Here is a 144,179-nt window from a genome sequence, read left to right on the forward strand (position 1 = left end):
AAGCACCTAACCAATAAAGAAACTTTATAAAAAATGTATGAGTACTTTGGAATATATATATATATATATATATATATATATATATATATATATATATATATATATATATATATATATATATATATATAAACCAAAAAGTTTTTATTGATTGTGGTTAAAAGTTATTTATGGATGTTTATATGTATATTATATCTATCATATGATATAAGGAAAGGATTCTATAATTTATTATTAACAAATTATTTATTTACATAATATATAACTTGTCGTAATATTTATATAATTCAATTCTACAACATGATAATTTGTACGTCAGTAAATTATTACTCCGCATATTTGAGTTGGACGTGTAAACATTAACAGTTCAAATCAAGAACTAAACATTAACGGTTCAATTCAAAGAACTAAGCATTATATTTAATTTAACTATATTTATTTCAAACATCCTCTTATCAATATTTTATGATATACCTACTTAAGCACTAAGCACAAGTTGAACACAACGATGATATGTTTTCATATTTAAAAATATAAACACACTCGCTTTTAATTATTAGAATATTAAATTTAATAAATAATACTACGTAATACGTAGTATATAATTTATATTTATATATAAATTATTACAAAGATATTAATGGAGAGAAATAAAAAAATTGTATTCGCTAAGTTCAAGGTTGGAGAAGTCGGATCTCGGAGAGATCTCGTTTGGACTATTTTAGGGAGATCTCGACATCTCGGAATAATCTCGGGGAGAACTCGGACGATGACTTACGTTGACTTTATAGTTTTTTTAATAAAATTATACATAAAAACATATATATATGTATATTTATATACGTTTTTACGAGATTTTACAAAAATATCCGAGAAATGAGTGAGAAAATCTTAGAAATTACGAATTTTACAAGAAAATCTTACAAATTAGCAATATAATCCGAGAAATCTTGGCTTTAACTAAGTTTGACCCCGTTGACCGAGGAATCTCGGGAGATGAACATCTCGTCTCGGTTTTCTTCTAAAAACGAGATCTCGGGGGAGATATCGGGGAGATCTCTGGAGATTTACAACATTGGCTAAGTTACTAACACCACTCAATACCACTTTTAAAATTTGTCAACACCACAGACTCTTAAACTCAAAAGAACTTTTAAAATTCGTCAACACCACAGGCTCTTAAACTCAAAATAAATTTTGAATATTTGTCAACGCCACGGACTCTTAAACTCAAAAGAATTTTTAAAATTTATCAACACCACGGCTCTTAAATAATTTGTATCTTTTCCTATTTTTTAGTACCGATATTTACATACCAATATGAACTGCAAATTACAATTTTTGCATGGTTTTTTAGTATCTTTTCTTATTTTTACTATTTATCATTCCATATCATTAACTATTTGATTAATTTAAATAAAATCAAATACATACAAAAAGATTAACTTCATGGGACGAATTTCATATTCACATATTAGGACTACAACTTATTTTTTTTTTTTTTTCAAATACACGTATTTGTTTCTATGAACATATTTTATTTTTCATGAAAAAGTGTAGACGTTAAGTTACTAATATCAATTTTAAAATTTGTCAACACCACATACTCTTGAACTCAAAAGAATATATTTAAGAATTTTTCAACACCACAGGCTCTTAAATAATTCTTATACTTTTTCAATTTTTAAGTATCGTTATTTACATACCAATATGAAATGCGTCAACACCACGGGCTCTTAAACTCAAACGAATTTTTTAAATTTGTCAGGCTCTTAAATAATTCTTATACTTTTTATATTTTGTAGTATAGCTATTTACATACCAATATAAACTGTAAATTACATTTTTCTGCACGATTTTTTATACATCCGTGCAACGCACGGGCTCAAAAACCTAGTATATATATAAATCAAAAAGTTTTTTTTGATTGTGGTTGAAAGTTATTTAAGGATGTTTATATGTATATATTGTATCTATCATATAATATAAGGAAAGAGTTTTTTAATTTATTATTAACAAATTATTTTTATATATATATATATATATATATATATATATATATATATATATATATATATATATATATATATATATATATATATATATATATATATTATCTATAAAGAAAGAGTAATTCTTATTTACACGAAAAACTCATTTATATATTAAAGAAAAACTCATTTAATTTATATATCAAATTCAAGTTAATAACGCATGACAGGTGACAACCTTCATTCGATTATAGATTGATTAGGTATTATTAACTTATTATTAAAATTAAATAGTTGATATAATAATATAACATTATTCTTTATTTAATTGTTAATAAAAGTTTTACCTTTCAAAAATAATAATAATTAAGTAGTCCGTAATAATATATAAATTTTGAATTTTGAATGGTGATAAAAGGGTGCTACTAACATACAATTTATTTAAGTTTGTAACTAAAAATTCAAATAATTCGTAGTTTATATATTCAATTTATTGGTTTCATTCCCCGAACAAAAAAATTAAACTCGTGAGTTACACTTTTATTCACAAAATAAAAATAATTATATATAATAATTCTAAAATTAATATGGAGTATAACTTATACTTTACTAACGTTACGTTCCATGACATATTTTAAATGTACTCTAAATGTTACGTTCCATGACAAAAATATATTATTGGTGAGAATTTTAAAATTTATCAACACCACGGACTCTTAAACTCAAAAGAACTTTTAAAATTCGTCAACACCACAGACTCTTAAACTCAAAAAGAATTTTTAAAATTTGTCAACACCATGGGCTCTTAAACTCAAAAGAATTTTTAAAATTTGTCAACACCACGAGCTCTTCTATTTTTTAGTATCCCTATTTACATATCAATATAAACTGTAAATTACATTTTTTGCACGATTTCTTACACATCCGTGCAACGCACGGACTCAAAAACCTAGTATATTGAAATTGAATATTTGTTTCTTTCGTATCTTGTAACATATATGCTACATGAATGATGTTTTTGCATCCTTCTGTCTTTCATCTGCATTCGCTTGGTGTACGTTCAACCCCCTTGTAACTGGCAACGTGCGGCCCTTACCTTTGAGGCATATTTCATTGTTGCAAACTGAAATTTTAAGGAGAATTAATGGTGAAATCTGATGTGATCACGAGGAAACCGATCAGCATGCACAAGTATTGGCTTAAACATTGAGGTAGTAAAGTTATTTGCGGGAACTTGTGCTTATAAAGCCATTGTAATTCTTTTTTTGCTAGCGGTTCTTAATAAATTTCCGTTAAAAAAAGCATGCACAAGTTTTGTTGTACCCTTAATTTCTAGCAGTACGTTATCTCCTACGTTCAACTGCAAACTTCTTTTGCAATTCTTTCGGTCTACATAGTATTTCTTGGAATGTTGGTCGCGATTGTGGCGCGCTGATAATATAAAAGAATGATGTCAATCATTTGAACATCATGGAGGGTATTTTAGACATTTTAGTAATAGTCATCAAATTGACTAACAAACCTGCACCAACAGCTTTCGATAAGAGAATCCCACCGTGGATCCACATCTTTTGGAATCTCTAGTTTTTTATTCGAAGATCCTACGACTCTGATAACCTGCATGTATCATTTCTTCTGTTTAAACCCATAATCCATCCATAACTAAACCTCATAAGAAACATATAATCTTGAATTGAATTTTGGAAATTGTATTGATCCTTACAAGATTACATATGAACAGATCAACGACTTTTAAGATCAAGAGTCAGAGCGAAGGAGCAATGACTTTTAAGGTCAAACAAACAGCATTTAACATGATATTAGAATTTTCTTAAGACAACACATTCAATGTTTTAGGTTATTGGATTACTTAGTTGAGAGTGGAAGTGATTGCTTGATACTCTACACGAATTCGGAAAGTGTGGAGTACACATTCGTAAAGAGTAAAACCAATCACTTAGTATATAGTTGAGCTTGGATGAAGTAGTGCTTGAAAATGGTTGATTCACAAAAACCAGATTTAAGCCGCGCCGCAGGTTTCCAAGCCGCGTCGCGGATCCTAGTGTAATTTGGGGTCAGACATTTTGATTATTTCAGAATTTTGGAACGAAGCACTAAGCCGCACCGCGGCCATATGAGGCGCGACTCGGCCACAAGGGTAAATTGGTTACAGGAAAATTAGCAAACTTTGGACGTCAGGTATAGTGTTAGGTCGCGGCACGGCTTATAACGTGAAATCTGAACTGGTGCCTTTTTGACCCAAAATGCATGTTGGACCATCACGTTGCTCGGCATTTCGTGAAGGTTTTAAACATTAAATACACATGTTTAGACACCAAATAAGTGGTGTTGGTTCCCAAGAGATGTACCATATTATTATGGTAACATATGAAAGGTTGTGACTCTTCATTCATACCTTTTGGTCAACTATAAATAAAATGCTCATTCATTTGAGAAAAGGTTCCAGATTTTTTCCTTCTCTTACACTCTCAACATACTAACAAACATTCTCTGCATTATATTTTTGCAAGAACAACTTTCCTTGGTCTAGAAAAGATTGTTGAACTAGACTTATCCCAATACTGATTCATGCAACCCAAGACCAATAGGGGCGAAATAATTTATTGAGAAAGTGTTTCACGATTCTAGTTTCAATCCGGTGACATTATCCTATTGAGCAATCCATATTTCCTAACAAATCAAATGTCCGGAGAAACGGTGAAAGAGATGACTTCAAGGTTTGATAATTGGAGAAGTTTGAAGGGGCAGATTTTAGGAGATGGCAAAAGAAGATGCAATTTCTTTTGACTACATTGAAATTGGTGTATGTGTTATCAACTCCAAGGCCCGCTGAATCGGATGATGAGACAATGGAACCCGGTTAGGGAGCAAATGGGATAACGATGACTTGATGTGTCGTGGCCACATTCTAAACGGTATGTCCGATGTTTTATTTGATGTTTACAATTCGGTTGAATCGACAAAAGAACTTTTGGATAAATTGGAGCCCAAATATATGGCCGAAGATGCATCAAGCAAGAAATTTCTTGTTAGCAACTTTAACAATTACAAGATTGTTGATACTAGGCCCATCATGGAATAATTCCATGAGATCCTTAGGATCTTGGGGCAATTTACCCAACATAACATAAGTATGGATGAAACTTTCTCGATTTCATCCATCATTGATAAATTGCCATCTTCATGGCAAGATTTTAAACAAACACTCAAACACAAGAAAAAATATATGAATTTGAATGAGTTGGGTAGTCACTTGAGAATTCAGGAATCAATTCGGGCACAAGATAGTGGCAAGGGGAAGGGTAAGAAGTGAGACCTTATTCAATTAACATGATTGAAGATGGGTCCCATGGGAACAAATTCAACAAGAAATGAAAGTTTGATGGCAACAAGAATGCGTCCAATATGAAGGACAAGAAGTCTTGTTGGAGATGTGGCAAACTCGATCACTTTAAGCGGGATTGTAAAGTCAAGATAGTAGAAGGAGGAAACACATCGTGTGCGGGCTAAGGATCAAAGGATCTTACTCTGAATCAAGGTCAAATTTCTGACTTTGTGACTATTCCAATTAAGAACTATGTTTCACATATTTCTGATGCACTCTATGTACAGGATGATATAATTGGATGGTGGGTAGATTCGAGTGCAACTTGCCATGCATGCAAGGATCGTGAATGGTTCAAGACTTTTGTATCAGAAAAGAATTTCTTGCACATGGGCAACGAATCTATTGCTAATGTTGTTGGTTATGGAAATGTTGTATTGGAGTTTAGCTCCGAAAAAACAATTACTCTTTATCACGTATTTTATGTACCTAACTTGTGTAAAAATCTTATATCTAGTCCCATTTTGAATAAATGTGAGTATAAACAAGTGTTTGAAAGTGAAAAGTATATATTGTCTAAAGGTGGTGTGTTTATTGATTTTGGATATTATAATAATTGTATGTTTATGCTTAATCTCAAGAAAGTTCCCAATGCCATGAATTCTACTTGCATGATTAGTTCTACTTCTAATGATTCCGGTTTATGGCATGCACGTCTAGGATATGTTCATTACAAGAGAATGAATGATATGTTTAGAGATGAGTTAATTTCAAGTTTTGATCCAAATTTTGAACAATGTAAAACTTGCATGTTAACTAAGATAACTAGACAACCTTTTTGTTAATTAATAAGCTGCGAAAATAATCACAAGCACACACAATAGCCGAAAACACATAAAAATAAAGAGCGATGACACGAGAATTATAGTGGTTCGGTTTCTAGGTGAAACCTACATCCACTTTGGAACTAGAGAGTATATTATTAATTTGGAGGGTGTTATAATACATGTACAATGAGAGACTATATATAGACTAGGACCACCAAATAAAAAATGGCCCAACCAATTAGGGTTGGCCAAACCCTGACTTGGTCACCAAGAAAACTCTGGCCGGTTTTATTGGGCTTACTACCGAAGCCTACACCTCAACAATCTCCCACTTGGAGGCTTCGAATGACATCAATCTGCACTCTTGTACTTCTGCTTTGCAAGACTCAGCTCATCTCTTCTCTCTCTCTAGTTCGTTCCTTCTCTTCAATGTTCCTGAAGGCCAATTGAAGCTATGCACAGCTTCAACTTATCCAGCGTTACTGGTTTGGTAAACATATCTGCTGGATTCTTCGAACCTGGAATGCTCTCCAGATTAAATGTTCCATTGCTTATCCGTTCTCTGATAAAGTGATACTTCATGCCAATGTATTTCGTTTTAGCATGATAGACTGGATTCTTTGCTAACTTGATTGCGCTCTCATTATCACAATATAAGACAAATTCTGTCTGTTTGCTGCCCAGTTCTTTCATGAATGTCTTCAACCATACTAGTTCTTTACTGGCTTCAGTCAAAGCCATGTATTCTGCTTCAGTAGTAGATAGAGCCACACTCTTTTAAAGCCTAGACATCCAACTCACTGCTGTTCCTCCTATAGTGAATACATACCCGGTGGTGCTCTTGAAGGTATTATTGCATCTACCCAGATCTGCATCAGAATAACCCCTGAGAGTAGTATCCTTGCCCTTGAAACATAACCCAACTTTGGGAGTACCCTTTAAATACCGCAGTATCCACTTCACTGCTTCCCAATGTTCTTTCCCCGGAGCTGACATAAAGCGACTAACCATCTCAACTGCATGTGCTATATCAGGTCTTGTACACACCATAGCGTACATTAGACTACCCACTGCGAATGCATAAGGAACCTTAGCCATTTCTGCTTTTTCTACTTCAGTTTTAGGAGACTGATGTTTAGAAAGCTTTAGATGACTTCCCAACGGTGTGTTTCTTGGCTTTGTAGACTCACCATTCATTCTGAACTTTTCAAGAACCTTGCGAATATACTTTTCATGAGATAAAGAAACTGACCCATCTTTATTCCTGCATATACTCATACCGAGAATCTGCTTAGCTGGCCCGAGATCCTTCATTTCAAATTCTATAGATAATTGCTTCTTCAAATTGCATATTTCAACCATATCAGAACCTGCAATTAACATATCATCGACATAAAGAAGCAATATAATATAGGAGCTCTTTAACTTCTTCAAATAACAGCAATGATCTGTAGAACTTCTCACGAATCCTGTCTTCTCCATGAAATTATCAAATTTCAAGTACCACTGTCTGGGAGCTTGTTTCAAACCATACAAGCTTCTCTTTAGATTACACACAAGATTCTCCTTTCCTTTGACACAAAACCCCTCTGGTTGAGACATGTAAATGTCTTCTTCAATGTCGCCATGCAGAAAGGCTGTTTTAACATCTAACTGTTCTAAGTGTAACTTTTCGGTTGCCACCATACTTAGAACTACTCTGATAGTCATCTTCACTACTGGAGAAAAGATTTCAGCATAGTCGACTCCTTTTTTTTGTTGAAATCCTTTGACAACTAATCTTGCTTTGTATCGTTTAGAACCATCTGCTTCATCTTTTGACTCTGAAAACCCATTTATTCTGTAAGACCCTTTTTCCTGGTGGTAACTTGGTCAACTTCCAACTTTGATTTTTCAATAAATATTGCATCTCGCTTTTCGCTTTTCATAGTCTGCTCCCACTGGAACGAATCTTTCACCTTCATTGCCTCAGAATAACTTTCTAGTTCCCCATTTTCTGTCAAAAGAAGATAGTTAACTGTTGGACTAAACCTATCTGGCTGTCTTGTGACTCGTGTAGATCTCCTGACCCAATTGGACTGGTCAGGTTGTGGTGGGGGCTGTGGGGGCTGCTCATCATCAGAATCGGAGCTCCGACTATCAGAGAAAACTGCTCGTGACCAGAATCCGAGCTTTCACTGTTAGGAACTCCCACTGGAACTTCAGTTTCATACTCTGGGGTTTCCCTTTCATCCTCTCTTGTTGTCTCTGTGTCAACCTCAAATTCAACTGATTCTTTTTCTTTTGGTGTTGAGTTGAAATCCTTGTACAATTCTGCTTCATTGAAGGTGGCATGTTTACTTCTGATAACATGTTTTCCCTTGTTATCCCATAACCTGTAACCCATGTCATTTCCCCCATAACCAATGAACACGTACTTCTTTGCTTTGGCATCGAGTTTGTCACCATCTTTATTAATATCATATGCACTGCACTCAAAGATTTTTAGATGATCATAACTGACTGCTTTACCTCTCCATTCTTCTTCGGGTATATTGAAATCAAGTGGAGCTGATGGAGAACGGTTGATCAAATAAGCGGCAGTGCTTACTGCATCAGCCCATAGAATCTTTAGTAGCCCACAATTAAGTCTTATGCTACGTGCTCTCTCATTTAAAGTACGATTCATTCTTTCTGCAACTCTGTTTTGTTGTGGAGTACCTGGAACCGTCTTGATCATCCGAATGCCATGATCAGCACAATAGTTAACGAATTCGGTGCTGATGTATTCTCCTCCATTATCTGACTTTAAGCATTTTACCTTCAAATCAGAAGATAATTCAACAGCAGATTTCCATTTCTTAAAAGCTTCAAATACATCAGATTTATTATTAAGAAAGTAAACTCATACCTTGCGTGTTGAATCATCGATGAAAGTAACATAATAGCGTGCTCCTCCCAATGAAGAAACAGGAGTAGGCCCGAACACATCCGTGTGTACTAGCTCCAACTTCTGAGCCTTTAATGTTCTGCCTGCTTTTGCAAAGGTGACCTTCTTCTTCTTTCCTAGAACACATGACTCGCAAAAGTCCGATTCAACTCTCTTTAGACCAGGAATTTTACCATTAGACACTAGCATTTTCATTCCTTTGTCACTCATGTGACCTAAATGTTGGTGCCACTAACTGGTTAAGCTTCGATCATTGGAAACTGGATTTACTTCATTAGCTGGAACTTCTACCATATAAAGAGTGTCTCTCTTCTTACCCTTGTCTATTACTAAGTTCCCCTTTATTACTTTCCACTGACCTTCACCAAATAGCACACTGTATCCTTGATCATCAAGTTGTCCAACAGAGATTAGTTTCTTCTTTAAGCCAGGAATAACTCGGACATTTTTCAAGGTCCAATTAGTGCCCAAAGAGGTCTTCAGCTCTAAATCTCCAATCCCCGTAATATCAAGACAATGATCATTAGCCAAACGAACTTTACCAAGATTACCTGTTCGTAGATTCTTCATCAAATGTGGACTTGGGGTAGCATGAAACGATGCTCCTGAATCCATAACCCAAGCATCAATTGTATTCTCAATGCAGCAAACAAGGACGTTATCATAATCATCTGTTGCAGCTGCAACATTAACTTCCTTTGGCTTTGATGATGTTACTGGCTTAGTGCACTGGTTTCGGAAATGCCCGGTCTCCTGACAATTCCAACATTTAATATCATTCCTAGTTCTCGACACACTCCTCCTTCTTGACTTTGACCTGCCCCTGGTGGTGTTACTTCTGCCTTTTCTCCTACCCCTCTCTTCTGTGCTCAGCAAGTTTCCTGATGGTTCTCCTGAGCTCTTTCTTCTTATATCTTCTCCAAGAATAAAATCACGAATGCCCTCAAACTTGAGCTTTGAGGACTCTGTGGATCCACTGATAGCTGTGACTGAACCTGACCAGCTTTCAAGTAATGAAGATAATAATAGAAGAGCTTTAACTTCGTCATCGAACTTGATATCAACTGACAGTAACCGAGAGATAATATTGTTGAAGTTATTAACATGGTTTGTGTCACGACCCGAAAAATTTAGACTAATTTTAAATCAAACTCTCGATACGATTTAATATTTTTGACGCGATAAGAAAAGTCTGTAATGTTGAGTCTCAAAATTTTTGAACTGTTTTCATGAATTCATTTAACCTTCGACTAGTTCCGACGATTCACGAACAACCACTTGTAAATAGATACGTATACGTATACGTATACGTATACGTATACGTATACGTATACGTATACGTATACGTATACGTATATATATATATATATATATATAAAATTTGAAATATAAAATTGAAATATTATATGATGTAATTGTTAGAATTAATATTGTAAAATAAAATAATATATAATAATTATTATCATATATATATATATATATATATATATATATATATATATATATATATATATATATATATATATATATATATATATATATATATATATATATATATATATATAGTTTCAAATTTATTTAGAAAACGATAGTAACACTCAATTGTCATTCGATCGATATTAAGCAAGTTAAATTCGAACTTATATGATTTTAAAATAAACGATAATCCGAAATTGAGTTCTATAAATTATAGACTTATTAAAAATGTATTTAGGAGCTATTTGTTAAATTTTAGAACTTTTTATATTTTTACCCAGGATCGAGCGCGGACAGTTGAGTTAATTTTTAATTGATAATTTTAAACAGTTAATTATACATTAATGACTTAAATAAATAAAGGAACTTAATATAAAAATTTGGGATTTTTCTGTGAACTTTTATCCGCCACTGAGTAACAACGGAGTACGAAATAATAGTCCGTAAAAACTGTCGGTAGAATGAAACAAAATGAAGGCTGCTCTCCAATTTCAATTCTTTCCCACGTTTTTATCTTTGTTGATTGTTTTATATTAAAGTTGATTGATGATTGATTTCTATTGATTTTCTTATTCTTATTAATATACATATGCAGTTATAGACACTAACACAAACCCACATCATTGCTCTTCTTCTCTCTTCTTTCTTTCTTTTTGCAAGAGAACACCCACAATTTGCTTCTTTTTCATCTACAATTAAACACCACCGTCACCCACCTCAACCATCTTTCTTTATATACATATACATACCCGTTTACATAAAACTACTATCATCATCACTTAAATACTATGGAACCAATGAGCACCACCTTTTAAACCACCACCAAGACAATCACTACCTTGATCATTGTTTCTTCAAACATTAACCAACAAGACGACATCACCACCTTTAATCCTTAAACCCACCAAACGCCACTCTACACCACCTTCTACACCCTATAATCACCATCCTTGTTTTAGTTCGGTTGTTTCTTCAAACCCACGACCACCATCTTCAACGGATCATCACCACCAAGAACCATCACTCGAGCTCTTCCATTCCTGCCTTATTTGTATTTGCTGCATCTGTTTACTGTTCGGTTGAATCCCACAAACCCACGATCAAAACCATCAACCACCCAAACAAATGTATATTATATAAGTTTGATGATACTATGTAGATTGCATCGTCATTCAGCCGGTTTACAACTTCAGTCTAGTACTCTAGTAAAACTATCTATCTATCGGTTTATTTCTCGCATTATGATCCGGTCCCAAACCCGTCACAACCACCTCTTTAAACATTCCTTTAATCACCATCGACTACCACCACTGCACTCTTGCTCATGTCTTTTTTCTGTTATGATTGACAACCACGATCAAGACTCAAAATACCAACTTAAACCCATCGTGAAACCCAAAACAACCCTGCAACTCTTTTCCTTGCTACTGCCATACCCATTTTCTGTTTCAAGCTATTGTTTTCGATCAAAACCAAACCCACTTGGGTTTTCTACCGATTGTTTTCTAGAAAACGACCCAAAACAAGCACCCTATTACGGCTACTGCTATGCTTACTTTTCTGTTGCAACCGAATCCACAACCACCCAAGAACACCACCGTACAGGCTACTGTAACTATTGCCATTCGATTGTTGTTGCTGCTACACCATAAAATACTGTTGCGGGCTGTTTCAAACAAACCAAAACAAAACTAACAAAACCCACACGAAGATTGATGATAAAGATTAAAGATGGCTGTTAATTTTATTATGATTTCCGGATCAAACTGAATCCACATACCTATGATTGTTCGCTACTACGCTATACCTTTTTCCTTCTTCTGTTTCTTTTCGAACAATCAACCATTGCTGCTATCGTGTGTTTATTTTAACCTTCATCATAGCTGGATACTGTTGCGTTAGGTTTCTGTAAACAAAATAACCGTGACCTTTATTCCCTTGGTGGCCGACATATACCATTAACCCCACTTGATTATTAATTTGAAGGGAACTCGAGCTGTACAAAATATTTCTAGGGCCACCATGTTTCTCTTTAAAGTTGTGATATTTTTTTTAAGTGGGTAGAAATTGATTACTTGTTGGGCTGCCAAATTTTTTTTTTTTTGGCCGAGTTCCCTTTTCTTTTGGGCCGTATTCATGTTTTCTTTTCGGGTCGTTTACATCTTTGTATTGTTGGGCTAAAGTGAGGACGAGAGAAAATGGAAACCGGTGGATATAATTATGACGAGGATGTAGAACTAGGAAGATGATGGTCGTATGGTGTCGCGATGTCATGTTATGATTATGTTTATGATAATGATAACACGATAATGTGGTGATGCGGATAATAACGATTTAATGATGATGATTCTATGTTAATAACGATTTGATGATGATGATTATGTATGAGGAATGACACAGATAATATGAGATAATGATGATGTAGTTGGGTTTTAAGGCAGTCGCATATATAGATTAAAAGAATTTAAGTTCCTTATTAAAACAGAAGTAACATGGCAGCTCAATGGTTAGGGGTGTTTGGGTTGAGCGAGAGGTCGCGGGTTCGAGCCCGGGCAGTGGCGTTTTATTTTAGAGATTCTTTCTTCAAAGGTTGTACTCTTTTACTATTACTTTTATTAATATGATTATTATTATTATTATTATTATATTATTATTGATATTATTAGAGTTATTATTATTATTATTATATTATTATTATATTATTATTATTATTATATTATTATTATTATTATTAAGATAAGTATTATTATTACCATTAACATTATTATCATTATGAATATAAGTATTACAATTATCATGACTATTAAAATTATCATCTTTAAAACTATCATTTGTATTATTATTAGAATTATCAGTATTTTTATTATCTTTATTATTGTTTTTATTAATATTATTACTATTAATTTTATGAATATTATAATTATTATTATTATCATTATTATTTTAACATTAAAATTATTATTTTTAATATTATTATTATTACTATCATTATTTGTATTACTAATATTACTACTAGCATTATTATTATCATTACAACAAATATTAGTTATATAAAATATATTTAATACATACATATACTAATAATACATACTTCTATATTTTAATCAAAATGTTACTTTTATATAATAAAATCAAATAATACACAAAATATAAAATATTATACATTACAGAATATTCTAAACATTAATTGTAATAATTATAATAAATAATATATGAATTATTAATATAACATGTATATTAATACTAATACCTAAACTTGTTTAATATTATTATATGTGTTAATATATATAATTGATATAGGTTCGTGAATTCGAGGCCAACCTGCATTGTTCAGTTCCGTCGTATGCATATTTTTTACTACAAAATATCGTATCGTGAGTTTCATTTGCTCCCTTTTTAAATGCTTTTGCAATATATATTTTTGAGACTGAGAATACATGCGCTTTTATAAATATTTGACAAAATAGACACAAGTACTTGAACTACATTCTATGATTGATTTATTATACCGCGTATCCCTTTTTGTTTAGCTTGGTAACCTAAGAATTAGTGAACCAGTCCACTAATTGACGCGAATCCTAAAGATAGATCTATGGGCTTTGACAAGCCCCAGTCAGAGAATTTGAGCTGCTTTAGTACTTCGAGGTTTATATGTTTGTGGATATGCTAGATGCATTTTTGTTAATGTCGGTTACCAGGTGATCATCATATGAATGGATTTTACAGCAGTGAGCAGACCTGCACTTTATTATGAATAATGAAATCTTGTGGTCTATTAAAATTATGAAAATGATTGATTACGATAAACTAATGAACTCACCAACCTTTTGGTTGACACTTTTAAGCATGTTTATTCTCAGGTATGAAAGAAATTTTCCGCTGTGCATTTGCTCATTTTAAAGATATTACATGGAGTCGTTCATGGCATATTTAGGACAATACCTCGCAATGGGACCAAATGTTGATGTGTTCGTCTAGGTGGATTAGGACGGGCCTCTACAAGTGGTAACTGAAGCACCTTCTTTCAACCTGGTGTTCACCAACTGTCTGATCAAAAACCCCTTGTTAGAAGCAGACGGCTTCTAACACATATTTGCTAAGGTCTTCATCAAACCATGTGTCGTGGTTTCGTTCACAATGTTAAAGGCAACACTTTTTGTCAGTGTGAGCCTGACAACAGCTAGGGCTTTCCTGTCAAGCGTCTTCCATTCGTCGTCTATCAATTTTTCTGGTTTATTCTCACTCAAAGCATCTATCAGATCCTTCTGACATAGCAAATCTTCAACCTGCATCTTCCACCACCCAAAGTATTGTCCATCAAACTTATCAATTTTAATCTTTCCTTCTTCTGCCATTGCTCTGGCTTAGATCTGAGGAATTGCAGAAGTTGTGATGATCTGCAGAGGTGACGGCAGCAGCTGTAATCAGCAAAAAAAAAATGTATCTGCACCTGATCTGATCAATATGATCGGCTAGGGTTGCTGTAACAGTAGCAACTGTTGAATACGGCTAGGGTTTAGAAGTTGTGATGATCTGATCGGCTAAGGTTTGACCTGGATCAGCTGTTCTGGAACTGATCTGTAACCCCAAAAAAAAATAGCAGCAGCAGCAGATGGTCTGATGCAATCGGCTAGTTGTTGAAACCTTGGCTCTGATACCAGTTGTTAATTAATAAGTTGCGAAAATAATCACAAGCACACACAATAGCCGAAAACACAGAAAAATAAAGAGCGATGACACGAGAATTATAGTGGTCTGGTTTCTAGGTGAAACCTACATTCACTTTGGAACTAGAGAGTATATTATTAATTTAGAGGGTGTTACAATACATGTACAATGAGAGACTATATATAGACTAGGACCACCAAATAAAAAACGGCCCAACCAATTAGGGTTGGCCAAACCCTGACTTGGTCACCAAGAAAACTCTGGCCGGTTTTATTGGGCTTACTACCGAAGCCTACACCTCAACACTTTTAAGGATGTAAACCGGGTATCTAAGAACTTAGAACTTACTCATAGTGATCTATGTGACTTTCATGCTACTCCTTCGTTGGGTAACAAGAAGTACATGATCACGTTTATAGATGATGCGTCTAGATATTGCTACATTTACCTTTTGCATGCAAAGGATGAAGCATTATACAAATTCAAAATCTATAAAACCGAAGTAGCATTGCAACTAAATGGATCAATTAAAACTTTGCTTCTTCAAATTGCGTATCTCAACCATATCAGAACTTGCAATTAACATGTCATCGACATAAAGAAGCAATATAATATAGGAGTTCTTGAACTTCTTCAAATAACAACAATGATCTGTAGAACTTCTCACAAATCCAGTCTTCTCCATGAAATTATCAAATTTCAAGTACCACTGTCTGGGAGCTTGTTTTAAACCATACAAGCTTCTCTTTAGTTAACATACAAGACTCACCTTTCCTTTGACACAAAACCTTCTAGTTGAGACATATAGATGTCTTTTTCATTGTCGCCATGCAGAAAGGTTGTTTTAACATTCAACCGTTCTAAGTGTAACTTCTCATTTGCCACCATACTTAAAACCAATCTGATAGTCGTCACCTTCACCACTGGAGAGAAGATTTCAACATAATCGACTCCTTTCTTTTGTTGAAATCCCTTGACAACTAATCTCGTTTTGTATCGTTTAGAACCATCCACTTCATCTTTTACTCTAAAAACCCATTTATTCTGCAGGGCCCTTTTTCCTGGTGGTAACTTGGTCAGCTCCCAAGTTTGATTCTTTAATAAAGATTCCATCTCGCTTTTCATAGTCTGCTCCCACGGAACGCATCTTTCACCTTCATTGCCTCAGAATAATAATCCGGTTCTCCATTTTCTGTCAAAAGAAGATAGTTAACTGTCGGACTATACTTATCTGGTTTTCTTGTTACTCGAGTAGATCGCCTGACCCAATTGGACTGGTTAGGCTGTTGTGTGGGCTGTGGGGGCTGCTCATCATCAAAATCTGAGCTCCCACTATTAGAAGTGTACTCGTTATCAGAATCCGAGCTTTCACTGTTAGGTACTCCCACTGGAACTTCAGTTTCATTCTCTGGAGTTTCACTTTCATCTTCTCTAGTTGTTTCTGTGTAACGACCCGACTTTTTCGACTTATATTTATACTTTATACTTTCACGAATCTGCGTATATGTGCGTACTGAGCTAGATAATATTCTGGAGTCATTATCCATGCTAATTACTCTTGTTAATACCTTACATCGTGTTATTAAGTGCTTAATTACTTAACTTGATCCCCGAATGCATTTACGGCCGTTAGAGTCACTAGTCGTTTAGAACGAGATATGTACTTGGTACACGTTAAACTTTGGTCATAATTGGAGTATTATGACTACTTAATCCTAATTGTTATTTCTTAATGACAATTACTTAGTTTGTCGGTTGCTTAATTACGTTTGGTGACTTATTAATGTGCTTAGTTAATTACATGGACTTATCATCTTAATGGACTAAGATCACCAAGGCCCACCCTACTCTAGCTAATGGACTAGTAAGTAAGCCCATCTTAATGGGCTTATGAACCCATTTAGATATAAGACAAATCCATTAAGATTTAAGACAAAATACTTGCATGCTCATGTACCATTCCTTATAAGTTTTGACACCATGCTGCATGCTTCTCAACATGCATACATCACCTTTGTACCACCACACCATGTCAAGCCAAGTTGGTCCCCTCCCACCCCCTTGAACCGTCGGCTTTATCCCTCCTCACCACCATCCTTATTTTCCAAACTTCATTCTCATTTTCAAACCATAATTCACACAATTCTCTATAGTTTCTCACTCTAAAAACTTAAGAAAACTTGTAAGTTTTCTTGAAATTCTTTCTTCTTTTTTCCTTTCCTTATGCGTAAATCATCATCATCATATTACAAGATTTAAGTTTTGTAGCTTGAATCTTCATACATCTTGTAACTTCAAGCCTTGGTTTGAAGACCATGCAAAAAACAAGGAATCCAAGCTTTGTAGCTGGAGGTTTCTACAAAAAGTTTGTTAAAAGATCAAGTTTATTAACTTATGATCTTCTTTAAGTTGTTTTACTTCAATTTTGTAACTTGAGTTTTCATTAAACAAGGATACACGCTTTCTAGCTTGAAGTCTCATAAGTATTGTTAAGAGATCCAAGCTTTCTAGCTTAGAGTTTCATCATTTTGTTTAGATCTAAGCTTTTAGCTTATGGTCTCATTAATCTTGTAAAAATCCAAGCTTTCTAGCTTAGGGTTTCATAATACTTGAGATCTAGGTTCTTGTTTGTAGATCTCACTTACTTGTGACCTTTTTTATGATTTTTATGGTGATAAAAATCAAGTCTTTATCATCTACATATTATAAAGGCACATAAACTTGTACAAAAACAAAAAGGAACAATGCTTAATGCTAATGATGTAGCTTTGGTTCATCATGATGCATGAAACTCTTAAAGAGTTGATTTCCTTTTTCATTTTATGTTGTGTGTTGATTGTTAAAACTTGGTCAAAATGATTCTAAAACATCAAGGGTTGTACACTTGAGGCTTATACGCATCAAGGACGAGAACCGTGATAAGCATCGAACACCAAGAAACCCACCGGAGCACTAGAATCTGTTTTTCCGGGTCTGATCTGACTCCTGGAGCTTCTGGAAAGTTGATTTCCAGAAAGTTTGGGATGTGTAGATGAATTTTCGTTTAAGACTCGCCTGAATCCGATATACGGTTTAGGATTTATAGTCTTTCGAAGTTCACTACGACTTCGTAACGACGTGCTGAATTTTCTAACCTACTCGCGCTTTGACCGTCGCCACGGTCAAACGACATCGAGTTAGGATCTGAGCTTCGGACAGCGGTAAGAGGACTCACAAACGGAGCCTTGGCCACTGGTCCCACGTCGTTTCAGTTTGTGTAGAGGTCGTAGCGGATGTTCGAATTCAGCCCTTCGTTTCGACCTCTATTCTTGTTGAAAACTTACTCTATCTTTTACATATGATGATAATGATGATACTTAAGACTTAACTTACTTTAAACTTTTTGGGACAACTTACTGACTTAGCAACCATTGACTTAGGTTGCGGACCTTTTGGATCGACCAACTTACTTGTTTGGACCGACTTACTACTTGCTTACATTTTCGTATCGACTTTACCGTGCATCCACTGTGAGTTATAGCTCCCTTTTACTCTAAACTTTTTGGGACTGAGAATACATGCATGTTTTATGTTTTACATACTAGACACGAGTACTTCAACTATATTATATGTGTGGGTTAGATAACGGCACAAAGATTCCCCTTAGCTCGGTAACGTTTAGTCATTGGTTTATGAACCGGTGAACGCGAATCCTAGATATGGATCCATAGGGTTTGACATCCCCACTCGGGCTAGTCGCGCTAGCATTCAACGGGTGTTTAATACTTCGTCTATTTTAACGCACTCGCCAAGTGTACTTTTAAGGGGTGATATATATATTACTTTGTTAAGTTAGTTACCGAGTGCTCACGGTTAAGCATATACTTTTCATACTATTTTGAATACAAAAATCTCGTGTCTACATTATTTTATTGTTTACAATAAAACTATAGCTCACCAACATTCGTGTTGACCTTTTTAGCATGTTTTATTCTCAGGTAACTAAGACGATTATGCATCCGTTGTACTCTGCATTGTTAGAGATGTCTCCAAATCATGGACTTTTTATTTTGCATTCACTACTTATGTTGAATTCGAACCATGGTTTTGTGATGACCTAAGTGTCACGTACTATTGTTAATGCTTTCTATCCGTAGAAGCACGTTACTTTTGTAAAACATTTGTCGTTGGAAAAACATTATCTTTTATGAATGCAAAACCTTGTTTTAAAATAGCATATAGTGTTATACCGTGCAATGGACCCGTTGTTGATGATCCGTACCATAGAGGTTTTGGATGGGGCATCACAACATTGACTGGTTACTCTTTGATCGTTGAAAACTGCATTTACTTCATTAAATGGAACTTCTACTATGTAAAGAGTGCCTCTCTTCTTTCCCTTCCCTTGGCTATTACTAAGTTTCCTTTTATGGCTTTTCATTGACCTTCACCGAATAGCACACCATATCCTTGATCGTCAAGTTGTCCTACAGAGATTAGTTTCTTCTTTGGGCCAGGAATGACTTGGACATTTTCCAAGGTCCAATCAGTGCGCAAAGAAGTCTTCAGCACTAAGTCTCCAATCCCAGTGATGTCAAGACAATGATCATTAGCCAAACGAACTTTACCAAGATTACTTATTCGCAAATTCTTCATCAATTGTGATCTTGGAGTACCACGAAACGGTGCTCCTGAGTCCATAACCCAAGTATCAATCGTATTCTCAATGCAATAATCAAGGACATTACCATGGTCATACATTAACTTCTCTTACCTTTGATGATGTTGCTGGCTTAGTGCACTGGTTTCGGAAATGCCCAGTCTCCTGACAATTCTAACATTTAAGTCATTCCTTGTTCTCGACACACTCCTTCTTCTTGACTTTGACCTGCCCCTGGTGTTACTTCTACCTTTCCTCCTACCCCTCTCTGCTGTGTTAAGCAAGTTTCCTGATGGTTCTCCTGAGCTCTTTCTCCTTATGTCCTCACCAAGAATAAAATCATGAATGCCCTCAAACTTGAGCTTTAAGGACTCTATGGATCCACTGATAGATGTGACTGATCGTGACCAGCTTTCAGGTAACGAGGATGATAATAAAAGAGCTTTAATTTCGTCATCGAACTTGATATCAACATATAATAACCGAGAGATAATATTATTGAAGTTATTGACATGGTTTGTTACTGAAGCACCTTTTTTCAACCTGGTGTTTACCAACTGTCTGATCAAGAACACCTTGTTAGAAGCAGACGGCTTCTCATACATATTTGATAAGGTCTTCATCAAACCATGTGTCGTGGTTTCCTTCACAATGTTAAAAGTAACACTTTTTGTCAACGTAAGTCTGACAACAACTAGGACTTTCCTGTCAAGTGTTTTCCACTCGTCTTTCATTCCTTCTGGTTTTTTTCTCATTTAAGGCATCGATCAAAAGGACGTAGCAAATCTTCAACCTCCATCTTCCACCACCTAAAATCTTGCCCATCAAACTTGTCAATTTTAATCCTCCCTTCTTCAGCCATTGAAAAAGGTTATATCATATCTGGAACAGCAGCAACACACACCCGTGATTGGGCTGTAAGTGACGGCAGCAGAGGTTACTATTAGTGGCGGTAGCAACTGTGATTAACAGCAGCAGCTGTGATGATCAGAAAAAAAGACGGGTGCACCATAATTGTAACAACAGCAGGTCTGCAATCAGCTGCAGAGGCTGCTGTGATTGACGGCTAGGGTTAGAACCTGTGATATCTAGATACCAATTGTTGAGTCCCTGATAAGTTTAGCACAAACACAGCCGAAATATAAACACAAGAATAAAAATGACACAAGAAATTATAGTGGTTCAATCATTGAAGGATTTTCGAATGCAAGTTGGATTACCAACATCGAAAGATCATTCATCGATGACTGGTGGGATATTCCTACTTAGAGGAGGTGCGATGTTATGGGCTTCAAAGAAGCAAAAGTGTATTACAAATTCGATGGAGTCTGAAATTGTTTGGCTGCAGCAAGAAAGGTGAATGGTTGAAGACTATGTTTATGAAAATTCCTTTGTGGCCAAAGCCGATATCTCCTATATCCATCCATTGTAGCAGTTCTAATTTGGCTAAAGCATATAGCCAAATGTATAATGAAAAGTCTAGGCACTTAGGTGTTAGACATAGTATGGTTCGTGAATTGATCATGAATGGAGTGATATCCGTAAATTTTGTTAGATGACAACAAAATTTAGTGGACCATTTGACGAAAGAATTAGCCCGAGACTCAGTGCACAAGTCGCGACTATTGGAGTAGGATTGAAGTCCACATAGGTCTTCCAAAGTAATATACCAAATTCACTTCCAATACAACGTTAGAAGCTGAATTCAATGTGAAAACTGACTTTTTGAAGATTGAAACACATCTATTTTATGATCCCGAGGTATCCGTCTAGATCTCCGAATTGAAGTTACGATGAAATTTAACTTCATAATAGTTCTTTTAAAAAATTACATATGTAGGTGCAAGATGGAAAAGAACTACCTATATTAGCACGAAGTTTCGCCGCTTCAATGAAGCTTTGGACTTAGCTCCTTATATGTTCACCGAAGGATTGGGATAAGTGGCGTATTAAGTTACAACCAATTTTAATACATGTTAACGAAAAGGTGCATCTTTTCGTTGAAAGGCTGCATTTTTTGTTGAAAAGTTGTGTCCTTCCATCGCAACATTTCGCTTCCTCTATATATTGTGACTTTGGTTTCATTAGGATTTATGAAAAATATACAAATTCTTTAATATTTTAGATTTGTATTTGTATTCTTCTTACCTGAAAGCAAATCATTGTTTTGTCTTATCCCAATTGAGATTTCGTGAACCCGAGGCAAGTAGGGTCGAAATACTTAATTGAGAAAGTGTTTCACGATTCAAAAAACAATCAAGAATTATCAAAATACAACCCTGTTTTCTAACATTTAAGCACATGTAATTAAATATTTTAACAACATACCTCTTTTGGTCAGACGTTAGTAGAAATGGTCTTCCCTATATCGTGCTGCAACTGACAATGGTAGAAAATTCAAGTCACTATTCAACCTTCGAATCCACCATGAAGATAATGATGCAAGTATACTCTAACTTGAGTGAGTTTAAAAGGTTCAAGATGAGACTGGAAATAAAGAAATATGACACTAAAATCAAACAGTTCTGTATTCTAAGCAAATATAATCACCAGTACCAACTTACAAAAGACATTAATAGAAAATACAAAAATTATCAAGTAACAATATTAGATCAAATGAAACAATCACCTGAGAGATCCAAATAGTAGCTCAAATAGAAGGGTTAGGTAAATGAGTAAGAAGTTGCAGTAGGTAACTGCATCAACAATATTTGAGTAAGAAGTTCTGATAAAAAAACAATAATATTTCTAACAAAATCTCAGGTTCTTTGAAATGGTTTTTCACTTTCAGAAAACAAATCCATACAACCCTCTGTCATTATGCAACTTTCAAATTATTTTTAATTAACAAAAGAGTCAGGTCACATGCCATTTAAAAAGGGTACTTTTGTTAAACCTGACAAATAAGTTTAAGCATACATAACAATGCCCATAACTCTCACAAGAATTAGCTAATTATCAGATATACTTGATCTTAATTAGGTAGACAGGAATTACCTAATGATAAACTTAGGGTACTAATTCCATTACCTTGATCTTAATTAGGTAGACAGGAATTACCTAACAATATTTGATTTTATTTTATTTTAATCATCACCAATTCACAACTAAAAATCAATTCTTATTCGAGCGTAAATCATTTAGCGAGAAATTTATAATTCAAAAGCAACATATTCTCAAAAGTCACATTAATAATTGACAAAAAAAAGGCAACCCGGTAATGCAGTATCAAAGAAAAACTCTACTAAAAAAGTCAACCCAGAAACACATTATCAAAAACACCAACTAAAATATCAATTACTTCAGTTTCAAAAGGTCATTAACATCCAAAACTGGGGAAAATAAATATAGGAGATATCGATTCTGTCATAGTGCATACATAGGGTGTTGCATAAGTTGAAAGCAAAATTGGAACTACACATGATTAGAGTTTACTTCTAATCATATGAAAGTAAGCATAAAAATAATAGAACTACACATGGTTGGAGTTACAGTTTGTAGTTACCCACTTACCACCAGTGGGAATTTTGACCCGTTTAATTATAAACGGGTCAAATTGAGTTGTGTCTTATCTCAAACGAGTAAAACCGGCCAAATGGATCAAGTCAAAAGTGTTAGAAGGGGAAATGGGTCATGTGGGTTGAAAATCACCCATAGCCAATTTTTAAGCATTTTAGTCCTATTTCATGTTATCTAAAGAATAAAGAATAACAATACTCTTTTAAAAAATCCTTATTGTAACTGAAAAATAAATTATACACACAAAAAATGGACTAAAGTATTAGCAGGTCAACCCACAACACCAACCTGTATTAAAAATGACCCGTTTCGACCGTTTACCCAATCTGTTTATCTTTCAAAATCTAGTGGTTAAAAAGAGTGTACCTTCTCTAAGCACGGTCGAGCATTCTTGAAATCAAGAACCACAGTAATAACATAAACTCCAATTTTCCACATTACTATTTTCTATTTAGCAGATTTTTCATCAATATCTTCCAAACCCAAATCAAAATGTCCATTCACGAAACCGTTAGTTGATAAAACGCCTCGAAACAACCTTTTCATCCTTCTTCTGCAATGACTTTTCGTCTGTAATAGGAGATATTGATTATGTCATAGGTCATTTAGTTAACATCCATCCGCTTTTTAGACGTACGAAATATTGATCACACTTTCGGTGGCTAACACTTCACTTTTCAAGTGAAAACAACTCATTAATTATAAGATAAACCAACATCAAAACACAAAACGGTGTTTCTAACAAACAATGGGATAAAGCCGATATCCAAGCTGTCATTTTTTTAAACATATTTTGGCAACCAACATCGAAGCCCACAAAGGACGTTTTTACAAGCTACAACATGAAGTCGTATCGAAACATTCTCATTTCAACATATTGTAGCGAGAAACATTGAACCGCCAAGGGACATTTTTTAGAAGCCGCGAAACACAGCCATATCAAAATCGTCAATTTTATAAAGATAACGGCATCGAACATTCAAATTGATAAAGAATGTTTTTTACCAGCCACTAAACAAAGCCATGTCAAAGTCAAAATTTACACGGATAGTGGCAACGTACCTCGAAACTGACAAGGGATGTCTTTTACAAGCCATAACATAAAGTCGTATCAAAATCATCAATCTTAAACAGACTTTGACAATCATCATTGAAAATTTGAAATCATCAAGTGACATTTTTTCTAAGCCATGACACAGATTTTGGTAACCAACAAGGGACATTTTTTACAAGTCATGGCATATAGGCATATTCTTTAACTAGATTTTGCAAACCCATATCGAAACCGTTAATTATAAACATAATTACCGAGATATAAACCAGCAAGTGGGACGTTTTTACAAGCCATGACACAAATCGAAGCCAGCAATTTTATCAACGGATTCTGTAAAAAAGCCTTATCCATACATGCAATTTTAAAGAGATTTTAACAACAACTAAGACAAGGGGCATTTTTTTACAATCCATGACACAAAGTCATGTGCAAACTATTAAACGCAACAAGAAAATTTTGGCAACCAACATTAAACCAACATTGTAGCAAGTCTTTTACAAACCAAGATACAAACTAGAATCAAAAAGTTTCGTATATAACACGGGCAAAGAAAAAACAAAAGGAGAACATAAACAATCTCAACCAAATGCAAATTTGTCATGCATCATAGATTATAGTGTGCACCCAGTTTTTCAACAGGGTAGACACATGTTGTAAAGTCACATGGGAGCAGTCGAGCAGATTATGAGTTTAATGCACGCACCACTACACATTAAAATTTACTTCCAAACTCTTTCTTCTCGTTGCCACTATTGGCTACTAACATAAAAACCAACAAGGCTACTTTTTTTTATAAGCTATAGCACGAAGCTATATATCGAAACCGTCAATGACAGTTTCTGGTGACCAACATCTAAAGCGACAAGGGACATTATACACAAGCCATGGCACAAAGCCATATCGAACTATAAGTTTTAAGCAGATTTTGACTACTAAAATCTAAATACATTTTCACAAGCCATAGCACAAAGCTATATATCGAATCCAGCAATTACAGAAATTTTGGTGACCAACATCTAATCCCACAAGGGGAGTTTTCTACAAGCAAGCCGTATTGAACCATCAAATTTAAACAGAGTTTGGCTACTAACATTAAAAACTACAATGAACATTATATAATAGCCACGACACAAAGCCATATATTGAAACCATCACAAGCAACAAGGGATTTTTTTAAAAATTATGGCACAAAGTCATATCGAACCATCAATTTTTAAAAAATTTGGCTACCAACATCAAAATTGGAGTAGATTTTGGTGACCAACGTCTAAACCGACAAGGGAAGTTTATTTACAATCAATGGCATAAAGCAATAATTTACCATCAGGTTTAAACAGATTTTGGCAACTAACATCAAAACCGTCAATTACACACATTTTGGTTACCAACATGTAAACTGGCAAGGGACGCATTTTACAAGCCATGGCACAAAGCGAAATTGAACCATCAACATTAAACAAACTTAGGCTTATAACATTAAAATTGACAAGGGAAATTATATACAAGCCATGGCAAAAAGCATATGTCAAAACCAACAAGAAACATTTTTACAAGTCATAGCACAAAGCCATATCAAACCATCGATTTTAGTCAAGTTTGGATAGTAATATCAAAATCGACATGGGACTAAGCTATATATCGAAACTGTTAATATGGTTAACAACATCTAAACTGATAAGGGACATTTTATACAAGACATGGCACAAAGACATATTGAGCCATCAATATTAAACTGAAGCAATGGCACAAGCCATAATATCAAACCATTAATATAAGGAGAGCTTGGCTACAAACATAAAAACCGGTAAGGGACATTATGTACCAGCCATGGCACAAACCAAAGCATCAAAACCAACAAGCGACTTATTTATAAGTTATGGCACAACAACATATATCGAACCATCGAAACCAACAAGTGACTAACATCAAAACTGACAAAGGACATTATATATAAGCCATGGCAGCCGTATATCAAAACCAACAAGCAGCATTTTAAGAAGCCATGGCACAAAGCCATATATTTATACGATAGAAACCGACAAGCGATTTATTTATAAATCATCGTACAAAGCCATACCGAACCATCAATTTAAACGGATTTTGGCTACTAACATCAAAACCGACAAGGGACATCATATACAAGCCACGACACAAAGCCATGTATCAAAACTATCGAAATCAACAATTGAGCTTTTTAGAAGCCATGACACAAACCCATAACAAACCATTAATATAAGAAAAGTTTGGCAACTAACATCAAAACCGACAAGGGACATTTATACAAGACATGGCACTAAGTCATATATTGAAACCATGGAAACCAACTAATGACTTATTTACAAACAATGGCACAAAGCCATATATCGAAACCATTAAAACCAATAACCAACTTATCTACAAGGCATGGCACAGAGCATATCAAAACCATCAAAACCAACAAACGACTTGTTTACAAGCCACGACATAAAGCCATACATCAAAACCATTGAAACCATCAAAACCATCGTAAGCAACAAGCGACTTATTTAAAAACCATGACACAAAGCCATATATCGAAACCAACGAAACCAAAAAGCAACATATTTACAAGCCATGGCACAAAGCCAAATATGGAAAACTTGAAACCAACTAGCGTCTTATTTATAAGCAATGGCACGAAGTCATATAGAATGATCAATTTAAGCAGATTTTGGCTACTAACATGAAAACCGACAAGGAACATTATATAAAATCCATCTCACAAAGCCATATATCGGAATCATCGAAACTAGCAAGCAATTTTTTTACAAGCCATAGTACAAAGCCGTTTTGAACCGAAAGCTATATATCAAAATCAACAAGTGACTTAATTACAAGCCATGGCAAAAGCATACTAAAAAATCGAAACCAATAAGCTATTTATTTACAATCCATGGCACAAAGCCAATATCAAACCATTTAGTAAAACATGAAACATCAAAACCAACAACAGACATTATATACATTCCATGGCACATAACCATAAATCGAAACCATTAACCTTTTAGAGCCATGGCACAAACCATATATCGAAACCATCAAACCACCAAGTGAACTTTTTAGAAGCGATGGCACAAAGTCATATTGAAACATCAATTTAAGAATACTTTGGCTACAAAAATCAAAACCGACAACGTACATCATATACAAATCATTGCAACATGCCGTGTATCGCAATCATCGAAACCGATAAGTGGTTTATTTACAATCCATAATACAAAGCCATACATCGAAACCAACAAGCTACTTATTTACAAACCATGGCACAAAGCCACATCAAACCATTAATTAAAGGGGACTTGGCTGCTAACGTCAAAACCAACAAGCTTTAGAAGCCATGGCACAAAACCATACCGAACAATCAATTTAAGAAGAGTTTGGCTACTAACATCAAAACCGACAAAGGAAATTATATACAAGCCATGACACAAATCCATATATAATAACCAAGGAAATCGACAAGCGACTTATTTACATACCATGGCACAAAGCCATATATCAAAACTATTGAAACAAACAAGCGATTTATTTACAAGTCGTGGCACAAAGCTATATATCGAAACTCTCGAAATCAAGAAGCGACTTAATTACAAACCATGGCACAAAGCCAAGTATTGAAACTCTCGAAATCAACAAGCGACTTAATTATAAGCCATGGCACAAAGCCATATATAGAAACCGGCAAGCCACTAATTTAGAACCCAATGCACAAAGCCATATATCAAATCCATCGAAACCGACAAGCGACTTATTTACAAGCCATGGCAAAAAGTCATATATCAAAACCGACATGAATTATTTAAAATCCATGGCACAAAACCAAATATAGAAACCAGAAAGCGATTAATTTACAAGCCATGGCACAAAGCCACATATTAAAACCATTGAAACCAACAAGCGACCTATATACAAGCCATGACACAAATCCATATGTCGAAAGCGACAAGCGACATATATACACTCTATGGCACAAAGCCATATATCGAAACCGACAAGCAACTTATTTACAATCCATAGCACAAAGCCATATATCGAAACCAGCAAACGACTAATTTAGAAGCCATGGCACAAAGCCACAAAGCCATATATCGAGCACGAACGACTAATTTACAAGCCATGGCACAAAGCCATATATCGAGAGCGACAAGTGACTTATTTACAATCCATGGCACAAAGCCATAAATTGAAACCGACAAGCGACTTATTTACAATCTGTGACACAAAGCCATACATCGAAACCGACTAGCGACTAATTTACAAGTCATGGCACAAAGCCACATATCAAAACCATCGAAACCGACACGCGACTTATTTACAAGTCGTGGCACAAAGCCATATATCGAAACCAACAAGCGACTTATTTACAATCCATGGCAGAAAATCATATATCGAAACATTAGAGCGACTTATTTACAAGCCATGGCACAAAGCCATATAACGAAACCGACAAGCGACTTATTAACAACCCATGGCATAAAGACATATATCGAAACCGACAAACGACTTATTTACAATCCATGGCAGAAAGCCATATATCAAAACATGCAAGCGACTTATTTACTAGCCATGGCAGAAAGCCAGATATCGAAACCGACAAGCGACTTATTTACAATCCATGGCATAAAGCCATATATCGAAACCGACAAGCGACTTATTTACAATCCATGGAAGAAAGCCATATATCGAAACATGCAAGCGACTTATTTACAAGCCATGGCACAACGCCATATATCAAAACCGACAAGCGACTTATTTACAAGAAATGGCACAAAGCCATATATCAAAACCCACAAGCGACTAATTTAATGACGTGGCACAAAGCCATATATCAAAACCATTAAATCGAAACGATACCTATATACAATACATGGCAGAAATCCATATATCCAAACATGCTAGCGTCTTATTTACAATCCATTTCACAAAGTCATATATAGAAACCGACAAGCAACTTATTTACAATCCATGGCACAGAGCCATATATAGAACCAGCCATATATAGAAACCACTATATAGAAACCAGCAAGCGACTAATTTACAAGCCATGGCACAAAGCCATATATCGAAACCGACAAGTGACGTATTTACAATCCACGGCACAAATCCATATATCGAAACCGACAAGCGATTTATTTACAATCCATGGCACAAAGCCATATATCAAAACCGGCAAGCGACTAATTTACAAGTCATGACACAAAGCCATATATCGAAACCAAAAAGCGACTTATTTACAAGCCATGGCACAAAGCCATATATCGAAACCGATAAGCGACTTATTTACAAACCATGGCACAATGCCATATATCGGAACCGACAAGCGACCTATTTACAATCCATGGCAGAAAGCCATATAAGGAAACATACAAGCGACTTATTTACAAGCCATGGCACAAAGCCTCGAAAGCGACAAGCGATTTATTTACAATCCATAGCACAAAGCCATATATCGAAACCGACAAGCAAATTATTTACAATCCATGGCACAAAGCCATATATCGAAACCGACAAGCGACTAATTTACAACCATGGCACAAAGATATATATTGAAACCTACAAGCGAATTATTTACAATCCATGTCACCAAACCATATATCCAAACCGACAAGCAATTTATTTACAATCCATGGCACAATCCCAAATATCGAAACCGACACGCGACTAATTTACAAGTCATGGCAGAAAACGACATATCAAAACCATCGAAACCGACAGGCGCCTTATTTACTAGCCATGGCACAAAGAAATATATCGAAACCGACACGCGACTTATTTACAAGCCATGACACAAAGCCATATATCGAAAGTGACAAGCGACTTATTTCCAATCCATGGCACAAAACCATATATCGAAACCGACAAGCGACGTATTTACAATCTATGGAAAAAAGCCATATATCGAAACCGGCAAGAGACTAATTTACAAGTCATGGCACAAAGACGTATATCGAAACCGATAAGCGACTTATTGACAATCTATGACATAAAGCCATATATCCAAACATGCAAGCGACTTATTTACAACCCATGACACAAAGCCATTTATCGAAACCGACAAGCGACTTATTTACAACCCATGACACAAAGCCATTTATCGAAACCGACAAGCGACTTATTTAAAAGACATGGCACAAAGCCACGTATCAAAACCGTTGAAACCGAAAAGCGACTTATTTACAATCCATGGCACAAAGCCATATATCGAAATCGACAAGCAACTTATTTACAATCCATGGCACAAAGCCATATATCGAAACCAGCAAGCGATTAATTTACAAGCAATGACGCACAGCCATATATCGAAACCGCCAAGCAACTTATTTACAATCCATAGCACAAAGACATATATCGAAACCAGCAAAAACTAATTTACAAGCCATGGCACATAGCCATATATCGAACGTGACAAGCGACTTATTTACAATCCATAGCACAAAGCCATATATCGAAACCTTAAAGCGGCTTATTTACAATCCGTGACACATAAAGCCATATTTCGAAGCCGACAAGCGACTAATATACAAGTCAAGGCACAAATCCACATATCAAAACCATCGAAACCAACAAGCGACTTATTTACAAGCCGTGGCAAAAAAGCCATATATTGAAACCGACAAGCAACTTATTTACAATCCATGGCAGAAAGCCATATATCGAAACATGCAAGAGACTTATTTACAAGCCATGACACAAAGCCATATATCGAAAGCGACAAGTGACTTATTTACAATCCATGGCTGAAAGCCATATATCAAAACCGACAAACGACTTATTTACAATCCATGGCTCAATGCCATATATCGAAACCGGGAGGCGACTAACTTACAAGTCAAGGCACAAAGCCCCATATAAAAACCATTGAAACCGAGAAAAGACTTATTTAAAATCCATGGCACAAAGCCATATATCGAAAGTGACAAGCGACTTATTTACAATCCATGGCAGAAAGCCATATATCGAAACATGCAAGCGAGTTATTTACAAGCCAAGGCACAAAGCCATATATCGAAACCAACCACCTACTTATTTACAATTTATGGCATAAAGTCATATATCGAAACCGAAAAGCGACTTATATACAATCCATGGCAGAAAGCCATATATCGAAACATGCGAGCGACTTATTATGGCACAAAGCCGTATATCGAAAGTGACAAGCGACTTATTTACAATCCATGGCACAATGCCATATATTGAAACCGACAAACAGCTTATTAACAATCCATGGCAGAAAGCCATATATCGAAACATGCAAGCGACTTATTTACGAGCCATGGCACAAAGCCATATATCGAAACCGGCTGGCGACTAATTTACAAGTCATGGCAGAAAGTCACATATCAAAAAACCATCGAAACCGACAAACGACTTATTTAAAAGCCATGGCACAAAGCCATATATCAAAATCGACAAGCGACTTATTTACAATCCATGATAGAAACCCATATATCGAAACATGCAAGCGACTTATTTACAAGCCATGACACGAAGCCATATATCGAAACCGACAAGCAACTTATTTACAAACTATTGCACAAAGTCATTTATAGAACCGACAAGCGACTTATTTACAATCCAATGAAGAAAGCCATATATCGAAACATGGAAGCGACTTATATACGAGTCATGGCACAAAGCCATATATCGAAAACGGCAAGCGAGTTATTTACGAGTCATGGCACAAAGCCATATATCGAAACCGACAAGCGACTTATTTATAAGTCATGGCACAAAGTCATATATAGAAACCGACAAGCGACTTATTTACAATCCATTAAAGAAAGCCGTATATCGAAACATGCAAACGACTTATTTACGAGTCATGGCACAAAGCCATATATCGAAACCGACAAGCGACTTATTTACAATCCATGGCACAAAGCCATATATCGAAACATGCAAGTGACTTATTTATAAGCCATGGCACAAAGCCATATATCAAAACCGACAAGCGACTTATTTACAAGACATGGCACAAAGACCCATATCAAAACCGACAAGCGACTAATTTACAAGACATGGCACAAAGCCGCATATCAAAACCATTGAAACCGGCAAGTGACTTATTTACAATCCATGGCACAAAGAAAAATATATTGAAACCGTCAAGCAACTTATTTACAATCCATTGCACAAAGCCATATATCGAAACCAACAAGCAACTAATTTACAAGCCATGGCACAATGCCATATATCGAAACCGACAAGCGACTTAAATACAATCCATGGCACAAAGCCATATATCAAAACCGACAAGCGACTTATCACAAAGCCATATATCGAAATCGGCAAGCGGCTAATTTACAAGTCATGACACAAGTCCGCATATCAAAACCATCGAAACAAACAAGCGACTATTTACAAGCCATGGCACAAAGCCATATATCGAAATCGTCAAGCGACTTATTTACAATTCATGGTAGAAAGCCAGACATCGAAACATGCAAGCGACTTATTGACAAGCCATGACACAAAGCAATATATTAACACCGACAAGCTACTTATTTACAATCGATGGCATAAAGCCATATATCGAAATCGAAAAGCGACTTATTTACAATCCATTTGCAGAAAGCCATATATCGAAACATGCAAGCGACTTATTTACAAGCCATGGCACAAAGCCATATATCTAAACATAAGCGACTTATTTACAATCCATGGCATAAAGCCATATCTCGAAACCGGTGAGCTAATTATTTACAATCCATGGTAGAAAGCCATATATCGAAACATAAAAGCGACTTATTTACAAGCCATGTCACAAAGCCATATAGCGAAACCGACAAGCGACTTATTTACAAGACATCGCACAAAGCCATATATCTAAACCATTGAAACCGACAAGCGACTTATTTACAATCCATGGCACAAAGCCATATATCGAAACCGACAAGCAACTTATTTACAAATCATGACAGAAAGCCATATATTGAAACCGACGAGTGACTTATTTACAATCCATGGCAGAAGCCATATATAGAATCATGCAAGCGACTTATTTACAAGTCATGACACAAAGTCATATATCGAAACCGACAAGCGACTTATTTACAATCCATGACAGAAAGCTATATATCGAAACATGCAAGCAACTTATTTACAAGCCGTGGCACAAAGCCATATATCGAAACCGACAAGAGACTTATTTACAAGACATGGCACAAAGCCATATATCAAAACCACTGAAACCGACAAGCGGCTTATTTACGAGCCATGGCACAAAGCCATATATCGAAACCGACAAACGACTTATTTAGAATCCATGGCAGAAAGCCATATATCGAAACATGCAAGCAACTTATTTACAAGCCATGTCACAAAGCCATATATCGAAACCAACAAGCGACTTATTTACAAGACATGGCACAAAGCCATATATCAAAACCATAGAAACCGACAAGCAACTTATTTACAAGCCACGACAGAAAGCCATATATCGAAACCGACAAGCGACTTATTTACAATCAATGGCAGAAAGCCATATATCGAAACATGCAAGCGACTTATTTACAAGCCATGGCACAAAGCCATATATCGAAACCGACAAGCGACTTATTTACAAGACATGGCACAAAGCCATATATCAAAACCATTGAAACCGACAAGCGACTTATTTACAAGCCATGGCACAAAGCCATATATCGAAACCGACAAGCGACTTATTTACAATCCATTGCAGAAAGCCATATATCGAAACATGCAAGCGACTTATTTACAAGCCATGGCACAAAGCCATATAGAACCATCAATTTAATCAGATTTTGGCATGAAAACCAACAAGGGACATTATATACAAGACATGGCACAAAGCCACATATTGAAAGCATCGAAACCAACAAGCGACTTATACAAGTCACGGCACAACGCCATATGAAACCATCAATTTAAACCGACAAGGGACATTTTTTACGCTCCTAAACAAAAAATTTATATATTGAAATCGTCAATTACACATATTTTGGGTGAACATAATCTAAACCGACAAGGGGCGTTTTTTACGAGCCATACCGAAACACCCTTTTTGAACAGGCTTTTGTAAAACCACAAGGCACTGTTTTCAAAAGCAATAAACCCACTTTAAAATGATAAACCAACAAAACTTCAGTCAACGAATCAAAAACGGATATCACAATCGTTATTTATTTTTTAGAGAATTGGCAAGCCAACAGAGACAATAAAGTATAAAAAATAAAAATAAATATAAACCCCTTCTATGATTAGCAAATTACAAAGCAACATTGTAATGATTATGATCAGCGCAAATACACGAGTATAAATAAGATAAGGAAAACCACCAATCGACATTATTTACTTCAACAAATATATCAAGATTAAGATCAAGATCGATTTGATGTTTGATAAAACAGAGAGTTAAACGAAAAAATAATTATCATCAGCGAGTATAAATAAGTTAACAGAAACAATTAAGCGACATTAACTTAAACTATATGTCAATATTAAATATTCAAAATCGATCTGAAGTTTGATAAAAAAAAAAAAGAGAGGTGAAGGAAAAGAAATCTAACCGTTAAAAGCAGCAATCACCGTCAAAATCTTGACTATTTATGGCGAATACTTCGATCTTGAGGAGTTTCAGTAGAGATGGCCGATTGTCGATTGTAATCTGGAGGGTTTTCAAGTAATGACTTGCGCGTAAGTAGTAGTGCGAGTATTAGATACAGAGCAGAAAGAGAGAAATAAATAAATTACTTTTAAATAGATAAATAAAAGAAAGATATATGGAGTAGATAAAAAGTTATGCAGTACGGTAGAGATAAATTGCAAGTGTAAAGGGCTAGGCTTTTCTTGTAAGTTTATATATGGGCCTGTGATGGTTCTGGTAAAAAAGGATAATCACCAAAAAGCTCATTTTTTTGAACTTGTTTGCGTGATAGCCCATAAAAAAAAAGTTTGACAATTTGCCCTCGCAAGGAGCAAGATGCCTCTTGCTCCCTTGCGCCTTGCGTCCTTGCGTCCTTGTGACCTTAGTCACACATGAGAGCAAGGAGCAAGGTGCCTCTTGCTCCCTTGCTCCTAGGTGGAAGCAAAGACGCAAGGTGCCTCTTGCTCCCTTGTTTCCACCTGGGAGCAAGGTGCCTCTTGCTCCCTTGCTCCCAGGTGGAAGCAAGGGAGCAAGATGCACCTTGCGCCCTTGCTTCCACCTGGGAGCAAGGGAGCAAGAGACACCTTGCGTCCTTGCTTCCACCTGGGAGCAGGGGAGCAAGATGCACCTTGCTTCCACCTGGGAGCAAGAGGCACCTTGCGTCCTTGCTTCCACCTGGGAGCAAGAGGCATCTTGCTCCTTGCTCTCAAGTGTGACTAAGGTCGCAAGGACGCAAGGCGCAAGGGAGCAAGATGCATCTTGCTCCTTGCGAGGGAAAATTGTCATACTTTTTTTTTTGAACGACAAGATTGCATTAGTCCGGACCGAAGCCTAGTCATCATTTGCACACACACACGCGTTCGAGCAGGAAACCCGAACCACGATCACAGGGATCCGAACCCTTAAACCATCCCGAGGGGCAGGCGGGCCGGACCTTAGTCCCGGATCGGGTCGGTAAAACCTTCCCTTTGGGCTGACCTCAATGGAGCCTATTTCAGTCCTTGTTTAATTTGGTCATTCAGAAGCCAGGTTCGAACCCTGGACCTCATACTTTTTTTTATGGGCTCTCACGCAAACAAGTTCAAAAAAATGGGTTTTTTGGTGATAATCCCAGTAAAAAAAATGTATGTATGAATTGCAATAAAATACGCCAAAATAAAGATCAAAGTTGTTATTGGGCTTTTAGATTTGATATCAACTAATAAGTACTCCTCCATCTCATATTAATAGTCATGTACTATACTTTTTGTTTATTTTCCAGTTTTACCCCTACATTTTTGTTTCTCTTTAAATCTTATCCACATACATTAATAATAGAACTTTAACTTATTATTCTTATCTATATATGGAAGTAGACTATTAATTTAGGACAGCTCAAAATGGAATACTTGACTATTAATATGGGCCGGATGGAGTATTAACTAATCCCTTTATCTTTTATATATAAACATTTATAAAACTTATATTATATTTTTTCAAAAGGTTAACTATTAATTTTTAAATAATTTTATAACTCTAGATTTCGATTTGATTTATGATATCATATTTTTCTTTCTCCTAAAATAAATTACTTTCTTGCTCATATTATTATTAAGTATTAATAATATTAAGAATTTTGCTAACGACAACTCTAAGAGATGTCGTTAACGTGCATTTAATTATTGTAAATAGCGGATGTCAGTCGCTTTCAAAATGACAGTTATTAAGATGTGCAACAATTTAAAGCACGTTAACGGCAGCATTAAAAGATGTCGTTAACAAAATCCAACTATTAATTATTATTTTTTATGTATATACAGAGTATATACGAGTATTTATTTATACTTATTATTAATTATAACTATAAGAGTGCTCCTAATGGAGGAACTCCTCCCTTCTTAGTCTTGGGTGCCACATCAGCGCTACATCAGCACTTCCTTTTCAGGACTAAACCTAGGACTAAACACTACCAATCATGACATACACACTCAAATAAATTTGGACCCACTTATATTATTTAGTTAAATAATGTACAACTCATACAATGAATATATACAAACACTCTGTCCTCAAATATTTTACAAAAGCACTAAGAGGAGGACTAACAGGAGGGCGGCACCCTGAACTAAAGGTTGGGCGCCTTGATGCCATTGGTGTCCTCATGGACTAGAGGCTGGGTGGAAGGAGAAGTTCCTCCATTAGGCTGGGTGGAAGGAGGAGTTCCTCCATTGGGAGCAACCTAATTATTGATTATTAATTATTAGTTATACTTATTAGTTATGCGAAGTCCGGCCATAAATTATTCTGCTGCCTTCTTTTTCATACATTAACATGAGGTAAATGTCAACAATGCTTGAAAATTATGGTTTTGGAGTTGAACATTTGAAACCTCTTTTGCAAAGTCTTAACTAATAAAGTACTTCACTACATCTCTTCATTAGGTTATGAATAGTGAATTACCTTAAAAAAATGCATGAGTACTTTGGAATATATATTATAATTATATATATTGAAATTGAATTTTTGTTTCTTTCATATCTTGTTACATATATGCTAGATCTGATGACAATCCAATTGGCACTCAAACACCTTCTCAACCTTATCATATATCCCCTATACACCTTATGCCCGACCCACCTCAATCCAACATCGATAACGCACCTTCTGACCCTTTCAATCTTGAAGACCTTATTAACATCACCAAGAAAAAACCCAAAACCAAACAAAAACTCTCCTCCGGTTTTAAACCCAAACTAATCCCTAAAGAGAAAGAACGTCCATTTAAGAGAAGTGTTAAAGATGATATATTGAAAAACAACACCTCGACACGCATACCTACCGATGCCCCTCTCCCTAATCCGAAAACCAGGCCTAGATCAAACATGCTCTACATGAAACACCTAGCAAGAAGTGGCCAAAAATTACGATTCTCACAACTATCGAAGCGTAGCAAAACACCATCATTAAACGAGGATAACTCTTTTGGACACAATCGCGCTGCTGACACTTCCACAGGTCGATGTCACAATAAAATTCCATCGGGTTCCTCAACTGACAAAAGCCTGGACACTAAGGATTTTGGAAACAACATCGGTATCCAATGGAACTCCCGGTAATCTCACTCCTCTTATTTCGTTTTTTATTATCATTCATAATGTGTACGATATCTCTTAACATTCGGGGACTTGGGCAAATGGGTAAAATCTCATGGCTAAAACGAATCTGCAACAAAGAAAAACCGGTAATACTTGGTCTTCAAGAAACTAAAAGTGAACAAACGCAAGACAACATCATTGAATCTTTCTGGGGAAACCCCGACTTCAAATTTGTTCAAAAAGACTCGATTGGTGCATCGGGTGGGATCATCACTATATGGGATTGTAATTCTTTCACCTTCGACCACGCTATTGAAGGTGAATTCTTTCTTGCAATTTGCGGTTTTTGGGTGGGTTATGATTCTAAGATTGCTTTCATAAATGTCTACGGCCCACACTCCTCAGTCAAAAAGCTTAGACTTTGGTCTGAGCTATCCTCTCTTGTAAGCTCTCTCACTATCCCTTTTATCATTTTCGGTGACTTCAATGAAGTCAGAAAAGCTTCCGAACGTATGAATTGTGAATTTAACCATCAATGGGCCACTAACTTTAATAATTTCATTAACAACTTTGGACTAATAGACATCCCACTTGGCGGAAAAAAATTCACCAGAATCTGCATTAAAAGAATGAAATTTAGTAAATTAGATAGATTCCTCGTTTCGGACGACATCCTGAAAATTTGGCCAAACATCTCATCTAAAACCCTCGATCGTGATCTCTCGGACCACTGTCCCATACTCCTTAGGAACACATTATTTAACTCCGGCCCCAAACCTATTCGTGTCTTTAACACTTGGCTCGACCTTAAAAACGCTGACTCGATCATCTCTCGTGCTTGGTCAATTCCTGTAAGAGGAACCCGCCCTGATTGTATCTTTCGTAACAAGCTTAAAAACGTCAAATCTGAACTTAAGAAACATAGCGAACAACTCGATAACCTTGATTCTCAGATCCTAGATCATTTAACAAATATTAACAAATGGGAAACCCTAGCTGAATCTAGACCGTTAACCGAATCCGAAAAAAACAAATGGCTTGAGGATAAACACTCACATCTCGAAAAAGAAAAGAAGAAAACAAACATGCTAAAACAAAAATCCAGAATTAAATGGGCCCTCGAAGGAGACGAAAACTCGAAATATTTTCACAACTTTATTAAAAAACGCAACAGCAAAAACAATCTTCATGGGCTATCGATTAACGGAACTTGGATTGAAGACCCTGACATCATAAAACACGAAACCTATCTTCATTACAAAAATCTCTTTAAATCCAATAATCTAAACAACCAATGCCCTCTTGATAATGCACCTCACCTAGATTATATCTCCTCGCAAGACAATCTACTTCTAGAATCCGAATTCCTCGAAAACGAAATCTGGGATGCTATCCACGGCTGCGATAGCTCGAAAGCTCCAGGTCCCGACGGTTTTAACATGAAATTTTTTAAAAAATATTGGGACCTCATAAAACACGACCTTATCGCAGCACTAAACTGGTTTTGGTCCAATTCCGAAATTTCCAAAGGCTGTAATGCGTCTTTCTTCACCTTAATACCCAAAAAATCTAATCCAATCGGTCTTAATGAATATCGCCCTATTTGTCTAATAGGGAGCTACTATAAAATTCTAACCAAGATTTTATCCAACCGCCTCGCCAAAGTCATTCACAAGGTCATTGGGGTGGAGCAAACCGCTTTCCTTAAAGGCCGTAACATCTTAGATAGCGTATTAATTGCTAATGAAATTATAGATGAACTTAAACGCAAAAAACGCAAAGGTTTGATCTTCAAAGTAGATTTCGAAAAAGCTTTTGACTGCATCGAATGGGATTTCCTATTTAACACCATGCATTACATGGGATTTGGTCCTAAATGGATCAGTTTCATTCGTGCATGTCTTTCCTCTTCATCTATCTCCATCTTAATCAATGGATCCCCTACGGCCGAATTCTCCCCCGAAAGAGGTATACGTCAAGGGGACCCAATCTCGCCTTTCCTATTCATTATCGTCGCTGAAGGCCTTAACATACTCACTAAACGGGCCTTATCTAGCGGTCACCTCCGTGGAATCAATGTTGGCGATGACAACATTTGCGTCACCCATCTTCAATACGCCGATGACACAATCTTCTTCGGGGAATGGAGTAAAAGAAATGCCAAACACATTTCCAAACTCCTCAAATGCTTTGAAAAAATTTCTGGACTCAAAGTCAATTTTCAAAAAAGCAAACTCTACGGTATCGGTATCCCTCCCCATGAGGTAGAAGAAATGGCCAACTATATTAATTGTTCCTCCGATACCTTCCCCTTCACATACCTTGGACTCCCCATTGGTGTTCCCTCATCCCACCCTTCCTCTTGGCAACCAATTATGGAAAAGTTTGATAAAAGACTTTCCGACTGGACTGCCAAAACAATATCTTTCGGAGGACGACTTACCCTCATTAAATCTATTCTAAGCAGCATTCCTCTATATTATTTCTCCCTCTTCCATGCACCTTCCTCCATCCTTAAACTCCTTGAATCTAAAAGACGCAAATTCTTCTGGGGCGGGTCTTCAAGTGAAAATAAAATTAATTGGATAAAATGGGATCAAATTTTATTACCTTATGATAAAGGGGGATTAAATGTGGGTTCACTTTTTAGTAAAAACATCTCACTACTATGTAAATGGTGGTGGCGCTTTAAAAACGAAAAACACGCACTATGGGTAAAAATTATCACCAGTATTTACGGGGGGGGGCGGGGGGTTGGATACTAACGTTTCTTGCAGGAACATTTCAGGTCGCACGGTTTGGAAGGAAATTATTAAAGCTGGAAAAATCGCTGACAACACTGGAGCTTCATTTTCTTCATCCATTACAAAAAGTCTCGGGAATGGCACATCCATCAATTTTTGGAATGACACTTGGTTCGGCTCGGAACGTTTTAGCACACTTTTTCGCAGGTTATACATGCTTGAAACCAAGAAAGATGCTACAGTCGCTGAAAGAATTATACATTACAACGGATCTTCTGTTGGTAATTGGTGCTGGACAAGACCCCCATCTGGTCGGGCCACAAATGACCTCTTAGAATTAAACAACATCATATCTTCCGTATCTTTATCAGACGTCCAAGATTCATGGAGATACGAGTTAGACCCCACAGGGATTTTCACTACCAAATCTTTGTCACGCCTGATCAACTCTCTAAAGCTCGGAAGTAACGCTTTAACTTTATCGATTCCGCGTAACAAACTTCTCCCTCAAAAAGTTTACACATTCATCTGGCGAGCCATTCAAAAAAAGATCCCAGTCCGATTCGAAATAGACAAAAGGGGCATTGATCTCGATTCCTCCTTATGCCCCCTATGTGAAGCAGATATTGAAACCACAGATCATATTCTCATTGCTTGCCCCAAAGCAACACTCATATGGAAACTTGTTCTCGATTGGTGGGCCCAAGATGTCTCTCTTATCTCCAGCCTCAACGACGCCATTATAAATGATCAACCATTTGCTTCCAACAACTTTGGTTCTTCACTTTGGCAAGCAACAAAATGGATAACTTGCTACATAATATGGAAACACAGGAACCAGAAAGTTTTCTCCAAAAAAACGTGGTCTCCGGGCTCGATTCTCTCCGAAATACAATCCCAAAGTTTTTCCTGGATATCTACAAGAACACGTAAAAAGATATTAATCGAATGGCATCAATGGCTCATAAATCCTTCCTTCTTTGTTGCAGGCTCTCCACAACGTGTCGGGATTGGCTAATCTTATAACAACACCTTCGGGTATCCCTCAGATTCCATTTCTTCTACTGAGGGTCTGATTAATCGGGCTAGTGTTGTTGCCTTTGTTGGCGCTTGATCGTCACTGGTATCCTCTCTAGTCCGGCTTGTTTCTTTCAAGTTCTTATTCCCTCTTTAGTTTTTTTGGTTTTTGTTGGGTCCCGTAAATATTCTAGCCTACTTTTTGTAGTTCCGTTCCATCATTGTATAGATATGTATAGGGCCATGTAACTACATTTTATTAATGAAATATTTTCTTGCTTTTCAAAAAAAAAATGATGTTAGAAAATTAGAATATTTGCATCCTTCTGTCTTTCATCTGCATTCGCTTCGTGTACGTTCAACCCCCTTGTAAGAACTGGCAACGTGCGGCCCTTACCTTTGAGGCATATTTCATAGTTGCATACTGAAATTTTAAGGAGAATTAATGGTGAAATCCAATGCGATCACGAGGAAACCGGTCAGCATGCACAAGTATTGTCTTACGTGTAGTAAAGGTAGTTGCTGGAAGTTGTGGCTTATAAAGCCGTTGTAATTTTTTTTTTTTTTTTTTTTGCTAGCTTCTTGCTAGTGTTCTTAATAGATTTCCGTTAAAAAAAAAAAACATGCACAAGTTTTGTTGTACCCTTCATTTCTGGCTGTACGTTATCTCCAGTGGCGAATATAATTAGATTTGAAGGGTACTTTAGTGGTTGTTTACCTCTAAAAAATCATAAATGTTAATAAACATACGGGGTTCTGTAGTTAAATTTAGTGGTGTATACACAATTTGTTTGAAGAGTATATTGTATAAAAAAATTCACAAAGTAGTGGAGTCCTTGGAGGACCCCACACCATTACACCTAAAATCGCCACTGGTTATCTCCTATGTTCAACTGCAAACTTCTTTTGCAATTCTTTTAGTCTACACAGTATTTCTTCGAATGTTGGTCGCAATTGTGGCTCGCTGATCATATAAAAGAATGTTGTCAATCATTTGAACATCATGGAGGGTATTTTAGACATCTTAGTAATAGTAATCAAATGGTCTAACAAACCTGCACCAGCAGCTTTCGATAAGAGAATCCCACAGTGGATCCACATCTTTTGGAATCTCTAGTTTTTTACTCGAAAATCCTACGGCTCTGATAACCTGCATGTATCATTTCTTCTGTTTAAACCCATAATCCATAACTATATCTTATAAGAAACATATAATCCTAGCTTTAATAGAATTTTGGAAATTGTATTGATCCTTAGAAGACTACATATGAACAGATAGCCTATTGGAGCCAATATTGCTACTAGAAAGTGCTATATTTGAACTCAAGAGTCAGAACAAAGGAACAATGACTTTTAAGGTCAAACAAACAGCATTTAACATGATATTAGAATCTTCTGAAGACAAGATTAACCACTATATTAATTTTTATCATGTAGATTAAAATAGACAGATTCGGTTAGTCAAATTTTAACCGATAATTTGCTTTAATAAACCTCTATGCTTGATCTGACTCAATAGTCAAACATAGATCGATATAAAAATGTTGTTCTTTTTGCAGAAGATTTATTATATCTACTTTGATCTTTATAAAAACAGTCAAAAATAGATAGATCTTTTTTTAATACGTGATATATATATATATATATATATATATATATATATATATATATATATATATATATATATATATATATATATATATATATAATATAGGGGTATGATCAATGGGGGAAGTAACCAAGCGGGGGGAAGCAAATTTTTATTTTTTTTCGTTTTTTGAAAAAACTTTGTTCACGAACATTATAGATTGGATGAAAATAAGAACATTTAGAAAAGACACTTCGTGATGAATGTTATTATTTTGGCGGGAAAACTATCGACAAAAATAACATTCAAGATAATATTGTTCGTGAAGAATGTTAACGTTTTTTTTTTCTTCATGTTTTGTTAAGTAAAATTTAGCCCGATTTAGAGTTTAGGGTTTAGGGTTTAGAGTTTTGTGTTTTGGTTTTATTCCATAAACCCAACACACCAAACTCTAAACCCTAAACCCTATTGGTATAGGGATGAATTATGGTGAATGTATAGTTTTCTATACTTTCTAGTTTGGTAGAAAAGTGTAAAAGTGTTTCGGATGGTTCACTAAAAATCATCCCCCCATGTACTCTTCGTTTTTTGATGATATAAAATTCTCCGGGGTATCGTCCCCTTTTTTAAAAAAAAACCCTAAACTCTAAACTCTAAACCGTTCGTGTTAAAAACTCAATCTAAATCTTAAATCTAAACCCTAAATCTAAACACTAAACCCTAAATTTCTAAACACCTAATATCTAAACCCTATAAACCCTAATATCTAAACCTTAATGTCTAAAACCTCAACATACGCTCGAAAAACACGATAATTGTTATATATTACTTCTTCGAGCGTTTTCCCGCCAAAATAGAAACATTTATCACAAAGTGTCTTTATTAAATGTTCATATTTTCATCCAATCTATAATGTTCGTGGACAAAGTTTTTTCAAAAAACGAAAAAAAAAAAATTTGCTTCCCCCGCTTCCCCCGATTGGTTACTTCCCTTTTGATCCTACCAATATATATATATATATATATATATATATATATATATATATATATATATATATATATATATATATATATATATATAATCTTGAAAATCAAAGACAATATATTTCACATAAAAATGAACTTTACCTGCACCTGGTAAAGATCACCCCAAGGGATCTTCTCTGTGATAATTCCCACAGTACCACACCATAGCTGTACACATCAGACTACAGATTACCAACACCAAAACAATTTTATATCCAGAAATTAGTCGAAAATAAAATAAAATATTTTTTGGATACGGGCTTACTTTTCATCTGCTTTCCCATTACGAAGAATTTCAGGAGCCATCCATTGAGGCTACAAAAATAAAGGAATAACATCCACAAGAATTCGGTAAATATATAGCATGTTATGTCATAAAAAGTGAAAGGTAAACCGTTTGACCTCAAAATTAAGTTGTAATATTTGTGCTTTACTACTGTTAATCGTAGAACAAGAAAAAAGAGGATTGCAATACCGTTCCTTTCCCTGTCTTTGTATTCATGGAAATTTGATGCTTGATACGTGAGAGTCCGAAGTCACCTACCTATAATAACATAACATCATATTATGTGTGAACACTCGCACAACAGCCACGTCAACATAGAGAAAGGTCAAAGCATACCTTCACAGTCCAATTCTTGTCGACGAGAAGATTTGAAGACTTCAAATCACGATGAATGATAGGCGGTTGGCAAAGATGAAGATAATTCATGCCTCGAGCCTATTAATTAGAATTCAATAACAATAACAATAACAATAACAATAACAATAATAAGATAAACTCCAAAAGAAGTTGTTTTCTAGTAAACAGTAGGTACTCCGTATCATGTTACTTACAATGTCCATGGCCATGCGAAGACGCCGTTTCCAATCTAAGCTGGTTGTTTTTCTCTGAAGTATTCGAAACAAACTTCCACTGCGCAACAAAATTCAAGGTTAATTAATTAATATGTAAAATTCAATGAATTTAGATGATGGAAGCAAATTGACCCATTATAATTTTAGAAAAACCACAATACACGGATGTTGAGGTGAAGTTACGGCGCCCATGAAAAGCAATATATTTGGATGTCGAAGCCTTTTCATGAGAGATACCTTCAAAAAAATCGAATGCACCATGTAACTTTTACCAAATCCGGTATATATCCACCCATGGCACATTTCCCATATCGTTTGGGGGTAAAGGGAAGGAGGTTTTACTTGGCCGTGCCCTTGGATCGGTTTCAAGGTTTCCTCCCGGGCTGCGATGGGGGCGGAGTTATTATCGCTGCATCGGCATAGTCGAAATGGGAGATGATCGCAACGGGTGGTTTAGTCCCCCTCGGGTGATCCCAATCGCTGTCCAAAAAAAAATATCTATATCTATATAATAAATATATATATATATATATATATATATATATATATATATATATATATATATATACCTCCTGCTTAAATGAAACCAGCACATCATATGAAAGTTCCTGATGTTCAAACACCTTGATTGCGACGTCCTGCATAATTAAATTCGTATTTCATTTGAATTTTATTTAATATCTATTTTGGTGGTGCATCAATAAAAAACTAGTAACATCAAACCATGCTCCTCAAAGAAAATATTCATGGGTAGGAGATGGAGAACATACTGATCCATACCACAGTCTTTGATATACAGTTCCGCACGAACCTGCCAAATAAAAAACTTTTAAATGTAATAATATAATAAATTAAGAACTGTGAACTGTTTAAATTAAACGGCCTTTTGTTACCTTGTCCGATCTCACTACTAGAAAAAGAGCTTTTCCAGACGACACCTTTCCGGACGACATTTATCGTCCACAAAAGTCCGCAAAATGACAAAAAAAAACAGCTTTTCAATCTCGCTTTTTGACCAGACTTTTCCGGACGACTCCTTGTCGTTCGGAAAGGTGCCCGACAGAATTTTTGGCTCCAAAAAATTTGGCTCCAAAAAATTGGCGGGAATACCTTTCCGGACGATTTATCGTCCAGGAAGCTTTCCGGGCGATTTTTAGTTCTGATTGTTTTTGTGTATTTATACACCTACACGCAATCATCAAACTCATCAACTAAATTTTTAAAAACTTCTCAATATAAAAATGATAACGACTTCACCGATTATCGTCTCATTTGACGTGTATTACGGTAGTAAATTCCGTAATGAAAATAAAGTGTACGATTATACGCGTGGTTCGAAAGCTTCGTTCGAAAAAATTGACGTTCGCGACCTTGGTTTAGAGGATTTGTTAGAATTCTTGAAAGAAAATGTACCGTTTGAACACACTGACGTTTTATATTTTGAAGATGATTGTGTTCCAGAATTGTCCGCTAAGTATCTTCGTACCGAAGAACAGTGGTGCGGTATAAAAGAAACCGTCAATTGGCGTTCCGGACGAATTTCTCTTTACTTACTTTTGGAAGATGAAGAAACTTTTATTATGTATTAGTTTAATTATGTCGTTTGTGTAATACTTTATTGTGTTTCAGTTTAATTATGTTGTTGTTTTAATATTTTATTGTTTTGTATTTGTATCGTTTGTATTAGTTATGTTGAATGAAATTGTTATGTTGTTGTCATTTGTTTTGAATGAAAACGGATTTTAAGTAGATAAATCGATTATTATATATTAAGAGCAATATTTAAGTAGACAAACGAATTTTTTTGAATTAAACACAACAAACGATAAACATTAAATTAATATAATACAAAGTTACCGAATTAAACACACTTCAACGATAGGTAAAGTACTTATCAGACGTCGTCCTACGTATCCTTCAAGCACACGACTAAAATTAAACACACTTACTAAATTTAAACACACTTACTGAATTAAACACACTTCAAGCACACGACTACAAAGTTGCTAGTATTGAAACATACTAATAACGACGACGAGGATGAATACGAGCATCCGATTTAATGGACGAACTTTCAGAACCTGAGCTCGATGATGCCGATGTTTCAGAAACGAAGGACCGGTCGATAGGTAACGTGGTTATCGGACGTCGTCCCACCAGACCTTCAATCACACCAATACTAGTAAATACACGATTCAGAAATGCTCCGTACGGAAGATGAGGTCTCGTTTCTGCATAACGAAGTTGATTCATTCGGGAAGCGACCAAATGAGCAATATTTACTTGGATGTTGTGAGTTATGCACTAGTGAAGACATGCTTCAGTCATTGACAATCGAGTGACGTTTGGTTCGCGGTGGTACATGTTATGTAACGATGTTATGTAACGTTGTTATGTAACAGTGTTTATGTGTCGGTGTAATGCAACGGTGTTATGTAACGTTGTTATGTAACAGTGTTTATGTGTCGGTGTAATGTAACGTTGTTATGTAACAATGTTTATGTGTTGGTGTAATGTAACGTTGTTATGTAACAGTGTCTATGTGTCGTTTTTATGTAAAGTTGTTATGTAACGTGTTTATGTGTCGGTGTAATGTAACAGTGTTTATAACACACAATTGTTAAGTAGAAATTATTTTCAAAAGAAAATACATCAGTTACTTCCAAAAGACAATACATCAGTTACTAGAAACCGAAATTACTTCTGAAACTACAAACTACAACACACTACTTCCAAAAGAAATTACATTAGTTACTTAAAAATGAAACACAGCACAAATGCTACCAAACTACAAATTAACATCAGTTTTAAACTTTTTGCTTGACGTTTTGCGGTTTCAAGTGAACGTTCTAGAGCTCTATTGGACCTTAACAATGACGGTATCACTTCAAGCGCCCTGTCAGACCAGAGCGGATCAATCCGAATTTGTCGCCTTCTACAACGTTCAGACATCAAGCTTCCGAACCGACCATCACAACCATAATATCGTCGTCCGTACTGGTATTCATCAGTCAAGCAAGTTTTGATAACCATCTTTGAACCACAAGTTCGACAAGACTTAACAGCCAAAGTTTCCCATGGACCATACTGGTAATTTTCATCCATATTATTGCAGTCATCTAGTGTTGTGACTAGTGGAGTTGTTATATAGAAGAATTTTCCCGCCCAAAAACCCACCATTTGTTTTCCCGCCAATGTTTTCCCACCCAAAGTTTCCCGCCGAAAGAAAAATACATCAGTTAACAATGTTAGGGGTTGTTTATGGTTTAATTAGAGTTTAATTAGGGTTTGTTTAGGAAAAGGCTTCTTATAGTTGCCTGCCTCCTTGACAACTGCCCCGACAGATGGTATTATTGTGTTGGTGGGTATCTCAACTCCAATTCCTAATGAAAGTGGAGAAACAAAGTATTTCACAAAGTTCATTATTATGTTCTCTTATGGTCTATATGGAAGTACTGGAGAAACAAAGTAGTTCACACACATTCGGAGAACAAAACAGCCATTCTCAATGAAAATATTATTAACAGTGTGATTTAGGCGAATGAAGAGGCAATCCAAGGATTCTTGTGTGCTTGTGGTGTACACTTCTTAACCTTTTAACTCATTTTTATAATATTAGTTGTTCTTTGAAAAAAATGATGATGACAATGGTTTTTGACGATGATAAAAGTACAAGTAACTAAAAGATTTCAAATTAATTATATATAAAAAATTAAAAATTTCACCAAAATATATATAAATATTTATTGAAATTATATATTCATATAAAACACATATTTATTTTTATTTTAATTGATAAAATTTATAATTATTTAAATAATAATAAGATATTTATTAACAATTAATAATATATTAAAAAAGTAAATATAATAATTATATTAGTTAAATATAAATTATATAAGAAAATATAATTTAAATATAAATGATATAAGTAAATATAAGTTAAATATAAATTATATAAGTAAACATAAGTAAATATAAGTTTTAATTAATAATAAATAGAAAATTAAAAAATATTTAACTTTTCACGAAAAAACTGGCGGGCTTATCCTTTTCGTTTCCCTCCATGACCTTTCCGGACGATTAGTCGTCCGCAAAGGGGTCGTCCGGAAAGATAAAATACAGTAAGGACAGGAGCAGCTGCACTTTTTCTCACTTTTACCAAAAAACACATCTAAAATTACTCTGGCGATTTCAGGCGATTTGCTTAGATTTCAAGGTATTCAACACACAATCCAACCTAATCTTCCATCCCAAAGTGCTAACAAGGTATGTCTTTTTTTTTTTTTTTTTTTTTTTTTAAAGTTTGGTTGTTCTTCATTTATTATATATACACAATTACATGCTTCAATTATGTACTCCATTTTTGTTATTGTATGCACCACGAACCCCTTTAACGAAAAAACCCCTTTTGAAATCTTGAAATAAATTAGGGTTTATTTTGATTCACGCTTGTTAATTTTGTAAGTTTTTTTGTTAAAGATTGAATCTTTGTATTGTTGAAGCTTGATTAGGCTATTGAGATTAAGATTCTTGAATCTGACTTTCTAGGGTTTAGGGTTTGATCTGATAGTGGTTTGGGATTTAGTAGTTTAAATACATGGTATAAAAAGATTTAATTTTGTATGTTCTAAATGCAGTGAAAGCCCCTTTCTTTTAGCCTTTATTGTGTGTAAATCGAATTTAATAAATTCTATTAATCAAGATTCTTCATGGGGGTCGTTTGGGTAAGATATTTACATCCCATTGTGTTGGAATTTTCAAAGGACGACAAGGTCAGTTTTAATGGCTAATGAAAACTGTTTTTTAAATGTTTGTAAGTGTGATTTATTCGAAAAGGGCTACATGACCGTTGCTCACCAGAACAATTCATGAACGTTGCTAACGTTATCGATGCTGCCAAGGTACACATGATTTTATTTTGATATCTGCATGTTTTTAAACAGTACAATTTTATATCTTTCGTCTATTTTATGTAACTGCTATGAGTATTTTTTTTCTTCCATTTTGTATGACTTCATTTTATACACTTGTAAATGCAAACTGTGTTTTTAGAACCACAAACACACGCTAATGAGAACTATTTTTTATATGTTTGCAAGTGTGATTTATTCGAAAAGGGCTACATGCTTGTGCAAGTAGCAAATTTTATAGAATAATTTAAGCCATTAAGAGGAATATTTATATGACATAAGGCAGGAGCAAGTTTGATACTTTTTAACTACATAAAAAATAATATATGTAGGAATGAATCAGAAAATAATATATCGAGGTCACCCTTACAACCTTGAGGTTGAAGGTTCGAGTTCTTCTTAGGCACTTGGTGGTATATATATTCGTGTTAATATTACGTGAGTGTGTGAGTTTGCCTTTCAAAAAAAAGTTCTATGCAACAATGAAAATGAGCCCCGAGTTTGCTTGTAATGTCAACAGATTAGATTAGGGCGAAATTATACAAATTACATTTTCAAAAAAATATATTTGCTGTTATGTTTGAGTATTTTGAAACTCAATTTATTGAACAGCAATGGGACTCGGATTTGGTAGAAGCAAGGTACATAGAGGATCTTGATGAAAACCTTAGCATTATACGGTTAAAGTTTGGGGAGAGTTCAAAGCCACTTTTTCGTAACAGAGAGTTCATCGTGTATGAGAGACGAGAAACAATGGATGATGGGACTCTGGTAATAATTCATCAATTATGATTAACTTCAATTGTAAACTATGCTTATTTACTTCTCTTTTGTTAGTTTGATATATATTTTTTATATTTATATTATCTAAAAATAAATAAATGAAAGTGCTAATTGTGTTGATCAGGTGGTAGCAGTCGCTTCATTGCCAAAAGAGATAGCAGCACGATTACAACCAAAGCAAAATAATTCAATAAGAGGGTTGTTATTGCTATCAGGATGGGTTGTAGAAAAACTTGAGGGAGGATCAATGTCAATACTCCCGGTAGTTCCAATGACAATAATCCCGGTAGTTCCAATTTCAATACTCCAACTAGCCAAAACGATGTGGACGATGATGACGAAGGCTTTTCTGGTTTGTAGTTTTTTGGATTGTCGTTTGTTTGATACATTGTAGTTTGTTGCACGAAGGCGTTTAGGGTTAAACTATTTTATGAAAGTTTGTTTGATGGAACGTAGCTCGGTTCGAATAATTATTGTAATTGTTGGATTTATTTAATATTATTGTCGGTTGTTGAATGTCTAATATTATTGTAAAGCAGGTTTTAATATTGAAATGTGCCGGTTATACGGCTGGAAAATATACAGCAAAAAATTTTTTTTCAAAAACAACAGTGGCCTTTCCGGACGACAAATCGTCCGGAAAAGTCGTCCAGAAAGCTTTTAATTTAATTAATTTTTTATTTAATATTAGTTGAATATTTTATTATTATACCTTTCCGGACGACAAGTCGTTGCAAATGGTCGTCCGGAAAGGCCGTCCAGAAACACATTTGAAAAAGTCAATGTGGGCCCCAATGTCGTCCGGAAAAGTCGGGTCAAACCATCCAGAAAACCTTTAGGCAAGAAGCTTTCCGGACGATTCATTGCGGACGACTAGTCGTCTGGATTAACCTATGCGAACGACTTGTCGTCCGGATTCGTCGCCCGGAAAAGTCATTTTTCTAGTAGTGTCTGTGGTTTAGTTATCAAGTCTTCCCACATGATCTCATAATCAAGATTATCTTTCTCATTTTTGACTTTGAGGATGGCATTACTTTTGATGCTGAACATTGTGTGCTACTCATACTAGTTGTTCTACTAATACGAAACGTTGAAGGCCACAAACCTGAAGCGTCCGTCTTATTACTGACGATACTGTTATGTTTACAAAGATGACAGTTTACTTTTGCAGAAGCATTGAAACTCATTTGTGGACCATGTTGGGTAACGTCTTCTATTTCATTTGATATCTGCGGTAATAGCGTTTCCTTTTTACTCTTCCATGGATATGCTTTTGAAAAAAAAAAACATTGCGGATCCAATGTTTGTTTTCACTCCCGTTGGCAGTATTTGTAACCCAATTTCTGCTCAAGGACTCCTCTGTATTCATGGAAAAAAAAACACTCCAGATGGGGATGGATCAATATGTCCCCTCGGTGTGTTTCCTTCACTATCAAAAGTATTGTCTAAATGATCTTCATTATCTGTGTAGTTCTCTTCTATCATCATTTTCGACTTCACCTTTAAAGCCTGTTTTAAGGTTTCCAACATAACAATATCCATCAGGTAACACCCTATTAATGAGTTTCTAGTGGGAAAGTTGCAATGAATCCAAGTTTGGTCTTATTTTTGTTGTGTTAACTAACACGAAAAAAATTTAAAAAATAATAAACATCACAAAAATGAAGTAGTGTTAAGGCGTCCTGATTTCGTCAAAAGAGGTCTTGGGTTTTAACCTATCTAAGTAAACATCTTAAAGGTTTAAAGGTGGCCAAAGAAAGGGTAAGAATTATAATGGGGATACGCATGGCCGTTCCGTTAATTTTAAAGGCCATGTTTAATAAGTAAAAAAAGGCCATTTGTATACAAAACGTTTTTCATTTATATAAAAATAAGTTCAATAATACTTTAAAATATATGTAACTGCACACCCCAAAATCCGGCCCTGGGATACGTCGGTTAGGTCGAGTACATTATAGTACCCGCACTTGCTAGGTAACCTAAACAAGGAAAACCTTCTTTGTTTACCCATTTTAACCAAACAACCGTGCTTAAATTAAACATGAACTATATGAAAGTTGGTATGTTGTACATAAAGTGTGCCAAACTCTTTAAAAATCGAGGATGATGACATACTAACCAAATTGGATATCTTTGAGGCAAATGAAGCCTGAGAAGGTGGTAGTTGATGATCAAACCCAGATCTAGTCCTCGTGGGTTTAGTAACGGTCAGCCGTACTTTTATAAGTTGATACGGACGCGCATCACTTGATATACTAATTGCCCTAATTAGTCTATTATTGCCATCACGATATGGCCTATTAGCACAATTAGCCAAAAAGCTAACTCCATTCTTTTTCTTTAAAGGAAACACCCCATACCAACTTTCTCCCTTCACCGTTCGTTCAATGATATTATCAGATAAATGAGCAGATTCAGGTTCTACTATAAGTTCCGATGGACTCCTCCCAATAACTTCAGCAGATGTATAACCAAAAACATGTTCTGCAGCTCGGTTCCTGCACAATCAATAACATCAATCAAGAATCAATTCAGCAGCTGGTAATTAATTCGGTGTAAAATATAAAAATACACATCTGTTGAATGAATCAGCTCACCAAAAGATTATCCGATGATGCACGTCATGTATAAATATAGACTGACCCATTGACCGCAGTATATTTGAAGACTGAGTTTCAGTGAGCTTCATTGCTAAAGGCTCAACCTTTAATATTTGGTTGTCAAGTTTCGGGTTTTGGGTCATGTGTTTTAATATTGCTTGTTTGATATGCACTTGACGTTCTTCGAGCTCGATGATCCTTCTTGGGCATGTTTGGCACATAGCTTTTTGGAGCTTTTAGCTTTTAATTTTTATGAAAAAGCTCTTAATTAATAAAAAGACTGGTTTGGTTCAACAAGCTTTTAGCTTTTAGGAGCAAGAAAAAGCTCCTTGGCTGATGGTGGTTTGTTGCTGTTCTCCATTTCACACACTTCCACACAAAAAACACACACTAATAATGAGCTTTGGATCAAGAAAGTCATGTTTCTTTAAAATCACAAGTTACATAATTTCATGGATACCCAAATTCATCATTAAATTAACAAAAATCAAAGAATTGTCATCATTAAAATGTATAAAGTGATTATTAATTTGACCAACCCAATTAATCATCTTCCACCTCATTCATGTCAAAAAGTTATTAATTTTAGTAACATATAACTTTACAGACAAAAATCATAAGATGTAATTTACAGATTAATATAGTCTTTGCTTCCCTTTTGGGAAAAATCAATTTACGAAACTAACAGAAAAGTCAAACAGTGATTTGCCACAAACAATAAAAAAAGCAAGACTCTAACCAATTCTTCGCAAAAAAAAAACACGCACACACACACTGTGATTTATAAAATAAATAATTGATTCACATATCGTCCCAATTATGGAATCATATCGATTAAATGCATCTAAAAAGTTAAAGGTTGACTTGTAACAAGAAGGTACCTATCCAATTTCACACAATATAAACTAGAGAAAAATAAAATTATACTGTTGTAACGTACAGAGAGACACATGTTTAGCTATTGTAATTGGCTATTGTTGATTACGATTATGATGATCATCATCATAATAACATCATTCATGCAAGATAAAAATGAAATCAACTAGTTCAAGTGGCTTTGATATATGTCACTCGTGTGTGTTTTAGGGCTTGTTTACTTTTATATTCTAATTCTATTAAGACCAATTATAACGCGGCGTCAGAGGGGTCCCGTCAGACGCGCTGGCGTCAGGTGACGCCCTCTGACGCCTATAGTGGGGCGTCACGGGTAACGAAAAAGGGGCGTCAGTGAGTTTTGGAACGGAAGGTAACAGACGCGTCAGGGCTACGTGGCAAGTTATGATGGGTCGGTTCACCCAACGGATACTTTAAGTTTAACCGTTTGGGTTAATTTTTTTTTTTTTTAATCCCGAATTTATCCTATATTCACCCAATTTTATCATCATCTTCCACCAAACACTTTTATCTTCTTCACACCCAAATCCTCCATCTCTCAAACTTCAATTTTTTTTAAAAAAATCACTATGTCTAATCCGAATCTAAGACCACCATACCCGAACCAAAGACCACCATATCCGAACGAGTACGTTTCGTACACCGATATGTTGAGGTACGGATCGTACATAGGTCAAGGTTCATCACACCCGAGCCATCTACAACAAATACCAATTGTTTTGCCCCAACATCGTCCTTTGACACGCGAAGAACAACATCAAGTTTGGTTGCAACAAAACTCACTTTTTGAACAAGCCCGCAATTTCGGAACTCCCCCTCCGATCACTCCGCGTCCGGAATCTCCCCGTCCCGAAACTCCGCGTCCGGATAGTCCGGTGACTCAAGTCAATTCGGTGCCGGAAACGCATCAACGTAAACAACGGAAACATAAAAAAAACAAGGTATAATTTCCTTTTTTTATAAATTTTCGGTATATGTACATGTATATATTTGTATGAAGTTTTTTTTCTTTTTTTTTCAGTATATCTATATGTATATATTTATGTAGTATTTTTTTTTGTTCGGTATATCTATATGTATATATTTGTATTATGTAGTTTTTTTTTTCTTTTTTTCGGTATATCTATATGCATATATTTGTATTATGTAGTTTTTTTTTTTGTTCGGTATATGTATATGTATATATTTGTATGATGAATTTTTTTTTCGTTATATGTATATATTTGAATGCATTTGATTGTTTTTTTAGTATTGCGGTATATTTTTATGTATATATTTGTAGAATATTTTGCATATATATAGTTCGGATATAGTTCGGATTTAGAATAGTTTGATATGTGTATATAGTTCGGATTTAGAATAGTTTGATATGTGTATATAGTTCGGATATATATAGAATATTTATGTGTATATATAGTTTGATTATTTATGTTATATGTAGGTACCGAACTAGTTCCGATTCAAAAAAATGCACACTATGGACTACCAAAGAAGAAGAGTGGTTGGCGCAATGTTGGATCGATTCTTCTCAAGATTCTCGAAAGGGAAATTCGCAAAAGTATGAATCGTTGTGGGGTACGGTTTATAAGAAATTCAATAACAACAAGCACGGGTGGTATAGAGGCGATGACCAATTGTCCTCTAAATGGAGAAATATCAACAAAAATTTTCAAGAGTTTAATGCCGCTTACAACGAAGCCCTACGAAATAGGAGGAGCGGAGAAAGTGACCTCGATGTTGAGAATAGAGCCCATGAAATCTATATACTAAATACCAAAGGGAAAAAGTTTAATATGATGGATGCTTGGCGGTTTTTGAAAGATAAGGCGAAGTGGTACGTTCCCAGCACGCGTAGTCATGTTTCTTTAGATGCCGACGATGAAGATTTTGATGTTCCACTTTCTCAAAACGATCTTTTCGAGAATGATCCTTTTCCAAGGCCAATGGGGCGAGAACGGGCAAAAAAGAAGGCTCGATCAACAAGTACCGACACCGACAAAACTCGCTCTTCAACTCGATCATCAAAAGCGGATAAGGCTTTGGAAGCTATTTCAAAGCATAAGGAAGCAAGAGCATCGGGTATAGAACACGCGAAAAAGGAAGCAACACTCCAAACCGCGTTTCAAGGAGCTAGCATTTTAGCCATCAACCCCTCGGCAATCGATGACCAAGTCCGAAAACAAATGATTGAAGGGCTTCAAAAAGTGTTCCCCGACAAATATAGCTACTTGCTCCAACCAACGCCACCACCTCAAAACAACGACTCATCCGAAGACGACGATTAGTTTTTTAAGTATTTTAGTACCGAATAATTATTATTTTTTTCCGTATTGTGTGTTTTTTTTAACCGAATGTATGTATTTAAGTTTATTAATGTTTAAAATATTTTAGTTTTTATTTAATGATGTTTTAAATTTAAATTGTATAAAACTGGTGGGACCTATTTGACACAGGAGGGGCGTCATGGTTATTTTGGTGTCAAAGGGTGATACTGCCACGTCACAGACAAATTGCACTTTTTGGCCAAAAAGTGAATAATCTGCCTGTGACGTCACATGCAGGGTTAAAATTGGTCTAAGTGCCCATTCTAAGTGCTTATTTTGGAGAACGGTTTTGTTTTCATTTTTTATTTGACTAAATTGCTCGAATCATCCCCGTGTTATATCATTTTATTTGTTTTCATCCCCTCCAATTAAAAACTGCAAATTTAATACTTAAATTGATGTTTTAATCCCAAACTCATCCCTATCTTTAATAATTATTAATTCCCTTTAAGCTCCATCCAAGTTGTTATATAAACTCTAATCACCCATGAGTTTTGTACGGCTGGAAGGATATAAAATCCAAGGGGTAGCAATTTAATTTGGGAACCGAATTGGAAAACTAAAAAAAAAAAAAGGGTGTTGATGGTTAAGTGCAGAGCAGGAGAACACCTTGTTGATTTTATTAATTGGAGATTATCACATCTAGGGATATAGAGGGATACCTACACATCGCATCAATTGGACGGTGGAGTGACAAATCATCTAATTAATTGTGTTTTGGGTGGACGATCTCACCCTTTTGTATATCTTCTATATAGACTTAATTCATGATTTATTTTAGAAAAAAAAAAAATGCTCAAATCATGATTTATTCATGATTTATTTTCTGAGGTACTTAGGTGATCTTCTACAGCTAACCACGCTCTTTTTGAATTGGGGAACGAGATAGTAATATTATTAATGAAAACGAATCACGTTACTTGTGCATGAGTGAAACTTAACGAGAGTTAAGAATTGTTAGGATGAGGGATGAGTTTGGAATGAAAATCTCATTTTAAGGACTGTTTTTGCAGTTTTTAATTTAGAGGGATTAAAACAGATAAAAAGATATAACACCGGGATGAATCAAGCAATTTTGTCTTTTTATTTTCTGCTATGTTTGAGAAGAGTTTTTTTTTTTTTTTTTTTTTTTTTTTTTTTTTTTTAAGCTTTTATATTTTATGAAAAAACTCCTATTTAATAAAAAATTTCGTTTGGTTAGGGCAACTTAAAACTTTTAGACACGAAAAAAAAACTAAAAGCTAAAAGCTACTTGAAGTAGCTTTAAATTTTAGCTTTCAGTTTTTTGTCATTTTACTATTTATTTAATAGATTCACTCACTCTGGCAAACACTAAAATATATCTAAAAAGCTAAATGTTATCGGCTAAAAACTATGAGATAAAAGTTACCAGTTACTAGTTACCAGTTACCACCAGATACAAGCTAAAAACTACCAGCTAGTTTTGTCACACATATCCCTTAATTTAAGTGACAGATTAAATTAAATGACAAAAAAATAACATATCTTAAGTTCTTACATAAAGAAATTATTAAATATAAAGTAAACATGCCTTAAGTTTAATTTGAAAGGTCTATTCAGATTGTAAAATGTTAAGCCCCTGTAGTGATTTATACATCCCGTTGTAATTCTTTTTTATGTTGGCGTCTTGCTAGTGTTCTTAATAAATTGCCGTTCAGAAAAAAACATTCACAAGTTTTGTTGTACGCTACAATTCTGGATGTTATCGCCTGCGTTCAACTGCTAACTTCTTTTGCAATTCTTTCAGCCTATGCAGTATTTCTTGGAATGTTGGTCGCGATTGTGGCTCACTGATCATATAAAAGAATATTGTCAATCAATTTAATATCATGGAGGGTATTTTAGACATTTTACTGATAGTCATCAAAGGAGCGAACCAACCTGTGCCAACAGCTTTCAATAAGCGAATCCCACAGTGGATCCACATCTTTTGGAATCTCCAGTCTTTTATTCATAAATCCTACGGCTCCAATAACCTGCATGTATCATTTTTCTGTTTATACCCATAACTCAACCTTATACAGTTATACTCGAATTAAAATATAATCCTTGAACAAAATTTTGGAAACTGCATTGTTTCTTTGAAGACTACTTATAAAAAGAGAGAGACTTTTGGAGCCATATTTTAGTATCTTATATACCAATATTGCTATAAGAAAGTGCTATGTTTGAACTCGAGAGTTGGAGCAAAGGTGCATTGACTTTTAAGGTCAAACAGACAACATTTATGGTCAAACTTTACATGAAATTAGAATCATCTTAGGACTAATTGACCACTATATTAATTTATATGATGCAGATTAATGTAGACAGATATTCAGGTAGTCAAATTTTAATCTAAAAAACATATTAGTTTTGCTTGTATAAAGCTCTATGGTTGACCTGACTCGACTGTCAAACATTGCAGAAGTTTGATAGACAATTTAATCTTTATATAAACAGCCAAAAATAGATCGATTTTGGAGTCAAATTTATATCACTTCTATATACTCTGTATTCTTTTATTACGTGATATGCTTAATCTTGCAAGTCAAAGAAACCAACTCGACACTGGAGAATAACATACCTGCACCGGGTCAAGATCACCCCAAGGGATCTTTTCTGTGATAATTTCCCACAGTACCACACCATAGCTGTACACATCAGACCTACAGATTACCAACACTAAAACAATTATTAGATTAGATCCAAAAATTTATTAGAAAATGAAATACAGTATATTTTTTTGGATATGGGTGTACTTTTCATCTGCTTTCCCATTACGAAGAATTTCAGGAGCCATCCATTGAGGCTACAAAAATAAAGGAATAACATCCACAAGAATTCAGTAAATGGCATATTATTATTATTATTATTATTATTATTATTATGTCATATAAAGTAAAAGGTAGACCATTTCATCTCAAAATTAAGTTGTAATATTATTAACCGTGGGACAAGAGAAAAAAGAGGATTGCAATACCGTTCCTTTTCCCGTCTTTGTATTCATGGAGATTTGATGCTTGATACGTGAGAGTCCAAAGTCACCTACCTACAATAACATCATATTCATATTATTATTGGTAAACAGTTGCACAACAGCCAAGTCAGCATAAAAAAAGGTCAAAGCATACCTTCACGGTCCAATTCTTGTCGATGAGAAGATTTGAAGACTTCAAATCACGATGAATGATAGGCGGTTGGCAAAGATGAAGATAATTCATGCCTCGAGCCTATTAATAGATCGTTAACAATGAAATAAACTCAAAGAGAAAAAGTTTTCTTGTAAACAGTAAGTATCAGCCTACTTACAATGTCTATGGCCATGCGAAGACGCCGTTTCCAATCTAAGCTGGTTGTATTTCTCCGAAGTATTCCAAATAAACATCCACTGCACAACAAAACTAAACGTTAATATGTAATTACTACGTATAATTTAGATGATGGAAGCAAATTAGTTTATTATATTTTTATTTTTTAGAAAATTAACCGGGGAAGAAACTCTGTGACAATACATGGATGTTGAAGTGAAGTTACGGCCCCCATAAAAAGCAATATATTTGGATGTCGAAGCCTCTTCATTAGAGATACCTTCAAATAAACAGATGCACCATGTCACTATCTATATCTATCTAACAACAAGGAGTTGGCGTATTGGTGGTGACCTGAGGGTTTCGACTCCCACTCACTGCAAAATTCCCTTGTTGTAACCCGCACATTCCATGGGCCTTGGAGGTTGCGGATGTCTTGCGTTCGAACCTCACCCGAGGAGGTTTTACCACACGCGATGCCTGTATGGATTCGTCGTGGGGGTTTCCTCCTGAGGGGCGGTAGGACTGTAATAGTTCGACCAACGAAATGATCGGGTGAGTGGGTTCCGACATCGCTTTCGGGCCCCGTCAGTGACTCCTAACCGCCGTTAAAAAAATTTATCAATGTCTATCTATATCTATATAATATACATATATACCTCCTGCTTAAACGAAACCAGCATATCATATGAAAGTTCCTGATGTTCAAAGATCTTGATCGCCACATCCTGCATTATATTCCGAAATTATTTAAATTTTCTGTAATATCTGTTTTTTAGGTTACTCTATTTCTTCAAATACTAATTTGGTAGTGCATCAAGTATAGTAAAAAATAAAAACATCAAACCATACTCTTCACAGGATAAATTTATGAGTAGGAGATGGAGAACGTACTGATCCATACCACAGTCCTTGATATACAGTTCCGCATGAACCTTCCAATTAAAAAACTTTTAATTTGAATGTAATAATAAAGTAAAACTGTCAGATGTTTAAATTAACCGGCCTTTTGTTACCTTCTCCGATCTGTTGTTTAGTTATTAAGTCCTCCCACATGATCTCATAATCAAGGTTATCTTTCTCATTTTTGACATTGAGGATGGCATTACTTTTGCTGCTGCTTAAACAACTTATTCTACTAATACGATTCGTTGAAGGCCACAAACCTGAAGTCTGGATCTTATTACTGCCGGAATTATTAAGTACACAAAGCTGACAGTTTACTTTTGCAGAAGCACTGGAACTCATTTGTGGACCTTGCTGGTGTGCTTGATTTACATTAAACCGATGCCAACCAAGGGATTCGTCTTTTCTTTCGTTTGCTATCAATGGCCATACCTTTCCCTTTTTACTCATCCATGCATCAGCTTTTGAAGACAAAACATTGTGGATCCAACGTTTGTTTTTGTTCAAAGACTCCTCTGTATTTATGGAAATAAATACTCCAAATGGGGATGGAGCAATATGTCCCCTCGGTGTGTTTCCCTCACTATCAAGAGTAATGTCTAAATGATCTTCATTATCTGTGTAGTTCTCTTCTATCTTCATTTTCAACTTCACCTTTGATGCCTGTTTTAAGGTTTTCAAAGTGAAAATATCATCAGGTAACACCCTATTTATTTGATGTGTTTTTAATGGAAAAGTTGTAATGTATCCAACTTTGGTCTTATTTTGTTGTACTAACCAACATGAAGAAAGAAAAAAAACACCACAAAAAGGATGTAGGGGTAAGGCGTCTTGATTTTCTGAAGAGGTCTCGGGTTCAAAACCTATCTAAGTAAACAGCTTGAAGGTCGGGAGGCCCGGAGGGGGAGCAACTCGATCGTCCGCTCGGGGCACAGGGTTTTTCGGGGTCTTTTATATGTGCAGACACAATCGGAGATTTGAGAAACATGGAACTAGAGAAACAGGCCCTAATCAGTGAATACGAATCACACTCAAAAGCCCCAGTAAAAAAAATCAAAGTCCACTAGCACTCTAGCAAGCCCGAAAGGGCCTTTATAAAATAGTTTATATTATTTGTTAAGGCCTAAGGGCCTTTTTTAAATAGTTTATATTATTCGTTAGGGCCTAAAGGCCTTGTTAAAATAATTTATATTATTCGTTTGGGCCTAAGGGCATTTTCTCACTTCGTTCTAGGTACTTAAATTCTCAAGATCGGCCCCGTTGAAGGTGGCCAAATAAAGGGTAAGAATTGTAACGGGGATACGTCTGTTAGGTCGAGTACTTAAAGACCCGCACTTGCTAGGTAACCTAAACAAGGAAAACCAATTTTGTTTACCCGTTGGAAAAGCAAATACCTATGCTTAAAACATGAACTATATGAAAGTTGGTCTGTTGCACAAATAAGTCCGCCAAACTATTTATAAACGGAGTATATTGACATACTAACCAAATTGGATATCTTTGAGGCAAATGAAGACTGAGAAGGTTGTTGATGATCAAACCCAAATCTAGCAGAAGCAGTCCTCATGGGTTGAGTAACGGTCGGACCTACTTTCATAACTTGATACGGACGTGTATCACTTGATATACTCATTGCCCCAATTAGTCTATTACTTGCATCACGATATGGCGTATTAGCACATACAGCCAAAAAGCTTTCTCCACTCTTTTTCTTTATAGGAAACGACCCATACCAACTCTCTCCTTTCACTGTTCGTTCAGTTATGTTATAAGATATATGGGCAGACAAGGTTTAGGGAGCTCATTACTCTTGGAGAAGGGACACCTGAAGAGAGAACTAGGGTAGAAGAAAGATATAAAGAAGCTAAAAGAGAAGCTAAGAAGGCCGTAGCAATTGCAAAAGACAAAGCATATGAAGACTTGTATAGAAAACTAGACTCTAAAGAGGGAGCTAATGACATATATAGGATAGCCAAAGCTAGGGAGTGAGGAAGGAGGGACTTAGGTAACATCAAATATATCAAGGATGTAGCAGGGCAAAGTATAGTGAGAGAAGACCTTATTAGGAAAAGATGGGAAGAATATTTTGCATCCCTTTTCGGTAGGGGAAGACCAGAGCGGAACGGTGAACCCCACGAGGTTCAGGAGTTTCAAAACAACTGTTTCTGCACGAGGATTAATCAGGAGGAAGTTAGATTGGCCCTACGAAAGATGGGGAGAAACAAAGCAGTAGGACCAGACCAAATTCCGATTGAGGCGTGGAAGTGCCTAGGAGGTGACGGGGTTAGATGGTTGACAAACCTTTTCAACACGACGTTTAGAAGTGCAAATATGCCTATGGAATGGAGACTCAGTGAGGTTATTCCCATTTACAAGAACAAGGGAGATGCGCAATTATGTAGTAACTATAGAGGCATAAAGTTACTCAGTCATACTATGAAGCTTTGGGAAAGAGTGATCGAGACGAGGCTCAGACGCGAGACAAAGGTTTCAGAGAACCAATTCGGCTTCATGCCAGGACGCTCGTCGATGGAAGCGATTCACATAGTTAGAAGCCTTATGGAGAAGTATAGGGAAAAGCAAAAGAACCTACACATGGCGTTCTTAGACTTGGAAAAAGCTTATGACTGTGTCCCGCGTGAGCTGATTTGGAAGACTCTTAATGCTAGGGGAGTCCCAAGTAGATATATAAGATCTATTAGAGATATGTACGAGGGGGCGAAGACTCGAGTACGTACGACGGTAGGAAACACAGAGTTTTTCCCGGTAGAGGTTGGTTTACATCAGGGATCTGCCCTTAGCCCTTATCTTTTCGCTTTGATCCTAGACGAGTTGACTCATAGGATACAAGACAACATCCCATGGTGCCTGATTTTCGCCGACGATATTGTATTAGTTTTGGATTCTCAGGATGAGCTTAACAGGAGGCTAGAGCAATGGAGGATCGCCTTAGAATCAAATGGCCTACGGATTAGCAGACTTAAATCAGAGTACCTTAGATGCGATTTCAAGGGGGGCGAAGAGGAACACGACGATATAGTGGATATCAGAATTGGGGATCAGATTCTACCCCCGCAAGAGTCCTTTAGATATTTAGGCTCGATGCTTCACATTTCGGGAAGGATAGATGAGGATGTGACGCATCGTATACGAGTAGGATGGTTGAAGTGGAGGGCTGCGAAAGGGGTGTTGTGCGACAAGAAGGTCCCACTTAAACTGAAAGGTAAATTCTTTAAGGTGGCAATTAGACCAGCCATGTTGTATGGATCAGAGTGTTGGCCAATGACGAAGGCCCAAGAGAGGAGGATGGAGGTGGCAGAAATGAGGATGCTTAGATGGACGTGTGGTAAGACCATGCTAGATATGATACCAAATGGAGTTTTTAGGGAGAAATTGGAAGTTGGGAACATCATCAACAAACTTAGGGAAGGACGACTTAGATGGTTTGGGCATGTTAGGAGGCGCCCACTTTTAGCCCCAGTTAGGAGAGTCGAGACCCTCGCCGTTAGCGGCGTAAGGAGAAGGGGTAGACCTAGACGTAGGATGGAGGATAGATTGAAGCTTGACATGAAAGAGCTCCTACTGACGAAGGACATGACTTCTGATAGGAGCCTGTGGAGGAGTAGAATTAGAATTATTGAGTAGGTTTTTTTTTTTTTCCATTGTGTTAGTTACTTTTATTATACAACTACATATATAACTATAACCAGATATTCAATAACCACACTATTTATACCCCTCTACATGGTTTATATGCCTTTGTATCTATGTATATGTTTTTAGGCTATATATATGTACCGATGTATATGTTTGTATCTCTATATATATGTATCTATGTATCTAAGTGCATGTATTGGTGTATGTAGGTTTGTCTGTCTTGTATCTGTACCTAGGTATATATATCTACGAATGTATCTATATGTATTTATGTTTAAGCATGAGTTTTTTTTTTTTTTTTTTTTTTTTTTTTTTTTTTCGTGTGGTATATATACATCGATGTGTGTGTCTGTGTGGGTGCATATATGTATATGTATATGTATATGTATATGTATATGTATATGTATATGTATATGTATATGTATATGTATATGTATATATCTTGTTTGTCTGTATGTCTACCTGAAATTAAATGGTTATGTGCACTATTTTATTCATGCTCTTTGCCCTACTGTTGTGCATTACTGCTATATGTGTCCCCTTTATGGTTACTGTGTATGGTTGCTTCTTGCTAGGCGCTCATTACTCGTACAGGTACGTATCATTTGCCCTGTCTATTTCGTTCTTATGAGCTCTTCGGGCCGGAGGTCCTTTAGGAAGCAATCTCTTTTGCGCTAGAGTAGAGGGAGGGACGACCTTATCTAGGCGCGGGTTCTATACCCGCGGGTGGAGTAGTGACTTCCTTCTAATCTAGGGTACGAGGAATGATTGTCTACACTCACCTCTCCCATACCCCACTTTCGTTGGATTGGGTAATGTTGTTGTTGTTGTATGGGCAGATTCAGGTTCTACTAAAAGTTCCGTTGGAGTTCTCCCAATACATTCGGCAGATGTATACCCAAAATCATGTTCTGCACATCGGTTCCTGCACAATAACATCAAGAATCAATTCAGCACCTGGTAATTCGAATTCGATAAAAAATATAAAACAACATATCCGTTGAATTAATCAGCTCACCAAAAGATTATCTGATGATGCACGTCATATATAAATATAGATTGACCCATTGACTGCAGTATATTTAAACACCGAGTTTCAGTGAGCTTTATTGATAAAGGCACCACCTTTTCATCATTGATGGCTATTTGGTGGTTAAGTTTTGGGCGTTGGGTCATGCGTTTTGATATTTCTTGTTTGATGTGAGCTTCGCGTTCTTCGAGCTCGATGATCCTTCTTAACAAGTCCTTGGCTGATGGTGTTTTGTTGCTGTTCTCCATTTTCATACACTATGAGCTTTTCATCAAGAAAGTGTTTCTTTTAAATCACTAGTTACATAATTTTCATGTATACCCAAATCACAAAATTAACCAAAACCAAATAATTGTCATTGAAAAGTATAGATTGATTACTATTAGTTTGATCAATCCAATTCATCATCATATTCCACCTCATTCATGTTCCAAAGTTGTTAACATTGATAACACATAACTTAACAGACAAAAATTATAAGATGTAATATACAGATTAATTAATTTTTTGCTTCCCTTTTGGGTAATAGTCAATCAATAAACTTAACATAAAAGTCAATCTGTGATTTGCCCACACACAATATCTATACAATTAACATTATCAAAGACCGAACTGAACGGATTACCCGTCCTCACCGCCCTCATCACTTTTGTTTGTGCTTAGCCCTCGAGGGCTTATTTGGCATTCCCCTAGCCCTAATGGTCATTTCGTTTTATCTCTATACATGACTTGTACTTTTAGTTGTAATATATGTACCGTACAATAATTAAATAACACTCCTAGTTAATATAGTGGGTCCCAACTTAATTAATACGGTGACAGTGATTAGCTATGGATTACTCCAATTTAGTCCTTGACGCTGATGTGACAATTAGTCCAAAAGTATGTCATTGTTGATTTGTTGGACTAGTCCAACCAATCTTCACAAAATCACATATACTATGGTTAAATCAGTTGATTCCTTCTAAATCCCTTTGCTCAATTTGGAAAAAACGTATTATCTGTCCATGACAGACAAATAACACACTATGATTTGTAAAATCGATAATTGACTCACATATCTTCCCAATTATTGAGACGAAGGTTGACTTGTAACAAAAAGGTACCTATCCAATTGTACAAATAAAGCAGAGTAGAGAAAAATTAAAAAAAATGGAAGTTGTAAGATACAGAGACACACATGTTTAGCAATGGAAGTTGGCTGTTGTTGTTGTTGATGACGATGATGATCATAATAACATGCAAGACGACAGATGATAATGAAATCAATTAGTTCAAGTGAACTTTAATTAATACTATATATGTCACTTGTGTGTGTTTGAGTGTTTGCAAGGTTAATTTGAAAGGTCTATTGAGAAGATGTTATGTTAAGCCTTGTATGGTGATATATACCTCCCATTATGTATTTTTATTTCATATTGTATTCTAAAGATCTAAAATTAGACGGTGACAATTTCATCAAGTTTCAATATTTGTCGTTTGGCTCCATTCTGCACAATTGCATTTTGTGAACTCTTAACGGTGTTCGATATAAAACCAAACCAAAAAAATCCAAACAAAATTCAAAAAATAATTTTCTGATCGAGTAAAATCAAAATTGAATTTGAATTCGGTTATTCAGTTCGGTTTATGGTTTTGAAAATTCTAAATTTGATTAACTGAAAACTGAATATAAAACCAAATTTAATTTTTACAATATTATATAAATATAAATATATTAAGTTATTAATATTATTGTATACATGTGTGATATATGATTTGAGTAGATATCTTAACTTTTTAAAACTATTCTTAATCATGGCATCCTTACTCACTCCCAAATCAATTTTTTCTCTCCATTTCCTCACCACTTCCTTCCATTACATTCCCATAACAAAACACTACCAACATGACATCCTTCATCCACATCTTTATTTATTATTATTATTATTATTATTATTATTATTATTATTATTATTATTATTATTATTTATTATTCATTACTATTATTTATTATTCATTTATTATTATTATTATTATTATTATTATTATTATTATTATTATTATTATTATTATTATTATTATTATTATTATTATTATTATTATTATTATTATTATTATTATTATTATTAACGGCTATATTGCGATACCACCCCTGATTCAAATTGACCAAGCTATTTTTTTCAACCGTTTGAGAAACGCATAAATATAATGTAATCATATATTTAAACAAAATTTTATTTCAAAAGACAAGTACGGCTACATTTTTTTAAACTACGACATAATTAAACTAAAACATAATAAAATATTAAAAACAGCTTCTTATTCGGAATCCGTATAAAAACGGCCATCAATATCGTAAAATGGTTGAGAGGGTACATAACGGCCATCTTCTCCATTTTGGGCATTTTCGGCGATATAATGTCAACCCAAACTTTCTTCATCTTCAAAAACTAAATAAAGAGAAATTCGATTTGAATGTAGACTAACGGTTTCTTTTATACTGTACCATTGTTCGTCGGTACGAATGTACGTAGCGGACAATTCCGCAACATAGTCATCTTCATAATACAGCACGTCAGTGTGTTCGAACGGTACCTTTTCTTTCAAAAAAGCTAACGAGTCCTGTAAACCAAAGTCGCGAACATCAATTTCTTCAAACGAAGCTTTCGAAGCACGCATATAATCGTAAACTTTATTTTCATTACGGAATTCACTACGGTAATACACGTGAGTGAGTGAAGTTTGTGCTTTGATTTGGAATTGAGAAGTTGAATGTGGTTTCTGTTTTGTTTATGGTTTGTATATATACTTGAAAAATAAAATATATCCGTTACATTAAATACGTTTAATATGACAAAAAAACCAATCTTTCTCACCCCCAAATATGCTTCAAAGTGATACGCACCAGGGCGAAGTGGGAGGTGGCGGTTGAGGGCGGCCCATGGCGGTGACATTGCCATCGGCGCCCTCAGAGGGCGGACGTGAGGGCGGCCCAGCACACGTACTGTTGGGAATGGTTTAAGTGAAATTATGTTTACGTGAATTTGAAATCCTAATTGACACTCTAACTTCATATTTTTCCTAATTTCATTCACTCCATATTTTTGAAATCATAACCATTTCAAGTCGACTTTCATGTTCAAGTCAATATATGTGTGTAGGTACATATTTATATTGAACGGCATTTTGGGATCATCTAGGGGGACTTAACCACCCATGCGATCATCTCTCACGGTTACATAACCCGCCCCCAACTGCCGCCTCGAGGAAACCCGGACCAATTCGAGGGCACGACATGTAAAACCCCCATCCCCGCTGACCCCCACAACGATGTGCGAAAGGCGACCTTGGGTGGAATTCAAGATTAAGGGATATCATTGTGTGCAATGCTTTCACCCCAGGGAATCGAACTCCTAGCCTCTAACAAAGAGGTATGGGTCATTACCACTCGAATAATAACACAAGGATTATGTGTATTGAATTAATAAAATTTATCTACAACTTCCTTTACAACATCTTATTTGAAAAAGTATACACTATGACTGAGCAAGATATAGTTTTAGTTTTTATGGTTATTCATTTTGTTAATTTGTATATATGTTCGATTATATGTATATTAGTTTGGTGTGATACTTTACAAAACCTGAACGGTCGTATATTATGAATATGCAACGCTAACATGTCGTAAATTTGTACATTTGCAGCTTCCTCTACAAAGTCCTAACTAACTAACTAACTACCTACCTACCAGACTAAGCTACATCTCTTCATTAGGTTACGAATACTAGTAAATTAACTAACAAAAAATGAATGAGTACATTAGAATGAAGTGACTACTGTATATTAAAACTATATATTAAATATTTGTTCATTACATATCTTGTAACATATATGTTACATCAATCAATGATGTTAGAAAATTAGAACATATATGCTTAACTAAAATTGCATCCTTGTCTTTCGTCTGCATTCGCTTCGAGTACGTTGTATTAACCGCAACTTGTGGCCCTTACCTTTGAGGCACATTTCGTAGTTGCAAACCGAAATTCTAAGGAGAAATAATATGGTGAAATCCGTTGAGATCAGCATGCACAAGTTTTGTTGTACGCTTTATATCTGGCTGTACGTTATCTCCTACATTCAACTGCCAACTTCTTCTGCAATTCTTTCAGCCTATACAATATTTCTTGAAATGTTGGTCGTGATTGTGGATCGCTGATCATATAAAAGAAAATGTTAGTTGTCAATTATTTAAAAACCATGGAGGGTATTTTAGACATTTTAGTGATAGTCATCGAAGGGACCAACCAACCTGCACCAACAGCTTTCGATAAGAGAATCCCACAGTGGATCCACATCTTTTGGAATCTCTAGTTTTTTATTCGAAAATCCTACGGCTCTGATAACCTGCATGTATCATTTCTTCTGTTTAAACCCATAATCCATAACTATATCTTATAAGAAACATATAATCCTAGCTTTAATAGAATTTTGGAAATTGTATTGATCCTTAGAAGACTACATATGAACAGATAGACTTTTGGAGCCAATATTTCTATTAGAAAGTGCTATATTTGAACTCAAGAGTCAGAGCAAAGGAGCAATGACTTTTAAGATCAAACAAACAGCATTTAAGGTCAAACTTAACATGATATTAGAATCTTCTTAAGACAAAATTAACCACTATATTAATTTTTATGATGTAAATTAAAATAAACATATTTGTTTTAACAAACAGCATTTAAGGTCAAACTTAACATGATATTAGAATCTTCTTACACTACAAGAAAAGACACTTTTCCCGACGACTCTTTTCCCGACGACATAAGTCGTCGGCATTAATACCGCAAAACGACAAAAAAATACACTTCGATGTCAGATTTTTCAGACTTGTTGTTGACCACCCTATCCCGACGACATGTCGTCGCATTGTCGTCGCTAACAGTTTAACCCTTTTTTCAGTTTTATGTCATAGCGGCAAAGTGATAAAAAAAATCCCGCCAAAGTATTCCAGACGACATGTCGTCGGGAATGCTAAACCATTTTTTATTTTTATATATAAAAATTAATTTAAAATTAGGTATATCTAATCCGACGACATGTCGTCTGGATAGAGGGTCCACTTAATTTTTCATTTCGCTCCAAATAAAATTTCGTTTCCCTCCAGATACCTAGTCAACGAAAGTCAATTCATTAAGCTGACTATACCGACGACATGTCGTCGGTAAAGCGTCGTCGGGAAAAGAAACGGACTTAAATCCCTAATTGTTGTCTGCTACTTCACTTTTCACAAACAAAACTCGCAAATTTTCTCTCAAGTACACCGAGTGTTTTCAACATAATTCGATGGTATCTTCATGCTCTTAGCTTCCACTAACAATTTCTCCTCAAATCTGCTCCAAGGTATGATTTATCCATCTCTTTCTTTTCTTTTCTTTTTTTATTTGCGGGATTTTGTTGCTCACTCCATTTTTTTTTTATATTTATGTCTTTAATCCGTATGAATTAACTTTTTTCTGCAATTTTGTGTTTATTTTATGAAGTTAGGGTTTGTTTTTAGTTAATTTATTTAAGATTAAAGTTTGGGTTTGTGTTTAATTGTTAAATTTATGAAGTTAGGTTTTTATTTAGTTAATTTGCTAAGAATCAAAGTTAGAGGATGTGTTTAATTGTTAGATTTATAAAGTTAGGGTTTGTTTTTAAACTTTAAAATGGTCTCTGTCTTTGTAGAATTTAGTCCCAAAACTTTTTCAAAGTGGTATCTGTCTTTGTACAGTGTGGGTCAAGTTGAACATCAAAGTACTGATACCCGTATCTACAGGAAACAAAGTAAATTTTGATATTTGTTACTTTGTAATAAACTAGCCTTATGAGAGAAGATGAATGTGAGTAAATGAGTGATAAAAAGAGTAGCAGTGGGCAGTGGGCAGTGGCTGCAAGCAAGCAGGCAAAAGTAACATTATAAACTTTATACTTTGGTATAAAAAACATCATTGTGATCTTAAATATGTTTAATGGATTATAACAATTGAATGCACCATTTGTATATTTGTTGGAGATATTAGTTACACTACGGAGTACTAATTTTCAGCGGAACTTGAATATTTATTTTTGAGAGATGAAATTAAAAATTAACTGAAAGGGCTATGCTAGCAACTGTAATGAGTTCATATATAAAGAAAATAATATATGTTATATACTATGCTTAATTACTTGTATGTTCATTTACTTGCTAAATGTATGTTCATTTACATTTGTATCTATTTACTTGTATGCTTAATAGGTCCTTGATAAATATGAGTTTGATTTATGTAGTTGTATGTCGTTGTTGTTAACATGACGATTGATAAGAGTTGGATCCATTTGAGAGATCGGTTTTCCTCTGCCTTTAGAACTGGTCTGGACGCATTTATTGAGAGGTGCAAGAACCATTTGAATCATGAAGGTCAATGTCTTTGCCCGTGTATAAAGTGTGGTAATAGAAGATGGGCTAATCTTCAAACAATTGATGCTCATATTGAAATTAATGGGTTTGAAGGCTCTTACACAACGTGGGCATATCATGGAGAGTCGTGGAATGATCCACCGGTATTTAATGAGTCAACAAATTCGTTGGAGGATTTCTTGCACGATGTTCATGGGGAGAATATTGATGATCCGATGCAAGGGTAAATTCTATTAGTTAAAAACCTTAAGAGCTTTCTTTTCATTTGATTAAATTTTATTGGTTCTAATATTATATATTAAGTTTTGATTGATTTCATTTATTTGCAGCTAGCTAAGGATCATGAGAAGCCTCTCACTCTCATTGATGATTGGGAAGATAGGCATACAGATGATCTTGGGAATTGGGATGGTGCTGAAAAAGCGCGCGAACAACATGTAAGTAATTTGACTGTTTATTTATGTCACCTGAGTCGAATGATTTATATATATACATACTTTTTCATATGCAGCTCAAACATGCTTTTTCATTGTTTATTAATTAGAGGTGATGTTATATCACGTTTTTTCATATGATTATTGCATTCGTAAGTAGATACTTAATTATCTAATGTTAATACGTGTGTTTGTGTAAATTTATATGTCAACAGTCAATATGTAACTTAATTGGTGTGAACACAAATTAGCTCCAGTCTTGATTGGATAGTCTTACTTCTAAACATGAGATTATTCAACTTTACAGTACCCAAACACGCTTAATACGTTTTTGTATGCAACAACTTATATGTGAAAATAATTCGGTAATATACCTATATTCTTACAGCTAGTATGTTTTGTATGCAACAACTTATATGTATGTATATATATTAATAACGGAGGCTAATAATTATCATCTTATTTAATTTATAGGAGGAAATGAAGGAGTTGAAACGTTTGAAACCTAATCTTAGCGAAGAAATTTTTTTTGAGAAAGTTTTGGGGTTTCGACGTGGGCACAACGTTGGACGGGGTAGAAAACTACCTCAAGCCGCGGTTTCCCAAATGTCATCTGGCTCATACGGATCGACATCGAGAACACCGGAAGCACCTCCGTCAACATGTAGTGGCTGTGAACAATTGACTCATTGGGTGACAAATTTTGTTACCAATAATCAGAATGTGGGAAATTTACATCTCCCTGACTATCCTTGTGCCACCAATTCAGATGCCCCCGGTCCAAGTGGTTCCCACAATGAAGATCTCGATGAGGAAAGTGATGAATTCGAAGGTTAGGTTTAGTTTGACATTAGTCAGGTTTTAAGTTTGGATTATGTTTGAAATGTTTGGATAATGTTTAAATGTTTGGACCATGTTAATTTTTAGGATTGTATTCGAATGTTTGAACATGTAATCTTTTGGATGATGTTAAATGTTATTTTGAACGTTTAGGATTGTAAGTTGATTGTTTTAAAAATTTGAGCAGGAATTGTACTTTTTGTGTTCCGTATTCTGCTGGAACGCAGCTGTTTTCGATATTGTTAAAAATATTTGGAGGCTTTCCCGATGACATGTCGTCGGGAAACAGTCGTCGCGAATAATTACTTTGACCAAAAAGGTCAAAACAGTCAAAGTTGGACTTTTTAGTGTCTAATGATGTGTCGTCGCAAATTGTCGTCGCAAAAAGTGTCACTTGATCTTTGACTGTGTCAGTCAAAGTGGGTCCCAGCTGTCGTCGGAATAGACGAAAATGGCCGTCGGGAATACCTTTTCGCGACGAGGCTTTAGGGACGACTGATTGGCGACGACCCGTCGTCGCGAAAGGTCTTTCCAGACGACATGTCGTCGCAAAATGTCGTCTGGAAAAGGCTCTTTTGTTGTAGTGTTAAGGCAAAATTAACCACTGTATTAATTTTTATGACGTAAATTAAAAATAAACATATTTGTTTTGATTTAATAAACCTCTATGCTTGATCTGACTCGATAGTCAAACATAGATTGATATAAAAATGTTGTTCTTTTTGGAGAAGTTTTATAGCCACTTTGATCTTTATAAAAATAGTCAAAAATAGATCGTTCTAATATGTGATATGTAAGGATATTAGGACCCAAAACAACGCAAGTGATTCAACAAGATCACTCACCGATAGTAATTCTACAAGATTACTAACCCACTTAATGAACGAAAGATTATAAATGCAAGAAATGTAAATCGACACAAGAGATAACGTGGTTATATGCAATCGTTGTGATTGCTTTAGTCCACGGACCAACTAGAGAATGTATTACTGAATATTTGTGGTGTGTTTACAATGAGTTACAAGAGGGTCTATTTATAGAATGGTTTAAAGAGTAAGTTAAAAACAATTCCTTGAAGCTTCATGTGAGTTTCCTGACAGCTTCATGGAAGCTACATGTGAGTTTCCTGACAGCTTCGTGGAAGCTACATGTGAATTTCCTCACAACTTCGTGGAAGCTACATGTGAGTTTCCTAACAACTTCGTAGAAGCTTCGTGTGAGCTTCCTGGAATCTTCCCTCTAATTGTTTAAAGTTCTCCATATCTCCAACAATCTCCCACTTGGAGACTTTGAACAAACCCAACCTTCGTCAACCCAAAATATCAACGATCTAACCAAGAACGTTAAACCACCAATATACCGCCAAACTCCATTTGGGACACGCACACTCAACACATACTTCGGATGAGCAGACTTTCGATACAAGGTCTTCAATACTACTTGTTAGAATTGAAACATTAACTCTCTAATTCTCTAGTTGGGGTCTTCTCTCATCAATTCATTAGAAGACCAATTGAGGTAATGCAAAACCTCAATTTCTCTGTCGTAACAACCTTAGTAAACATATCAGCAGGATTCTTCGTACCAAGGATTTTCTCCAATAATAAAGTACCATCATTTATATGTTGTCGAATAAAATGATACCTTATCTTGATGTGTTTCGTACGACTATGAAACACCGGATTCTTCCCAAGATGAACCGCACTTTGATTGTCACAATTCAAGACACAATAGTCTTGTCTTTTACCCAACTCACCTAAGAAGTTTTTCAACCAAACAAGCTCTTTAGAAGCTTCTGCAATAGCCATATATTCGGCTTCGGTGGTTGATAAAGCAACACTCTTTTGTAGTCGAGACATCCAACTAACCGCCGTCTTCCCTATTGTGAAAACATAACCCGTAGTGCTTTTTCCCGAATCATCACATCCACCCAAATCAGCATCCGCATAACCCCTAAGTATGAGATTGTTTTTGGAGAAACACAATCCCATATTAGAAGTACCTTTCAAATAACGAAGCAACCATTTGACTGTTTTCCAATGCTCTTTCCCCGGATTAGACATATAACGACTTACAACTCCCACTGCTTGAGCAATATCGGGTCTTGTACAAACCATAGCATACATAATACTACCCACGGCCGATGCATATGGAACCATTTCCATATCCGTTTTGTCTTTTACCGTCTTTGGTGATTGACTTTTCGATAACTTAATCGTGCTACCCAAAGGCATAGAACGAGCCTTTGAATTCTCCATATTAAACCTCTCTACTACTTTCTCAATATATTTGGATTGAGACAAGTATATAGTACCTTTCACATGATCACGTACAATACTCATGCCAAGTATTTTCCTAGGACCACCAAGATCTTTCATCTCGAATTCACGGGAAAGTAATCCCTTCAACTTGTTAATTTCGAACATGTTGGAACCTGCAAGTAACATGTCATCAACATACAACAATAAGATTATATAAGAAGACTTGAGTTTCTTCAAGTAGCAACAGTGATCCACTTAATATCTTAAGAAACCAATCTTCTTCATAAAATCATCAAACTTCAAGTACCATTGCCGAGGTGCTTGCTTCAATCCATACAAACTTTTCTTTAGCTTAAAAACCCACTTCTCTTTACCCTTTACCTCAAAGCCCTCGGGTTGCCTCATGTAGATCTCTTCAACAAAATCACCATGCAAGAATGCGGTCTTCATATCTAGTTGCTCTAGATGTAAGTCTTCGGATGCAACTATAGAAAGTACCAAACGGATAGTAGTCATTTTAACTACTGGTGAAAATATCTCTTTGTAGTCAACCCCTTCCTTTTGTTGAAAGCCTTTGACTACCAAACGAGCCTTGTACCTTTTCTTGCCATCCAACTCATTCTTGATTCGATACACCCATTTACTTTGCAACGCCCTTTTATCATGAGGTAACTTCACTAGTGACCAAGTTTTATTCTTCTCAAGTGACCCCATCTCTTCTTTCATGGCAAGCTTCCATTGTATGGATTCTTTTGTCTTTCTTGCCTCAAAGTAACTTTCGGGTTCACCATTCTCGGTATAGAGCAAGTAGTTTGCTGATGGAGAATACCTAGGATTAGGTTTGGGCACTCTAGTCGAACGTCTTATTGTAGGAATAACCGAAATGGTTGGACCGATTTCATTTGTGTCCTCCTCATCACTAGAACTCGCACTATGTTCGAAATCATCACCGCTTTTCGAACCATCCCCATCATTAGCATTTTTCGATGCCACACCGTTTGTTGGTAATTCATTGTTTCCCGTACTCCCACTAGAACCTGTAAGATCATCAATAGAAACATCGTCAAAAGTAACATGACCCGGTTTAGGACTCCCCGTTTCCGGTATACCATAGACCGAATCTTCATCAAAAGTAACATCGCGAGAATGAATTACTTTTCTAGCCTCGTTATCCCAACAACGATAACCCATTTCATCCGACCCGTAGCCACTGAAAATACACTTCTTTGACTTAGCTTCAAGCTTGTCTCTATCCGCATCTTTGGTCTTCACATATGCATTACACCCAAAGATCCTCAGGTGACCATAACTCACCCTCTTACCTTGCCATTCTTCCTCGGGAATTCGGAAACCCAACGGTGTTGAGGGTCCCCTATTTATCAAATAAGCCGCCGTATTTACCGCATCCGCCCAAAACATCTTAGGCAAACCGACATGTAGTCTCATACTCTTAGCCCTTTCATTTAACGTACGATTCATACGTTCGGCGACCCCATTATGTTGCGGTGACTCCGGTACCATTTTCAACATTCTAATACCGAGCTTTGCACAATGGTCTTTAAACTCAAGACTACCATATTCTCCTCCATTATCCGACTTCAAGCACTTGACTTTCAAATTAGTCTCATTTTCTACCATAGCTTTCCACTTCACAAAAGTATTAAATACATCGGATTTAGCTTTAAGAAAATAAACCCATACCTTTCGAGTGGAGTCGTCAATGAAGGTGACATATTAGCGAGAACCTCCATGTGATTCTACATTGGTTGGACCAAACACATCCGTATGAACAAGCTCTAATTTCTCCAACTTAGGAGCATTTCCCGATTTTCCAAAAGTCACCTTCTTTTGCTTCCCATATACACATGGTTCGCAAAATCCAAGTTCTACCTTTTTTAAATCTGGAATTCTCCCACTCGAAAAAAGCATCTTCATACCCTTCTCACTCATATGCCCTAGTCTTCGGTGCCATAGAGTTGATTCGGACTCAACATTAAACGTAGCAACAACCGTGTCTTCATCAAACACTTCAACCATATAAAGAGTTCCTGTAAGACCCTAATATTTATTATACGGAAGGGTATTTATGCTACATAAAGTGCAGGAAGCATTGTGTAATTAAACAAAGCTCAGATTCTGCCCAGACATGGGTGCGCGCCGCGCACGAGCCCAGCGACAGAATTCTGTTTTTTCTATTTTGGGTTTAATGAGGGGCTTTTTGGTCTTTTCACTTGAGGCCGGATGTGAAGCCATATCAGCTGGTTAGACTCAATTTTGGATCACATTTCACATCCATTAACACTCTCAAATCATTCTAGAGAGATAGGGAGATTTCTAGAGAGAGATTTGGGGTTTTGGAGAAGAAGGAGCTTGAATTGATCAAAGTCTCGGGTTTTAAAGTTGTTTACCTCGTTCCTAGCTACGTTTTGGTGGTTGTGGTAAGTTCTAACTCCGAATTTCATTGTTTGATTTTGATAATCAAGTTAGGGTTTGAACTTAAATTGATGAGAAACCCATTTAAACTCTTGAAGTGAGTTTAGTGATGCTAGTAATCGGGTTTGTTGTTATTGTTGGTGGATTTTGGGTTAGTGAACTAATTGGCCATGATTAGGACTTGAAATTGGGTTTAATCACTTAAGTTAGTGATTATGGAAATATTGAAACCCATTTAGGGTTATTTGGTTGACTAGTTTTGACTTTGGGTCAAAATTAGGGTTTATGGGCAATTTGGAGATTTGTAAGTGTTTAACACTTGTGTTCGGGTTTAATTGGTGTGTTAGGACCATTCTCACTTGTGTTAGTGATTATTGGTTAATTTTGGGCGCGGTTTGTACTTGGAAGTGCATTTGGGTCGAATTTGCACTAAGTGTCAAATTGGGTTGGTTTGTAAATCCAATCTAAGTGTGTTGTTGAATTTGTGATAATGGAATAGGTACTTTCCATTGGCGAGTTGCGGTTTACTTGGAAGCATTCATCAAGGCGACAAGGTGAGTGTTAATATCCTATGTGTATATGTATGTGTAGGATGGGTGCGGGTCGGGTGAAGTGGTTCTCGGTTATAGAGCTCACTTCACATATAGGTGGATTTGATGGACTTTTTTATGAGTCCAATTGGCACGGTTGTGCGTTTTGGTTGACCATCTTTGGCGAAGTACGCGTTCGCGTGTACATTATCACACGTGGTTGTGATGTGGTTGATATAACCCCAATGGTGAAGGGTTTAATGTTGAGAAGTGAATCGCGTGTGGTTTCGGATTCACGATGACGCGTGTGGTTTCGGCCATCTTATCAAATGAATCTCGTGTAGTTCGGATTCATGGTGACTCGTGTAGTTCGGTCATCTTATTGAGGTATTAATCTCGTGTGGTTCGGATTACTAAGGCTCGTGTAGTTCGGCCAACCTCGATGATGTGGAGATAGTAATCTCGTGTAGTTTCGGATTACTAACGCTCGTGTAGTTCGGTCAATCTTCATTGTGGTACTTGGTTCTCGGTATTGGGTTAAGGGGTCAACCTTGTGCGTTATATATATTGTTATATATTAATGTATTGTTGTGGTGTAGCTAACCCTCCGGGTGTAGCTTCTTGGCGTTGTTCACATCGTCATTGGTGAACTTATAATTGTTGTTGTATCTTTAGCTCGTTGCTTAGAGATCGTACGGTATGCTTAATGTAGTGCCTTATATATGGATGCTTCGGTATGCGGTATTTGTTATTTCGTGGCGTGTCCATTTTATGCATATATATGTATGTAGTATATTATCATTCACTAAGCGTTAGCTTACCCTCTCGTTGTTGACTCTTTTTATAGATTGCATGCGGATGGTGGCTCGGGTAAGCGCGAGGATTAGAGGACTTGCATAGTTGCTTTAGAAGATCTTGCTTTTGGATTGATTAGGATTGGGTAGCGTATCCCCAATCGCCATGCTCGGTCTTTATTTTGTGTTAAAAGTCATGTGGTCGAAAACTTGTATTTTGTACGAAAGTCGTAAAACGACCGATGTGGGCCCGGTCTCGTAAAACTCATTTTATTATTGGAACGTGTTAGTTTTAACTAATATAAATTGTTGTGAAAAGCGTTTGGTCTAAAAGTGTCGAGAAGTCGAAGATCTTTTCGCGAAAAATGGACATTTTGATCAGAACTGTCTCAGGCCTTGTGCGCGCCGCGCACAGGCAGTGGTGCGCGCCGCGCACCCTCCAGATCAGTTTTAATTTTTTTTTTATTTCGCGTTTTTGGTTGGTTAACGGGTTGGGTTGTTACAGTTCCCCTTTTATGTCCACGAGCCACTACACAACTACCCTTAACCACCTTCCATTGGCGGTTTTCAAAAGTAACCGCGTTACCTTCATCATCTAATTGACCAACCAAAATAAGTTTCCTTTTTAATTTAGGAATGTACCTTACGTTTTTCAAGGTCCAATTAGAGCCAAGAGTAGTCTTCAATAAAACATCTCCAATGCCCTCTATATTGAGTTGTTTGTCATCCGCCAATCTCACCTTGCCTTGATATGAACGAAAATTCTTCATCATGCTTTTGACATGAGTAGCATGAAACGAAGCTCCCGAATCCAAAATCCAAGACTCCATAGAATTTTCAACACTACATAAAAGTGCATCATCACTTTCTTCCTCGGTCAAGCTCACACCTTTCGCCGGACCATTTTTACAATTCCTTTGAAAGTGTCCTTTTTGATTGCAACCCCAACAAACAGCTTCACTTCTATCTTTCGATGGATACCTCTTCTTAGACTTCTTTCTACCCTTCTTCTCACCGCGATCAAATTTCCTACCACGGTTGTTGGTACTTAACAAAGAACCGGATGTTGATTCCCCCGAGTTTCTCCTACGAGTATCTTCACCAAGAATCAAATCCCTTATTGCTTCAAACGCTAGCTTAGTAGTTCCCGTAGAGCTACTAACCGCGGTAACCGTACCCGACCAACTTTTCGGTAATGATGAAAGCAAGATTAGTGCTTTTAGTTCATCATCAAACTTAATTTCTACCGATTCAAGCCTTGAAACGATATTATTAAATTCATTGATATGATCCGTTGCACTCGTACCTTCCTTCATCTTTGTATTGAACAATTGACGCATGAGAAATACCTTATTAGAAGTGGTAGGTTTCTCATACATGTTAGAGAGTGCTTTCAAGTAAGCAAACGTCGTCTTCTCATTCACAACGTTGTATGCAACGTTCTTAGCAAGTGAAAGACGAATAGCGCCCAAAGCTTGATGATCCAAAAGCGTCCAATCGGCATCGTTCATGCTTTCAGGCTTGGTCTCTAACAAGGGTTGGTGTAGCTTCTTTTGATACAAGTAATCTTCAATTTGCATCTTCCAAAAGCCAAAGTCTCTCCCATCGAATCGGTCGATTCTAAACTTCCCGTCTTCTGCCATCATTCCCTTAACGAAACCTTGTGCTCTGATACCAGTTGTAAGGATATTAGGACCCAAAACAACGCAAGTGATTCAACAAGATCACTCACCGATAGTAATTCTACAAGATTACTAACCCACTTAATGAACGAAAGATTATAAATGCAAGAAATGTAAATTGACACAAGAGATAACGTGGTTATATGCAATCGTTGTGATTGCTTTAGTCCACAGACCAACTAGAGAATGTATTACTGAATATTTGTGGTGTGTTTACAATGAGTTACAAGAGGGTCTATTTATAGAATGGTTTAAAGAGTAAGTTAAAAATAATTCCTTGAAGCTTCATGTGAGTTTCCTGACAGCTTCATGGAAGCTACATGTGAGTTTCCTGACAGCTTCGTGGAAGCTACATGTGAATTTCCTCACAACTTCATGGAAGCTACATGTGAGTTTCCTAACAACTTCATAGAAGCTTCGTGTGAGTTTCCTGGAATCTTCCCTCTAATTGTTTAAAGTTCTCCATATCTCCAACATGATATATAATCTTGTTAGTCCACAATTAGGGTGTTCTATCTTGTTCTTGATAGTGTTAATGGGTTTTGGTTGTTAGATGATGAACTAGAGAGAAGTTAAAGAGATAATTTCATAACAATGAACTTTACACTGGAGAATTATAACATACCTGCACCGGGTCAAGATCACCAAAAGGAATCTTCTCGGTGATAATTTCCCACAGTACCACACCATAGCTATACACATCAGACCTACAGATTACCAACACCAAAACAAATTTTAGATTCACAAATTATTATAAATTAAAAATAATTTTTTTTTGGATACGAGCGTACTTTTCATCTGCTTTCCCATTACGTAGATTTTCAGGAGCCATCCATTGAGGCTACAAAAATAAAGGAATAACATCCACAAGAATTCGGTAAATAGCATATTATGTCATATAAAGTGAAAGGTAGACCGTTTGACCTCAAAATTAAGTTGTAATATTTGTGCTTTACTACTATTGATCGTGGAACTAGAGACAAAAGAGGATTGCAATACCGTTCCTTTCATTGTCTTTGTATTCATGGACATTTGATACTTGATACGTGAGAGTCCGAAGTCACCTACCTATAATAAGATCATATTATTATTGGTAAACACTTGCACAACAGCCACATCAGCATATAGAAAGGTCAAATCATACCTTCACAGTCCAGTTCTTATCGACTAGCAGATTTGAAGACTTCAAATCACGGTGAATGATAGGCAGTTGGCAATGGTGAAGATAATTCATTCCTCGGGCCTATTAGAAAATCATTAATAATAAGATAAAATCCAAAAGAAGTTTTCTTGTAAACAGTAAGGTGTTATTTGTTTTTTAGTCGGCAAATCTAATTATGCTTTATGTCTGCGGCGCACAGATTGTTTGTTTTTCTAAAGACATAAGATCAAATAATGTCTTTATTCTGTCTGCAAACTCGCAGACTTAAAAATAGCTTCTAACTGTTGCAGACATGATTAAGTTATTTTGCAGACATAAAAACAAACAGTCTTCACTATTCAACACCACTCATCATACAGACCTTTAGACACATTTTCTCTACAGACATGGTTCACAATTCAGACAAAAACATTTTAAAAAACAAACAACACCTAAGCATGAAGCTACTTACAATGTAAATGGCCATGCGAAGACGCCGTTTCCAATCTAAGCCGGTTGTATTTCTCTGAAGTATTCGAAACAAACTTCCACTGCACAACAAAACTAAATGATGTTATGCGAGGTGTATATAAAATAGCTTTATATTTTAGCAGGAAATACTATTAAATACGATACAATTTTACACAAGATATTTATTTATTTATAGAATGGATATACTTAAACCTTGGTACAACACTTATAGGCAGTGTACCTAATCGTACAGTAGTGTAGTTTTTAGTAAGTCCGGTTCGTTCCACAAGGAAAATCTTTAAACAAAGCTTAACGCTATATTAGTTTACTTTTATAAAAATACAAATATATATATAAGTAATATTATTATTATAAAGGGGGGTTTTTACCGTTTAATGACCGGTTTGTCGATTTTAAAACTTTAGTCGCAGTTAAAAACAAATGTAAAATAATAAATAAATACAAGACTTAATTTAAAGCGTAAAGTAAATAACGATAATGAAATTGCGAATAATAAAAGTGCGATAAAATAAACTTGCGATAATTAAAAAGTACGATAATTAAAAGTGCAATTAAATACAATAACAATAAAAATGCGATAATTAGAAGTGCAATTAAATATAAAATAAAGGAAATTAAATATGAAATAAAAGAATTATGCTTATTTAAACTTCCGTAACCATGATGTTTGACGTGTTCATTTTAGTTTTATGCCCATGGGTTAATTGTCCTTTGTCCTGGATTATTTAATATGTCCATACGGATTTGTCCATAATAGTCCATCAGTCATAAATATAAAGAGCGAAAGCCTTCGTCAAATTATTCTTATTCCCGAAGTCAAATATTCCAACTAATTGGGGATTCGAATTGTAACAAGGTTTTAATACTTTGTTTAATGAATACACTAGGTTATCGACTGCGTGTAAACCAAGATTTTACTACTTTGTTAACAATTACACCAATTACCCTTGAATGTAATTCACCCCTGTTTCAACAAGTCTATTAACTATTAATCCAGTTCCGTGTCCGGTAAAATGAATAATTATTGGTATTTATAGATATCCCGCCCACCGTACCCAGTCAAGCGTATGTGGTTATATATAAATACGTCGAATTATAAGTTTGTATATTAAATTAACAAGGTATTATTTAGTTAATATAAAACCCATTAATAGCCCATAGTCTAATTTCCACAAGTGTCGTTCTTTTATCCAAACCCCAATTATGGTACAAAGCCCAATTACCCAATTTTAGTAATTAGCTCAACATCATGATTACTTCGGATTAAATAAGCATAATAATAACTTAGCTACGAGACATTAATGTAAAAAGGTTGAACATAACTTACAATGATTAAAAATAGCGTAGCGTTACACGGACAGAATTTCGACTTACACCCTTACAACATTTGCTAACATACCCTTATTATTAGGATTTAAAATTAAAATTAAAATTAAAATATAAATTATATATATATATTTACGTATATATTGAGAGAGAGATAGATTATCGATTATGAAAATGATCAGAATTCGTTTGCTTTTATAGGAATTTTCGTCCAGGTAATCTCCGCGACTCGCGGTACATTTGGCCTTCGAACTCCGCAAGTCGCGGAGTTCGTTTTTACAGCTCATTCATCCTTGGCTCTTTGTTTGCCGACGATTTTAAATATTAATATAATATATATATAATTTTTAAGAATTATTTATATATTTTATTATATTCATGTGCATAGTTGACTTGTAATTTTTAGTCCGTTGCGTCGAGCGTTGAGAGTTGACTCTGGTCCCGGTTCCAGATTTTCGAACGTCCTTGCGTACAATTTAATATCTTGTACTTTGCGTTTTAAATCTTGTACTCTTGTAATTTCGAGACGTTTCTTATCAATAATTGGAACCTCTTTGATTGTATTTTGTACTTTTGAGCTTTTTGGTCATTTGCGTCTTCAATTCGTCGAATCTGTCTTTTATCTTCACTTTTTATTATTTAAACGAATATTACTTGTAAATAGAACAATTGCAACTAAAAGCTTGTCTTTCTTGGGGAATAATGCTATGAAATATATGTTCGTTTTTAGCATTATCAAATATTCCCACACTTGAGCGTTGCTTGTCCTCAAGCAATATCGTCTTGAAATACAAGAATCACTTCTTTATTCTTCACAGTTTGTACATCAGTGATTTCTTTACGGCGGTATAAACAATGGTAGTAACGATATGGTTTACAGTCTCACATGACTATAAAAATTTAGATCCATTAAGGAAATTGGATCTTTATGAAAACATTTGATCTTTTGAAAATTAAATCTAGTTTTTACCCTAGATAAGTTTTCCGGAATAACCCTTTACCGGTGTTTGCAAATTATTTGTGGGTTTGGTGGGTTTCATATTTGAAAATTTTAGCTCAAAACTTGCGGTTTTGTGTCACCCACTTGCTAACCTTGTATTAGGAAAGCAACACGTCCAGTTTACTTGTCCTGTATATTACCTTTCGGTAAACTACCGTCCGATTGTAAAGGAAAGCGTTGAACAAGCAACTGTTAATTCAATGTCCCCTGACATGCTTTTAATTATGGTCTATAACGTGTCGGACGCAATTACTATCCTTTGTAGGAGCAATAGTAAAGCTCACCCTTATAATTTGTCGGTCTGGCACAAGGTCCTGTCTTTGACCATGCTATGCAACCACCGTTCTTACGGTTGACACCCGATTTGGTTCAGATGACCTAATGAATTCCCGGTGAATTCCTAGGATTTTACGTTCAATGGTAATGAACGCATTGAAAATGGGTTTTCAGAAAACAAATCGGTTTATAATTTGATCAAAATATTTTCTCGTTCAAGCTCGAGTTTAGATATCATTGAATTCCATGAGTTTGAATTCTCAATCTTTAAGGTCAATCTCTAGGATTGAGTAATATCAGGCTTAAAAGCTGATTTTTAATCTTTAAGGAGATTATCCTTTCTGGGGATCTGATTCATTAGTCTTATCCAGCTAATTTGCACGGTGCCCTCCCCATTTTACAAGACAGATCCTCTCATGGTTAGGATAAGTCTGACCACTTGGCGACCCTGTTTGATGCTGAGGTCCGTGGATTTCCTGCTGATTTTAGTGATGACTTTTCTAGGTTTTTCGTCAACCTACAGCTGGTCTGGACGACAACTTCCTGACCTAAATCAAGAAGCGCGTTTCTTTTTCGGAAGACTTTACTTCATTTTAATGATGGAATTGATTCATCGTGTAGATCCATCTCTTTTTTTCTTTCCTCGGGTAAAATAGTTTAGTTTAGTCCAAAGCAAAAGTATTTTCAGTTATTTGTTACAGAAATATGTGACATATGTTTAAGATAACTTGGTAATTTTTCCCACACTTGGCTTTTATTTTCCTTTTTATTGTCCTCTATTCCATTTTAAATGAATTTTAACATTTTGGTTTGTTTCTCAATTTATGTCCTTTTCGAGATAACAATAATTTCGGTGTTAACACCTAGTTTTATTGTTCATAAATATGTATAAACATGATTTTGAGTTCATTTAGTTGAAAATTTTGAAAAATTTTACTAGAATTGGGTAGTCAGTATATAAGACTAGGGCTGTTCTTTATTATCAGAGAGCACTAGATTCTAATACAACTACTACTTTACTAGTATTTCTAATGGTAACCAACTGTATAAAGTAAAAATTTTAAAATCCGAAAGAATTTAACCCCTTCCCACACTTAAGATCTTGCAATGCCCTCATTTGCAAGAAATCAGTAACAATTTAAATTATTGAGGGTGATTTGTGCGAAAATGATTAAATTTTACCAAAGTTTCCAAACATATTTGTGTTTGCTTGCTGAATGATAAATGGTGCATATCATTTGTTCATTCCGTCTTGTTGTTATTTCACATATATTTTGCATCTTGTCGTCAAAATTAGTTGCTTTTGCTGAACTTAATGCCAGTCTTTGAAAATGCATTGTTTTACCCTGTTGTGTACATAAGATAAACTGTAAACATATATACATATTTTTGAAGTTTGGTATATTACCCCACATTCAAAAATTATTAAAATCTAAGAATAAAAGTTAGAAAATTATAAAAACTATTACAATATTAACATAAGTATTAAACGTATCAACATTACAAATTACAAAATAAATAAAACTAAGTAGACTAGGGATGATACTGATACCAGTAGGGGTTCCATGCATAACCATAGGTGCTATAAAATGCTTCGGCTGGGTTATACGTAGGATACGGTGGTTGAATCTCTATAGACCAGGGAGGGAATATGGGCTTTGGAGTAGGAATATAGTTTCTACCTATATGTTGGCAATAAGCTATGATTTGGTTTTGATGAACTTGCCAATCTTCAAATGCTCTTTGTCTAGCATTTTCGTACTCCTGTGAAGCTATAAACCTTTGCATTTCTTGCATTTCATTTCCCCCTCCTACATTACCTTGCTGTTGGTTTCTCTCAACCTGTGGATGTCTACCATGGTATTGTACTGCGGCGTTATTTCGCCTCTTCAAAACTTTCGCACCATGGTATACATTTAAACCTATTGTATCGCGGGGTTCTGGTTCTTCGACTAATAATCCCCCCGACTTATATCCACACCGAGATATTCAGCAATCAAAGTAATAAATATACCACCTCCTATTATGCTATGCGGTCTCATCCCCCTAACCATAGCTGATAAATAATAACCCACACAATAAGGTATACTTACAGCGCTTTGTGGGTCTCGAATACACATATGGTAAAACAAATCCTGTTCATTTACCTTTTCTTTGTTCTTACCTCTTTGTGTAATCGAATTAGCTAAAAACCTATGAATTACTCTTAATTCAGCTCTATCTATATCCAAATAAGAGTAATTTCCCCCTTTGAATCGGTGATGGCTTGTCATTTGACTCCATACACCATGTGTATCAAAATTTTCATCTATCTTTCTACCATTTAGTATCAACCCTCTACAATCGGCAGATGCTAACTCCTCAGGCGTATATATACGTAAAGCCTGAGCCATGTCTAGTAAAGACATGTGGCGCATCGAACCTCCTAACAAAAATCTAATAAAATATCTATCGGTTAAACTAGCTACCCGATCATTTAATTCTATACTACACAACAATTCTTCACACCATACTTTATATACAGGTCTACGCATGGTGAATAAACGTACCCAGTCGTTAAAAGTAGAATTACCATACCTCTGTGCAAGTAATTCCCTAATTGGCCCGGCCAATTCTACAGCTTCTAATGGTCCCCATTCTATGACCCTAGGTACCTCAACAACTTTAGAATGAAGAGTATGCAAACCCCTTTGGTATTTTGGATAATCTATCCAAAGTCTGTCAAATCTCAGGTTCGGGTGCAAATCTTCCAAGTGCATATCAGAAAATGTCATGACTGGATGAGGTATATCTTGTTTGTAGTAGTTATCCACCTCCTGTTGTTCCGCATTCTCAGCAGGAGCATTGCGAGCTTGGGATGAAGATTCACCCCTTTCAGTCTGCAAAACACATCAAACACAATTTTTGTGCATCCAAATATGCATTAGTGTCAGCAAAATAATCAATCAAAATAATTACAATGACATGATCAATTTATATCAAACTTAAGCTCATTTTCATATTTTTATCAAATCTACACTTTTTCAAATAAGCATATACGAAAATGTTCGCCAAGTTCATAAGCATTTAACTCAAATAACATGTCAAAATAATCATTACTAGCAATTAAACAAGTTTCAAATGGCATTATCTTTCAAAAATCAAGTTCATGAATTTTAGACTTGAAAAAGTCCACTTTAATTCTCAAAATCATGTTTAGGCTCAAAGTTTGGATCATTTAACTACCTAAACATGTTACACTACTTAATTTAGCAACAATTCATCACAAAAATCGGCCATAACCTGTTTATATCAAAAAGCCCCAAATTTGCTCAAGAACACAAACCTTAGATTACTCAAAATTTGAAGTTTAAGGCTTCTAATCATGTTAAATAGCATCAATCTAGGTTATACAGGCATAATACATAAACAATTTAAGCATAATTACACTAAAAAGCATCAAAATTAAATTGGGGAAAAAATTGCTCAAGAACACTAATTTTCGGATTAAATGGTGTTTAGGTGTAGAAATTTACCGTTTTTCTTGAGTAATTCCTTGATAGCATCCTTCTCAACATGATTTTAGTAAAAGATTTGATGATTAACGATTAAAAATTGTGATTTTGGGAGGTCTTTTTCGGGTTTTTTCGGGTGTTATTTTCGCAGTTTTTTTGTGTGGTAATGTTCAACTGATCAGTTTTTGTGTTTTTATTTTTTTCTGGGTTTTGGTCCCTCCGCGAGTCGCGGTGTTTGACCCTTCAAACTCCGCGAGTCGCGGAGTTTGTATATATATATATATATATATATATATATATATATATATATATATATATATATATATATATATATATATATATATATATATATATATATATATATATATATATATATATATTTTAACATCTTATACTAATTAAAACAATTAAGTAATTAATTTTAAAATTTTGTTTCCCTTGTTATTTAGGACGAGGTCGTTTCGGATCGATGTCCTAGTCCGTCCTTCGACAAAATTTTAAAATTTGTCTTTTTGTAGCGATTGTTTTAAAAGCTAAGATTTTTGGATTTTTTTTTTTAATGTTTTTGGCATACTTTAATTCAATAAGATTAAAAATAATGATAATAAAAGTTCTCGTCCCTCCCTTGGGTAAAGCAATTTCGGTTCAGAGACCTAGTCTTCAACTTACGACGATTTTTAAAAATCATATTTTTAACTTAGCGAAATAAAGTAAATTTTTGTTTTTAAATTCACACAACTTAAATTTAAAATGCATAAAATTCAAAATTAATATTAAAAATTCATACCAAACTTAAATTTAAAAATTCATAAAAATAAAATTCACACCAAACTTAATTTAAATTTTTATATTATAAATTCACACCAAACTTATATTAATTTTTTGAATATTTACAATTTTAAATATATTGATTTTACAAAGTGTACAATATTAATTTAAAATTTATATATTAATTTTAAAAACATGGTAAAAATAAAATTAAAAATCTTTTTGGCTTTTTATCCCACTTTAATCAATCAAATATTATCAAAAATATGCGCCCCTATTTTCGGTAAAGTAATTTCGGTTCCATGACCTAATTTAACTCATGACGAATTTTTGAAATATTTTGGGTTGATTGATTAAAGATATTTATACCTTAAGAATAAACGTTAAATTTCGCAGTGATGTAATAAATTTTTGTATGATATCAATAATTTCGGTCGCCAAACCTAATTTTATTCAATACCAATTTAATACTTTATAGCGAACAAATTAGCGTATATTATCAAAAGGTTAAAAATAAAAATAAAATAAAAAAAAATAAAAACTGTACAAACATACTTGTGAAATAGATTTCTTAGTTATATGATCTATCCCATTCATAAGATAGTCGGTTTAATTGGTTTTCCATGGCTACATAGGCGTAACCTCGAGCATTCAGTGTTTTTTCTTCTAAACATATGAACGGTCCGTCTCTGCATAAAGTAACAAATTCGGTGTTTGAATAGGTTTGATTATTTGAACATTTACCTCCATGTGACCATTTTCCGCATTTGTGACATCTTTCTAGGTGTCGTGCTCTTCTTTTCGCTGCGAATTTTGATTTTCCTTTACCAAATTGTAACTTATTATCTTCGCATCTGGATTCTTTTCTAACTCCGTCCAATCTTTCTCTGATTACTGATACTATTTCACTCGGTAGTGTGTCATTATTACGTTTAGTGATCAAAGCGTGTAGCATTAGACCATGGTTTAGTTCACAGGCAGTCTTCATTTCCTAAAAAAATAAAAATTCAGAATGGGGGGAGAAGACTAGTTCTTTAGGGTCTGCTAGGGAAAGACCATTCGGGTTCCATTTTCGAGAACTACACCAAAACAGACAATCTAACTCTAACAGAAATACATAAACCCCCTATACTTAGTTGAAATTGTGGTTAACATTATTTTCAATTGAATCATCAACAACTTGTATATCTTTGACTTTTACTTCAATCCATTTGTTGATTTCCTCCGTAACTTTCACAAATTTAACTAACATTGCCTTTTCTTTTGACGATAAATTGGATATTAATCGGTTATATAACTTAAAGTTTCCTTTAATCTTAGCATCGTGAATTCGTTTATAAAGTTTCTTTGTTGAACTGTTAAAAATGGGTTCATCTAATTTCGTATCATCAACGGCATTCTTTGTGATTGGATCATCATTAAGTGTTTCTTCATCTTCCCCACACTTATGCGTTTTTATTGGTCTAACAGTTTTGGTTTGTGGAGATCTAAACTTTCGGTTCACAAAGGTGATCGATGTATCACCATCCCTAAGTGTCATTCTACCTTCTCTTACATCAATGAATGCCTCGGTGGTTGCTAAAAATGGGCGACCTAGAATTAGAGGAATATCAAGGTTTTCCTCCATATTAATCACTATGAAGTTTGCAACAAAGGTCAAACTTCCCACGTTAACAAGTAAATTATTTGCTATTCCAACCGAGTGTTTAATGGTTTGGTCAAATGATTGAACACCTATTTTGGTTGGTTTTAATTTACCCATGCCTAATCTTTTGTATAAGGAAAGAGGCATAATATTTGCACTTGCTCCTAAATCTGCGAGTCCATTATATACAGCACCATCATTAAGTAAGCAAGAAATGATAAATTCACCCGGGTCTCCTGCTTTAGTAAGTCGAGTTGGTTTGTAAACCTTTTTCGGGTGTTCTTTCCTTGGTTCTTTCATTTCTATTTGAATTTCTTGTTCACATTTTTCTTCGTTTCTTGGAATGGGAGGTTTGTATAGGAATTCTTCTTCATCACTCAAATTTGAATCCTCCCTATATTCCAATTTTGATTTTTCATATGTTGTTGATAACATATTTATGTTTTCATTTTGAAGGTTTTCTTGGGTGGTGAAATTATGATTAACTTCATTGTCAACTTCCATCGGACCATGTATGTAATGTTTAACTCTGTGACCATTAACTTTAAATTCAATCCCATTTGAATTTATTAATTCTATCGTTCCGTATGGGAAAACTCTTTTGACTATGAATGGTCCAGACCATCTTGATTTCAATTTTCCAGGAAATAGCTTGAATCGTGAATTGAAAAGAAGAACTCTGTCTCCTTCTTTAAATTCTTTTGAACTTCTGATTCTTTTATCATGCCATTTCTTCGTTCTTTCTTTATAGATTAATGAATTTTCGTATGCTTCATGTCTTAATTCTTCTAATTCATTTAGTTGACTTAATCGTAGACGTCCAGCTTCATGTAAATCAAGATTACATGTCCTCAAAGCCCAAAATGCTTTGTGTTCAATTTCTACTGGGAGATGACATGCTTTTCCGTAAACAAGTCTAAAAGGTGTGGTTCTAATTGGAGTTTTGTAGGCTGTTCTAAAAGCCCAGAGTGCATCCTCCAATTTAATGGACCATTCCTTCGGATTTGGTCCTACGGTTTTTTCTAGAATACGTTTTAAAGCTCGGTTGGTATTTTCAACTTGTCCACTTGTTTGTGGATGATATGAGGTGGAGATTTTATGAGTTACTCCATATCTTTTAAGAACTTTCTCAAGTTGATTATTACAAAAATGAGTACCCCGATCACTTATTAAAGCTTTCGGTGTTCCAAACCTTGCAAAAAGACGTTTTAAAAAGTTGACTACAACTCGTGCATCGTTAGTTGGGAGAGCTTGTGCTTCCGCCCATTTAGATACATAATCAATGGCTACGAGAATATAGAGATTATTATGAGATTTTGGAAATGGACCCATAAAGTCAATACCCCAAATGTCAAATACTTCACATACTTGTATGACATTTTGTGGCATTTCATCACGTTGACTTATTTTTCCGGCCCTTTGACAAGCATCACAGGATTTGCAAAGAAGGTGTGAGTCTTTGTAAATTGTAGGCCAATAGAATCCAGCATCATAAACTTTTCTTGCTGTTAGTTGAGGCCCATAATGCCCTCCTGTTGGTCCTGTGTGACAATGGTTTAATATTTTACTGGCTTCATCTCCGAATACACATCGGCGTATTATTCCATCTGGACAACTTTTAAACAAATGTGGATCTTCCCAGAAATAGTGTTTTATATCACTGAAGAATTTCTTTCGTTTTTGGTACGATAATCCTTTTTCAAGGAATCCACATACTAAGTAGTTTGCATAGTCTGCAAACCATGGAATTTCATTATAATCTATCTTCAATAGATATTCATCAGGAAAGTTGTCTTGTATGGCCGATTCATTTAGAACTTCTAACTCAGGATTTTCAAGACGAGAAAGATGATCAGAGGCGAGATTTTCTGCTCCCTTTTTATCTCGGATTTCAATATCGAACTCTTGTAAGAGTAAGATCCAACGGATTAATTTTGGTTTAGCATCTTGTTTTGAAAATAGGTATCTAAGAGCAGAATGGTCGGTATAGACCACCGTTTTTGCTAGAACGAGATATGATCGAAATTTGTCAAAAGCAAAGACAATAGCAAGGAGTTCTTTTTCAGTAGTTGTATAGTTCGTTTGTGCTCCTTGTAACGTCTTACTAGCATAATATATAGGTTGAAATCGTTTTTCAATCCTTTGTCCTAAAACGGCTCCCATTGCAAAATCACTTGCATCGCACATTAGTTCAAATGGTAGATTCCAATTTGGTGTTATTATGATCGGCGCATTAGTTAGTTTCTCTTTAAGAATATTAAAAGATTTGATACACTCATCTGAAAAGATGAATGGGGCATCTTTTTCTAGGAGTTTATTCATAGGAGTGGCAATTTTAGAAAAATCTTTTATGAAACGTCGGTAAAATCCGGCATGCCCTAGAAAACTCCTTACTCCTCTAACATTGGTGGGATGTGGAAGTTTAGCAATTACATCTACTTTAGCTCTATCCACTTCAATTCCTTCTTTTAAAATTTTATGTCCAAGAACGATGCCCCCTTTAACCATGAAATGGCATTTCTCCCAATTAAGTACTAGATTTGATTGTTCGCATCTAATAAGCATTCGTTCAAGATTAGCTAGACATGTTTCAAATGTATCACCGAAGACTGAAAAGTCATCCATGAAAACTTCCATGCATTCTTCTATCATGTCATGAAAAATCGCCATCATACACCTTTGAAAGGTTGCAGGGGCGTTGCAAAGTCCAAATGGCATGCATTTGTAAGCAAAAGTACCATAAGGGCACGTGAATGTGGTTTTCTCTTGGTCCTCGGGTGCTATTGGAATTTGAAAATATCCGGAAAATCCATCTAGAAAACAATAGTAACTATTTCCGGCTAATCTTTCCAACATTTGATCAATGAAAGGTAAGGGAAAGTGATCTTTTCTGGTGGCGTCATTTAATTTTCTATAATCAATACACACACGCCATCCTGTTACAGTCCTAGTAGGAATAAGCTCATTTTTCTCATTTGTAATGACAGTCATGCCACCCTTCTTAGGTACGCATTGAACTGGGCTTACCCATGGACTATCAGAGATTGGATAAATTAGACCTGCATCTAGCAGTTTAATAATTTCTTTTTTAACTACATCTTGCATATTAGGATTTAGTCTTCATTGGCATTGCACATACGTTTTATGACCTTCTTCCATAAGGATTTTATGTGTGCAATACGAAGGACTTATTCCTTTAATATCATGAATCTTCCATGCAATGGCTGGTTTATGAGCTTTCAACACAGAAATGAGTTGTGATTTCTCATTTTCAGTAAGAGAAGATGATATTATTACAGGTAATTCAGATTCACCATGTAAATAAGCGTATTCCAAATGGTTTGGAAGTGGCTTTAGCTCTAATTTTGGAGGTTCTTCTATCGATGATTTATATCGATATCTGTCTTCTTCTTTTAGCATTTGAATTTCTTCTGTTGTTGGTTCATATCCATTAGCTATAAGTGTAGCTAACATTTCAGCTTCATCAATTTGTTCTGTTCCTTCTCCTAAAGAACATTATCCTGTTCCTTGTAATTCTGGAAATTCTTCTAATAATTCTGCATGTGCATCTATAGTTTGAATATAATAACATGTATCATCTGCAGATTGCGGTTTTTCAATTGCTCTATCAACTGAAAAGGTAACACTCTCGTCCTCTATACTTAGGGTCAGTTTCTTACCGAACACGTCTATCATTGCTTTAGCCGTGTTTAAGAATGGTCTTCCTAATATGAGAGGAACTTGAGAATCTTCTTCCATGTCCAGAACAACAAAATCTACTGGAAATACTAAAGTACCAACTTTAACTAGCATGTTCTCCATTATCCCTCTAGGATATTTTATTGATCTATCGGCTAGTTGTATGCTTATTCTGGTTGGTTTCAATTCTCCAAGGTCTAGTTTAGTGTATAGTGAATACGGCATTAAATTTATACTAGCACCTAAGTCTGCCAATGCTTCTATTGAACTAAGACTACCCAGAAAACATGGAATTGTGAAACTTCCTGGATCAGATAGTTTTTCTGGTATCTTATTCAACAATACTGCTGAACAATTAGCATTCATGGTAACAGCCGAGAGTTCTTCCATTTTATTTCTATTTGAGATTAGATCTTTCAAGAATTTAGCATATCTAGGCATTCCTGAAATCACATCAATGAAAGGAAGATTTACATTTATCTGTTTAAACATATCCAAGAATTTGGATTGCTCGGCTTTAAGTTTCTCTTTCTTCATTTTACTCGGGTAAGGAAGTGGTGGTTAGTATGGTTTAACATAAGGTTTATCCTTAATTGTGTTATCTTCATTAACCTTTTCAACTACCGGTTCTTTTTCCTTATCTTGATCAGGTTGTGGTTCTTGTGGAGTAGGAATAGCTTCATCAGAAGTTACAGGTATTTCAGGTGGTTTAAGTGTTGTTCTACTTCTTGTGGTAATGGCTTTAGCTGTTTCATTCCGGGGGTTAGTATTTGTATCACTAGGTAGACTTCCCGGTTTTCTTTCACCTATTAACCTTGCTAGGTTACTTACTTCTTGTTCCAAGTTTTGAATAGAAGCTTGTTGATTTCAAAATGCTTGAGCATTTTGTTCATTAGTTTGTTTCTGAGATGTGAAAAACTGCGTTTGAGTTTCAACTAGCTTCGTCATCATATCTTCTAAATTCGGCTTTTTATCATCGGTTTGTTGTGGTGGTTTGTTTTGAAAATTAGGTCTTTGCTGATTGTAATTATTATTGGATACTTGTTGATTGCTAGGACCTTGTTGGTTGTTGTATGGAATATTTCGGTTATAATTCTGGTTTTGATTGTAAATCGGTCTTGGCGGTTGATAATTATTCTGATAATTATTTCCAGGCCTTTGGTTTATGTATGAAATATTCTCTCTTTGTTCCATTGTTAATTCAATACTGAGACAATCTTTTGTCAAATGTGGTCCTCCACACTGCTCATAACTAATTCGTATTGAGTGAATATCTTTAGTCATCTTTTCCATTCGTCTCTCCACAGCATCTATCTTTGCAGAAATGGAATCTAAGTCATGGCTAGAATCGGCTCTAGCTGTTTTAGATGATCTAACGATATCTTTTTCTTGGTGCCACTCATGTGAGTGGGAAGCAGTGTTATCAATAATTTTATAAGCATCAGTTTCGGTTTTCTTCATAATAGAACCACCAGCTGCTATATCTATGTCTTTCCTTGTAGTGATGTCGCATCCTTGGTAGAATATTTGTACTATTTGACAGGTGTCTAAACCATGTTGCGGACATCCTCTTAATAACTTTCCAAATCTTGTCCACGCCTCATATAGAGTTTCATTCGGCTTCTGTGTGAATGTAACAATTTCTCCTTGAAGTCTTACGGCTTTAGATGCAGGAAAGAATTGTTTAAGAAATTTTTCAACTAAAACGTCCCATGTATCAATCGCCCCTTCAGGTAACGATTCCAACCAATCTTTGGCTTCTCCCTTTAAAGTCCAGGGAAATAACATGAGATATATCTGTTCATCCTCCACTTCTCGGATTTTAAATAGTGTGCAGATCCTATTAAAGGTACGTAGATGTTCATTTGGATCATCCTTCGGCGCACCACTAAATTGGCATTGATTAGTCACCATGTGTAGAATTTGTCCTTTAATTTCATAATCTGGCGCATTAATGTCTGGATGAGTAATTGCGTGACCTTGGCCAGTGCGTTTAGCTCTCATTCGGTCTTCCATACTTAATGGTTCTGTTACTTCCATAATTGAATTTGTTGAATCGGAATCACTAGAGGATTCTGATTTAATGGTTCGTTCCTCAACAATCTCTGTTTGAATGATTGGTGGTTCCGGAGGAAAGTTTAGTGGTTCAGGATCTACGAATCGTCCCTGAATATTCTCCGGATTCTCAATTGTGAGGTCGGGTTCAAAAAATGGATTATCGGAAATTTGAACTGGAGTACTTGGTCGACTGGATGACGATTCTAAAGAAAAATCAACGGCAGTAATATTTGCTAAATGTCTTGATCTAGTTACAGGTGGTGAACGTACAAAAGGTGGTGAACGTCTTGCTCGGTGCATTCACTGAATATCCTATTAGTTTTTAAAAGGAAAGAAAAATTATAATAAGTTATCTAATCAATAGACTTTTCTGATTTTGCCCACGTTTCGAATAGCCAAAAGATGCAGCAGAGGGGCAGGATTCGTTTGGTCTCAATATAATTGAGGACTGTTTGGCTCCAATAACCCGGTCCACGTACAAATCCAACTATTACTACGAACCAGAAAATTTTGATGTCTATCAATTTAACCACTTAAAATAAATTTTCGTAATTTTAAGAAATTTAGATAAGAAGTAGAATAAAAATCTATGTCCTAAAACTAGAATAGCGAGAAATAAGAAAGAAAAAAAATTCGTCGAAAAAGGTTGAAAAAGAAAAATGGTTGAAAAATAAAAGGTGACGGAAAAATAAAAGAAACTTATAACACTTAAAAACACTTGACTAACCTAACCTTATTACCACAACTAACTTAAAATTATAATCGCAAATTGAGATTACTAATTGGAATGATAATTGATACATACGTAAAAGTTGTCTAAAAATATTAAAGCTTACAGGAAAAACTAAATCCCAAATGGAAATAACTTAAAAAGAAACTAAAACTTAAAAAGGCGTCGCAAAATTCTAAAGTACTTAAATCTTAGTCTAAAGAAAAAGCACTTAAGAGATTTTACGGCAAAGCCTAAAAATCTAGAAGTAAAAATAACTATGGGAAAAACTAAGTTTAAAACTAAATATGAGCTAAAAATACAAATATTATGCTAAAACGATTAAAAAGGGACAAAATATAAAAATAAACTAAAAGTTGTAGAAAGTACAATTTTTATAAAAATATTATTTTTATATTAATTATTTATTAAAAATATTAATTTTATATATAATAATACTAATTAAAATTTAAAATACAATTTAATTTAAAAACTTAAACTAATTATATTAATAATTAAGTAATTAGGGTTTATTAATAATAATAATTAATAATTACCCGTAATAAATGCTGATTAGGGTTTCTGTCGGTGTTAGAGTGTCTTCGCGAGTTGCGGTATTCCAAGCAGCAAACTCCGCGAGTCGCGGGGTTCCAATTTTCAACTCAGGTACAGTTTAAAATTTGACGCGTTTTTTTTATATTCTGTTTTATATCTTCTGTTTAAATCAAAATATTTATATAATAAAAACTTATATTTAAAAACTAAAATAAAAATAGAACTACTTTATAATTTTAAAAATATCTTAAAAATAGATTTAGATATATATTAAATTTTTTTTCGGCTTTTTTTTATGTTCTACAAAATATTTAAATAAAACTTATATTTTTATAAAATAAAAATAAAGAAACTTTATAAAACTTAAATATTTAACAAACTCTTAAAAATATTTATATTTTTGTTTTCTTTTTATATTTTTGAATAATTAAAAACGTATTTTTACAAAAGTGAATTTTAATAAAAAGTAAACTAAAAATAAAAATCTTTTTTTTTATGTAGCGTTGCGCTTCCGGCTTTTAAACTAGATCTTCTCCCCGGCAGCGGCGCCAAAAATAACTTGATAGTTAAAGCTAAGGGGTATAAAATACTATTAATTTTTAGCAGGAAATACTATTAAATACGATACAATTTTACACAAGATATTTATTTATTTATATAATGGATATACTTAAACCTTTCTACAACACTTATAGGCAGTGTACCTAATCGTACAGTAGTGTAGTTTTTAGTAAGTCCGGTTCGTTCCACAGGGAAAATCTTTAAACAAAGCTTAACGCTATATTAGTTTACTTTTATAAAAATAAAAATATATATATAAGTAATATTATTATTATAAAGGGGGGTTTTTACCGTTTAATGACCGGTTTGTCGATTTTAAAACTTTAGTCGCAGTTAAAAACAAATGTAAAATAATAAATAAATACAAGACTTAATTTAAAGCGTAAAGTAAATAACGATAATGAAATTGCGAATAATAAAAGTGCGATAAAATAAACTTGCGATAATTAAAAAGTACGATAATTAAAAGTGCAATTAAATACAATAACAATAAAAATGCGATAATTAGAAGTGCAATTAAATATAAAATAAAGGAAATTAAATATGAAATAAAAGAATTATGCTTATTTAAACTTCCGTAACCATGATGTTTGACGTGTTCATTTTAGTTTTATGCCCATGGGTTAATTGTCCTTTGTCCTGGATTATTTAATATGTCCATACGGATTTGTCCATAATAGTCCATCAGTCATAAATATAAAGAGCGAAAGCCTTCGTCAAATTATTCTTATTCCCGAAGTCAAATATTCCAACTAATTGGGGATTCGAATTGTAACAAGGTTTTAATACTTTGTTTAATGAATACACCAGGTTATCGACTGCGTGTAAACCAAGGTTTTACTACTTTGTTAACAATTACACCAATTACCCTTGAATGTAATTCACCCCTGTTTCAACAAGTCTATTAACTATTAATCCAGTTCCGTGTCCGGTAAAATGAATAATTATTGGTATTTATAGATATCCCGCCCACCGTACCCAGTCAAGCGTATGTGGTTATATATAAATATGTCGAATTATAAGTTTGTATATTAAATTAACAAGGTATTGTTTAGTTAATATAAAACTCATTAATAGCCCATAGTCTAATTTCCACAAGTGTCGTTCTTTTATCCAAACCCCAATTATGGTACAAAGCCCAATTATCCAATTTTAGTAATTAGCCCAACATCATGATTACTTCGGATTAAATAAGCATAATAATAACTTAGCTATGAGACATTAATATAAAAAGGTTGAACATAACTTACAATGATTAAAAATAGCGTAGCGTTACACGGACAGAATTTCGACTTACACCCTTACAACATTTGCTAACATACCCTTATTATTAGGATTTAAAATTAAAATTAAAATTAAAATATAAATTATATATATATATATATATTTACGTATATATTGAGAGAGAGATAGATTATCGATTATGAAAATGATCAGAATTCGTTTGCTTTTATAGGAATTTTCGTCCAGGTAATCTCCGCGACTCGCGGTACATTTGGCCTTCGAACTCCGCAAGTCGCGGAGTTCGTTTTTACAGCTCATTCATCCTTGGCTCTTTGTTTGCCGATGATTTTAAATATTAATATAATATATATATAATTTTTAAGAATTATTTATATATTATATTATATTTATGTGCATAGTTGACTTGTAATTTTTAGTCCGTTGCGTCGAGCGTTGAGAGTTGACTCTGGTCCCGGTTCCGGATTTTCGAACGTCCTTGCGTACAATTTAATATCTTGTACTTTGCGTTTTGAATCTTGTACTCTTGTAATTTCGAGACGTTTCTTATTAATAATTGGAACCTCTTTGATTGTATTTTGTACTTTTGAGCTTTTTGGTCATTTGCGTCTTCAATTCGTCGAATCTGTCTTTTATCTTCACCTTTTATTATTTAAACGAATATTACTTGTAAATAGAACAATTGCAACTAAAAGCTTGTCTTTCTTGGGGAATAATGCTATGAAATATATGTTCATTTTTAGCATTATCACTAAACGTTAATATGTAATATACTACGTGCGATTTAGACGATGGAAGAAAATTGACTTATTATAAATTTTTTTAGAAAACCAACCGGGGAAGAAACTCTGTGACGATACAGAGATGTTGAGGTGAAGTTACGGCGCCCATGAAAAGCAATATATTTGGATGTCGAAGCCTTTTCATGAGAGATACCTTAAAAAATCGAATGCACCATGTAAGTTTTACCAAATCCGGTATATCATAATCAATATCTATATCTATATCTATATAATATATATATATACCTCCTGCTTAAATGAAACCAGCACATCATATGAAAGTTCCTGATGTTCAAACACCTTGATTGCGACTTCCTGCATAATTAAATTCGCATTTCATTTGAATTTTCTTTAATATCTATTTTGGTAGTGCATCAATAAAAAAACTAGTAACATCAAACCATACTCCTCAAAGAAAATATTCATGAGTGGGAGATGGAGAACATACTGATCCGTACCACAGTCCCTGATATAGAGTTCCACACGAACCTGCCAAATAAAAAACTTTTACATGTAATAATATAATAAATTAAGAAATATGAAATGTTTAAATTAAACGGCCTTTTGTTACCTTGTCCGATCTGTTGTTTAGTTATCAAGTCTTCCCACATGATCTCATAATCTAGATTATCTTTCTCATTTTTGACTTTGAGGATGGCATTACTTTTGATGCTCTTAAACATTGTGTGCTACTCATACTACTTGTTCTACTAATACGAAATGTTGAAGGCCACAAACCTGAAGCGTCAATCTTATTACTGACAATACTGTTATGTTCACAAAGATGACAATTTACTTTTGCAGAAGCAATGGAACTCATTTGTGGACCATGTTGGGTAATGTCTTCTATTTCATTTGATATCTGCGATAATAGCGTTTCCTTTTTACTTTTCCATGGATATGCTTTTGAAGACAAAACATTGTGGATCGATAATAGCGTTTCCTTTTTACTTTTCCATGGATATGCTTTCCAATGTTTGTTTTCACTCCCGTTGGCAGTATCTGTAACCCAATTTCTGCTCAAGGACTCCTCTGCATTCATGGAAAAAAACACTCCAAATGGGGATGGATCGATATGCCCCCTCGGTGTGTTTCCTTCACTATCAAAAGTATTGTGTAAATGATCTTCATTATCTGTGTAGTTCTCTTCTATCATCATTTTCGACTTCACCTTTAAAGCATGTTTTAAGGTTTTTAACAATGACAATATCCATTAGGTAACACCCTATTTAATGAGTTTCTAGTGAAAAAAGTTGCAACGTATCCAACTTTGGTCTTATTTTTGTTGTGTTAACCAACACGAAAATGATGTAGTGTTAAGGCGTCCTGATTTCCTCAAAAGAGGTCTTGGGTTCAAACCTATCTAAGTAAACATCTTAAAGGTGGCCAAAGAAAGGGTAAGAATTGTAACGGGGATACACATGGCCGTTCTGTTAATTTTAAGGCCCTGTTTAATAAGCAAAAAGAGGCCATTTGTATACGAAAAGTTTTTCATTTATATAAAAATAAGTTCAATACGAAAAGTTCAATAGCAAGCGTCGATTTATTGGCGACTTGACTGTCGCTTAGAGCCTAAATTGAAATCCAGAAAGGATTTAAAACCCATGGAAATTTGATTCAACCATTTTCATGGCGTCTCATTTTTTATTTTTTATATTTTATTTTTATTATCAAAATTTTTCCTACTTATAGGCCAGAGGTCCTTTTGGTAGCAATCTCTCTATCCATAAAACATTGAGAGGGATGACTTTCTCTACTTTTAGGAGTGTTCACTTTGGGTGGAGAAATAACTTGTCTTTATTCTGGGATAGGGGAAGGATTGTCTACATCTCACCTCCCCATACCTCGCATATGCGGGATTGAGTTTTGTTGTTGTTGTATAAAAATAAGTTTAATAATACTTCAAAATATATGTAACTGCACACCCCAAAATCCAAACATGTGGATACGTCGGTTAGGTCAAGTGTCAAGAAAAACACCCACACTTGCTAGGTAACCTAAACAAGGAAAACCTTGTTTGTGTACCCGTTTTAACCAAACAACTGTGCTTAAATTAAACATGAACTATTTGAAAGTTGCTTTGTTGTACCTGAAGTGTGCCAAACTCTTTAAAAAACGAGGATGATGACATACTAACCAAATTGGATATCTTTGAGGCAAATGAAGCCTGAGAAGGTGGTTGTTGATGAGCAAACCCAGATCTAGTCCTCATGGGTTTAGTAACGGTCAGCCCTACTTGTATAAGTTGATACGGACGCGTATCACTTGATATACTAATTGTGATGACCCGGAAATTTTCCGACCAAATTTAAACTTAATATTTATATTATTTCGACATGATAAGCGAAGTCGATTAGGTTGAGTCTCAAAAATTTTGAAATGTTTCATATATTCATTTGACCTTTGATCATTTCCGACGATTCACGAAAAATGTTGTGTAAATAAATAAGTGAATAAATATATAAATAAAAATATAAATATAAGTATATATATGTTAATTTGAATTAGTATAATACTATCTAATTGTTTGAGTAAAATATGTAGAGAAATATACAAAATATATGAAGCTCGAGATATACAAGTGTTGTTATTAATATTATTATTATTAAACCTATTATTACTATTAGTTTCATTCTTAATAATAAAATTAATATTAAATAATAATGCTTACATTATATTGTTTCTTTACATAATTAATATAAAAATATAAACATATACTCGGTATACGGATACAGATATATACATAAATACATGTAACTTGTTATATCTTAATTATTATTTGTATTAATATCAGATATTAAAACTTCTTTTATAATTAACAATCATCAGTAGTATTATCAATAATAATATTATTATTATCATCTCATATTGTTATCATTAGTAATATTATTAATTCAACGATCATAAAAAAAAAAAAAAAACACAGTGTTATATAAATACAACAGAGATATATAGATATATGTATATATTGCGATAAATACAGATATACATATAAATTAGAATTTTTGTTATTTATTATTATAATTCTTATTATTATTAATATAATTATTAATTATTAAAAATTAAAAATTATAAATATAGTGACAGGATACATCACGCGTATGCAGTAACTGACATAATCTATTTTTTTATTTTATTTTATCTTCTTCTGCTGTTGGCCTGTGAAACTTGGTCGATCCTTTTTATCACAAGAAAACAATTTTACACAATTATAAGGATAACAACTCCATTAGTTACTCAAAAACAGAATCTACAAAATACTAAAAAAAACGATTTCGTAAAAAAAAAAAAAAGAGAAGAGTACAGCCTATTTTTCTTTTTATCTTCTCTGTTCTTTGTTCATTTTACCAAAAACTCGAATCCAAATTTAAATGCAAAATCTAATAATGCAAAGATGTTAGGAAAGATCAAATTAATCTATCTGTAAGTTTTCGTGTCTCAATTCTTTGTATTGATGTTGAATTTCGAAGTCAAAGTTTCAAGTCAAAAGGTCAACATAATTGTTCATCACAAAAATTTGAACTTGTTTTGATGTATTAAATTAAATTGATGATTCCATTAGTTTCTATGAATGATTTACAAACTATTTCGTGTTTTAATCTAAGTCCAATACGTTCTTAAAATGGAATTCATAATTTTTTTTTTCTTTAATAATAGCGACGCAGGCTGTGGTTGTTTTCATTTTTTTTATTTTATTTTTGCTATTCAATGGGAGGTTACAGTTATTACGTATAAAAAAAAAATCCAACCTCTTGCTACGATGTCTTATTATATTAATTTCTGGTCGACTAGTTGATGATTGAAGAAGATGAAGTACTCGCCGTTAAATACTAGATATATTAATTTAGGTGGAGTAAATAATCAGAAAACCAGCTGCAGATGGGTGGTTGTGAGTGTTATTGGGTATCCGGGAGGTCTCAGGTTCGAGTCCCGTTCGCGACAATTTTCTTTTTAAGACTTCTTTTGAGGTAGTTTTCATATTAAGAATTTATATTATCATTATTATTATTATTATTATTATTATCATTATCATTATTATTATTATTATTATTATTATTATTATTATTATTATTATTATTATTATTATTATTATTATTATTATTATTATTATTATTATTATTATTATTATTATTATTACTATTATTGTTATTAGTTAATGTTATTATTGTAAGAATATCACTAGTTTTACAATCATAATACCAAGTATTATTACTATATTAATATCATTATATAAATATTAATATCATTGTTATTGTTATTATTGCTATTATTATCATTATTATTCTTATTATTGTTATTACTATTATTAGTAATTAAAATTGATTATAAACACATATGCTAAAATTAATAATAAAATTGTTATTATCACTAATAATATTATCATTATCATTATTAGCATTATCATTAAATTTTATTATTATTATTATTATTATTATCATTATTATTAATTTTATCAGATTATTATTAAGTATCAATATTATTATTATTATTATTATTATTATTATTATTATTATTATTATTATTATTATTATTATTATTATTATTATTATTATTATTATTATTATTATTAGAATTGCGAATTGAGGTTATAGGAACTCTAGTCATTAGTTTAGAAATGTAACACAAAGATTTGGATAACTATGAACATAATAATTGTGATGATATTGTTAAGATTATAATAATAGAAATCTTGAAAAAGAAATAAGTACTATTATGAAAATGATTAATTTAAAACTATAAATAGATAATGATTTAAAGGAACTATTAAAAATTATTATAATTATTGATATCATTGTTATTATAATACAACAAAGTATTAAAATCATTATTAAAATCATTATTATTTCTGATAACCTTATTATTATCACTTTTATCATTATATAAATATAGCATTATTATTATTTCTAATATTAGTAATATTATAATTATTAGTAATACTACAATTAGTAATTTTATCATTGTTATTATCACTATTAGAATTATTAATATTAATATTTTATCAGTAATATTAAGTATTATCAATATTATCATTTTTACCATTACAAATATTATCTAAAGTACAATTACAATTACTAATTTCATCAAACAAAAAATAATCCTACAAAAGTATATTTAACTTAACTATGTTAAAATTTTCATTTAAAATGAATACATTTAATTAAATAATAAATATATATAAGTTATTAATACAAAGATTTTATCACTAATAATAATAGTATATATAAGTTCGATTACGATTATGTGTATTAATAAATATACAAATGATATAGGTTCGTGAATCCGAGGCCAACCCTATACTTGTTCAATATCGTTCTATGTATTTTTACTACAAAATACATTAGGTGAGTTTCATTTGCCTTTTTACCCTTTATATTTTTGGGCTGAGAATACATGCGCTGCTTTTATAACTGTTTTACAAAATAGACACAAGTAATTAAAACTACATTATATGGTTGAATTATCGAAATCGAATATGCCCCTTTTTAGTCTGGTAATCTAAGAATTAGGGAACAGACACCCTAATTGACGCGAATCCTAAAGATAGATCTATCGGGCCCAACAAGCCCCATCCAAAGTACCGGATGCTTTAGTACTTCGAAATTTATATCATGTCTGAAGGAGGATCTCGGAATGATGGGGATATTCTTATATGCATATTGTTAATGTCGATTACCAGGTGTTCAATCCATATGAATGATATTTTTGTCTCTATGCATGGGACGTTTATTTATGAGAATTGGAAATATGAAATCTTGTGGTCTATTAAAATTATGAAATGATTGTTTATGATAAACTAATGAACTCACCAACCTTTTGGTTGACACTTTAAAGTATGTCTATTCTCAGGTACGAAAGAAATCTTCTGCTGTGCATTTGCTCATTTTAGAAACATTACTTGGAGTCATTCATGGCATATTTCAAAATACATTGTATTCGAGTCGTCGAGTTCATCAAGATTATTATTAAGTCAATTATAGTTGAATATATTCTGAAATGGTATGCATGCCGTCAATTTTCATTGTAAAGAAAGATTGTCTTTTAAAATTGAATGCAATGTTTGTAAAATGTATCCTATAGAGGTCAAATACCTCGCGATGAAATTAACTGTTGTGAATCGTTTATAATCGATATGGACTTCGTCTGGATGGATTAGGACGGGTCTTTACAGTTGGTATCAGAGCGGTGGTCTTAGCGAACCAGGTCTGCATTAGTGTGTCTAACTGATAAGTCGTTAGGATGCATTAGTGAGTCTGGACTCCGACCGTGTCTGCATGTCAAACGTTTTGCTTATCATTTCGTGTCGAAAATTTCCTGCTTATCATTCTTAGGGAATCACTTTCTTATCATTCTTAATCTAGACATATCTTACTGCCTGGATTGCATGAATAGTGTATAGACAAAATTCATATCTTAGCGTATCTGCTAATTCATATCTTAGCATATCTATTACTGTAAACTTTCCCTAACATATTCTGTAGATTCCTCCGTAACTTATGGGATTTTAGTATTATATATGCATATGTAAATTATGTATTGCAGGGTACTAATCTACATCCTATAATCTATTTCTTATCAAAAATCCTTCATCTGATCGTACGAGACGAATCCCTCAACCAGTTCGAATCCCTCGGATTCCGACAGCTATTCCGATTTGGAGTTTCACCTAAGCTCCGAAAGCAGTGCCACCAGAATAAATCAACCAATTCATCTGATGGGTTTGTAGTCGACTTAATCAATGGAGACGCGCAGAAGGCGATCCCTTCCACTAACCGAATTCACCTCTTGGCGAGGAACCTGAAGCACTTACCGGTGAATAAATCCGAAACACCATTTTCACCATCAATTCCAGAGTAGCTCGATATGATTATATTCTATCTACGATTCTAAACCTTATTCATCCGCTTATTCTGACTGACAATCATCGTGGAGTAATGGAAGAAGTCAACAAACTTCGCGCTCGAGTAATAAATTTGGGAAATATGGTGCAAAACGTACCAGCTTCAGAAACATCACCAGCAACATCACCAGTACCACCAAAAACAAAGTTTCAACATAACACGTCTCAATATCTCATTATGTACCTCGAGCATAGTCATCGTTCTACGAATCGTTCTACATCATTTATCTTCGTTCGACATGGCGATTATGTAATCTCTAATGTTTTAGAGATTATATATATTCCTGCTCTAACGGTAAAATCAAATGAGATTAATATCATATTAACTCATTAAATCCATAATTACATCTGAAGAAAATATATATGCAAGTATATTTTCATAAAGATTGTAATTAAAAATTCTTTTGTACAAACTGTTAATGGTGAAAATATTTTAACGGGTAGGTAATACCCAAAGAATATTTAGATTTCACACTAATAAATTACACTGTACATTCTTCGAATCAGATTCAATAGTCATTTACTATCCTACTTACATCCACCGATATACAAATCCGTTCACCACGAAATAACCATCTTCATTCAATTTCATATTTGGATTTTGATCTATCAGAATTCAACAAGTGGCATAATTAAGAAAACATTAGACAAGATAAAATTTGTTAGAAACAAACAAATTAACTATGAGAAATTTTGTTAAGAATCCACGCTAACGAAATCCTAGCTAACTGTTCCTAGCTAACTGTTAATTCCGTATTACATTTTATTTATCACAGTTTATTTATCGCAATTTAATTATCGCAATTTACATTCTCGCAATTTTATTTATTGTCATTTAATTTCTGTTATTTACTTTACGCACTTTATTTATCGTTATTTAATTTCTGTTATTTATTTTACGCACTTTAAATATCGGGACACGTATACAAGGTTTTGACATATCATATCGACGCATCTATATATATTATTTGGAATCACCATAGACACTCTATATGCAGTAATGATCGAGTTCTCTATACAGGGTTGAGGTTGATTCTATAATAATATATATACTTTGAGTTGTGATCGAGTCTGAGACGTATACGGGTCATGACACGTATTAATTAATTCGAATATTATAAATTAAACTATATATGAATTATTGAACTGTTAACTGTGGACTATCGACTGTGGACTATCAAGATTGGACAATTAAAAATGAATTAAAATATTAATTATAACATATGAAACTAAACAATTCTTCAAGTTTGCCACTTGATTTCATCTTAAACCTCATTTGTATCTCGACGATTACAATCTGCGTTCAAACCTTTCATAATTCTTAGAAACACCTCAATCGAGAGTATGAACCAACCGCACTTCATCTACAGAAGAAGAGATTGACGCATATAGTTATGCACCTGAAAACACTCGGAATCGGAGTAAAACGTTTAACCCGTATCTGTGTTAGCTCCTTTAGCATTATTATTACCCAAATTAACTTGGTAATCCCTTTCAAAGTAGCAAATTTTATCACAGCTCCAGCATGTCAACTTCGATTTTTTCGTTCAAAACAATCTTATTAAAACCTTGATATATATATGTGTACTCTTTTATTGTTACCGAGGAACCTTTTATATTCCACGACATTATCAGAAGATGTACCAGCAACTCCGTTGATCTTTGATTTTTCGAAAATCATTATATTCATTGAAACCCCATCTTGTATTCATCTATACCCTGTAACAATAATTGCCATACCAATTACCGGGAATCAGCAATCAATATTTCGAATCTCGTAGCATTTATACATCAATAGTTATATGTATACATATAACAATTATCTTCTAGGATTACGATCTCCAATTCTGAAATTTTGAAAAGGCACCCAGTTTACGAATCGATACTCTGAATGTTGGAAAAGCTCAGGAACGTTGGAACTGGAAAACAGATAAAGTTATCCATGAAGGAGACCAAGGACAAATACAAGGACCATACCCTATATTCAAAGAATCCAGATAATTCTAGATCCGTTGAAATCTTTAGAGAATATCTTGCTCCGAAGTCATGTTAAAATCTTGCGAAAAATCTTTCTCCATCAACCATCGAACTTAGAAATTCCAAAATATCATCATCAATATCTTCGATATTTCTGAGGATATTTTCATAAATATTCTCGTCCGAAATTATATACCTCCTCGTGCTTCCTGTGTATCATTATATTGGAAACATTCAATAGAAAATTTTGTACCGAAAAGCAGATTATGCGAAACTACGAAGAAAGCCGTGGACAAATCACAAAGAATAAGTTTGACTTCAAAGAATCCAAATGATTCAATGTCTGCTAAAGTCTTTAGTGAATATCTTGCTCCTCACTCTAAACCCTTGCAGACAATAGTTTCTATTATCCTCTGATCTTAGATATTCCGAGATATTATCGTATCCTTCATTATAAATATCCTCCATATTATCGGAGATATTTCTATAACTATTCTTATCTGAAATCATTAATCTCTTCGTGCTATCAGTATTACATCATATAGAAACTGTTAGTTTCTATATTCTGTAAACTTTCGAGCTTAAAATATGAATGATATTGAAGTAATGTTAGGAATTGATGCATGAGTTAGTATAATATAATGACACTTGATCAATGTGATTATATTACAGTAAGTCATGCTGAGTTTCTAATGGGACGTAATGATTCACATATCATAACGTCATCATGTGCCATGTTACATAACTCTGTCATTCTGCTTAACTTCTGAACATATCAAGAAAGTATATTCTTGATAGTTCTATTCTTAGTGAATCTGGTAATTTGACAAATCAAATCGTGCTATTACGTTCCTTCTTATTTAGAACATTAATAATGTTCATTCTGAAACTTATATCTGCGAACTCTGGACCATTACAAGAAATGCCAAATCGCCAGAAGAAGAAACGAAGGAACAAAGCTTTAAAATAGAAATTGGAATATAAATCGCAGCAAATAGGAGGGAGTATTAACTGTGGATGAAAATGATTATAGGAAACAGAAAGGGGGACATTGAAATATAAGGAGAGATATAAAGCCCGATAACAACGCATAAATTACAAACCGTGTATATCAATGTTTATTGCAACATAAAGACACGGGAGAATTAAAAGCACTATAACCCTAAGAGCAAAGTAGAAGTAAGCAGATTCCTCTGGTAGAAGTTGGAAAAGGAGAATGATGGTTACGATAGTAAGAATAAGGACCAGGATTAGAACTGGATTAAGCATTTCTACAATCTTTTAGATGTATGAACTAAGGAAGAGAGTATGGGAATGGTGAGAATAATGGAACGGAAGAGTTTAATTTATAATGAGAACATCAGACAGAGTAATCGAGGCAGATCACCGTATTAAATTATAGAGATCTTAATTTCTTTATTCGCCAAAGAATCAAATCTTTTAGATTTCAAAAATTTTCTTTATATCCCTTGAATTCCGGAATTCAACCAAAACAGCGTCAAAAGTTAAGACAAACCTTACTTTCTAAATTCAACAGTGACTACGTCAAAAGTTAAGGCAACCTTGACTTTCCTCATCTCACCCTTTTGTGTTAACTTCATTCGTGCTCTTCGAATAATCGAATTATTTATCTATATTATTCAATAATGATAAAACTCTATTTATCAGTTCATATTCGTCAGGAAACTATTTTTTATGGTTAACCATGACCACCTCACTCAAATTTCGGGACGAAATTTCTTTAACGGGTAGGTACTGTGATGACCCGGGAATTTTCCGACCAAATTTAAACTTAATATTTATATTATTTCGACATGATAAACGAAGTCGATTAGGTTGAGTCTCAAAAATTTTGAAATGTTTCATATATTCATTTGACCTTTGATCATTCCCGATGATTCACGAACAATGTTGTGTAAATAAATAAGTGAATAAATATATAAATAAAAATATAAATATAAGTATATATATGTTAATTTGAATTAGTATAATACTATCTAATTGTTTGAGTAAAATATGTAGAGAAATATACAAAATATATGAAGCTCGAGATATACAAGTGTTGTTATTAATATTATTATTATTAAACCTATTATTACTATTAGTTTCATTCTTAATAATAAAATTAATATTAAATAATAATGCTTACATTATATTGTTTCTTTACATAATTAATATAAACATATAAACATATACTCGGTATACGGATACAGATATATACATAAATACATGTAACTTGTTATATCTTAATTATTATTTGTATTAATATTAGATATTAAAACTTCTTTTATAATTAACAATCATCAGTAGTATTATCGATAATAATATTATTATTATCATCTCATATTGTTATCATTAGTAATATTATTAATTCAACGATCATAAAAAAAAATAAAAAATACAAACACAGTGTTATATAAATACAACAGAGATATATAGATATATGTATATATTGCGATAAATACAGATATACATATAAATTAGAATTTTTTTTTATTTATTATTATAATTATTATTATTATTAATATAATTATTAATTATTAAAAATTAAAAATTATAAATATAGTGACAGGATACATCACGCATATGCAGTAACTGACATAATCTATTTTTTTATTTTATTTTATCTTCTTCTGCTGTTGGCCTGTGAAACTTGGTCGATCCTTTTTATCACAAGAAAACAATTTTACACAATTATAAGGATAACAACTCCATTAGTTACTCAAAAACAGAATCCACAAAATACTAAAAAAAAACGATTTCGTAAAAAAAAAAAAAAAAAGAGAAGAGTACAGCCTATTTTTCTTTTTATCTTCTCTGTTCTTTGTTCATTTTACCAAAAACTCGAATCCAAATTTAAATGCAAAATCTAATAATGCAAAGATGTTAGGAAAGATCAAATTAATCTATCTGTAAGTTTTCGTGTCTCAATTCTTTGTATTAATGTTGAATTTTGAAGTCAAAGTTTCAAGTCAAAAGGTCAACATAATTGTTCATCACAAAAATTTGAACTTGTTTTGATGTATTAAATTAAATTGATGATTCCATTAGTTTCTATGAATGATTTACAAACTATTTCGTGTTTTAATCTAAGTCCAATACGTTCTTAAAATGGAATTCATAAATTTTTTTTTCTTTTATAACAGCGACGCAGGCTGTGGTTGATTTCATTTTTTTTAATTTTTTTTTGCTATTCAATGGGAGGTTACAGTTATTACGTATAAAAAAAAAAATCCAAACTCTTGCTACGATGTCTTGTTATATTAATTTCTGGTCGACTAGTTGATGATTGAAGAAGATGAAGTACTCGCTGTTAAATACTAGATATATTAATTTAGGTGGAGTAAATAATCAGAAAACCAGCTGCAGATGGGTGGTTGTGAGTGTTATTGGGTATCCGGGAGGTCTCAGGTTCGAGTCCCATTCGCGACAATTTTCTTTTTAAGACTTCTTTTGAGGTAGTTTTCATATTAAGAATTTATATTATCATTATTATTATTATTATTATTATTATCATCATGATTATTATTATTATTATTATTATTATTATTATTATTATTATTATTATTATTATTATTATTATTATTATTATTATTATTATTATTATTATTATTATTATTATTACTATTATTGTTATTAGTTAATGTTATTATTGTAAGAATATCACTAGTTTTACTATCATAATACCAATTATTATTATTATATTAATATCATTATATAAATATTAATATCATTGTTATTGTTATTATTGCTATTATTATCATTATTATTCTTATTATTGTTATTACTATTATTAGTAATTAAAATTGATTATAAACACATATGCTAAAATTAATAATAAAATTGTTATTATCACTAATAATATTATCATTATCATTATTAGCATTATCATTAAATATTATTATTATTATTATCATTATTATTAATTTTATCAGATTATTATTAAGTATCAATATTATTATTATTATTATTATTATTATTATTATTATTATTATTATTATTATTATTATTATTATTATTATTATTATTATTAGAATTGCGAATTGAGGTTATAGGAACTCTAGTCATTAGTTTAGAAATGTAACACAAAGATTTATATAACTATGAACATAATAATTGTGATGATATTGTTAAGATTATAATAATAGAAATCTTGAAAAGGAAATAAGAACTATTATGAAAATGATTAATTTAAAACTATAAATAGATAATGATTTAAAGGAACTATTAAAAATTATTATAATTATTGATATCATTGTTATTATAATACAACAAAGTATTAAAAACATTATTAAAATCATTATTATTTCTGTTAACCTTATTATTATCACTTTTATCATTATATAAATATAGCATTATTATTATTTCTAATATTAGTAATATTATAATTATTAGTAATACTACAATTAGTAATTTTATCATTGTTATTATCACTATTAGAATTATTAATATTAATATTTTATCAGTAATATTAAGTATTATCAATATTATCATTTTTACCATTACAAATATTATCTAAAGTACAATTACAATTACTAATTTCATCAAACAAAAGATAATCCTACAAAAGTATATTTAACTTAACTATGTTAAAATTTTCATTTAAAATGAATACATTTAATTAAATAATAAATATATATAAGTTATTAATACAAAGATTTTATCACTAATAATAATAGTATATATAAGTTCGATTACGATTATGTGTATTAATAAATATACAAATGATATAGGTTCGTGAATCCGAGGCCAACCCTATACTTGTTCAATATCGTTCTATGTATTTTTACTACAAAATACATTAGGTGAGTTTCATTTGCCTTTTTACCCTTTATATTTTTGGGCTGAGAATACATGCGCTGCTTTTATAACTGTTTTACGAAATAGACACAAGTAATTGAAACTACATTATATGGTTGAATTATCGAAATCGAATATGCCCCTTTTTAGTCTGGTAATCTAAGAATTAGGGAACAGACACCCTAATTGACGCGAATCCTAAAGATAGATCTATCGGGCCCAACAAGCCCCATCCAAAGTACCGGATGCTTTAGTACTTCAAAATTTATATCATGTCCGAAGGAGGATCCCGGAATGATGGGGATATTCTTATATGCATATTGTTAATGTCGATTACCAGGTGTTCAATCCATATGAATGATATTTTTGTCTCTATGCATGGGACGTTTATTTATGAGAATTGGAAATATGAAATCTTGTGGTCTATTAAAATTATGAAATGATTGTTTATGATAAACTAATGAACTCACCAACCTTTTGGTTGACACTTTAAAGTATGTCTATTCTCAGGTACGAAAGAAATCTTCCGCTGTGCATTTGCTCATTTTAGAAACATTACTTGGAGTCATTCATGGCATATTTCAAAAGACGTTGTATTCGAGTCGTCGAGTTCATCAAGATTATTATTAAGTCAATTATAGTTGGATATATTCTGAAATGGTATGCATGCCGTTAATTTTCGCTGTAAAGAAAGATTGTCTTTTAAAATTGAATGCAATGTTTGTAAAATGTATCCTATAGAGGTCAAATACCTCGCGATGAAATCAACTGTTGTGAATTGTTTATAATCGATATGGACTTCGTCTGGATGGATTAGGGTGGGTCTTTACACTAATTGCCCCAATTAGTCTTTATTTGCATCACGATATGATATTTAAGAAAGTTTCAATTTTGTCGTTTTCTTGGTTCCATTCCGCACAATTGCATTTGATTTGTTAATAACAATTTAGGAAGTTCGTACGTTGTAGCGGGGTTCACACAATTTCAATAGTTTATAATTATAGTACGCATATTAACGAACGTGAGAATACTTTTGAAAAACAAAAAAAATAAAAGAACACAAAAAGATTTGATGAAAAATTGAAAAAACAAAAAGTAAAAAAATAACTACATATCATATAATAGTAATGCTTTATATAAATAAACTTATGGTTAGTTAATTAGTAGGTATCAAAATGTAATTAGTAAGGAATTCTTATTTAAGTAATCCAAAGCTTGTCTCGGACATTCAAGCGAAAAGTTTCGAGTGGATTAACAGTCGTTGAAAAAAAGGTAATCTGGAATGGCTCAAATGGATCTCCAATCCACGACGGTTTGATGCTAACCCTACAAAAAAGGAATTGGATAATTGCAGATTTTTTGCTCGATTCTCTCGATCCTCCATGGCTAAGGACTAAGTGGGTTAGAATCGGACGCTTTGTCGCTGGATTCTCAGCACTGTATCCTGATTTCTAGCCCTGCTTGTTTCACAAGATGTTCTTGTTGGTTTATTTTGGCTAGTAGAAGATATGTTTATCCCACATTGGTGGGAGGAAGATGTGAGGGGTGAGTGACTTGGTTAAATAAGAGGGGCTAAGTCTTCATTCCAAATCGCACCAATCAATACACTTTAAGTATTTGATTATTTCTTTCTTTCTTACCTTTGTTTGAGAGTTGTATTAGTTAAATATTTTGGAGATTGTAGTTGGCTTAAGAGAGTCGTCTATATCATTGTAACAATTTGTGATATAGTGTATTTCTCTCTTTGGGGGCCGGTGGTTTTTCTCCTGTTTTGGAGTTTCCACGTTAAATCTTGTGTTGTGTATTGTTCTTATTTCTTTACTATTATTGTTGGGCTGGGTGGTGGGAATTAGTGAGGCTGTAATTTCCCAACAACTGGTATCAGAGCGTCAGGTTTGACGGGGGTCTCGGTTATAGGAGTCGGAGTATGCTTTGTGGTTGCCACGGGAGTGGATCGTCCACATCAGAAACGAGTTCTATTGATCGTATAGGGTATCTGGTTAGAAAATATTTTTTCTGATTCGTAGTAATAGTTGGATTTGTTAGTGGCCTAGTTGTGGATTTCCGATTTAAAGGGTCCTGGCTACCTGCTACATCTTTTGGCTATTCGAAACGTGAGCAAAATCAGAGAAAGTGTTGTTTATAGGATACGGATACGATGTCGAAGTTCAGTCCAATGAGGTTTGATGTTGAGAAATTTGATGGGAGGATCAATTTTGGCTTATGGCAGGTTCAAGTCAAGGATGTGTTGATTCAGTCTGGTTTACACAAGGCTTTGAAGGGTAAACCCACCCTTGTTCCTGGCAGTGATTCTAGCAGTAAGTTCGATGAAGAAGAATGGGATGATATGGATTTGAGGGCAGCAAGTGCGATTCGTTTGTGTCTTGCAAAGAACGTGCTTGCAAATGTGCAAGGGTTATCAACGGCAAAGGAGCTTTGGGTTAAACTAGAGCAGTTGTACCAGGGCAAGGGCATCTCAAATCGGTTGTGTCTTAAAGAACAATTTCATACTCTGCGTATGGATGGGGGTTCAAAGATTTCAGATCATCTAAGTATTCTTAATGGTATTGTTTCAGAACTTGAAGCTATTGGAGTTAAAGTGGATGATGAAGATAAAGCTTTGAGGTTGATATTATCTTTGTCATCGTCTTATGAACACATGAAACTTATTTTGATGTATGGGAAAGAAACTCTGAAGTTTGAAGACGTTACTAGCAAGCTCCTATCCGAGGAGAAAAGACTGGAAGGTAACGGGGTCTCGTCATCAGGAGATACGATAGTGTTGTGTTCGGATAGGCGAAAGAGAAACTCTTGGAAGAATCTGGTATGCTGGAGGTGCGGGAAGACTGGACATGTAAGGGTTAATTGTCCCGGTGGAGCTAATCCGGCAAATGGCTCCAAAGACGCTAACATTGTCTCCGTTGTTACGGAGAGTGACGAATTCCTCTGAAGTCACGTCATCCTCATGGTGTGTCCGCGCCACCATGGAAAGGGATATTCGTTAGCGGTTCCACAAATTGTACATGGGCATTGGTTTGGCGTTGATGCAAGGTGTGTGGTGGAAACTGATGTTGTAGCTGATGAAACTTTCAGGGAAAGCCAAACAGGAAGTTGCACCATAACTGTTCAGCTGGTTATACAACATGTGCCGAGGTGAAATGCTTGGAATGTGATATTCTAAGTGCTATACTCTTAATGGTGAAGTATGATAATTCTTGTTAAGAGTTATGATTGTCTGTGATGACAATGATTGTCGGTTTAGACAATGTTCGATGAAGATGCAAGTTTTGTCTCTTGGGAGATAATGTCAACGGCATGAAGATGAGGATCTTGAAGTTGTCGTGGAGGAAGCGTCTACATCGGTTATCCTTGCAATGTGGAAGCATGGTTATCTTCTTCTATCCAAAAGGTGGAGATTTGTTGGTTTATTTTGACTAGTAGAAGATATGTTTATCCCACATTGGTGGGAGGAAGATGTGAGTGGTGAGTGTCTTGGTTATATAAGAGGGCTAAGTCTTCATTCCAAATCGCACCAATCAATACACTTTAAGTATTTGATTATTTCTTTCTTTCTTACCCTTGTTTGAGAGTTGTATTAGTTAAATATTTTGGAGACTGTAGTTGGCTTAAGAGAGTCGTCTATATCATTGTAACAATTTGTGATATAGTGTATTTCTCTCTTTGGGGGCCGGTGGTTTTTCTCCTGTTTTGGAGTTTCCACGTTAAATCTTGTGTTGTGTATTGTTCTTATTTCTTTACTATTATTGTTGGGCTGGGTGGTGGGAATTAGTGAGGCCGTAATTTCCCAACAACAGTTCTATTCTTGGTAGCGATTGATGGATGAAAGCTTTTTCTCCTGCAACTCCATATACTGTCCATACTTCGAGCTTCCCATTTTTTATTTCCTATTTGCTTCACTTAGGCTATATGTATGCAGCTCAATGTGTATGATCGTGATGTATATTGGGCTTTAAAAGTCCCTCATGTGGAAAATAAATATAAGCCTTAATCGTGAAATATAAAAAATAAGTAAGTGAAGGATGACGTCATGTTGAACGTTAACATGACGTCATCTTGTTACTGTTTCATTTCTTTAGTACATGTGTAAATTTTGCTTTTACCATAAACAATCCAACAATAATAACAATAATAATAATAATAATACAAAGTTCTTTTAAAATCCAACTTGATTTCAAACAAAATATATCTTATTTAAAAAATTAAAAAAATTAGAGGATAACTTATACTCGTCATATTTTACTTCACGGTAGTAAGTAATCAGATCTCATTCCTAACTGTTCAATCGTCAATCTTCACAAAACATACACGCACATTTTGATCGAGTGATATATCGATTTGAGGTTTGTCGAGAGATTTTCATTGTCGAAATTTGTTGTAGGTTTCTTCTGATATTTCTATTCCAACTCATTAAAATCATTTTCGAAGTTAGTGTAGTAGGTTTGTGGTTTCTTTTTGGGGAGTTGTGATAATGATTGTTTTGTCTTCGTTAACCGTTAAAACTTCGTGATTTTAGGATACATATTGCAAGACACATGGATCTACTGCGTATACACATTGAAGCTTGATCTAAATTTTGATTTGAAGATATCAAATTTTAATTTTTGTGTAATTCCGAGTATATGATCAAATACTCATACTGACACATGAGTACATACTCTAGGTGAGTAAATATTAGTGGAGTATAGATTCATACAACTACAAATCATTCCATTTGAAACTCAGATCGTGCACAGACTCAAGCGGTCACATAGTAAGATATGTACAAACTCAAACGCCTATAGACTCACATGTGCACATAATCGAATGAAGTTAGACCAAGAGGAACACATCCTCAAACGAGTTCAGCCTCATAGTTAGTTGATGGTTTTTTTCTCTAGACATTATAAGCACTGTTGTAAACGGCGTCCGTTGCGACGCCCGTTGCGGCGTTTTGGTGACTAAACCGTTTCGACCCCATCCCGTTTTATTATAAGCCGGTCAACGGTCAAAAGTCAGGTCAAATGCAGGAAAAATTGAATCAACGCCGGTCAAAAGTCAGAAATTCTGTTAAAATGGGTCATAAGTCAGTCAAATCAATCAAAATTGACTTAGTTTAGTATTCCATTTTGTATTATATTAACGCTAATAGCAATTATAGGTACAAACTTGTCAACGAAGGTTTTGTAGCTCTAAAATATGTGTAAATATATATTTATATATATAAAAGTCAACATTAGTCAACATCTTTTTCGACTCCGTCTCGGCCCCTTTTTTCTGTTGCGACGTTTTGAGGTCGCTACCGTTTCGGCCCCGTCTCGCGTTTTTTTCAACCTTGATTATAAGTATTGTTGAAGCTAGAGTGCCCTTAAAGGTGTTGAAGATTAGGTTCAAACAAGCACCCGATGAAGATTTTGATAATAAGTCTTATATTGATGTTAAGACATAATCTTAACCAAAGCTATTTGAACCTCCATTTACTTTCGTTAAAAATACAGATTATGAAGTTTATTTTTTTTAACGTCATGCTAGTTGTTTAATACATTATAATTTCTTCTGCCGTTCAAAAAAAAAAAAATTAGTTATGAAATTTATCTTCTTCTTTTTGTAGGTCAACTATATTTGAGATACATTTGTAAACTACACAAATTTGTATTTTATTCATTTTATACTAAGTCAACCTAAAACTCAAATAAAAATGTAAAAAATACAAATAACAATGTATTTTTCAAATAACATTATTTATATATATTTTTAGTTTTTATATATACACAATTATTTGATTTATTTTACTATTTCTTTTTTTTTTCTTTTTTTTTGTGCATAATTTGTTGTAAAATGAATAAAATTTAATAATTTAAATTTTAATGGCTTACAAAATTATTATTAAATATAATTAACTTAAAAAACAAAATAATAAACTTATTTGGACTCCTAAAAGATATAAAATAACATCACCTCTTACTTTGTGGAATACAATATATGTAACGACCCTATCTTACAAAGCTCTAATAACTGATATAAAAAGGAATTAATCGACAAAAGGGCGTTAACCTTAATCAAAGTCAAACAATAGTCAAAAACTAAAGCTAACAAACATTAAACTAAAAGTACTAAGTTTGAAAATCTCTAAGGCAAAGGTGCTAAATCCTCTTCAACTCTACACTCTTCCCTCGATCACAAAGCCCACTGATCACCTGTCGTATAAGAAAGAAAAACGGAATACGACAGAGCCAAAGCCCAGCGAACGGATATAACAAACGCAGGAGTATAGTATGCCATGCAAAAACTTATTTTGATACAAGCTTTATTACAAAATAGACTTATTTTCAAAACGAATTTATTATCAAAAGGAACTTATTTTCAAAACAAAGTTATTTTCAAAAGGAACTTATTTTTAAAACGAACCTTTTTTTTAAAGCAAAGTACGAATATGTGTAAATCCACAATACCACATATGTCAATATATCCAATAATAGTACAAATTACCAATTTCATAAAATTAATGCACTAAGAGTCAAAACAAATAACTTACAAAGTATCAAAATGAAATCATAGGGTAGCTACTCCACTAATCATTCATATCGGTGACGTTTCGTATGACACTACGATAAACGTACACCGCCAAAACAAAATAGCTAGGATCGATCCATACGCCTCCTATCAAAGTCAAATAACAAATACAAAGAGCTCGTACCACCACCGGGTAATCAAAAGGAGACGCCGTAGATATAACAAAATACACCGCTACGGTCGATGCCACATTATCGGTGTCACAATAATGCGCTCATTGGACCTCCATGAATAGGTTACTCTTAGGCATATTTTATGAAAACGTTTTAACAGATTTATTAATTATGAATTTTCAAATACTTTTCAAGTGATTAATAGACTTTAAAAATATATTTAAAAAGAAGTAAAAACAATGAACTTAAATATTTTACGCTTGAACAATACTTAAAATGTATATAAAATAATATGTCGCTTAATTTAAAATCGCATGTCACCCCAACCATTCGGTCTAACTTTTATCACGAGTCACGTTACTTAATATTTTAGCCCTTTTACAAATTAACAACTTAAACAGAACTTAACGGGACATGTAAAGCCACATGGAATGAGGGACACTCGATACGAATCACCGTAAAGTACGAATATGTGTAAATCCACAATACCACATATGTCAATATATTCAATAATAGTACAAATTACCAATTTCATAAAATTAATGCACTAAAAGTCAAAACAAATAACTTACAAAGTATCAAAATGAAATCATAGGGTAGCTACTCCACTAATCATTCATATCAGTGACGTTTCGTATGACACTACGATAAACGTACACCGTCAAAACAAAATAGCTAGGATCGATCCATACGCATCCTATCAAAGTCAAATAACAAATACAAAGAGCTCGTACCACTACCGGGTAATCAAAAGGAGACGCCGTAGATATAACAAAATACACCGCTACGGTCGATGCCACATTATCGGTGTCACAATAATGCGCTCATGGGACCTCCATGAATAGGTTACTCTTAGGTATATTTTATGAAAACGTTTTAATCGATTTATTAATTATGAATTTTCAAATACTTTTCAAGTGATAAATAGACTTTAAAAATATATTTAAAAAGAAGTAAAAATAATTAACTTAAATATTTTACGCTTGAACAATACTTAAAATGTTATATAAAATAATATGTCACTTAATTTAAAATCACGTGTCACCCCAACCATTCGGTCTAACTTTCATCGCGAGTCACGTTACTTAATGTAGCGACCCGACAAAATCGTCATTGACGGCGCCGTCTACTTAGGTCCAGTTACGTGGTCATAAGTCTTTAAAATGACGTTTGACCAAAAATATGTCGCATTCATTTCAAATGTAAAGATGTTTCAAGTTTTCAAAAGTAGTTCAACGACTAGTTACATTACAACGTTTAACGTACAAATGAAACATATGCGACACAATTTAAAAGTAAGTCAAAAGATGTTCCATGTATGCATGTATACTCGACATCCAAGCAAGTATCAAAATAGTGAGCGGAAGCATGTAACACGTATTGTTCAAGGACCTGAGAAAAACATAGAAAGTCTGTCAACGAAAATGTTGGTGAAATCATTGGTTTAGTAAGTGAGGACGTAAGTAAGTAAGTTGAACCACAAGTTTAGTATAAGCCGATTATTCCAATCGTTTGAATTCCATAAATTTTGTTGTTTACCGAGTACCCAATTATCAAAGCTTAACTGTATCATTTACCTCAGCATAAAAGTGTTAGAACATACACCATAACAGAATATATTTCATTTGCTTAACGATAGTGAATCGTCCGAATGAGGGTAAGTCAAACCCGTATGGATCCACACAACATAGTCTCGCTTACACCAGCAGGTGTAACTAATGATAACTGAATTGAGGGTTTTCGTTCAAACTCGTCTGTATCTTGTATTCGTATTTGTGTTCAAAGAATAAAAGTATGAAAAGTATATATACATATGAAATGTATATAAGTATGTAATGCATATGTTTCTCAGCACACGATTTAAAAGTATAAAAGTTGTTGAAAAGGTAGGACTATGATCTCACCTCGAGTGCAAGAGTATAAAAGTACTTCACAAGTAAATGTGTGCAAGAACGAATGCTAGTCTTGACCTAAACAATAGGTTGTATCAATAATGATAAACACGATTGGTCAAAGTGCTCAATTAGTATAGTGACCCGGAAAATTTCGACTAATTTTAAATCAAACTCTCGATACGATATTGTATTTTCAACACGATAAGCAAAGTCTGTTAGGTTGGATCTCAAAAATTTTGAACTGTTTCATGTATTCAATCGACCTTCGACCATTCCCGACGATTCACGAACAACTATTTGTAAATAGTTACACATATATATATATATATATATATATATATATATATATATATATATATATATATATATATATAATATATATATAAAAATATATATATAAATATTACTTGTAAATATATAATATTATATTTAGATGTTTAAAAGAATCTAATTAATATATTTATTTACTTAAACTTGTTAATTAAGATTTGATATATATATATATATATATATATATATATATATATATATATATATATATATATATATATATATATATAATGTGTATACTGAAAATGAATGATTTCGAGCCTAATTAGTAAACGTCAGTAACACTCGGTTGACGTTTCGTTAGTTTTAATATAGATATATTACATGTTCATGAAGGACTAAAATAAAAGTTGAACTGTAAATCGATTACGAAGATGTTAGATTTGTTAAAAATATTTTTACCAATTTAAGTTTAAATATTAGTACTCCGTACATATAAATTGGAACAGAAAATAAATAATTATCGAACCTTTTTGATCAGGTTTCAAACTGATAATGAGTGAAATAATTAAATATATTTAATCTAAAAATTTGAAATTTTTAGGAACACTTTTATAGGTTAACTGTTTAGCAATGGACACGATTTAGCCATCCGGGATAAACTGTCGGTAGATACATCTAAACAACAGACGGCTAAACTATTTAATTATTGAAATCATGAGAATTCACTGTGCCTAATTGATTAAGATTACTGTATATGATTTATGTTTGTTTCTTTCACTCAACCATTTATGTATATAATAAATATACACATCAAAATATGATTAAACAAGCAACCCACTTTCATAATTATCCCACATACTACTTCTTTTTCTTTCTTTCTATTAAATAAATGAGCTAAACAGCTCTTTTCTTGGAGCAACCATCGACATACATACTTGCATATTTATATTTATTATCTTTCTCTTCATGCTTATATGGTATCACCATTAAAACACCATTCCATAGATTACCATCAAACCCAATAAAACCATCACCAACTCCGATCACAAATTGCTACGGTTTACGTATCTATAGCAACCCAACATCACCACCACCATCACAACTTCACCACTCTCGGTCACCCCCATAATCGCCACCCTACCTCCACCATCCCATCCATCACCCACGGAAAACCACCACAGTCACCTCCACAACCGCCACCATCCACTTCATACCCATTGAAACCACCATCATCTAGAACACCACCTTATTGTGCAAACACCATCTTGACATCGAAGCTTGCTACTGCTACTTATATTTTTTCGTTTAGAACCCACAACCATACACCCACGATCACCACTCTTTTAATAAACTTCGAAACCCACCTGTTTACTCGACCTTGTTGATAATAGTAAGAACAACAACTATACTATTACGTTTGCTAATCTGTTATTGATACGTTCCATCTCCTAGTTCAAACAAGCTCGCAACCAACCACCATTAACTGTTTCTGTTGCAAACTACTGCTGTTGCAGCTAATTTGTTTCTGTTTTTGTTACGAATGAATCGAAGTAGATGATTAGTGATGAAAGATGAATAACAGTGATGAGAATATTGATGATTATGACCGTGATGTTTATGATAAATAAGAAAAGAAAGGGGTCTAGATAGAGACGTATTTTCCTTGGATTCTAAAATCCCACTTGCAAATAAATCTAGTCTCTTTTTATATATTGCAGTTAATTGGATTACTCCATACTCGATTTTGTTTTTAACCACGAATTGACAGAGAGTTTATTATTGGGCCATGAGTTGGGTCAGCCCCACTATACACCTTCACTTGATCTTTGGGCTCACATCAATTGGGTTGTGAGTATCATTTGGATTCTATTATTACCGAAAAACAATCATCATGCCTTCGATGTATTTTTCTTTTGCTGCCTCGTAGATCATGATGAGGATGAGGTAATGAAGTTTAAATGATAATGATACGTGTTATGATAGTTAGATGATGGTAGAAATGGTTAGTGTTGCTGATGATGGACGATGATGGTAATGATCATGATGATGACGAATATGATACACGATGAATAAAGAAGATAATTTAGAAATTTTATGATGATGATGATGCTTAATAATAACGAAGATGATGATGTTGTTATGATGTTGACAAAGATGATGATGATCATGGTATATGATAATCATGATGAGAAGTAATGAAAATAATAAAACAATTTGTTTTACATATTAAATAAATAAACGCGGGAGATAATTCAAGAAAGTATCGAGCAGTGCAATGGTTTAAGGGTGTTTGTCTTAAAAGAGAGGTTGCGGGTTCAAGCCCAGGCATTGGCATTTATTTTTGGAATTTTTTTTCTTCTTAAGAGGTAGTTATTATTATTATTATTCTTCTTATTATTATTACTAGGTTTATTATAAGTATTATTATTATTATTATTATCAAAACTACCATTTTTATTAATATTATCATTTTTACTAAAATTTTCATTTTATTATCATTAAAACTATCATCATTATTATTATTAGAATTATCATTATTTTTATCATTATTATTTTTATTATCATTATTATTATTATTTTTAACATTAATATTATTATTTTTTTTACAATAATATTATTATTATTATTATTATCATTTTTACTACAAGTATCATTATTATTATTATTATTATAACTATATTATTATTATCAATATTACTATTAATAATAATATTATTATCACAAATTTTTTTTATATAAAGACATATTTAACAAAAACTATATTAATACTCTTATAATAAATATTAATTATTTATTTAAAAGCATATAAAATAAATATATTAATTAAGTTATTAACAAAACATATAATTTATTAAGATAACATTTATATCACTAATAATATATAAATTTGATCGATTACAATTATATGTGTTAATATATATATATATGTGTGTATATATATATATATATATATATATATATATATATATATATATATATATATATATATATATATATATATATATAAATGATATAGGTTCGTGAATCCAAGGCCAACCCTGCATTGTTCAGTTCAGTCGTATGAATATTTTTACTACAAAATATCGTATTGTGAGTTTCATTTGCTCACTTTTTAATTGTTTTTGCAATATATATTTTTGGGCTGAGAATACATGCGCTATTTTATAAATGTTTTACGAAATAGGCACAAGTACTAAAACTAATTCTACGTGGGTTTAAACCAGAAATATACCCTTAGCTTGGTAACATTAAACTACTTGTCTATGTACGGTAGGCGCGAATCCTAAAGATAGATCTATTGGGCCTGACAAACCCCATCCTGACTATGGGATGCTTTAGTACTTCGAGGTTATTTTAAACACACCTGATCTGGTGTACTTCAGAGGGTAAAACATGAACGTTAAGGCTTATTACCGGGTGCCTACAACTTATAGAATACTTTTATACACTTGCGAGTATACATATATTTATAAACGGAAATCTTGTGGTCTATTAATATATTAGATGATTGTTATAATAAACCTATGAACTCACCAACCTTTTGGTTGACACTTTAGCATGTTTATTCTCAGGTATGAAAGAAATCTTCCGCTGTGCATTTGCTCATTTTAAAGATATTACTTGGAGTCATTCATGGCATATTTAAGTCAGTACCTCGCAATGGGACCAGATGTTGATGACTTCGTCCAGGTGGATTAGGACGGGTCGTCACAGGTGGTATCAGAGCGTTGGTCCTAGCGAACCAGGTCTTGCATTAGTGTGTCTAACTGATAGATGTTAGGATGCATTAGCGAGTCTGGACTTCGACCTTAGCTGCATACTATAAGTATTGTTTATCATTATTAGTGGAAAATTACCTACTTATCATTTCTAAGTCTAGACATGCCTTACTGCTTTTATTGCATAGATAGTGTATAGACAAATTCATATCTTAGCGTATCTGTTACTGTAAACTTTGCCTGACATATTCCGTAAATTCCTCCGTATTCTACGAAATCTTTTATTCTATATATATAGATATTCTATGTAATTAGAATACCATCCGATAGCCGGAAATCATTTCTTATCGAAAATCCTTCATCTGATCGTACGAGATGAATCCCTCAACCAGTTTGAATTCCTCGAATTCCGACAGCTATTCCGATATGGAGTTTCACCTAAGCTGTAGTGACCCGGAAAATTTCGACTAATTTTAAACCAAACTCTCAATACGATTTAATATTGTTGACACGATAAGCAAAGCCTGTTAATGTTGAGTCTCCAAAGTTTTGAGCTGTTTCATATATTCATTTGACTTTCGACCATTCCCGACGATTCACGAACAACTATTTGTAAATAAATAAATATATATTTAAATATACATCTATATATTTTTTTGAAATATAATTTAAAGTATTATATGATATGATTTAATTAATTATGTAAATAAAATAATATATGATATTATTATTAAAAGGACATTTTTGATGACCTGTACTGGTGGCCCGTGATAAATCAAACCTGTTAATTATCAATCAATTAGTTAAGACATCATAAACAAAAGATCATGAATGAAAAAGAGTAATTATGTTTCAAACATAATATTTGGTGCATACAATAAATCTATCTTCATTGATGTAGTTGTTGTGAGCTTTAATTAGTTTATGATGGGTTTAATATTTTATTAGTTATGATTAATGGTTTAGTTGATATTAATTAGTATTATCAATAAATGGTGTAGTGAATCTAGTATGATCGTAGTATTTAAGAAGTTTAACAAATTAACATTTTTGTTCAGTTAGTAGAACACTGTTTAGATTTTATATGATAATTATAATTATTATAAATATTAAACAATAAATATATACATTAACAATTATTAATATTAAATACAATATATAAAAATAAATAGTTACGCATCTGTTATACTTCAACATCAACTTTTCATTTTTCTTTCCCTGTGAATTGTTGTCGACAAACTAGAATAAAAAAATTACATGATCTGTAAAGTATAAAACTACTGTATAATCAATTGTCTTTTCTATATTTTGAAGATTCCCACTAATATGATTTTCTTCTTTTTTTTTGTTTAATATTCGATCATCTTTAATACACATGTAACATATCAGAAAAATATATTATACATATAGATAACATCTCAACCTTCTAAAACCTTCATCTCAAACACCACCATCATCCTCCCTCAACCGTCATCACACCACCTTGTATTTGTCTTTCGTGAAAACTAAACCGAACCCGAAAAAGTCACCACACTACTACAATCTTACAACACCCTCGTTGATCTCAACCTCAAATCGCCATGAACCTACTCCGGCAACCATCACCAACATTATCATGTGTCTCTACTGCTACGTGTTGTTTCATTCACGATCGACCACCACCTTCACAATAAACATCACCATTGGATAACACCATAATTAAACCCATTTCACATTGAAATTACACATCTTAGCTTCTTCTTCTTCTTCGTGACAGAATAACCTCACCACACGTTATCACTTTCCTTGATCACCAATCCGACACCCTCATTAAAACACCACCAATTGAAACCATTCAAGCTGCCATTATGCCTTTTCTTTCCTGGTTTGATTCAACAACAAACACCACTTAATATATCTGTTGCCATAACCATAGTTTCTGTTTCAGTTACGAAATAACAAAAACAACCACCATTAATCCATCATTTTTTTATGCTTCTTCTACGGTTCTATTCGATGTAACCATCACATCACTGCAAGATCCCTTCTGTCTTCTCCTTGTTCCTATTTCTTCAGTTACTATATGATTGCAACTACAGTTCCTATATTTATTTAACCTGAATGACGATGAAATATTTATGAAAGGGAAGATGATATAGTGGAATGCATGACGACTACAATCGAATACTGATATAGTTATACTATTTCTGTCTTTCTGTTTAAACACCCTTCAAAAACCCACTTGAGTTAACTTACCGCTATTCGCTTGTGTTTCCGTTTCGGTTCATAACCAACACCACTTAGACAACCGAACACACCACCCTTTAAACTATGAATTTCTTTTGCCGCTATTCTTTTTGTTTCTGTTTCTATCAAATCCATGAAATAAATGATGAGTGATAATGGGAGTTGATAGTGAGTTATGAGCTGTAAAAGAAGAAAGTGATGTGTATTTTCAAACAAACCCCACTTGTTGATATTAAAGAAAAAGAAACCGATACATATTTTCCTGTTTAGTTTCTGCCTCCTTGTAAAAGTTAACGAAATGATTCATATTACAAGATGTGGGCTTGGTTAAACTAATTGGGCCGAAAGTCTTTGATAATTGTTGCATTCGATCATTGTTGTTTTGGATCGATAGAGTGTTTGGAAGACAACCAGTAGTTACAACTTAAAATATTTATACGTGAGAATTATATCAGGAAGTAACAAGTAGCTCAATGGTTAGAGCCTGTGTGTGTGACCGAGAGGTCTGTGGTTCGATTCCAGGCGGATACATTATATTTTTTTATTTCTGGGATGGGCTGCCATGTTGGGCCTTGGGATTAATTAGTTGGGCCGCAGATTACTAGAGTTTATTTGGGTGTTTTGGTTGGCCAACGAGAGGTCACGGGTTCGAACCTCGGCAGTGGTGATTTTTTTTTAAAACCTATTTTTTTGAGGTATAACTATGTTTATTATTATTATTTCTTATTATTATTACTATTATTATTATTATTATTGTTGTTGTTGTTGTTACTAATATGATTATTGTTATTATTATAATTACTATTATTACAAACATAGTTATAAGTAATATAATCATTATTATTATTATTAACATTATTCATGTATTCATTAATATAAATTTTGTCATTTAAGAATTAGTTATTATTATTATTATTATTAGGATTATAGTTATAGTTAAGTGGATTATTATTATTATTATTATTATTATTATTATTATTATTATTATTATTATTATTATTATTATTATTATTATTTTTATTATTATTATTATTAATTCTATATCTATTATTATTATTATTATTAGGAATATTAGATATGATATTATTATAAATTTTAAAACTTTAATATTAGTATCAATATGATGAAAAGGTTTATTATTATTATCATTATGAAAATAATACAAATTTTCGTAAATATTAGTATTACTGTTTTTTATAAATAATAGAATAGTTATTATTAACATAAGTATTATTATGTATATTATCAAGAGTATTATTATTATTATGTAATTACTAAAAATTAATATCATAACTATCAATAACAGTAAAATTAATATTTTTGCAAATATCATTATTAATAATATTGTTATTATTACTAATAGAGTTATTATTAACATAAGTATATTAATAACGTTATTGTCATTATTTTTACTAATATTAACTTAGTATAGTTAGAACTACTGTTTTGATAAACAAATAAAACACATAAATATACATATTTAACACATATAACATAACAAAATATTTTATTGATAATATAAAAATAATATCATTAATAGGTTATATATATATAAACTTATTCGATTACGATTATATGTCTTAATGTAAATATGAATGATATAGGTTCATGAATCCAAGGCCAACCCTGCATTGTTCAATATAGTCATATGTATTTTTACTACAAAATACATTAAGTGAGTTTCACTTGCTCCCTTTTACTCTTTACGTTTTTGGGCTGAGAATACATGCAAATGCTTTATTAACTGTTTTACAATATTTATATGCGTGAGTTTCATTTGCCCTTTTTACTCTTTACATTTTTGGGCTGAGAATACATGCAAATGCTTTATTAATTGTTTTATAAAATTTATATGTGTGAGTTTCATTTACCTTTTTTCCCTTTATATTTTTGGGCTGAGAATACATGCGCAACTTTTATAACTGTTTTACGAAATAGACACAAGTAATCGAAATTACGTTATATGGTTGAATGATCGAAACTGAATATGCCCCTTTTTATTAAGTCTGGTGTGAGGACCCGTCCTTATCCACCTGGACGAATTCATCAACATTTGGTCCCATTGCAATGATCGACTCCAAGTAATGTCCTTAAAATGAGCTAATGCACAGCGGAAGACTTAATTCGTACCTGAGAATAAACATGCTTTAAAGTGTCAACTAAAAGGTTGGTGAGTTCATAGGTTTATCATAACAATCATTTCAATATATTAATAGACCACAAGATTTCCGTTTATAAATATATGTACACTCGCAAGTGTATAAAAGTATTCTATAAGTTGTAGGCACCCGGTAACAAGCCTTAACGTTCATGTTTTACCCTCTGAAGTACACCAGATCAGGTGTGTTTAAAATAACCTCGAAGTACTAAAGCATCCCATAGTCAGGATGGGGTTTGTCAGGCCCAATAGATCTATCTTTAGGATTCGCGCCTACCGTACAAAGACAAGTAGTTTAATGCTACCAAGCTAAGGGTATATTTCTGGTTTAAACCCACGTAGAATTAGTTTTAGTACTTGTGCCTATTTCATAAAACATTTATAAAAACAGCGCATGTATTCTCAGTCCCAAAAATATATATAAAAGGGAGCAAATGAAACTCACGCATATAAATATTGTAAAACAGTTAATAAAGCATTTGCATGTATTCTCAGCCCAAAACGTAAAGAGTAAAAGGGAATCAAATGAACTCACTATACTGTATTTTGTAGTAAAAATACATATGACGACATTGAACAAGTATAGGGTTGGCCTCGGATTCACGAACCTATATCAAGTTTATATATATTAACACACACTTATAATCGAACAACTAAATTTTAAGTTATATTAATTACTAATTTGAATATATTTATTTTTATATATTATATACTACAATGTATTAATGTTTTCATACATAGTTATATTGATATCTTATAATATATATATTCATAGAAATGTTTATTCGTTATGATAATAATGATATTAGTAATAATAATTAAAATAATAATACTTATAATAGTAAAAATAATGATAATACTAATAATGATAATAATAATAACAATAATTTTTAATAAATGTGATAATTTTAATAAAAAGATAATTTTTGATAATAAGATACTTTTCATAATATGATAATTTTTCTGATACTCTTAATGATAATAATAATAATAATCATAATAATAATGAAAATAATAATAATAATAATAATAATAATAATAATAATAATAATAATAATAATAATAATAATAATAATAATAATAATAATAATAACAATATCAATAATAAAAATAAAATAATAGAATGGCTACCTTATAGTAATAAGCCTTTTTAAAAAAATAAGCGCCACGGTACGGTTAGGACTCGAACCCACGATCTCTTGTTCCCCTAATAACACCCCTAACCATTCCTCTGCTCCTTACTTTTCTGTATTAATACAGATTAGAAATTATATATCCACTTTATCTATTCGTTCTTTTTCTTCATTCATCATCTCCGAAACATCATTTAAAACATCATCTCCCATCAATCTTTTAATTAAATAAAAAGATGAAGCCCAAAATGATATAAGTCTAATTAAAAATTGTGGTTGGTCCAAGTTAATAAACAAGTTCACGGCTAAAAAAAATAAAAATAAAAATATATATAATAACTCCATAATCAAACCCATTTTATCGGCCAAAAATTTCCACTTGTTTCCCCATGTGGCACTTTTCACCTAACCAATAATAATAAGCTATCCACTATATTGTCCACTTGATTTAATTAATTCCTTTAACAGCCCCTTATAAATTAATCAACCAAAAGCTCGATCAGTTGCATGTTGTGGGTTTATGGCGACATTTTCAAGTGGTTTGGTTGATCGTAGCAGATGCAACAGTTAGGAATTCGAATAAAAGATGCAGAAGAACTGTTTTTATGACGTTAATGACGGTTGTAAGGTGGTGTTCTAGTGGTTTAACAACGAAGAGAGGGAAAAAGATATATATATAAAGAGAGAAGTTCGTATGGTGATGGTGTACGATGATGCAGGGTGGAGGATGGTGTCATGGTGATGTCTTGTTGTTGAGGATGAAACAAACATCTGGGTTCCGTTTATCATGTATGTATATGTCATATATATTATTTATATAGAGAGAGTGATAGAGAGAAAGAGAGAGGTGATGAAGATGGCTGTGGTTGGTTATTCTAGGATGGCGTGGTGGTTGCTGTGGAAGTCGGTGGCTAAAGGAGTGAAGGAGGGTGGCGATGGTGAAGGCTCCCTGATGGTGACGAGTGGTTGAAGTGGCGGTTGTAATGAATTGAAGAAAGGGAGTGAGAGAGATGGATTATTCACGACTGTGGGGTGATCGATGGTGGCTGTGAATGGTGGAGGAAAGTGGCAGTTTCAAATGATGGTAGTGGTCGGGTGTGGTTCAACGAATAGAACACAAAAGGGATGTTGGGTTTGTGATGGTGTTTATGTGGCGTTTTGATTGAGCAAAACCGAAGTGAAACGAGATGGTGGTGATGTAGATGTTTGAATATGGCAACGATGGTGGTCGAGTGGTGGTTCTAGTGGCGGTTCTCGCAGCAACAGTGGCTGTACAGCAGTAGCAATTATTCAAAAACTTTGCATGTGTGGTGCTAGTCTTTGTTTGAAAAATGGAAGAACTCTATATTCATATAATATATATATAGATATAGAAATATAAATAATATACTGATAATATTATAATTATAATTAATATAAAGTTAATCACATGTTGAACTTATGTACAGAAAAGCCACCACCAATGATTTGGTTATATGTCGACATTATTATCCCATTATATAGAGTTAACTGTATGTTAACTAATTATTGAAAAAATCTAACCAGCCAAATTGTGGAGATTCAATATTTAGTGGAATATTACATAATCCAAATAGTACTTCAAATTATTGTGTGTCGATTCAAAAATAAAGCAATACCCTCAAATAGAATAAGGCACTATGTTATATTTTATTTAAACTAATAAATCGATACAAAATATACTTTCAAATAACTTTAACGGGTGCTTATTATAAAGAGAAGACTTTATAAAACAAGAAGATTAACGGAAAGAACTAGCGCCTCATATTTTTACTTGTTTATATAAAATTTTCCACATTTTAAGGAAAAGGTTAAAATATTTATTTTAATTATGACTTAGGAGAAACGTGTGGTAAAAAGTGTACCCATGCCTAAAATACTTATACATTTGTTTTAAGAAAACGTATTACCCAAAATGTACTACATAGTATTTATAGTCTAATATCAAATGAGTAATACAATCATTTAATATTTATTTTTAGTATACTTTACATATTTTTGTATGTATATATATTTATTTTAAATAACAACTTTATTATATCGTTTATTATTTTAGATTTTAGTTTTTACAATTAAATCATTTAAAGATTTCAATTTATGTTTTAAATTATTATATCTATATATATATATATATATATATATATATATATATATATATATATATATATATATATATATATAAATATATACATATCTATCTACACGTAATCGTTCGTGAATCGTCGAGAACGGTCGAAAGTTAACTGAATTCATATAAACAGTTCAAAAATTTTTGAGACTCAACATTACAGTTCTTTGCTTATCGTGTCAAAATCATATAAAGATCAAGTTTAAATTTGGTCGGAAATTTCCGGGTCGTCACAGTACCTACCCGTTAAAGAAATTTCGTCCCGAAATTTGAGTGAGGTTGTCATGGCTAACAATAAAAAATGTTTTTATGATGAATATGAGTTGATAAATAGGGTTTTATCATCATTGATAAATATAGATAAAATGATTCGATTATGTGGAGCGTTCAAGTGAAGCTGTCACAAATATTGAGATAGAGATTTAACCTTTGATGTAGTCACGGTGCATTTTCGGAATTCAAGGAATAAAATCTTCGAAATATAAAAGATCTGATTCTTCAGGATTTAAGAAAATTATGATCTCTTTAGTTAAATGCGGTGATCTACCTTGATTACTCTGTCTGATATTCCCATTATAAATTAAACTCTTCCGTCCTATTATTCTCACCATTCCTATACTTTCTTTATTAGTTCATACATCCAAAAGATTGTGAAAATGCTTAATCCAGTTCTAATCCTTGTCCTTATCCTTACTATTGCAATAATCATTCTCCTTTTCCAACTTCCACCGGAGGAATCTGCTTTCTTCTACTTCGCCCTTGGGGTTATAGTGTTTTTTAATCCTCCCGTGTCTTTATGTTGCGATAAACATTGATATACACGGTTTGTAATTTATGTGTTGTTATCGGGCTTTATATTCTCCCTTATATTTCGAAGCTCTATGCTTTTGTTTTCTCTTCCCGACTTCAAGTCAAGCGAATAATGGTCCAGAATTTCGTAGATATTGAGTTTCGAATGATTATAATGTTCTAAGCAAGAAGGAACGTAATAGCACGATTTGATTTTCAAATTTATCAATCATCACGGAAGATAGAACCATCAAGAATACATTTTCTTGATATGTTCAGAAGTTAAGTAGAATGAAAGAGTTATGTAACATGGCACATGATAATGGTATGATCTACTGTGAACCATCATCACGTTTCATTAGAAACTCAGCACGACTTACTGTAATATAATCACGTTGGCCGGGCGTCATTATATTATACTAACTCATGCTTCAATTCCCAACACTTCTCCATAATTCATTCATAATTTATTCTTAGGCTTTACAGAAGTTTCCAATATAATGGAATACGGAAACACGAAGAGGTAGATAATTTCGGACAAGAATATTTATGTAAATATCCTCAGAAATATCGAAGATATTTATGATGATATTTTGAAATTTCTAAGTACGAAGGTGAATGAAGAAAGATTTTCTGCAAGATTTTAACATGACTTTGGAGCAAGATATTCTCTAAAGATTTCATCGGATCCAGAATTACCTGGATTCTTTGAATATAGGGTTTGGTACTTGTATTTGTTCTTTGTTTCCTTCACGGTGTGCTCAATCCGATTTTCAGTACCAAATTTTCTATCGAGCGTTCCTAACACTTAATTCTTTATCATCAACTATTGGCCATTAAGACCATCTACAACATGCTACTTCGTCAGCATTTTCAAAGTTAACGGATCTGGGTCATCGGTTATCAAACTGAGGTGGTTTCAGGAGAATTGTATTTTTAGATGATTAAACGCTGATGGTAATATGGTGGAATATAAAAGATTCTCCAGTAACAATAAAGAGTACACATATATATCAAGGTTATAATAAGGTTATTTCGAATGAAAAGTCGGAGTTGACTTGCTGGAGCTGTGATAAAATTTGCTACTTTGAAAGGGATTACCAAATCATTTTGGGTAATAATAACACTAAAGGAATTACTACAGCTACGTGTTAAACGTTTACTCAGTTTTCGAGGGTTTTTCAGGTGTATAACTATATGCATCAATCTTTTCTTCCATAGATGAAGTGCGGCTGGTTCATCCTCTCGATCGAGGTGTTTTCAAGAATCGTGAAAGGTTTGAACGCAGATTGTAATCGTCAAGATACGAATGAGGTTTAAGATGAAATCAAGTGGCAAACTTGAAGAATTATTTAGTTTCATATGTTATAATCAGTATTTTAATTCATTTTAATTGCCCAAAGTTAGCAGTCCAATAGTCCAATTGTCCAATAATCCAATATATTCATATATAATTTAATATATAATATTCGAATTAATTAATACGTATCGTGACCCGTGTACCGGTCTCAGTATTGATCACAACTCAAACCATATATATATTTTGGAATCAACCTCAACCCTGTATAGCCAACTCCAACATTCACATATAGAGTGTCTATGGTTGTTCTGAAATATATATATATAGATGGGTCGATATGATAGGTCGAAACCTTGTATACGTGTCCCGTTATTTAAAGTGCGTAAAAGTAAATAACAGAAATTAAATGACGATAAATAAAATTGCGAGAATGTAAATTGCGATAAATAAAATGTCATACGGAATTAACAGTTAGCTGGGAACAGTTAGCTAGGAACAGTTAGCGTGGATTCTTAAAAAAATTCTTTGTAATTAATTTGTTTGTTTCTAACAAATTTTATCATGTCCAATGTTTTCTTCATTATGCCACTTGTTGGATTCTGATAGGTCAAAATCCAAATATGAAATTGAATAAAAATGGTTATTCTGCGGTGAACAGATTCGTATATTGGTGGTTGTAAGTAGGATAGTAAATGACCGTTGAATCAGATTCGAAGAATGTACAGTGTAACTTATTAATGTGAAATCTAAATATTCCTCGGGTACTACCTACCCGTTAAAATATTTTCATCATTAACAGTTTGTACGAAAGAATTTTTAATTACAATCTTTATGAAAATATACTTACATATATATTTTATTCAGATGTAATATAGATTTAATGAGTTGATATGATATTAATCTCATTTAATTTACCGTTAGAACGAGAATATATAATCTCTGAAACATCAAAGATTACATAATCGTCATGTCGAACAAAGGTAATTGATGTAGAACGATTCGTAGAACGATGATTATACTCGAGGTACAGAATGAGATGGTGAGGCATGGATTGTTGAAACTTGGGTTATTGGTGGTACTGGTACCGTTGGTGCTGAAGCTGGTGATGTTACTGGTGTTGGTGATACTGCTGGTGCTTGCAAATTGTGTACCGTGCTCTCTAAAGTTAATACTCGAGCTCGGAGTTCTCTAACTTCTTCTATTAACCCTGGTTGGTTATCAGTGTGAGGTAAAGGTCGGATATCTTCTCTAGTTCTGTTAATGGTAGTCTCAAGACGAAAAATTCTTGCAAAAAGGGTATAAACGGTGTTGCGAACGGGTTCGCCGGTTAGCGGGTCAAGTACTCCAAGGTTAGGTGGTAGATTCGGTTCATGATATGGAGTACCTTCTTCCCTTCTCCATAGGGTGAGTATGTCGCGAACCCACCCCCATTTTCTCCAGTAATCACGGTACTTGATTGGTTGGTGTGCTCCTGTCACGCTGTCTTCGGAGTCAGAGGAACTCGGTCGATTCATAGAGGCCATCTTACGCGATCTCAGAAAAGATTTTTGGTAAGAAGAGTTTAGTGACAACAATTGATAGTTGGATGGTATTCTCAATGCATCATATGCATAGATATATATAGTACAGTTTCCCCTAAGTTACGGAGAAATTTACGGAAGATATCGGGCAAAATCTATCGTAATATATACGCTAAGATATGATTTAGCAGATACGCTAAGATATGAGTTTTGTCTATACACCAATCATGCAGTCAATGCAGTAAGATATGTCTAGATTAAGTATGATAAACAAGTAATTCCCTAAAAATGATAAGCAGGAAATTTTCGACACGGAATGATAAGCAAAACTTTTGACATGCAGACACGGTCGAAGTTCAGACTCACTAATGCATCTAATCAACTATCAGTTAGACACACTAATGCAAGACCTGGTTCGCTAAGACCACCGCTCTGATACCACCTGTGAGGACCCGTCCTTATCCACCTGGACGAATTCATCAACATTTGGTCCCATTGCAATGATCGACTCCAAGTAATGTCCTTAAAATGAGCTAATGCACAGCGGAAGACTTAATTCGTACCTGAGAATAAACATGCTTTAAAGTGTCAACTAAAAGGTTGGTGAGTTCATAGGTTTATCATAACAATCATTTCAATATATTAATAGACCACAAGATTTCCGTTTATAAATATATGTACACTCACAAGTGTATAAAAGTATTCTATAAGTTGTAGGCACCCGGTAACAAGCCTTAACGTTCATGTTTTACCCTCTGAAGTACACCAGATCAGGTGTGTTTAAAATAACCTCGAAGTACTAAAGCATCCCATAGTCAGGATGGGGTTTGTCAGGCCCAATAGATCTATCTTTAGGATTCGCGCCTACCGTACAAAGACAAGTAGTTTAATGCTACCAAGCTAAGGGTATATTTCTGGTTTAAACCCACGTAGAATTAGTTTTAGTACTTGTGCCTATTTCGTAAAACATTTATAAAAACAGCGCATGTATTCTCAGTCCCAAAAATATATATAAAAGGGAGCAAATGAAACTCACGCATATAAATATTGTAAAACAGTTAATAAAGCATTTGCATGTATTCTCAGCCCAAAACGTAAAGAGTAAAAGGGAATCAAATGAACTCACTATACTGTATTTTGTAGTAAAAATACATATGACGACATTGAACAAGTATAGGGTTGGCCTCGGATTCACGAACCTATATCAAGTTTATATATATTAACACACACTTATAATCGATCAACTAAATTTTAAGTTATATCAATTACTAATTTGAATATATTTATTTTTATATATTATATACTACAATGTATTAATGTTTTCATACATAGTTATATTGATATCTTATAATATATATATTCATAGAAATGTTTATTCGTTATGATAATAATGATATTAGTAATAATAATAAAAATAATAATACTTATAATAGTAAAAATAATGATAATACTAATAATGATAATAATAATAACAATAATTTTTAATAAATGTGATAATTTTAATAAAAAGATAATTTTTGATAATAAGATACTTTTCATAATATGATAATTTTTCTGATACTCTTAATGATAATAATAATAATAATCATAATAATAATGAAAATAATAATAATAATAATAATAATAATAATAATAATAATAATAATAATAATAATAATAATAACAATATCAATAATAAAAATAAAATAATAGAATGGCTACCTTATAGTAATAAGCCTTTTAAAAAAAATAAGCGCCACGGTACGGTTAGGACTCGAACCCACGATCTCTTGTTCCCCTAATAACACCCCTAACCATTCCTCTGCTCCTTACTTTTCTGTATTAATACAGATTAGAAATTATATATCCACTTTATCTATTCGTTCTTTTTCTTCATTCATCATCTCCGAAACATCATTTAAAACATCATCTCCCATCAATCTTTTAATTAAATAAAAAGATGAAGCCCAAAATGATATAAGTCTAATTAAAAATTGTGGTTGGTCCAAGTTAATAAACAAGTTCACGGCTAAAAAAAAATAAAAATAAAAATATATATAATAACTCCATAATCAAACCCATTTTATCGGCCAAAAATTTCCACTTGTTTCCCCATGTGGCACTTTTCACCTAACCAATAATAATAAGCTATCCACTATATTGTCCACTTGATTTAATTAATTCCTTTAACAGCCCCTTATAAATTAATCAACCAAAAGCTCGATCAGTTGCATGTTGTGGGTTTATGACGACATTTTCAAGTGGTTTGGTTGATCGTAGCAGATGCAACAGTTAGGAATTCGAATAAAAGCTGCAGAAGAACTGTTTTTATGACGTTAATGATGGTTGTAAGGTGGTGTTCTAGTGGTTTAACAACGAAGAGAGGGAAAAAGATATATATAAAGAGAGAAGTTCGTATGGTGATGGTGTACGATGATGCAGGGTGGAGGATGGTGTCATGGTGATGTCTTGTTGTTGAGGATGAAACAAACATCTGGGTTCCGTTTATCATGTATGTATATGTCATATATATTATTTATATAGAGAGAGTGATAGAGAGAAAGAGAGAGGTGATGAAGATGGCTGTGGTTGGTTATTCTAGGATGGCGTGGTGGTTGCTGTGGAAGTCGGTGGCTAAAGGAGTGAAGGAGGGTGGCGATGGTGAAGGCTCCCTGATGGTGACGAGTGGTTGAAGTGGCGGTTGTAATGAATTGAAGAAAGGGAGTGAGAGAGATGGATTATTCACGACTGTGGGGTGATCGATGGTGGCTGTGAATGGTGGAGGAAAGTGGCAGTTTCAAATGATGGTAGTGGTCGGGTGTGGTTCAACGAATAGAACACAAAAGGGATGTTGGGTTTGTGATGGTGTTTATGTGGCGTTTTGATTGAGCAAAACCGAAGTGAAACGAGATGGTGGTGATGTGGATGTTTGAATATGGCAACGATGGTGGTCGAGTGGTGGTTCTAGTGGCGGTTCTCGCAGCAACAGTGGTTGTACAGCAGTAGCAATTATTCAAAAACTTTGCATGTGTGGTGCTAGTCTTTGTTTGAAAAATGGAAGAACTCTATATTCATATAATATATATATAGATATAGAAATATAAATAATATACTGATAATATTATAATTATAATTAATATAAAGTTAATCACATGTTGAACTTATGTACAGAAAAGCCACCACCAATGATTTGGTTATATGTCGACATTATTATCCCATTATATAGAGTTAACTGTATGTTAACTAATTATTGAAAGAATCTGACCAGCCAAATTGTGGAGATTCAATATTTAGTGGAATATTACATAATCCAAATAGTACTTCAAATTATTGTGTGTCGATTCAAAAATAAAGCAATACCCTCAAATAGAATAAGGCACTATGTTATATTTTATTTAAACTAATAAATCGATACAAAATATACTTTCAAATAACTTTAACGGGTGCTTATTATAAAGAGAAGACTTTATAAAACAAGAAGATTAACGGAAAGAACTAGCGCCTCATATTTTTACTTGTTTATATAAAATTTTCCACATTTTAAGGAAAAGGTTAAAATATTTATTTTAATTATGACTTAGGAGAAACGTGTGGTAAAAAGTGTACCCATGCCTAAAATACTTATACATTTGTTTTAAGAAAACGTATTACCCAAAATGTACTACATAGTATTTATAGTCTAATATCAAATGAGTAATACAATCATTTAATATTTATTTTTAGTATACTTTACATATTTTTGTATGTATATATATTTATTTTAAATAACAACTTTATTATATCGTTTATTATTTTAGATTTTAGTTTTTACAATTAAATCATTTAAAGATTTCAATTTATGTTTTAAATTATTATATATATATATGTATATATATATATATATATATATATATATATATATATATATATATATATATATATATATATATATTAAATATATACATATCTATCTACACGTAATCGTTCGTGAATCGTCGAGAACGGTCGAAAGTTAACTGAATTCATATAAACAGTTCAAAAATTTTTGAGACTCAACATTACAGTTCTTTGCTTATCGTGTCAAAATCATATAAAGATCAAGTTTAAATTTGGTCGGAAATTTCCGGGTCGTCACATCTGGTAATCTAAGAATTAGGGAACAGACACCCTAATTGACGCGAACTCTAAAGATAGATCTATCGGGCCCAACAAGCCCCATCCAAAGTACCGGATGCTTTAGTACTTCAAAATTTATATCATGTCCGAAGGAGGATCCCGGAATGATGGGGATATTCTTATATGCATATTGTGAATGTCGGTTACCAGGTGTTCAATCCATATGAATGATATTTTTTTCTCTATGCATGGGACGTATGATTATGAGAAATGGAAGTATGAAATCTTGTGGTCTATTAAAATTATGAAATGATTCTTTATGATAAACTAATGAACTCAACAACCTTTTGGTTGACACTTTAAAGCATGTTTATTCTCAGGTACGAAAGAAATCTTCCGCTGTGCATTTTCTCATATTAGAGATATTACTTGGAGTCATTCATGACATATTTCAAAAGATGTTGCATTCGAGTCGTTGAGTTCATCAAGATTATTATTAAGTCAATTATATTTGGATATATTATGAAATGCTTTACATGCCTGTCAACTGTCGATGTAACGAAAGTTTGTCTTTTAAAAACGAATGCAATGTTTGTAAAATTTATCACATAGAGGTCAATTACCTCGCGATGTAATCAACTGTTGTGAATCGTTTATAATCGATATGGACTTCGTCCAGATGGATTAGGACGGGTCTCTACATAAGCACCGAAAGCAGTGTCACCAGAATGAATCAAACAATCATCCATCCCCAATTCATCCGATGGGTTCGTAGCCTCCTTAATCATTGGAGACAAGAAGAAGGCGATCCTTTCCATCCACCATATTGCCCTCTTGACGAAGAACCTGAAGCACTTACCGGCGAACCTGTCCGAAACACCATTTTCTCTCTCATTTCCAGAGTATCTCGCCATGATTATATACTACATCAAATTCTATATTTTATTTATCCGCTCGTCCGAACCGACAATCACCCCGGTGTAATAGAAGAAGTCAATGAGCTTCACGCTCGGGTTGTGGCTTTGGAGAATATGGTGCAGAGATTACAAACACCAGCAGCAGCACCAGCAGCATAACCAGTACCACCATCATCAACGCCAACAGTACCACCTCCAACCACAACCGCGTTGTAAACCTCAACTTCACAATCTGTACCACGAGCATCAACGTCATACGCACCATAGATACCAAGGAGTACCAACAACAATGAACGATGAAGTATTGATCCATAACTTCATTGAAGAAATATTATGTGAAGAATATGTGGTTCCTAATAGTTTTAGAGATTACTTATTCTAGCTCAAACCGAAAATCAAATGAGTTTAATATCATATTGACTCATTAAATCCATGATTACATCTGAAGAAGATATATATGTATATATATTTTCATAAAGATTGTAATTAAAAAAAAAATTCTTTCGTACAAACTGTTAATGATGAAAATATTTTAACGGGTAGGTAATACCCGAGGAATATTTAGATTTCACATTAATAAGTTACACTGTACATTCTTCGAATCTGATTCAATAGTCATTTACTATCCTACTTACAACCACAGATGTACGAATCCGCTCATCACAGAATAACCATTTTTCATTCAATTTTATATTTGGATTTTGACTTATCAGAATCTAACAAGTGGC

The 144,179-nt window shown here is 33.7% G+C and overlaps 3 protein-coding genes and 2 pseudogenes across 6 annotated transcripts; 1 reads left to right on the plus strand and 4 right to left on the minus strand.

The window, feature by feature from the left end:
• Nucleotides 1–42,772: 42,772 nt before the first annotated feature.
• On the minus strand, nucleotides 42,773–52,259 carry LOC139876207 (probable serine/threonine-protein kinase SIS8; annotated as a pseudogene).
• Nucleotides 48,250–51,466, plus strand: LOC139877200 (uncharacterized). Its single transcript, XM_071864610.1, has 4 exons — nucleotides 48,250–48,376; nucleotides 50,216–50,280; nucleotides 50,902–51,060; nucleotides 51,197–51,466. Exons 1-4 carry the CDS (start codon nucleotides 48,250–48,252, stop codon nucleotides 51,464–51,466), a joined length of 621 nt encoding a protein of 206 aa, XP_071720711.1.
• A 178-nt stretch (nucleotides 52,260–52,437) lies between the features above and the next one.
• On the minus strand, nucleotides 52,438–53,893 carry LOC139876208 (uncharacterized). Its single transcript, XM_071863498.1, has 3 exons — nucleotides 53,670–53,893; nucleotides 53,192–53,570; nucleotides 52,438–52,581 (listed from the first exon to the last, which is right to left on the minus strand). Exons 1-3 carry the CDS (start codon nucleotides 53,891–53,893, stop codon nucleotides 52,438–52,440), a joined length of 747 nt encoding a protein of 248 aa, XP_071719599.1.
• A 4,466-nt stretch (nucleotides 53,894–58,359) lies between these two features.
• On the minus strand, nucleotides 58,360–67,113 carry LOC139877677 (uncharacterized). Of its 4 annotated transcripts, XM_071865106.1 has the most exons (15): nucleotides 66,975–67,113; nucleotides 65,783–66,058; nucleotides 65,595–65,689; nucleotides 62,594–62,883; nucleotides 61,218–61,770; nucleotides 61,096–61,136; nucleotides 60,861–60,929; nucleotides 60,381–60,481; nucleotides 60,203–60,281; nucleotides 60,025–60,123; nucleotides 59,874–59,942; nucleotides 59,653–59,702; nucleotides 59,478–59,559; nucleotides 58,793–58,887; nucleotides 58,360–58,701 (listed from the first exon to the last, which is right to left on the minus strand). In XM_071865106.1, exons 2-15 carry the CDS (start codon nucleotides 66,046–66,048, stop codon nucleotides 58,614–58,616), a joined length of 1,977 nt encoding a protein of 658 aa, XP_071721207.1. In that variant the 5' UTR covers nucleotides 66,049–66,058; nucleotides 66,975–67,113; the 3' UTR covers nucleotides 58,360–58,613. The 4 variants fall into 4 exon arrangements, 3 of the variants coding, with proteins under 3 accessions (XP_071721207.1, XP_071721209.1, XP_071721208.1); XR_011768721.1 differs by lacking the exon at nucleotides 58,360–58,701 and having other exon boundaries at nucleotides 58,821–58,887; nucleotides 59,478–59,575; XM_071865108.1 differs by lacking the exons at nucleotides 65,783–66,058; nucleotides 66,975–67,113 and having other exon boundaries at nucleotides 65,595–65,703.
• Nucleotides 67,114–69,858: 2,745 nt separating this feature from the next.
• Nucleotides 69,859–103,155, minus strand: LOC139876209 (probable serine/threonine-protein kinase SIS8; annotated as a pseudogene).
• Between the last annotated feature and the right edge of the window lie 41,024 nt (nucleotides 103,156–144,179).

The sequence above is a fragment of the Rutidosis leptorrhynchoides genome, chromosome 11 (assembly GCF_046630445.1).
Source record: "Rutidosis leptorrhynchoides isolate AG116_Rl617_1_P2 chromosome 11, CSIRO_AGI_Rlap_v1, whole genome shotgun sequence".
In the NCBI taxonomy this organism is placed as follows: Eukaryota; Viridiplantae; Streptophyta; class Magnoliopsida; order Asterales; family Asteraceae; genus Rutidosis; species Rutidosis leptorrhynchoides.

Bases quoted from the DNA above. Each gene is read 5' to 3' on its own strand.
- LOC139877200 (XM_071864610.1), top strand. From the start codon at position 48,250: ATGACGGTATCACTTCAAGCGCCCTGTCAGACCAGAGCGGATCAATCC. The intron at 48,377-50,215 runs GTATTCATCAGT...TTATTCGAAAAG, and splicing joins TAATATCGTCGTCCGTACTG to GGCTACATGACCGTTGCTCA. The intron at 50,281-50,901 runs GTACACATGATT...TTTATTGAACAG, and splicing joins ACGTTATCGATGCTGCCAAG to CAATGGGACTCGGATTTGGT.
- LOC139876208 (XM_071863498.1), bottom strand. From the start codon at position 53,893: ATGTGCCAAACATGCCCAAGAAGGATCATCGAGCTCGAAGAACGTCAA. The intron at 53,571-53,669 runs GTGAGCTGATTC...TTGATTGTGCAG, and splicing joins CATCATCGGATAATCTTTTG to GAACCGAGCTGCAGAACATG. The intron at 52,582-53,191 runs GTTAGTATGTCA...ACCTTAAAACAG, and splicing joins CCTCAAAGATATCCAATTTG to GCTTTAAAGGTGAAGTCGAA.
- LOC139877677 (XM_071865106.1), bottom strand. From the start codon at position 66,048: ATGAAAATGGAGAACAGCAACAAAACACCATCAGCCAAGGACTTGTTA. The intron at 60,930-61,095 runs GTACGTTCTCCA...AATATAATGCAG, and splicing joins AAGGACTGTGGTATGGATCA to GATGTGGCGATCAAGATCTT. The intron at 59,703-59,873 runs GTATTGCAATCC...TTATTTTTGTAG, and splicing joins CAAAGACGGGAAAAGGAACG to CCTCAATGGATGGCTCCTGA.